The sequence below is a fragment of the Zootoca vivipara genome, chromosome 3 (assembly GCF_963506605.1).
Source record: "Zootoca vivipara chromosome 3, rZooViv1.1, whole genome shotgun sequence".
In the NCBI taxonomy this organism is placed as follows: domain Eukaryota; kingdom Metazoa; phylum Chordata; class Lepidosauria; order Squamata; family Lacertidae; genus Zootoca; species Zootoca vivipara.
The window spans coordinates 21,586,333-21,730,511 of NC_083278.1; positions in this window are offsets into that span (position 1 = coordinate 21,586,333).

The following is a 144,179-nucleotide window of genomic DNA, read 5'->3' on the forward strand; positions in this document are numbered from 1 at the left end:
CTGGCGAACCAGAGCAGCGCACGGAAACACCGTTTACCTTCCTGCCGGAGCGGTACCTATTTATCTACTTGCACTTTGATGTGCTTTTGAACTGCTAGGTTGGCAGGAGCTGGGACCAAGCAACAGGAGCTCACCCCCTCACGGGGATTTGAACCGCAGACCTTATGATTGGCAAGCCCTAGGTTCTGTGGTTTAGCCACCCGCGTCCCTTTTAAAGGGTATACTACCAACCAAATAAAAAAGGAACAGGTGCCCCACCCCCTTTCACTGGAAATCCCAGACCTTTCACTAAAAGTAACAACTTTTGATATAAAGTTAATATAAATTTAATATGGGGGTTTGGGGGGGGCAAAAGTATGTTTTAGGGTATCATTGTAACCAGTGTAAATGATTGCCTCATTGTCCCTGATTTGGCAGAGTAGATTTCCAGTCTCCATGGCCTACCTTATGGGTGCTAAACCTAACCACTGTGCCCTTCTATGTCCCAGTGTGTGTTCATCTCACCCATTGAGTGTATGGAAGGTTTTTGCTTTGTTTTTAGTCCCTACCACGTGTCTGGATCTTTGCAGCTCCACAACAGCCACTGCTGTGGATGTCCAGGCTAGTGCTTGAAATTCTCCATTGTGTCTAGCCATTTTGAGGTGACCACCCCTTGCCTCTCCAATAGGAATATAGGTTGTGAAGGGACAGCCCACCCCTCACCCCAAGGACACAGTGGACATATCACTTTCCTCTACCAATAGGTGCAAACCCTGCCATAATGAAGAGAAGAGGCCTTTCCCCTGCCACCCGTTCAACCAACGAGCTCCTCAGAAGACAGGGACACACCTTTCAGCCAGGGTATATGAGAGCTGGCTCCAGGGTGCATGGTATTCCTGGAACATTCACCTCAAGCTGTAGACTATGGCATCCTGTAACGCCTCCGGCCCTCCCCTGAGGCCTACTCCATTTACTAAAACATTGGAAAGTTTCAGGTACTGCACCACAATATTATGACCTAGTTCTGCGTCAGAAGAAGTGTGGACTGCTGAAAACTTGGATGAAATATATTTAGGCATATACACTGTATTTCTTCAACAGATCGAATGCCTACCTGATGATGTTAAGACTCATGGCTGCAAATGGATCATCCCTGGACACCGAAACGAACCTAAGAAACTAAACTAACCAACCAACTAGCCCTACTTGGAATCAGGTACTCTCTGAGTGCATGAATGATACTCCTCCAAACAGCCTAGCCTCTAGTTCTGCAGATAGTGGTGCTGAAATAAATGAAATAATTCTCAACCAGCACACTCCATCCACCCATCCATTTATTTATTTCCAACATTTGTATACCCAATACGGCAATACTTTCAAATGTTGCAGTGGAAGTGTAGAGGATTAACCATAGGGATATTATTTTGTAAGAAGCTTGGATGTGAATAGAAATTTCAGGATCAAGAAGGTGTAAAGGTCATCAGAATCGATATCCCAGTACAGTCAGAACTCCTGAGCACAGCTCATCAAGCATGAATGGTGCACTTGAGTAAAATTTGCCATGTATCTCTTTGAAATACTGGAAGTGGTGTCAATATATGGTCAAACCTAGTTTCTAAAAGGCGCTCTGTTTTGCATGTGGGTGCTCTTCACCCACATGATTATTATTTACTTGATTATTATTTACTAAGGAAATTCCTGTCCCGAGTACAAAATGCAATGTCTGAAGCTTCCCTGACATCTCCAAGTAGGAAAAGGCAATGAGCTGGATGTAGCAGTTGACTTCTGACCCCGGTGTTGTTGCTGTCTCCCTGGCTCTGACACTCATAACATAATAGCTTGTTCTAAAACCAACTATGCTGTTAGATCATCTGTTACGCTGATCAGCTCCAAAGAAAAAGACATTCAAAGGGAAATACTCGAAACAGCAGAAGCAAGAATCCCTGGGAACTGTAAAAACTCAAACTCCAGAAAACTAAGGAAGAGTAAAACGTAGGAAGATCTCACAAAGCAGAGCAGCAGACAATCTTTGACTCTATTTTAGCATCAGAAAAGCGCAGCCGGCAAGCCTAATGCATTTGTAGACATTTGGAGCTGTAACCATAATACCCCTATGGTTAATCCTCTACACTTCCACTGCAACTGGAGTTATTTGGGGTCAGTGTGCACTGTGGAACTAACTTCTTCTTTGAGGAAAGGATGGCAGAGATTGCAAGGTTTAGTTTAGTTTCACCAGCCTCTCTGTTGAGGGTGTCAGAGGTTGCTTACCTCTCCTGCTCTCCTTCTGTATTAATTATAGATGTGAGGCATACTGAGAATGTCGTGTGCTGGGAGGAGAAGCTCCTCTCTTTCCTCCCCATTAAGATCAGAACGAAAAACTCTGCACAGTTAGAAAGCTGGGGCAGAGCAGGTAATCACACACATAAACTTTCCCATTGGCACCAATGCCACACCACAGGGGCTGATACTGCCACAGTTACCAATCCATAAGAGGGCCTCTCCTCTTATCCCATGACAACTAAGCTTACCCAGGCATGTTTAATGAGGTACGTTTTGAAAGCCCAAGTTCCACCCACTATATCTATACTCTCCTCAAAGACACTGCACCTTGCCCATCTTGGTTCAGGCTTTTAGCATTCGTATATAATAAACCAATATACTGTTTCTCTCTCGGAATGTCAGCTGCATAGGGGACAGAAGGTGAGTCACTTCAGTGACTAGTTTTGCCATTTTCAGAACAGACTATAAATAGCCACAGCGTAAGGAGGAAATTGCCACTCAGAGCCTTAGTGCCACTCAGAGCCTTAGCCTTTAATGCACCACACTTCTGATTGCTATTGTTGTCTTATTCAGGATACCTTAAAATACCATTCAATGTAGCGTGTGAGGAAACTTTTAGAACCCACACCCAGCCTGGCATAGAGGGAGTTTGGACTACACCCTTAGTCCCAAAGGTTTTCGTTGCAGAACCCCTGTTCCACCTTTGCTATTTTGAATGAACAACACCATTCTGTCATAAGAGTCAACACAGCAGCATAATAACACTGAGCTATTTCTGGTATCCCAAAGGCCTCCTTTTATGTTTTCTTGAGACTATTTCACTAGCTACAAGTGTCTGCCCACTTTTTGCAATATGAATTTTGATATAACTAACTATTGATGGCCAGTGGAATATTGATAAAAATGACAACAGTATTTGTGGCAATATATTCATTAAGATCACTGCTATTCTGCTCAGCCAAGGTATCTACTTTGTAGGCTATCTCTCTAAATCATATCCACTTCATCCATTAGCTTATTGGGGTTAAGCTCCAGAATTGTGCTCACATTTCAGCCGTATGCAATACTTAATTGGCTTGTCTTTCCATTGAATGCTAATAACTTGTATTATTTACCTCTTTCTTCAAAGGCCATATTAATTGTAAAAATAAATAAAAAATTGTACAATCCCCCCCTTCCTAACCTTTTTATAATTCCAAATCAGTGAGGTGTTTTTGGTAGGGTTGTGCACAGACCCCCTATACAGGTTTTTGGCTTTGATTTAGAAATCTAAAACAGATCTCGTCTGGGCCAATCTGGACCCAGTCCCCCTCCCCCCGCCACAGCTGCATGGCTGCATCTAATAAAACACAGCAAAAAGCAATCTTGTCAAGACATGATTCCATGAGGATTTTAGTTTTAGAATCTGTTTTAATCTGTCATTACATATCCTCATAAAATGAATTTTAACTCTTTTTTGTTAGAGCCTCTATGGGAGCCGTTGGTCTGAATGACATGGTGTGTGTGTGTGTGTGTGTAAAATTTATGTGTAGTGTTTCACCCAAGTGCAGGAACACATGTGAGAATTAGCAAAACACCGCACAAGAATAATCGTAATGCAATCATACACGCGATTACATTGGCTGCACAAGCATAATATGAATGTAATAATATACATTATTGTATCGACTGATTCTCTTTTTATCAATGCACATAGGTAACACAGAATGAAAAAAAATGCAAATGAACCAAATTAGAATATTCCAAAATTGATTTTTGAAAGTATCCACGTCTTGAAGAGAATTCAAGAAGAGAGGAATGCAGGGCAGAGTGAATCAGAGACAGATAAATAAAGAACTGGAGATGGGAAATGCCATAGCTGCCAAGTTTTCCCTTTTCTCGCGAGGAAGCCTATTCAGCATAAGGGAAAATCCCTTTAAAAAAGGGATAACTTGGCAGCTATGGAAATGCTCTCCTGGCATACAGCAGGGGTGGGGAGCCTGTGGCCCTTCAAATGTTGTTTGACTGCAACTCCCCCACATACCCCAGCTGTGCTATGCTAGCTAGAGCTGACAGAGGTGGAGTTCAACAACATCTGGAGCACCACACATCTCTGCCCTAAGGAATAGTGGGTGTAAGAGAGAGGGCTTGCAGAGAGCAGCCCACTCTGCTTACTTCCACCAGATGGGAGAGCAGCAGCAAGTCTGGGAGTTCAAATCAGGAACAGGAAGGGTTAAGACGGGTCCAGGGCTCTGCAGAGTCCTGGTGGCTCAGCTCCAGGTTGGTAGCAGGGAAGCAGGGGAGGAGCTAGCTTCAGCAGGGGCTGGAAAGGAGGGAGGAGAGAGAACGGCACCTCAGGAGCCTGGTTTGGGACCACGGAGGACCCATAGAGCAAGGAGGAGGGGCGTTTGGAGTCTTAAAAGGGGGGTCAGAGCCCACGAGACGCCATTGTGGGCTTCTGCCCCATGCAGAGCAGACATGATTTGAGACATCTCACCACTGTATATAGCATGCACAATAAAACTATGAAAATCCAGAGGATGTGTGGAGTGCTTACTCGGGAGTAGCCAACACCCCATCTGTGACAGCAAGCCCACAAACTCTTGATGGCTACCCCGAGGGAAGAGGGCTGCAAATGTAGCAGCCGGCATGAAGTTGGCAGCATCTAAAGCAGAAGAGAGAGATGCCGAGGGAGGATTGGCATGAGTTGCCAGCACCCTGCAACTATGGAACGGCTCAAGCACCAGGTAGGCACCCGGGCACAGGGGAAGCCAAGCTTAGTGAACCGAGCAGCTCGGAACACAGCCAAGCCAGAGGAGCGGAGGCTGGACAAGCAGAGAGGACACTCGGGACGGGCCAGCACTTTGTAGGGCGACCCTCAGCACAAGCTGGCTCTAAGACTGAGAGGCATGGTGGCGTGGAAGTGCAGGAGGCTGAGAGGCGAGTCCGGGCAGAGGGGACAGACGGAGGGGAAAGGCAGCGGCCACAAGTTCCCATACAGTCCCGGGGAGGCAGCTGCAGCACAGCACAGCCCCCTCCAGCCAGATGTGATGCAGAGGGACAAAGCCCGCGCGCGGGTACTTTCAAACGCTGACGCGGGAAAACAGAGGGAAGAGAAAGGCGGGAGATGCCTTTACAATGCACCCAGCCACTGGGTGGAACACTGCCCCCAGAGGAAGGAATGGCGAGAGCAGGCAGGCACAGACACAAGCCTGGATGCCAGATCAGGAGGGGAGGGGCCAGGCAGAGCACCAACAACTGAGCCCTCCTGTAACACCCCACAGCACGACAAAGAGATGGAAGTGAGTCTGCAGCTGCCAAGAGGCCAGACCCAGGAGACAGTCGGGCTTCTCCGCAGGGGCAGCAGCAACGATTTCCTATCGGTGCACTTGGCTAAGCAGGATCAGATTCCCATTTTCCCAAGGGAGCTGCCCATGAGCGTCTTGACCGTAGGCGGCCGGGAATTGCAGGAGGGTGAGGTCACGCAACAGACCCCCTCTCGGAAGATGACAGTGAACAAGCACGCAGAAGTGCTAGCTTTGGACTTAATGGACAATGACCCTGTGGGCAGCCAGCGCCGGGGAGATCTCACCTTTGGAGATGCAGACGGCAAGGAGCACTGCAGGAAAGAAGGAGAATCCTCAGGATCGCACCACATCAGCTCCCCAGGCGGATGGAACGACGCAGAGGCGGGGATGCAGGAAGAGAAACTGAGCCAACTCACCAAAGAGGACACTTTTACCCAGAACATACGGAGGGACTTGAGGGAGAAAAAGGGGGCAGGGGAAGGGCTTGCCGAGAAAGAGGGGTTACTCTTTAGCAATGATGCCCGGTATATGCCCCAGGACTCCCTCAGAGGGAAGATTCTCAAGCAATATCATGACAACCCCACGGAGGGGCATGCAGTACATGTCTTCACGAGGCTCACACCCAGTAAGGCCAGTCTTGGGCGAAACCCCAGAGCCTTCCCAGAGCAGGGGGAGGGGGAGATTGGGGGACCACCTATTGAGGCATGGGGTGAGAGGAGGGAGACAGTACACCAACAACTGGATGGAGACGTGGCAAGGGGCAATGAGGCTTACAAGGAGGGGGCAGACCATCACAGGGGACTGGAGAAGGTCTTCCACGGAGGGGACAGGGTCTGGCTGTGGTCAGAAGGCCTTCCCATGGGGGGAAGGGGGAAGAAGCTGGCACCCAGAAGGCTGGGGCCCTTCAAGGTTCTGACACAGATCAACCCTGTCACCTTCAGGGGGGAAGCACCTACAGCGAGAAAGGTCCATCCCGTGGGTCACAGGTCTTTGCTCTCACACTTTAGGGAAAGCCCAAGGTTCAGAGGACGTGACACACATCCAACACAAGACGCTGACAGGAGGGAGGGGGAGGAAATCACACAAAAGACACTAGATAGAAGGGTGGAGGGAGAAGGCAGCCAAGAGGGTCCAGAAAGAAAGGAAGAGGAGGAGGTCTACAGTGCCACAGCGAGCCCGGGCTCCCGGTGGGGGGAGGGGGGGTTAAAATGTCTGATGGCCAGGCAGGGCACTCCTGCTTCCCAAAACGCGGAGGCAACCACGCACACCATGCAAGGGGAGGACCGCACACTGGAACTGCACGCTCCTTTCTCCCACAGACCCAAACCACCACACGTCAGTAGCACAGGGAACACAGAGGGGGAGGGCGATCCCAGGTGGGGAGCAGGGGAGACGTAGACCCAAGGAGCCCTCCGGGAATCGGAAGCAATTTTCCAGAGGGAGGAGGAGGATGACAACGGAAGGAACTACACGGACCAGCCACCCAGCACCGACGGGGAACAGGATTTTACACACACTACAGAGGAGGAAGACCTGTCAGGCTTCCAGCCCTCTTTACAGACATCAGACCAGGCAAACCAGGCCTCAGAAAGGGGGGGGGAGCCTGGAGGGGGGGTGGATGTAAGAGAGAGGGCTTGCAGAGAGCAGCCCACTCTGCTTACTTCCACCAGATGGGAGAGCAGCAGCAAGTCTGGGAGTTCAAATCAGGAACAGGAAGGGTTAAGACGGGTCCAGGGCTCTGCAGAGTCCTGGTGGCTCAGCTCCAGGTTGGTAGCAGGGAAGCAGGGGAGGAGCTAGCTTCAGCAGGGGCTGGAAAGGAGGGAGGAGAGAGAACGGCACCTCAGGAGCCTGGTTTGGGACCACGGAGGACCCATAGAGCAAGGAGGAGGGGCGTTTGGAGTCTTAAAAGGGGGGTCAGAGCCCACGAGACGCCATTGTGGGCTTCTGCCCCATGCAGAGCAGACATGATTTGAGACATCTCACCACTGTATATAGCATGCACAATAAAACTATGAAAATCCAGAGGATGTGTGGAGTGCTTACTCGGGAGTAGCCAACACCCCATCCGTGACAGTGGGTAAAAAGTTTTAAGGAGAGAATGAGAAAAAGGTTGGCTAATTAAAAACACAGGGTTTTTTTGGGGGGGAGGGAGGCACACATGTGCCAAGGAAATGCAATAATCTAGGTAAAAAGGTAAAGGTAAAGGGACCCCTGACCATTAGGTCCAGTCGTGACCGACTCTGGGGTTGCGCGCTCATCTTGCATTATTGGCCGAGGGAGCCGGCGTATAGCTTAGGTACACAGTAATAAATACCAAGGTCTATTGTCATCTGACATTTCTAAAAAGCGGGGTGCATTGAAGATGTCATATGGGGATAATCCTTCCTAAGATGTTTATATATCAGAGAAGTTAGTTGTAAATAAATGTCAAAGGAAGGTATTGGTTCATTTGACATTCATGCTGCATACTACCAAGTATACTTTTCTGAAAGATATCAGGTGAGATAATCCCTCCATACTAATGTCATTTCACTAGACCTCTCCTTCAGTGTGTCATTCTTCTCTATGATCTTCAGCATTCTGCCTTCAACACCCTCTCTTTTACACACATCCGCATGGTGTCATTCTGACAGCTTTGATGCATCACATATGCAGAAATTTCAGTGTGCTCCATCCAAGTGGAGAACATAACAATATATAATAATAATGGTAGGTTCAAAAACGGGTACCGTTTCGAAGCAAGCCTTGATTTCATTTGGACCATTCATTACTGCATCTTACAATAGTATTTTATATCCCTTTTTTTGGGGGGGGGGGAACAGTGATAGCTTTTCAAAAAAATTCATTCGTTTATCGCTACAGGATCATGTTTCCAGAAATTTAAATTTATTGCAAATATATTATAATATGTATTCAGAAATGGATACAATGCTGTATACTTATACATAATATAAAACAGTTTTGCACCCCTCTCCTAAGCTTGGCTGTCACACTTCCTGAAATGACTGTGGGAGAATTCAACATCATTAGGTTCTCCTGTGAACATTCCATGAAATATGGCTGCCCTGGAGCCTCCCTGAAGAGTGCTGAAGACTGAGCATTAGAGCGTTAAAAAAAATAGAGCTTTTTGTATGTTGCAACATGGGATATACGGTAAGAGAGTTTTGCTCTCTCTGAAAATGCTACCGGTATAATGGAAGCCTCTGCAGAGCACTACCATGCCTTGCCCTCCACTTGTCCAAGGGAAAGGCTCACGTCCTTTGTTATTTACTTACAACTTGTCTGTGTGGGCACAGCTTTTAAGTTCTTTTCATTATCCATTTTACATGTGAAGACTTGGGGAAGTTCATTTAAGTCAAATCCTGAGGACAAGTGTTGTTTTTTGTATGAACCACAGTCCTAATAGTCGTATTCTTAAACAATACTTTTGTTAAATAGGAAGTGGAAGTAAACATGCAAACTCAGCTCCACAGGGTGGATTGGTTACCACATTGTTTAAAATGCATTCTCTCTGTTTTCTGTCTTTGTTAATTAGTGGTGTGACCAGAAATCCCATCTTCAGCACTGCTGACTAATAGAAATGCAATGCAATGCAAAAATTCTTTTAAAAAAATGTTAAATATGTCATAATTATTTCTGAAATACACCACAACTCATGTTTGCTGCTGTCCCATTATTTTCACAAAAATGATAGCAAGCATTTCATGAGTGAAAATGAAAATCTGCCTTTTCTGTCATCTCAGGAGCCGTCACCCATTTACTATTCATTCTCATTTCCCTACGGCGGTCCTTTGGGGACTACCTATCAGGCTTCTGGTGGAATACTTAGATAACCCTCTCAAGGGCACAATGTGTTTTTCAGAGGAAGCCCACCTAGTTGCTCGCCCATTCCAAGTAGACTCTCCATTCTGGTTGCTAATAAGCAACCCCTAGAGAAGCTACTGCCTTCAAGCCCTGCTTCTATGCTTTCTGAAGACACCTAGTTGTCCATTCTGAGAAGCAAATTTCTGGGGCAGATTGACTTTAGGTTTGATCCAGCAGGGCTCTTCGATGTAATGTCCTAAGCATTCTAAATGCTCAAACTAGTGGTGGCTGGTGCTCATTGGGACTGATAGGGAAGACTGCAGGGACACCAACAGTAGGTGGAGGTAAAGCCAATCCCCATCCTCCTTGCTGCTTTGTTCAACAAGGCCAACATTGAGTCGAAAGAGGAGGAAGCTGGCAGGCAGTACTTCTTGCCCTGCACTGGACTGGTTGTAAGTAAGAATGTGGGAATATTTCTGAGGGCTGATTCGTGGGGCAGCATCCTATTTGCCCTGATGGATCATGATCCAATGGTTCAACTACTTCATTGATAGAGTATTATAATCCGAGGTTTAACTTTCTATCTCATCATTATGGCAAAGGCATTCCATGCCAATTTTATGCTCTCCATACGCTGTTGAACTATAATTTCCATTATCCCAGATAAGTGGCCATACTGTCTAGGGCTGATGGGAGCTTGAGCACAACAAAATCTGAAGGATACCACATTAGGTACCCCTCTTCACTTTAACTTTTTCCCGAAGAGAAGGAGAAGAAAAAGGCTTTTGTATCACTGACAGGGGAGACAGGTGCTGAAATGGCCTGCCCAAATAGCTTTCCTCCTGCTCTTCTGATAACATGATGGTGCTGGTGACTCCTTTAGCAGAACTTTCAAAAGGTTGCTTTGTAATTCATTTATAATGCAACATAATGGTTTGAATTGCTACCTATTGACAAAGTATCCTAATATCTATCCATATGTAGCGCTCCTCCATTTTGTTTAGAAGCTCTCATGAAGTAAACAAGAGAGCACTGGTAAGCAATGTTGCATAATGATACAATCAACACACACACACACACACAAAAATAACTAGTTTAGGATATGTCTAATTATCTGAATATCTCAGAATATGAACTAGTTAATAATCCAGAACATGTTTAATTGTCTGTTTCAGATTAAGGACAATTAAGATGCTAATTAGTTATGGATAATTTAACAGTAGTTGCTACCATATGTAATGTTTCAAACTGGGTCCTGTGGATATTGAACTGTCATAGTTCACCAGGGCATTCCGGTGTTTCATGTTCCATGCTTCTCCGAACACTAGGAAGTTCTGTGAGAACTTTTTACAGGTTCAGTTTTCTTGTCAGGTGACAGTATTGGAGTTTTCTGTCTCTTTGAGGGTGGCACAACAGATGTACTTCAACCCTCCCGAAAGCTCCAATCCTGAAGCTGTGGCATGGATCTATTATGAATAAGTTGCCACTACATTCTAATAGATGCCCAAATGGGGCTGGTTCCACCATACCCTTTAAGAGTCACTTGACCAAGTAGGAAGTTTGCGGTGAACAACGCTTTGATAAAAGTAATAGGATATGAAATGAGAGGGGGAGGAGGAAATTAAATATCTAATACAAAGCAGTCTGTTTATCTGTCAAGGTGCCTTTCTTACCTCTCCTCATCCAGCAGGATTTGCCCTGGGGGGTCTTCCCATCCTGCCTTCCTTTAAGCATGCCTCATTGCCCCCGTAACAAATTTCCCCACTAATATCCTGATCTTTCATTCTTCCCTCTATCTAATCAACAATACGTTTTGTAGAATAAATGCCCAAGGAGATTGCCAAGGATGCCCTAGTAGAAGGCATACTTTGATATGTTTTTTGTTATCACAGTTATGATGTATTTCAAGCCAGATGCACACCATTCCCATGAAATCTCTATTCAGCACAGGAACATAAAATCATTTATGTGTCTGCGTAGGAAAGAGAATGTGGAATGCACTGAAAATGGCTCTTGAAAAAGAGTAGTTTTTATTTGGTGGTACTCGAGCAGCTGTGAGCAGACATATAACCCTGTGTACTTTTCCTCATTTCAGAAAGGACACTGGAGCTTCATAACAGTGCAACATACGTGCTCATAGTTTTCATTCATTAGGAATAAGAATCAGCATTGAGAAATCATTTCCCTGAAGCGTGCAGACAGCTTCTCGAGTCTTTATAAGCTTTCCTCTTAATCTGTAACATTTGCCATTTTATCATGAATGGTCTGAGAAATCTGTCATTTTTCCTAATTCATTTACTGTATACAGCACTCATCACTTATTTAGCAGTACACTAACAATATGCTAACAGGTCTAGTCTCTTTTTGCATTTACAATTGGTGAGCCAAGGGGATGTATTATTTTGTACTTCTGCTTATTTTGGACTTGTCTTATTTACTCTAGGCCTAAGGGTTTCAATGGGCTGAGCCAGGTGGGGTGGTCAAGTTTGGTTCATTATTTTCAATTAATCTCCTCGAAATAAGACTTAGTGGAACGCTTGGTTGGATTTAAACTAACGGTGGTGCTAGCAGAAGCCATTGCCATTCACACCCACAAAGCTGACTCACGACAGGGGGAAATGTTATATTTATTAAATATAACAATGGAGGCGCTTCAGACAAATTCAATCGTAAACCAAATAAAAATATAGTCAGGGCAGGAAGTTCCCTACACAGCTTAGGTCCAAGCTATCTGAAAGACCATATTCCCTCATACAAACTTGCTTGGATTTTGAGAACTTCGGAGACTACCCTTCTCTCAGTCCCACCACTCTCACAGACACATGGGAAAGCGCCTTCTGTGACAGAATTATCACTAGCAACAATGGGAGAATGGCTGTTAAAATTAACAGACTTAGCTGAGATGGTGAAGCCGACATGTTTAATCAGAGAAAAGTCATTGTCGACTTATATCGAAGATTGGAAACCCCTCACAGACTTTTTGCATGAAAAACAAAAGAAAAACAAATGGCATTTGGATTTGAGGATGGAAGATAATGCTTGTTTATACCAAGTGGCTTTGTAAGCTGAATATTTTTTATATAACAGCGACCACACAAGGAATCAGAAGTTCTTTAATTTCTGAACTTTATTTCTCTCTCTCTTAATTTCTTGTCTATTTCTTACTCTTTACTTCTCCCCCTTCCAATTTTTACTACTCTTCTCTCTCTCTCTTTTTCTATGCTCTTTTTTTGTATTTAGACAAATGTTTTAGTTTTTGAAGAAAAAAAAAGATATTTGATATTAAGCATTGTATTTCTCTCTATAAATCCTAATAAAATTTATTCATAAAAAAAGAAAAGGGTCTTCTCAGTGGCTGCTCCCAAGTTCTGGACCTCCCTCCCTGGAGAAACAAGACTGGCTCCCTCCTTGCTGTCCTTCTGACAGCAGGTGAAGAAGATCATCTTGTTCCAACAGGCTTTTGGGAACTGATTGCTTTTTACGAAAGGAATGGCAGCGTGCTCTTTTTGTTATAATTAATCGTATGTTTTAAACAGATATTTATGGTATATAACAATGTTAGTTTTTTTAAAAAAATAATTATTGCTTTTTCCTATGTTTTTAGTGATTCTTGTTCTGATCTGTAAGCTGCCTTGAGATAGGAAAAAAGGAAGGGTATAAATAAATAAATAAATATACGTATAGTAGTAATTAGTAGTAAGGTAGAAGAAACAACCTCTTTCCCCCTCCCCTGGACACATATACAGTCATACCTCGGTTTAAGTTCGCTTCGGTTTGAGTATTTTCAGTTTAAGTACTCCGTGGACCCCTCTGGAATGGATTAATCCACTTTTCATTACTTTCAATGGGAAAGTTTGCTTCAGGTTAAGTACGCTTCAGGTTAAGTACGGACTTCCAGAACCAATTACACTCATACTTCGGGTTAAGTACGCTTCAGGTTGAGTACTCTGTGGACCTGTCTGGAACGGATTAATCCACTTTCTATTACTTTCAATGGGAAAGTCCGCTTCATGTTAAGTACGCTTCAGTTTAAGTACAGACTTCCGGAACAAATTGTGTCCTTAAACCGAGGTACCATTGTACAGGTCAATCTTGTGGAAGAAACCCTTCCTCTTTCTTTTGAAAAGCTTGAGTACGTGAACTTGACTAGCATGACATGGCCCTGCTGGTCCAGAGTTCACCCTCCCCCCATGCATGCCAAGGCTAACAGCATCCAAAGGTCCCCAAAGTCAAGCAAGTACCAGGCAACTCAAGAGTGCTCCAAACTCAAGAGTGCCTTAGGTTATGGAACCAGATCTCACATTTTTCTTTCCTGCCCAGACTAACAGCCCATTAAGCCGATTTTTTAAAAAAATGCCACTCCAGCAGAAACTCCTAGCCGGGGGGGGGGGGAGGGAGTCCCAAGAGCCAATCTGGGGTTCTCCCCCCACCCCCATTTTTTTCCTACTCAGCTCCATAAACAGGCATACTGTAAGGGGAAGGAGGGAAGGGCTGGTGCGGCAGAAAAAGGACTGCAGTGAGCTTTGGGGAGGAGCTCACTTAAATGGCCAATCTCCTTCCGAAACCAGAATGGTACTGAGCTAAGTACCACTCTGAACCCTTTTTGGAGAGGAGTTGGAGACTGGCAAAGATGCTTCTTACTGATAGAAGGAGCAGTATTCCTACATATAGTGCGTGCGCGCGCGCGCGCGCACAAAAAACAACAACACTCAGGGTCAGACAGGCACTAGTACTATTTCTAGAAGACACACAGATCTACAGGTAGTGGGACTTAAATGAAACTAGGTCTGGAATGGAATCATACAGCCACAGATAAATAAATGAGTGTGTGTATTTTTTGGTGTGTGTGTGGGGGGGGGGTTTCTAAAAGGCTGGTTTGTTGCATTAGTACTTCTAAAACTTAAGCAGTTTGCAGTTCTGTTACAGGATTTAGTCAAATTAACTGATTCCGGGGCAGGGAGAATTTTTATTTTTATTTTTAAAGAATAAATCTATCTCAGTTGAAACCTCCTATAGCAAATTGTGGGAGAAATTAAAAAGGACTCTCTAAGGCAGAATTTACATGTTTTATTATGTGCATGTTATGTTTCTCCTGGGTATTTCTTTGCCTAACAGTGTGAATTTCTGAAAATGCCATCATTTGTTGCTTCAGTAACCAGAAACTATTGCTTACAGTGCAGGTGCTCACAAGTTGTGGGTGAACATGGAAGATGGGAAGCCTGCCTGGGATTGGCTGTTGAGTTTCTCACTGCGCTTAGAACTGCAACCTTACGGGGATGTGCTGGAGTTTGTGCCTTTTTCATGGTGCTGATTTCTGTCTTTTGGCAGCTTTTACATTGTGGCATCCTGCCCTGAACTTTTGGGACTGGATAGAAGAAGAATAAAAACCCAATCCTTTTCTCCCCGTGCAGCTGAAGAAAGACAGAAAGAAACCTAAAAGGTTCTGTGAGTTCCAATAAGACGACAGCTAAAAATACCCTGCCAGTTTTGTTTTACGACACCTGAAAGACTTGCAGACCTAGAGGGAATTGAGTAAAAGCTCATTGCTATGCCTTTCCTTCCTCTGGGTCTGCTCTATCCAGAATGCTTTGCAGCGCCTTGTAAAATCTCTCTCTCTCTCTCTCTCTCTCTCTCTCTCTCTCTCTCTCTCTCTCTCTGTGTGTGTGTGTGTGTGTGTGTGTGTGTGTGTGTTCCAGTTGTCAGTAGCATTTATAAACAGGACATTTTTCTGGGCCTTACTCTCTTCTGTATACACTCGGCAGCAGTATAACTTTTCTCATCTCATCTCAATGTTCGGGAATAAAGTTATGCTTGTTGTCCACTTCACACACAAAACAGAGGTGGTCTGTTACTTAGAATGCAGAGTCCAAGGAATATACTGCCTCTCTGGTAATTCTAATGTGGGTCAAACTTGGCTGAGTGGTTTAAAACATTTTTTTTTGCACATCAAGGAGAGAGGAGGAATGTTAAAGCCCACAATGCATTGCTGTATACAGACTACAGGGGTTAAGAAAAAATAAGCCCTAAAGAGTTGGGTACTTGAGCAAAATTGGTTTCCCTGTAACAAAAGCTGTTTGCTAAAATTCAAGCTGATGCTGCACATACCAAACCAATTGGACAATACCTCAAAGAGCAGCTAGGCAGAAGAATAAGCTCCCTTTGGAGTGTGGTTAAACCACTGAGCCTAGGGCTTGCTGATCAGAAGGTTGGCGGTTTGAATCCCTGTGACGGGGTGAGCTCCCGTTGCTTGGTCCCAGCTCCTGCCAACCTAGCAGTTCGAAAGCACGTCAAAATGCAAGTAGATAAATAGGAACCGCTACAGCGGGAAGGTAAACGGCGTTTCCATGTGCTGCTCTGGTTCGCCAGAAGCGGCTTTGTCATGCTGGCCACATGACCTGGAAGCTATACGCCGGCTCCCTCGGCCAATAATGCGAGATGAGCGCACAACCCCAGAGTTGGTCACGACTGGACCTAATGGTCAGGGGTCCCTTTACCTTTACCTTTACATGCCCATCTTGTAGCTCACTATTCTAGTAATAATTGTTTGCTTCTTCAGTATTATATTTCACCTTCTGGTGATGCTGTCTGTCTGTCTGTCTGTCTGTGAACATATTGAGCCACTATTGCGCTGGCTTCACATTTTTCAGTATGCATTTAAGACTTTGAAGACTGCTAAGGAAATGCAGTTGACCAAGTTTGCTACATCTAGGGACAGGCATCATCTTTGCTTCCTAAAGTCTCTCTTAGAATGATGCAGGAGCTAAAAGGAATTTGAGGAGAAACTGTCAGGAGAAACCCAGTATGAATTTGCTTATATTTCAAATTGAATTTTGAGGTGAATATTACAAGTCTTGCAGTATGTCCCTTTCACTACCACGGCACCACCGATGGCTCCAGGATGTAAGGATGATTTGACTTTAAGGATTCTGTGCATCGGTCTTGGAAACATAATTACTGCATACTGGTAAATCATCATGAAAAAAGAATATTAATACCAAGGGGGTGCAGGAATGCAGAATCTGATTTCTTACTTGAAAATTTTTGGCTTTTATTGGTGGTGAGGGAAAATAAGACAGCCCTAAACTTGAGAGCTTTCGGGTTACTGTTGGCTGTGGTAGTTGTGACTGTACTTTTCTGAGTATTATTTTTGCTCTTCTAGCTGTTCATTACCTAGTACCACCATTTTTCCTCACCATATAGCAAGCCCAAAGTTTATCCTATGGATAAACTTTTGTTCAAGCCAGTGCCTTCTGGCTTGTCTTCTGCCTAATGTCTTTTAATTAATTTATTGGCCTCGAACCTGCTAATTGTGCTTTCAGTCGCAGGGAGAAGTGAAGTTACATGGTCTTGGCCACATGGATTTATAACAGCCAGGGGTGGGGAAATCATTTTTCTTCATCTTCGGAGGCCACATAATGCCAGAGCAATCTTCCAGTGGAGATCATGCTGGGGGGCGGGCGGGCAGGACCTGAGGCCAAAGTAAGAGAGGCAGCCCCCTTCTCTCCCTCTCCTTTTTCAACCACCTCTCTCCCTCCCACTTCCATGAAATTAAGCCCAAGAGTCACTTGCAGTTCTCAGGGTACAGATTCCCCAGCAATAACATGGGCATCTAAGCATATTTTGCTTAGAACACAAAGCAGAGAACGGTAAAAGATATATTAAATTTTTCAGCATTTCACAGAGTTTGGGCAAAGTCACTCGTCCGCAGTGGAGCATTATAATCTGTTTTCATGACAAGGAATTGACACACAGGGGCTTTCTTGTGATCGTTGTTTCGTCTATGCCGTTACATGGCTTTTCTGCATCTGACCTTGTGTGGAATATTTTGTTGTTTTGGTTCCCTCGGAGGTAGGTTGCAAGCAAACATCATGAAGATATAGTTCGGGTCATTGTGATTTTATTTATTTATTTCCTTGTCAAAGATATTTGTAATGCATCTTATTTTATATTACACCAGAGACAAAGAAAAGTCTGCATCAGTGTGATTACAACTGATATTTTAGTCTGTTGTTGACAGGAAGTATTAGCCTGGCCAAACCCACTGCCTCTGATTATCTCTTACTAGTAGAATGATAAAGAAGATTTATAAAGACAGCTTGCAGAACAATGTGAAGCTACAAGGCTGCAGAAAGGTTACCTTTAGAAATATGTTCAACCGATATAGATTTTGTTTTTTTGTTTTTTGTTAAAAAAATGGGGGCATTCTTTAAAAACATTTATACATCAAAGTAAGAGAAACTATTCAACACAATATAGAAATGCCTGCTTCTGCTTCTTTTTAACTTTTGGATGGTTTTGCTGAAGCCAACGGAGAATAAATAGAATATAAGTTTTCAGAGTCAAAATGCTGCTTAGCTTTATGTTTCATGTATAGTTGCAAAACAAAGAATAAGAAGAAACTCTGGGGGGGGGGGAAAAATCTCCAATCCACTAATTACTAAATCACAGGGGTCAGTTTCCCCCATTAACAGTAATAGGACACCAATACACTCTGTGAGGAAAGTGTTATTATGTTGTAATGTTTATAAAAGGATTAATTCTGAAAGCCCATTCACACCTTTTGGAAGTGTGCCATTATCCTGTGTCAGCTGAAGTGATTATAAAAGTTGTTTTCACCATAAGATGCCATTTTTTTATATATTTTTTAAAAATATAACCCTTTAAAAATCAACCCCAAGTAATGTCCACATCAAAACTACAAGATCTTCTCTGGTAGGGAAATCACTACTATTCCTTTTGTAACCTTGAACAGAAACAGCATAACAAAAGAAAAAGAGAAAAAGTCAAACACAAAACCCCAGGATCAACTGGTCTGCAATTTGGAAAGCTTTATTTGCTCTAGAGGGGCTACTTTGCTTGCAAATTTCATAAACTCCTGACAAAAGATAAAAAGGCATTTAAAAATAAAATCCCACAATAAAGCATAGAATTCAGCGTCAACCCCCCCCCCTGCCAATGGGTTTGGCATCATACCAAACCAGACCACCTCAGCCTGAGTCAGGCTGTTTTCCAAAGTGCCAAACTGGGATCTGAGCAGACTCTTATTTATCATTTATTTTATTTACAGCATTTGTACCCTGCCCTTCATCCAAAAAGGCTCTCCGAGTGGCTTACACAGAGTCAAAACAATACTCCCAGGCTTACAATGCATACAGAAGAATGACACACAAGGGAAAGGGAACAAGAAAAGAACAGGTAAATCAAAAATTGTGCCAGCTGGTGATTACAGAAATTGGTGCCCAATTCAGGAAGTGCCTGATGGGAAGCTGGGCCTCCAGCAAAGCTGAAAAAAATGGGCCTCGCTTCCAACCTATGCTGTTGTGGAAGTCTGATGGAGTGATTGCCCCCAAATGTCCTTTAAGGAGAGCAAGCCTGATGGGGGTGGCTTGTGACAGTACAGCTGACAGATTGAATCCTGCTTCTCACTCTTGAGAAGTGTGTGTTCCCCTAGTTCTCTTGTAATTGTCCTGGCTTGATTTACTTATGTGGCTTGTCATTCTGAACAATTAAGGCTACAATTGCTTGATTTGGACACAGTCGTACCTTGGTTGTTGAATGGAATCCGTTCTGGAAATCCGTTTGACTTCCAAAACGTTCACAAACCAAGCCGATTGGCTGATTGGCCCTGGAAACAATACCGACAGCCGAAACAGATGTTCGGCTTCCAAAAAACGTTCGCAAACCAGAACACTTGCTTGCGGGTTTGTGGCATTTGGGAGCCAAAACGCCCAAGTATCAAGGCGTTGGACAACCAAGGTATGACTGTAATTAATACGGCCATCAAGACCTTAGGTTTTAAGCATGCTTTTTCCATGGCTTTATTTTAACCCTGAATTTTTCCAAAGGCATTGGTTCTGAAACTACTGTGCAACACTGCCTTCGGTACAAATGCCCTGGGCAAGTCACACATGGATTTCTGCTCCTGCAATGCCCCTAGGAATTCTTATTACTTTGATACATGCATTTTGTCAGCACATGTTTGTACCTCCTTATGCTTGTGACTAGTTGAAGAAGAAAAACCCATTTAATCACTTACATAGTGGCTTGGAGGCTGTCACAAAACACCTAGATTTAGAATGACAGGTGATTATTTAAGGTTGAAAATAACTTGCCGTTATTTCCCTCAACTAAAAATAATTGCCTGTTTCTGAATTCGGAGATCTGTCTTGAAAGCAGTCCTATTTAAAATGGAAATAATATACCGGTAGTTTAACTATTGGAATGTCATTTTAATTTCCCTGAAACTCATTAGCTGATTTATTGTCAAAGCATCAAATGTAGTTGGATCACCTTTTCTCATTTGCAAAGTAGCACTGCAACTACTTATTCCTCTCTTTCGTGATAGGATATGGCACCTCTGATTACGATGTGTCATTTTCAAAGGACACATAAATGATTCAAAGTTTATATCCATGTGCTGCAAAGCTGTCAGATGCGCACAAAACACAATGTACAAAGGCACTTTCCTCCAAAACAGAGAACAAGACAGAGGAAGAGGACAGCCACAAAGATGTTTGATGGATGAAGTGAGCCTCTCCTTTCATTCTGTTCTAATGTAGCTGTGAAGGTTGTACGTCCAGGTGACTCTTCTCGCTCATTGCATAATGCAGCTAATGATCAGCATTTGTAGCATTAATATAATCTTTCTGCTTCATAATGTACTGCAACACGTGTACTGGTTCACTGAATGATTTATATCCTATGTAGTAATACATTTCCTAGGGTGATAGAGGAAATTGATTATCTAGCACAGAGGTTTCCTGACTTGATGCATTCCGTGTTCATCACAAATATAATTAGCTTACATGGCATCGTATTTCATTAACTCCAGACTCTTTGATTTTGTTGATAATTGATAAGTGCCCTTTCATTAATTAAAATCAGACATCTCAATCTTTGTAAAAATTCAAAAGCTTCCTTGTTATCATGTTTATATATATAATTAAAATGTTGATATATGTCTCTCTCTAATTGGGATCATTCTGTATTCTGTTGATCTTCAATTAATAACATGAATATCCTGTAATACTTGTCCAGATATATAGGGAGTTCTAATGGATAGATGGATGGATAGATAGATAGATAGACAGACAGATCTATAACATAACAGAATACTGTATGATGTATCATAAATAGACTACAGAAGTTTTATACACACATGGTCCAAGATTCTGCGTACACAATAACTTTGTCTTTAGCACTGTAGATATGCACATAAATAAGACCCTATCTAATAGCAGACTTAGGTGGCAACTGTTTCCAGAATTATAGCCAAAGTGGGGCAACTGAGAAACAAAACGCTTGTTTAAAGGAGCCCAGTGATTTATAGAAATACCAAAAAAACCTAAGGAATCACACCTCAAAAAGATCAGCCTAATGAAGACTGAGCATGCTCAGCAGCCACAAACTGTAGAATGACAGCTGGGATATTTAAAAAAAAAGTGAGGGAGGGAGCAAGAGAAGTGGGATGTCCTGCTTAAAGGGAATGGCTGGCTGAAACCCTGAATTTTCTTTTGGGAGGGGGGATATAGGACAAAATGTTGTTGCAGGTCCCACTTGTATATAGCAGTATCATTTTGGACGCTAAATGCGACCTCCACCAATTATGTTAGTGGTTTCTGTAAGCTCTGGGATGTTTGGAGAGCTAAATCAGTTAGTAAGTTAAAAGAAGTTGGAAAAGAAGTGGTGTCCTGGTTTTTACTTTTTGAAATATGGCAACCCTAAGCGCACCTCCACTTTTGTCAGCACTTTTACCATTTCCCACTAGGAAATGAAATGGTATAACTATTAATATAATGTTTCCCTCGTCTTCTTTCCTTGTCCTGTTCTTCCTTTGGCCCACACCCAGAAGGAAGACTCAGTAACAGGAACTGGTAAAATACTTATTGTACTTATTGAAATACAACAAAGAAATTGTGCCAATCCAAAAACACAACCATGGGCAGGTTGGCTGGAGGCAACTGTTACACTATTCCAGCCTAGGGAAGTCTACACACAAAAGCTAACTTGTATAAACAGAGGTATCATCTGATGAACGAGGAACTGAAAGTGTCAAGCCAGTACGCATTCAGGTCCACCTCTCTATTCCCATATGAATGAAGATAGTCGTTGTTTCGAATGGGGTGTGTGCCCATTCCCATTCACGTTCTCACACAGCTAGCCAAATCCATGTTTTCATCTTGCTTACATGACTGGATTGAGACTCCGTGATGCAGAATAGCTGATGGGATTGCAAGCAGCACTTTTTGCTTTTGCAGTTAAGCTTGTGTCGACAACCTGGCAAACCATAGGGCACTCAAGTTTATGAAGACTTGACAAAATAAATGGGGAAAAAATTCCATTTCTGTGTGCATAAATGTGGTAGGCTGAAATATGGATGGATTTGAAATGACAGGGTGGTGGCCTATGTGACCCTGAGTGGGGAAAATCCTGGGCAGGACAGACAAGAAATCCCTAAAGCCTGCAATTCATTGTGTAGAGCCTGTTAAGAAAACAAACAGGATGTTAAGTCTGTGGCTCAATAAAGATATAAATCAAGAGAGTAGTCCTGCTGCTTTATGAGCCTGATGGCATCCCACTCATCCTAGCTCTATTGCAAGGGACAGGAGCTGATTTTCTGTAGTGATCCTTTCAATATTGTGTGCTATTTCTCTCTTCTTCTTTTGTCACAAAGAAGCAAATAAAGAGATTGATGGGCATTTGAAGAGCTTGAAGCAGGAGGGCAGGTGGCAGAAACCTGACTGGCTGAGAAACTGAGATGCTTGCATGTCTTTCTTGATGAAAACTGCTGAATAATGGGGATCAGTCAATATGGGTTGAGGGTGTGTGTGTATCATTTTTATATGGAGGGAAATCAATGTTTGCTGAACGAGTCTATCCAGAATCAGACCATGGGTCTATCTAGCCCTGGCTCTGGGTGGTGCTGACTCTCCAGAACCTTGGGCTGGGGCATTTTCCAGTCCTAGTAACCTTTGGCTTACCGGTAGATGCGCTGGGAATTTACATTTCAGACTTAGGCATTTGAAGCACAATCTCTATAACTGAATGAACACCTCTCCCAGATGCACTGCAGGTATATCAGATATATTGCTAAATTACTAGCCTCAGACTATGAATCAATACAGTCCAGTATTGGGTACTCTGAATGGGCAGCGGCTGTCCATCACCTTCCCAGGAGGAGGTCTTCCTGGTCCTTGAGCTCCAGAAATTACAAGGGAGTAAGCCTTAGGTTTTCTACATACGAACCTTGTGCTCTACTACTGTTCAGCAGTCTCCCAGTGGCATACTTCTACTGTCAGTTCAGCTGTGAGCAAATAAGTCACACTGATTTCAAAATGTCTCCATGAATTACTAGGATGTAGGATTTCAGGCAACAACAACATTTTCTTCCCATGCAAAAGTATTTAGTGTACCAAAACACCATTGGGCATAGTGAATGAGTTTCACAAAACTATCTGGAGTAGAAGACGGTCAGCTGGAGCAAATTTTAAATCTAGGTTTGCCCACTTTCTTACAAGCCCTGCTTATGTACCTTTGACAGCATCTTGGGTCTAAAGAAGTAGCACAGATAGGAAAGCTTAATACAGGCACGTATTTGAAGATGTTGCCTTTTCTGTCAAGTATCACTTCCTTCCGTACCCTGTGGATGTTTAATTCATCGTCTTTTGTTTCCGTGCTTTCATTTTGATCCACGCTGCCATAACGGCACAAATAGATGCCTCCCCAATATCCCAGTGCACAGCATGTATGCATGATTGAAAATTCCAGACCCTCTCTTTTGTGTTTGTTTCAGTGCTGAGGGGATTAAGCAGCCGAAGAATACATTACATGGGCAGGAGAGCATCCAAATCGGGAACAACAAATGGAGAGCCGAGGCAAGAAAGAGCAGCAGTTTGTAATCTTTCAGGCTTCACTGAAGCCTAATCCTGGTTCTGGGCTCACTTGACTGACCTCACAGTATGCTCTTCATCTGAACAGTGGTGTACATTCGCTCTCGCATCACCGCATCTCGACTCCTTGATCCACCTTGTTGTTAAACTGACTCTGGTTCTGGCTTAAGTAAAATGCCGAAACTTATCTGGCTATCCCTGCACCGAGTTTTTTGGAGGCATCAGAGTTTGTTCTCGCAACCGTGGCTCCTCTCATCTCTGCAGCAGATGTCATGCAGACACCTGACCTACAGTTGGTTATGTTGCCACTGCTGATTGGGAGGTAGAAGTTGAGGGGGGTTGAAGGTCAGCATAGTTCACGTCTGCCGGCGGAGCCAATCAGCTCTTCCCCTCTACCGCCCCAGTGCGGCCCCACCACACCACCTGCTCTGGACACCCCAAACATTTGCGATACTCTGCTCCAAAATAAAATGTACCTATCCGATGACTGTTTCAGAGAGGCAGCAGTATTGAGAATGTTGTTGTTTAAAATTGTATACCGCCCTATACCTGCAGGTCTCGGGAAACTTACAACATAAAATCACAGGATAAAAATAATAACAACAAAACCCCCAAAACGACCCAGATTGTCAGATCTGTGGAAGCAAATGGGCGTGCAAGCTGGATGTACAGCTAAGCCAACTGAATGTCAATGACTGGGGCTGCCAACCCTTTTATAACAGTGGGCGCATTTGAAATTTTGAAAAGGGATTGTGGGTGACGGTCAGAAACGGTTGCTGTGGGGTCATGGCATAACCCAAAATGGCTGCCGTGGGGGGTATGACATTTGGCTGCCATATCTGAAAGAGCACAAACAGAGGCAGCACAAAATGCTGTGGGCGTGCCTCCGATCAGTTTCCCCCACCACAACACTCACCTCACTCACTTCCACAGAGGTCTTTGCATCTCTCCTCTGCTCAGAACAGATGGGAGAGTAGGCATCCAATCCTGACCTCCAGTAAATGTGGGCATGTTTGAATGGGGATGGTGGTGTTCAGTGTAGAAGAGGCCGAACTTGTGTAAACAGCATACCCACAGTATACCTCCAACATTTATCCAATGAAAATAGGGATGTCCCATTCCATAACGATAATTTTTACTATTCATACCCCATACATCTTATTGGGCTGCCCCAGCCACTCTGGGAAGCTTCCAACATATTAAACATTTTTTTTTAAAAAAACCATCCTAATATAGGATTGCCTTCAGACAGCTTGGGGGGTTGGATAACTCCATAACCTCCAACATTTCTCCAATGAAAATAGGCATAACCTAAAGAGAATCCGGACATTCTGGGATCAAATCAGAAACTGGGATGGCTTCCCTAAATCAGCGGTGCCCCTGGAAAATAGGGACACTTGGAGGGGTCTGAAACTGAGCAGGAAGAGCAAGCAGGGTATTGAGGGTTTTTGAGGAGATATTTACTGACAACCTCCACATGTTGCAAAAGAGGTACTGGTAAGCACATTTCTAGTTACAGGAAGGTAGCTGTGTTGGTCTGACGTAGTCAAAACAAAATAAATAATTCCTTCCAGTAGCACCTTTGTTGTTGTTTAGTCGTTTAGTCGTGTCCGACTCTTCGTGACCCCATGGACCATAGCACGCCAGGCACTCCTGTCTTGCACTGCCTCCCGCAGTTTGGTCAAACTCATGTTCGTAGCTTCGAGAACACTGTCCAACCATCTTGTCCTCTGTCGTCCCCTTCTCCTTGTGCCCTCCATCTTTCCCAACATCAGGGTCTTTTCCAAGGATTCTTCTCTTCTCATGAGGTGGCCAAAGTATTGGAGCCTCAGCTTCACGATCTGTCCTTCCAGGGAGCACTCAGGGCTGATTTCCTTAAGAATGGTTAGGTTTGATCTTCTAGCAGTCCATGGGACTCTCAAGAGTCTCCTCCAGCACCATAATTCAAAAGCATCAATTCTTCGGCGATCAGCCTTCTTTATGGTCCAGCTCTCACTTCCATACATCACTACTGGGAAAACCATAGCTTTAACTATACGGACCTTTGTCGGCAAGGTGATGTCTCTGCTTTTTAAGATGCTGTCTAGGTAGCACCTTAGAGACCAACTAAGTTTGTCATTGGTATGAGCTTTCGTGTGCATGCACACTTCTTCAGATACACTGAAACAGAAGTGACCAGACCCTTATATATAGTGAGAGGGTGGGGAGGGGTATTACTCAGAAGGGTGGTGGGAGTGGGTGATTGGGCTGATAGGTGTGGTAAACCTGTTGACGACTGTTAACGACCGAAATTGGTCTTACAGGAAAAGGCAAGGGGTGAGATGGCTAAAAATAGCTTTGTCGTGTATAATGAGATAAGAATCTGACGTCTCTATTCAGACCAGGTCTCTCCATGGTTTTAAGTTTGGTAAGCACATTGGCGTTCTTGGGCACCATGTTGCTGATCTCTGGTCTTACGTTTTTGTGTATGGAACATGATGTCCTATTAAGTCAATTACAGAGATCACATGATGGTCAACAATGGAGCAGTTTTTTGTTGCCAATGCTGCATATTTGCTTTTGTGTGGCAATGCCCTCCTTCCCAAGTAATAAAGACTCATGACGCAGTGGTTAAGATTTAATTGGGTGGTTAAGGCCACAACTTTATTAATTATGCATGTTGAGCGGAATTGGCTTAGGCGTTGGAGCCGTAAGAAAGGGACTGCTTTCCCGCCTGCGTAGCAATTTAAAGCTGGTGGCCCCGCCCCGACCGACCTCATTTGCTGGTCGGGGGTGACGCAGGCGGGAACCTACCATCGCGTAGGGGGGGCTGAGCTCGCAGCCCCTACGCGAATGGAACAGTCGGGCAGCCCACAACCCCACCTCCGTCGCAGGCGCGGAAGTGGCTTTGTGGGACAAATGTCCTGAACTTGTGATGCCTGCACATAGGAACAACCCATAGTAACAAAGGGATGGGTTTCACACATTGCCTCATCTTGCATGCCGGCTAACACACTAACTGTATGCTTGCAGATCTCAGAACAAAAAAGCACAACTCCAAGAATCACATAGCAGTCCTGTGGAGGCTCCTGTCTCTAGTATGTTAAAATATTTAATAACACTGTTTGAATGAATCAGTGATATGAGATCAAATACAGAACATGAGGGTTCTTTTTTTTTCTTTCAAAGGGAAGGTTTGAAGGGAGAAGAGAATATACTGAAACTAGAGATTACTGCAAAGGACCTGTGTGCCTGTGTGAAACGAGGCAGAGATAGAGAGGCGCTTGAGCAACATATTAATTAAAGTAGACATCACAAGCAAAACTCAGATGATTCCTGAATCTTTTGAATTTTCTCCCTTTTAAGGGAATAATTACTGCCGTTGCATAAAGACTCTAGTCTGTAGGCTATAGAAGTACTGTAAATTAATAATAGTGCTTTAATTAGATATACCCAACACAGAGTGTCCAGTACTAAATTCAAAAATTATTGCAGATCCAAGAAGAGGATATTTGGTTGTCTGATGGAAGAAAGGGAAAGATGGGTGTGAGATTTTAATTCAGTTCTTCTTTAAAGGTGAAACTACTTAATTCGCACTTTCTGAAACAATATGTGAATCAATACAGCTATCTTTCAAAGTTTACACTTCTCCAAATTTTGCAGTACACATCTCCAGCCCAGTAATGTGTTCATAAATGCATGTACTAGGGTAAAGTGTGCATAAAAATGCATGTATTTGTGAATGCAACACTTGAAATGCATTATATTTGGGGATATTGTTTTGCAAAAATGTGTGTAAAAGGCAAAATTGCAAATAAACTCACGTATATTAGGAGAAATTCAGACTAAAATGCCAATGAATTTTAATGAGGACTTGTTTTTAAAAATTGGAAACAGATGTGACAATGTGGAGAACTGATCTTAAGGTAAGAAAAATGACAAACTGAGGGCAAACAAAATTTGACAGATTTGCCAATCCCTAGACATGGGGCAGGAATTCTCCCTTTAGAATTCCTTCCATAGGGAAGTCGAACAGGCTAATACAATCATTGCCTTCTGCAAACAATTGAACATGTTTCTATCCCAGCAAGAGTGGGGAGTTGTTGTTGTTGTTAACCAGGTGGGTAATTTTATGTTACTTCTTCTATGCAATATGCAGTTTTAGATTTTTATTTTATTCATTTATATAAAAGATATTTATATATTGATGTATCATAAAAACATACCACAACCTTTTGCAACAATATAAAAAAAACATAAAACCAAACAGTAGCATTGTAAAAAGTTTTAAAAAGGTCAAAAGCAAAAATAAATTAAAAACAAACATCAGTAGACTATTCCCTACCACAAATTATGCAGTTGGGGAAATCGTGGGGGTCAGCAAACTCTGAGTGCAATGGGTGAGACCTTCATGATCATAGTGTCTTCTCTGCCAGGTAAGTATTGTGTATTTTGTTATTGGATTTGTTAAATAATTTGTTGTTGTTGTTGTTGTCGATGCAGTTTTGCAGCCACCCTGAGGGCAAAATGCCATGGGGAAGGGATGTAAAAAAGAAAATAACTATATACCGTATGTTGCTGCATAGATAATATTATTTGAAATGTATGAGCAGCAGAAAGGACACCTGTAGGGTATTTTGATAGGTCTGAACAGGCGGTTCCAGAGAGTGGGTCAAAGAAGTGATGATTGGGTCCAGAATGGGTAAGAGAAGAATATAACTCTGCAGATATGTGGGGATAGGAGAGGAATTAGTTTGGTCCACTTTTATAGCAGACTGGTGGGGGAAAATTCGTTCCATCTGCTTTTCACTGTGAACTGATGCTCTTGAATTTGCTTGCAGATCAGAACACAACTGCCAGATTACACAGTTCTCTGGATTTCAGTGTGCAAAATGTGTGCACAAAGCCAAACATTTTATGTATAAAATGTGCACTTTAAAGTATCTTATGTAAGTAGTGTATAAAAATGTGTGCAAAATTTAACAGAGATTCTAATGGCAATTGACTTTTCAGTATTTATATTATCTCATGACAGAATATTATCTAGTTTCTAACAAAATGATGTTACCAAAAATGCTATTCTTGTTTCTAACTCTACCTATCTGAATTGCAGCAAAGACTCTAAAAGAAACGGCAAACAATTATTAGAACCTTTATTCTTCAGTGCAAGAGACCTAGACAGTGATGAACTGTATTGTCTCAACATCCCCAGAGTGTGGTTATAGGTCTACCACATTTGCAAAGACACCATGATGTGGGCCATATACAAAATGTCATTAGTATGATAAACTGTGTAAAAGAGAAAATTTGGATACAGTTGGAATAACAAACCTATTTGCAAAAGCAGAATTAAGGATATGGCGACCAGGGCTATCAAAATTAACACCACCAATATCACCACTGATACCCTTCACATTGCACCCCTCCTTCTAAGCACCTGATAGAAAATTGGCTGATACAAAATGGAGAGAGAAGAAGGCTTGTACAGATTGATACACTCTTATGAAAATTATATTTCTCTTACAGTAGAGCAAATTATGGAAAGAAAGAAGGGAATCTTATTACACAAGGAACTTATCCCTTTTATTCTGGTAATGGCATGATTACTGGTAGCAAAAGACTGGAAAGGCCACACCGCACAATGGAAACAGAAGGTATGGACAATTGTTTTATCTGAGAAACTAACTAAGGGAGCACATTCCCTGAATGACCATAGAATCATATCATGGAATTGTAGTGTTGGAAGGGACCTTGAATGCCACAACCCTGAGATTAAGAACCTTGTGCTTGTATCTGACATGCATATTTTGTTGAAATACGGCACCATTTTATAAAATACTCCAATGAACACCCTGATGACTGGCACCCACCTCTGTTCTGGAGGAGTGGGTGGGAGTGGGGAAAAGAACTGTTTTGATAATGCTTGTGTTCATGCCTATATTATTTTTCTTTAAAATTAAGAAGATATATATTGTATTAAAATAGATCCTAACATCTAACTGTGTGTGTTTTAATAAATCTATGCAGCCCACCTAAAAGACTTGTAAACTTATCTCTGCCTTAGCAGGAAGAAGAAGAAGTATAATGAACTCCCCTGTGATCTCAAAAGTTGGCAGTATTCTGCTTGTTGTGGTGGTCCTTTTCTGGAACAGGCCACATTTCATTATGCTTATGATATATAAAAACATGAAGCGTTTTCAACTGTGGTATAGGAACATAGGAAGCTACCTGTGTCAGGCGCTTAACCCATCTAATTCAGTATTGTCTACACTGGTCTAGGACCAGGGATACTGAGTTTCATCATATTATCCTTCTCATCCATGAAACACATTGGGTGACCTTGGGACAGACATTATCTCTCAGCTTTAGCTACCTTGCAGAGATGCTGTGAAGAGAACATGTTGCAAAAGATGAAATATTCAGTGTCCCAAGTCCCTTGGAGGAGGAATGCTGGGATTTATAATAACAAACTTCAATAATTTCTCTTTGTAAAGTGACACGTTTGACTTGAAAAGCCAGTGCTTCCTTCTTATCTCAGTTATAATGAAGGAAAATGTTTGCGATTCTTTCAAAACCATTGGCGTTTCACATATGCAAATCAGGTAGGTATATAAACGTTGAGTAACCTCTATGCTTCTTCCAGCTGAGCAGTAAAGTGAACTATGCTTAGCAAAGAATGCTAGACTGAAAAAAACCTCCTAACCCATCAATTAAGGAGCAACTGCTCTCCAGAGCTACAATAAAAGGCATTGAAAATGTATGAAGATATTAAATGAACCTCTGAAGCATACACTGCAGTCTATCACATAGTGTATATATATTTATGCAGAGCTGCAATATTTGGATAAAAATAATACAGTGTGAAAATCCCTGGTCAATTTGTTATTTTATTTTTTAAGAAAAATATTTTAACCACTAGACTGAAAAATCATTGGAAAAGGTTTAGGCTTAAGGGATACTTGATGATGGTTTAACATACTAAAGAGGTGAGGAAAATGTTCTTTAAAAAACGAGGTTTAAAATATACCCCACCAGTGACAGATTTTATTATAAATACAGTGGTAACTTCGGTTACAAATACCTCGGGTTACAAACACTTCAGGTTACAGACTCCGCTAACCCGGAAGTAGTACTGCAGGTTAAGAACTTTACCTCACGGTGAGAACAGAAATTGTGCACCGGCAGCACGCCGGCAGCAAGAGGCCCCATTAGCTAAAGTGGTACCTTCATGTTAAGAATGGACCTCCGGAACGAATTAAGTTCATAACCAGAGGTATAGCACTGGGTATAGCACCAGCATTGTGGCCGGCTGCTCTTCCTCCTCTGCTGCCATGGGTGAGGGGGCTGCCTCGACCCTCCTCCCCCTCTGTGCCAGGAGCAGGAGGAGGAGGAACTGGCCACTTGAAGCCGCACTCTGCACTCCGCACTCCGCATCCTCTGCCCCCTGATTTCTTTGGGACATTGGGTCTGGCTCCCTCCCAAAAATAGGGGGGGGGATGCTTGGCTCCCATGAGTTGGTGCCCCTGCCACATAACAGTTCCCCGAAGAAGTCACAATTCTCCTTAGACAGTGATGGAGGGGGAAGTGTGGAATTTAGTAAGAGCATCCTTAACTGACTCAGGTAGCTGTACCTGTTCCAACTGTCAGAAGGGTTTTAGACGTCCTGCACAAAATGTAGCTGGAGGCCACCTATGCACTGACAGGTAGACCAAGGGACTTCAACATTGCACTCTTCTGAACAGCATTGCAGCTTCCCTCTCCTTCCCCTGCACACTGGGTTGGGTATGTGATGGGGGATGACAGGGGTAAAGGTGCATTGCGCAACTGGAACTTCTTTGTGATGGAGCATGTTAGGTTCATCTTGCCCCAAGTAACAGGAAAATTGAGTGCCACCCTCTGATTTATTATGGAACAGAACAACCAAGCCAAGGTGTGGTCTCCCTAATGAACCCACTCCAGGTGCATGAACCTGGTAAGCTGGTATGGCAAAGGAAGGATTCCAATAAAAGGTGACAACATGAAAAATTTCAGGAAAAGAATAAGAATCACAAAGCACTTTAAGGTTAAATAAGGTCATTTGCTATCATTTATTAACTGGAAGGAAAGGAAGGTTAGACTTTGTGTAGTAAATTACAACTGGATAAAGCCTTTTTTTGATCCTTTAGCTGGAGGATCATGAGCTTGAGCTAGCATATATTCCAAGGGGTGGAGAAAAAGTATTCGCCCAACCGCTTATAAATTAGAAATCACAGCCAATCACTAGCCCAGCAGGACACTATTGCAGAACAACAGAGAGGAGAACCTATGGCCAGTACAAAAAACCATAGGCCACTTCTTTGGCTATGATGTATTTATGGTGAAAATGAAATGGAAATTGATGGTGAAGATGCAAGCATATTAGGGAAAGAGGCAGCAAAGCCTTCCTTGGGGTTGCTAAGCAACAGCTTGAGAGAGAATTATTAACCGTTAGCTGAAGCTTAGGGATGCCAAGGAAGAAGTCAACCACAGCCTGGTGGAGGGACAGAAAGAGAGAGCTGGGACACTCAGATGAAACACTAAGAAAATGGAGAACTGGATCGGTGACAAAGAATTGGAGCCCAGAAGAGAAAGCTAGGCACATATATAAAACACTGTGAAAATCTTTTTTAAAAAAGTTTTGAAAAATATATAGAATTTGCCTTGAGCTCACAATCACCATCTAGTGTCACATTTGAATAATGCACTTAAAACGTTATATTTGCCGCTGTAGGCCTATAGCCAAGTCCCTGGTTTGCGAAGGAGCAACCAGGGAACTCATTTTAAGATCCTGATTGTTCCTCTGGAGCCTCTTTCGTTGCCTCCCTCACACCTGATGCCACCTATGATGTCCGGTGTGTGGCAGTGGGCACGGTTTGGGGAAAGTGGCCTCGTGGACTCATACTGGGCCCAGTTAGTTTTGCAGGCCACATATTTTCCAAAGGAGGTTGGTGGTGGGAGGACATGTTGAGAAGAAGTGGATCATCTTGTCCAAGTGGTTCCTGGTGGGGCTGTACAAAAAAGTGTCTCAAACTTTTGCAGCCTATGTGTGGGTGGGAAAATTGTGGAAAGCATCTCTCCGAACTTCTCTAGGAAGAGGAAAAAGTTTCCATCAGTTTCTCAGCGATGGGGTAATTGCATAACTTTTTTCTTTTTTGCTGCCAGTGTTTTGCACCCTCACAATGCCTTGTACTCAGCACCATTGTAAGGCATTGTGTGTTTGTATGCAGAAGGAGGGGATGGTGGCTCTCTCTCTCACACACACACACACAAAACATCTGGAGAGTATTAAGACAAAGCAAAAGCTGGGAAATTTGATTAGAGAAATCTGAATCCTAAGATTAATGTTAATATAAAAGAGTTAGGGGAGGAATAAAATACTATTTTCAGGTTAAATAATTAACTGAAATGTTTTCTGAAGTTTGTTACTATGGATTGTATAGCATCAAAGATATTAATTTTAATCATATAATCTAATCCTTATTGATTTCTCACCTGCCACAGTTTGGTATAAAATATAATCACATTCTATTAAAAAATAAATAAATACCAGCTCAAAATCACAATTAATTTCTGTGGCAAACCATGCTGTTGAAGTAACCCCTCATTTACCTCAGCCATTGATCCCTTTAAATAGAAACAGAACCATTAGCTTTGCTGGAGAGGGAGCACAGATAAGGAGAGGAGAAGACTTCACTTCCTTCCCCAGAGTGATGAGTTTAACTGCACCCTATGCAGGAGTGGGTTGTTTATTTGTTGACTTCCCACCCTCAAGCATGAGATTATTCTCTTAATGGGGGAGAGATTTTATCCTGCCATTTCCAGCAACTGAGAGAAAAGAAAGAGGAGGAAACCAGAACCACACTCCACTGCAGTCATCAGTGGATCACGGAGAATGACAGCTTCCCTCTACAACTTTGCTTCTCATTGGGAGAAAGATGACTGGTATTTCCAGGGAAGATAGCATCCCTGAAACACTGTCAGTTCTTACAGGAAGCAAAGCCCAACGTAGAGCATGGGTAGAAAAAAGCATTCACTACTTCAGGCCAGGGAAAGGTCGAAAGTCCAGGCATTCTCACTCTAATGAGTATACCTGGAAGGAAACCTCCTACGGTATGAGAAGAAATTGATTGGAGTGGGCCTGAATGCATACAACAAAGTGTCAGCGCCCCAATGAAGTTTTATGAGAATGACCTTTGAGGTCAGCTTGGATAATATCACAGCCTTGTGCTATATATCTTACTGATAAATACAGCTGAAATTGCCTTGAGCACCAACTTGCAGCTCAACTGGTTAATAATGAGCACAGAATGAACTTAACTACAGGCACATGGTGGGATTTCTAGTCTCAGTTGCCTCCCTTGGCTTGTAGTTTCTAGTATGGACAAATACATACCGGTGATTGCAGAAATAAAACAAGCAAAATATTTTCACATGTGAACAGTTCTTGTTTTTTAACTGAATGCCTAAGGGTTCCTCTAAACAACTTATTTATTCAGCATTTCTCCTGGTTTGCATGCACAAAGCTTAAGCATAGGTTATGTGGCACCTGGTCTTTGTTGAGTATTCATATTTGGGGGGCAGATATGCTACAATCTGATTTTCTTGTGGGATGTTTGTACATATTCTTATTAATCATTTACTCATTCTGCACCTTTCACTGCATTTCCCCATTACCTTCCTAGAAGTCAGGTTTGGGTTTTTTTTTTTTTGTGGATTACACTAGGGGGCAGATCCCTTAAATCCACTGTAATTTCTGGTATGCGATTGAACAATAACAGTATCAAGGAGCCTTAACAGGCTAATTTGGGTCTATACCAGTATAGTCTCTGGATAGATAGAAGTTGTGCAGAAACCTTATTCCTGGCTTTCCCCATAAAACACCTTCAGAGACTGCTTAGGTAGGTGGTTATTATGTTGTGGATCTGCAAAATCCCCTATTGACAGCTTAATCCTCGCAATTGGGTGAGCTCCCATTGCTTTCTCCCAGCTCCTGACAATTTAGCAGTTCAAAAGCATACCAGTGCAAGTAGATAACTAGGTGCCACCACGGTGGAAAGGTAAACAACATTTCTGTGTGCTCTGGTTTCTGTCAGTGTTCCACTGCACCAGAAGCGGTTGAGTCATGCTGGCCACATGACCCGGAAAGCTGTCTGTGGACAAACGCTGGCTTCCTTTGCCTGAAGCGAGATGAACGCTGCAACCCCATAGCAGCCTTTGACTAGACCTAACTGTCCAGGGGTCCTTTACCTTTTTTTCACCTATCGACAGCTCAGGTGCCGGTGTAGATTCAGGTAGATAAACATTACCCTAGCTCTGTGGAAGTTTATTTTCCATCAGTGGCTACTGTAGGACCAATCCAACACCATGGGCAAATGCAAATTGCTTCCCAAGATGGGAATGGGCCCCAAGCCAGTGTTTTCTTTTAGATGGGCAATATTGTTGTCATATATTTGATTCCATGCATGTGACCTTGGGAACCGCGACAGAAATGCCCAGCACATATTATAAATGTAAAATAAATTTGAGTGCTAATTTGATCAGACTGTGATTGCTGCCTGCAATTTATTCACACAGAGTTGAGTACATTTGTTGATAAGATGGAAATGTTATGTAATTTGTCCTTGCTGCATACAATTTATGGAAGCATACCTTACAATAATCACTGTGCAGGCATTAATTAATCGAGTTCATACAAATTGTGTTCCATACCTACAATATAAATGAATTAGGTAGCTCAGGACTTATCACACAATCATACAATTAGTTCCTCCTCATATTTCTGTGACAGGCAATAATTCATGTAAATCTCGATTTATTCTCTGCAGTGAATTCTGGTTACTTCCAGTAGCACCACAAATGGTGAATCTGACTGCCAGATTTAGGTTTATGTCTATTTTTCATGTACTTATGAAATAGCCTGGAAAAGTCTATTTTACCCTGTCTGTGTGTTCAATGATGGCAACGGGTGTTCAAAGGAGCCTAGAATTATCCATGCACCCCATATCATTTCTAGGAAAATTAGACTCTGCAGCCCCCCAAGGCACAATTTCATGGGTGGGGTCATTATATGTAGAAGGATTCCACATAAAAGGAGACAGACTGGATGCTTCCACACATGGACAGCCTAACTGATATGTTGAGTATCATGACAGTTGTCCTCATTAGATCTGATACAAAGCCCCCCCCCAACTCCTGGTTCCTTATCTGGAGTAGTCAAGTCCTCTCTGCCACCTTTCTGCCCATCCAGAAAGATGCACCCACACATTCCAGCCTTTATCATATTAAAATGTTCTCCAGTGGCATGCAAGTTGGACCTGAATCCAGAGTCTCTGATGTTCCATCACAATAGATCCTTTAGATATTGACTAGAACGTTAAACTGTTTGATAGTCAATTGAGTATGGCCATGTCATCCTTTTCATAAAGCCAGCATATATGTTGTTACTAGGGCGATTGCTGTATCAGGCTGACTAAAATTGAGAGGGCTGTGTCTGTTATCAGGCAATATCTATGTCTGAAGAGCACTCTGTATAACTTTGGAGGTGAAGAGTGTGTGTGTGTTTGTGTGTGTGTGTGTGTGCGCACACACACACACACAATATTAATGCACATATTTCATAGGCACAGCCATCTCCTGCAATTTAAGACTGGATATTTATCAGTTGAGAAGCTCTAAATATTCCCTTTTTATGATTATAATAACTGATCACTCATCTGTTATAATAACAGAGAGAAGGAGAATTTCTAGACATTGGATTTCTCTGTTTTTTTAAAGGGATCATATACTGATAGACACATGAGTACATATTGTAAGCCAGTATATTTTCAAGTGATGGTTGATCCTATATATATATATATATGAATATGCCTATATTGGTTTCAACTAGTTTCTCATTCATCTGATCTTAAATTCAGTTTGTTCCACTTCCACATCAGTTTGCAAATAAAAATAATGTAAACATTTGGGGGGGGGGCATTTATTTCAATCTATGCATCTTGGCAAACAAGTTGTCCCTAATGTGATACATTGTTGTACATTACTTTCAGCAATACAGTGGTACCTCGGTTTATGAACACAATTGGTTCCGGAAGTCTGTTCATAAACTGAAGCGTTCATAAACTGAAGCGAACTTTCCCATTGAAAGTAATGGAAAGTGGATTAATCCGTTCCACACAGTCCGCGGAGTACTTAAACTGAAGCGTTCATAAACTGAAGCGAACTTTCCCATTGAAAGTAATGGAAAGTGGATTAATCCATTCCAGACGGGTCCGCGGAGTACTTAAACTGAAATGTTCATAAACTGAAGCATGGGTGTAATTGGTTCCGGAAGTCTGTTCATAAACTGAAGCGTTCATAAACTGAAGCGAACTTTCCCATTGAAAGTAATGGAAAATGAATTAATCCGTTCCAGATGGGTCCGCCGCGTTCATAAACCGAAAATTCATAAACCGAGGTGTTCATAAACCGAGGTTCCACTGTATACACATTTTTGCGTCCACTTTCCCACAATACAGTATACACTTTTCTGCACACATTTTCTTGCTGGTGAAGTGCATGCTGTGTTATGGATCACATATTGGAAGTGCAGATTAGGTAGGTTTGCATTAAATTAATTTCTCCCCCATTCTTCCAAGTGCATATACTAACTCTGTGCTGTAATATAAGAGGTTTGTTTCTTTTTGCTCTTTCCCATCATTTCCAAAATGCCATCTTCCTTCCACCCCTATTTTCCCCCAAAGCATTCATGGGATTCAGGAAGTGCCATCCACTCACTTGTCTTCATTAGGATTTTTATTTGTGTTTGAGCTTTGCGGTGAGAATGTTGAAAATCCCTCTAGAGCATATGAAACAGAATATATACAATATTTCCCTCCTCTTGTTGATTTTGAAATAAGAAGTATACAAGCAAGCTGTGAAGAGCCAGTTGCCATCAAAGGTCTATTTCTCCGGGGATCAGCATAAGTGTTCTTTTACTAGAACAAGTTAAAGAATGATTGCAACAACACATTTGATGGAAACTAGTCTTTCAACCCCTGTGGTACCTTTTATCTCCACTGGAAATTGGATTAATTCAAGTCTTTCTTTTCCTGCTATTTATATTTCTAAGATCCTCAGCGAAGTCTTTCATCTAGAAATTCATATACCAACCTGCTTAAAATTCATGGCATAGGATCTGAATATCCATCCTGGCAGACATACTGAAAATTCTCTGTGTTTAGTTCTATTTGAATTGTTAGCAAACAAGTCTCAATATGCAGGATGTTTATAATTCAGTGAGATGATGCTAGAAAGCACAATAGGGGAAGAGCAAGAAAATATGTCTCAGCTATAAACACATTGTGTGATCACATTTCAGCCCTCAAAGCATCTGAGACTACTCCTCTCAGAGTATTTCAACTGCAGGCTACATTTTCCTGAATTTGTTCAAACCCTTCGTCCAACAATTTGTTGCAGGCAAGCTGATTCCAGTGCATGCATGGATCAATCCCCTTGTCTTAAAGAGACTTCCTATTCCTTTCAATAAAAGAGAACTTTCCTGCATACAGTGGAACGGACTGTGTATATATATATATATGTATTCTCCTACATTAAATTAATAGAGAACCAAATTCTCATACGTATCAATGTATCTCTAGTCAAATCGAGTGTGCCCAGGCCTTTTGTGCACTTCTTGCAAAGCAGCTGCCTCATCTCCTCACGGCCACCCCAAAAGTCAGTGTGAGGCACAGACAGCAAGATCAGGCCCAGGTATAAGAAACAAAGGGGGAATCCTGTTGCATGTGTAGAACTCCGCTTACACTGCCATAGATAAAACCCTTTCAACTTATTTAAATGCACATTGCATATATATATATATATATATATATATATATATATATATATATAAACTTCAGCAATTCATTGAAGTTGATAGGATTGAAGACGACTAAAGGAATGCATACTCAGCTAATGTGCCATAGGATACAAGCCGTCTCTACACATGTACACTCATGTATACGAAACAGTGTATACTTGTTTTTTTGTACAGGTCAGCTATTGTGTACACAGGAACACAGACTGCACACTCGCTGAACATTGCCCATGAATGACTGTAGGAATGCACACCTCAACTGTTTTATATATAGGTACAGCACACAAGTTTTACTGCCAATGAATGCAATGTGGGAATACCTCTTACTGTGAAATAAAGATCCTGAGATTGACCACAGGGAATGCATTGAGAAATTCTTTGAGAACAGTGTGTGGCCATTGTTGATTAAGGCCATAAGGAGGAAAAATACTTGAATGACTCAGTCAGCATATGTCAGAACTTAGGCTGCATTTTTTGCACATCTTTTTAAAAAGTTGGACACGTATTTTTGGTTGGGACCTAATTACGGTAGCAGTTGTTTTTTTATGAAAAGTGTTCATAAGAACCCTGAAGCCACAAGAAGTTACTCCTTCTGAGAAGAACTGACAACCCGCCAGCTATGTCAAAGTAAATCATCTAATTGCCCAGTCATTAAAAGGATTTTGTCAGGGTATTCATCACTTTTGAGTTGTGTGTTTGAAGAACTATGAAAGGACTTCAACCTTTGCAGATGGAAGAGACTGTAGGCATTTTGATGGTTTTCCGTTCCAAAAAAATAGATATCTTTCCTCCATTTGGAGCAGACTAATAATTATTTCTCAGAGTCTTCTGCTGCATGCATTACATAGCCCTTCAGTAACAACAGACTGAATTTTCACGTTTCTGAACTTGGGTGGGGTGAAGTGTAATATTTATGTATCATAATCTACTGCAGCAATTACGTGACTGTTTCCAGTATGTGCACAATAACTTGACATAGATTTAGGAATAGGCTTTTTTTTGGGGGGGGGGATGTGCATAAAAGTTACAGGACATTTACATGGACTACTTAAGGTCGGCTGGATTGTGGCAGTAGGCCACAGCCAAACAAGCTCACGTATATTTTGAAAAATTGTGCATCCTTACCCTCCAATCCACAATTTATTGGAAACAAGTGCTTCTCATGCTCATATTACAATAGTCTAGCCTACTTACAGGGCTGCTGCAGAGATAAAAGGGGGGGGTATAATGCACTCAACCTTGAGCTTGTGAGAGATAAATTAGCAAGTTACTAATATTTAATGCTGTTCAGAGCTCATGTAAGGAAAAATAAACACACACAAAGCCAGAAAAGCACATACACACCATTTAACTGCAACATTCCACCATCCTGATTTTATAGCAAAATACCAAAACTGGAAAAAGTTTGCCAACCATAATAAGCAACAAAAAGCACTAAACAAACCAACAAAACAAACCAACAAACCCCTAAGTATATACAGTTTCACAACTTGGGTGCCTGACCTACCAACTCTCAGCCAGCCTACTTCACAGAGCTGCAGTGAACAAAAAAAAGCAGGAAGGGGAAGATAATGTACACAGGCTTGAGCTCCTGGGAGGAGAAGCAAGATGAACACATACAACAATATTCTAAGCACAAGCCATTTCCCAACTTTGAGTAAATCGCACACCCAAAAAACCATTTTGCCAACCTTGACAAACAAACACAGCACCCTTGTGCTAAAGGACATATAGGAATCTTAATTTGCGGTAGCTGTATGGTGTTTGACTGTTTTTTGTAATTTAATATTCATTTTGACAGGTTTTGGGGGTTATTTTTTTGTATGGTTACTTTACTATATTGTAATAAATAACAGCCCAGCGATGACCAACGTTAGCTGTGTGGAAAATTGGAAATGGGGTGGACATTACCATATTTTCTCTGTAAGAAGGAAGAGTTACTTCCAAGTACAGAACACCAACACCTGGCAATTGCATTTTATACCTGGACAGTGAATGAACGAAATAATGTGGAAACATAAGCAAACATACCCCAATACAGTGGCAGTCTATTCTCCTCCATCTTGAGCCAGGCTAGCAGCAACAATGAGCTTCACCTGTTTTCTTTCCACTCTCCTGTTGTTCTGGAAGGCTCCGCCTCCCAAGTCCCAGGTGGGAGTGGTTATCATTCCTTGCTCTGATTGCTTAGCAACAGTGGTACAGTGGTAAACCACCCTTAGCAAAGGCAGCTTCTATGTATGGGCCTAGCCCTAGTCATTGCCTTCATGTTTTGCTTTCTAACTTATTGAATTGCCTTTATTTAAAAAAAAAAAACCTGAAAGCTAAGAATTTGGTCACCCTGCTGGCTCAGGGCCCAGTACCTGTGTATCACTTGTACAGTGGCTCTGGTTATTATTATTATTATTATTTTTGGGGGGGAGAGGCCTGGAGTTCCCCACCCATTGTTTATATATAGGGTAAACAAATACCTCTCTTGCAGCCTGCAAAGTTCACAGAACTCAAATATTTCAGTATTATTTTGTGTGTGCAGTTTTTCAAAATGCAAAGCCAGCTGCAGAATTGCGTCTCTTCATCATAGCTGCCAAGTTCTCCCTTTTTTTAAGGGAAATTCCATTATGCTGAATAGGCTTCCTCGCGAGAAAAGGGAAAACTTGGCAGCTATGCTCTTCATTGGAGCCACTTGCAAAAAAAAAAAAAAAGAAGGACCCAAACACTTTTAGAGCTGCCATTTTGCTCAGGTTTTACAACTTGTATTCTGGAAAGTAGGGTAGCAGTTGAGGTCTTTGAGGAACTAATAAACATCGAAGTCTGATAAAGAATATTAAATAATAAAGATAATAATTCCCATAGTTGTTACAATAATGCTATATGATCATCATCAGGTCAAGAATTTCTCGAGACTTTCAGGATATGGCTGGCAGTGTATTTCCTGTCAATTAATTTACTTTCTGCAGCATTACTGCATATTTTCCTTCTTTATCATTCTGTCTGCTTCATGCAGCATAAAGCTAAGTAGTTTTGCTACTTATAAAATTTGTATTTTATATGAAAAGAGGAACAAAGCAAAGGGAAGCGGAAACAGAGCAAATGTTAGAAATCACAGGGATGGAAATGTCAGTAGCATAAGAACATTACATTATTCACTTAATGCTAAAATTGCTAGGGAGAAATTCATAGCAACTTTATCATGTAGAAATAGCAACACAGTTAACATAGAATTGGGAAAATAGCTTGATCCCCATGTCTGTACTGTGAAGACCCAAAACATGACAAGTGGGTTAAAGCACTTTGGCAAAAGTATTGCAGGGTTTTGCAGTGAGAACCCCGCATTTTGCAGCACCCCACAAACAGAGCAATAGGCATTCAAACCTGGGTGTCATGGTGTCAGCCAAAAACCAAACGTCATCTGATTTGCTCCAAACCAGCGCCAAATATTGGGGAAAGTTTTGTAGTAGCATTTTGCAGTGAAACCCCCACGTTTTGAAGCACCCCAGAAACAGAGCAATACCCACTCAAGCCTGGGGTTCAAAAGCTCACCAAAACTCCAATATTGTCTCACTTTGCCAAACTTTGGCAAAAGTATTGCAGGGTTTTGCAGCGACCCCCCCCCCACATTTTTCAGTGCCCCACAAACGGAGCAATAGCCACTCAAACTCAGAGTTCAAGAGATCACCTCATTTTTTTTGGTGGGGGTTAAGCTTTTGAGCCCTGGGTGACCAGGGGCGTAGGAAGATAGGGGTGGTAGGGGCGGGCGGGCTCCAAGGGGCGCTATCACGGGCACCTGCCCCGCCCCTGGAACGCATGCCCCGCCCCTCTGGGGGGGGCGCGCCACACCTCCAAAATGCACACCACCCCCGGAACGCGTGCCACGCCCCTCCAGGAGGCGCGTACCACCCCCAGAATGGCCGTGAGCCCCGCCCCCGATGCCGGAGCATTAAGCTCCGCCACTGTGAGTGACTATTGCTCCATTTGTGGGGCACTGCAAAATGCGGAGGTTTTGTTGCAACATGCTACAAAACTTTTGCCAAAGTTTGGTGCTGCAAAATGACTGCAAAACTTTGGCACTGGTTTTGAGGGGACCCCAGATTTGGGGGATTGTAGTTAATGAAGCCCATATTTGCTACCCAAACTGCAAACTAGCAGACATTCTTTCTCACTACCTATCTTGCCCTACCATCTCATCTCCAAGCTTTGGATAAGTAACATGTTTGGTCTTTGCTGTTCATCCCCAGCCCCGAGTGAGTGAGTGAGACAGACCCTCTCATGGTGTCAGCCATTAAAAGCTGGTTTGTTTGAAAATGGATGAGTTTGCACGAGTTACTCTGAATATATTCAAAAGGGAAGCAGGCTACTTTTATAATGATGCTGATGCTGATGATAAACTTACTTCATTCCCCAAACCAATTTGCAGCTTTGAAAAGCAGCTTTCTGTAAATGCAAGCATCTCTGATTTGAGTGAGCATTCCATCATGAATTCAGTGATGAAGGTGCTCACCAGTAGCACATACTCGTCTCTTCCCCACTCAAGTCTACACTGTACAAGCTGTGAGATTTGGCTGCTCTAGTGTGACATTCTTCCACCCACTATTTGACAGTAAAATCATACAGGCCTCTGTACAGCTTAGACAAAAACAAATAACAGCCTGAAAAACAGAGGTGCTTTCTCTTTTATACAATTCATATATATATATATATATATATATATATATATATATATATATAACCTTGGGAAGAGAGCACAAAGCAAAATTAGGAATAATAGACAAAATTACAGAGTGGTATAAAATTGTTGCATGATTCATTTAATGGTAAAATGACAAGGTAGAAACTATACAATGTAAAAATAGCAAGGCAATCAAAATTGCAACTGGAGGAAGGTGGAAATCTTACTCTCCTTATTGGAAATTAACTATACATTCCTTTCACAATTCAATCTGCCAATATTGGAATGCTTGGCAGTAGCCTTGATTTTCAGCTCCACCAAATTAACAACCCTGTTGCAACAAGAAAAGCCCTGCAAATCTTTGATCCTCTAGCGCAGGCATCCCCAAACGTCGGCCCTCCAGATGTTTTGGACTGCAATTCCCATCTTCCCCGACCACTGGTCCTGTTAGCTTGGGATCATGGGAGATGTAGGCCAAAACATCTGGAGAGCCACAGTTTCAGGATGCCTATAGTTTAGATACCGGGTCTGCTGCTTCTGTCTCAAACAGCAGAAAGGAAAGTGTGCATTCCACAGATCTGCAGTGAGGAACCTACCTATTTGGCTGTGGCTTTATCCAATGCTTTTTTTCTGATTTTTTTTTTAGGGGTGCTCTCCTACTCATATTGAAATACTGCCCCTCAATGAGGCCAAACTAAGATTCACAAAATGTTTAGGGGTATGAGTACCCCTGCGTCCCCCCAGAAAAAAAGCACTGGCTTTATCTACATTAATGTGCTTTTTGTGTGTGAGGAATACTGCTGTAACAGTATTATAATGGGAAACATTACTATGGCGCGCATCCTCCCTGTCAGTAGATCTCTGTCCATGGAATAATGTACTGGAGAAAGTAGGGAGGCAATATTTGCTGATCTCACCTTCTTCCTGCAGCCTGTGGTGCCCCTGGAAAGCTGCTGTGGAGTCTTGGGGAACCCTCTGAAACAGTGTTGGAGGCTTACCTTCCAAGTCCCGGACTGCAGAATCCGGGACCTGCAGCCGTGTGACACCGGAAGTTGCGTCGACATAACTTCCGGTGTCGTTTTGCCCTTCTATGGGCACCAAAAATGGCCGCCGCCGGCTTCGAAAGTCGCTTCCACGCATGTCAGGAAGTGCGTTTACGCAACCTTCGGTGTCGCTCTGCCCATCTATGGGCACCAAAAATGGCCATCGCCGACACCGGAAGTCACGTCTATGCACTTCTGGACATGCGTAGATGCGACTTTTGAAGCCGGCGGCAGCCATTTTTGGCGCCCATAGAAGGGCAAATCAGAAAGAAAGAAAAATGGCCGCCGGCAGGAGAAAATAACGGAGAAAAACGGGAGCCGAAGTGATACGGGGGACCACCAGGAAAAGGTAAGTAAAAACGGGGGTTTCCTGGGGAAAACGGGGTACTTGGCAGCTATGGTTGGAGGTGCTACAGATGGGAATAGGGAATCATCTGCCGAGAGCATCTATTGGCCCTTGGCCCTTTGCATGAATAGAAAGAAGTCTTCCATTCATGGAACACCCAAGTCTGGATCCAATCAAAGATACATAGTTAAAAGGGCTCTTCCTAGCAAATAAGGAAGTTTTCTTAGTAATTCACAGTGTTTTCTTCAGAATAATCCCACTGCAATGAATCTTAATGCATGATTCTTCCAAAGAAGTATCATTAATGAGAATAGGTCCAGCAACAGCTGCTAGCCGTGGTGGTTTATAGATCTTCCATTTTCATATAATATATATATATATATACCCTTAATAACAGAGGTCCAGGGTGAGAGGACGAGAACCAGAATGGCTGCTGCCATCATGAACTTCGCAGAGGCATCTGACTGGTGTTACTGAGAACTGAATGCTCTTTTTATTTTTTCAATGCCTTCAGAATTTCTGAAGGCATTAAAAATTGCAAGTATGAATTTCATATCCCGCAAAAATGTATTCAACAATCAGGATAATTGTACTTGTGTATCCTGAAACATCTCTATCCATCTCCCGTTTCTTTGATTTATTCCTCCTCATTTTCTGATCAGCAGTGTCGAGTAATCAGAAATGAAATCAGTTAGGCATGTGTCCACAAGAAGGGCATTTCACCAGGTAAGAGGGGATAGAATAAACAAGATGACACAGAGTGCTCAAAGAGTCCATGGCAGGAAATCTCTCATGACCTCTTGAGATAAGAGCAAGTGAAGAGACCCTACTTAATCAGGCTTCTCCTCCTAAAGAGGGTATGTGCTGGTGAATTTCAATATTGTGTTTCTGTTAAGGAAACTTGGCAGCACCGGCTGAGTTTGAAACTTATCTGGCAACAGGCAATTGATTTCTTACATATCGGTTTTTGTTACTTTCAGTGCAAGGCTCAAGCTCAGTTCAGGCACTCTATATCCCTCCATACTGAAATGTCTCCATGTACACCACAGCATGGAAGAAGAAATATTGACATAGTGAGTCGATGTTGACAAATACCACTACTTGCCTCCCACCCATGTAAGTCAGTAGCAAGTCAGACATTACTTCAAGGTAACTGTTAGGTGGATTTGCAGCTCATTGACTGACCAAACCCAAGGAGTGCTCACTCGTCACCCTGGAAAAAATGTGACCAGTGAGGTGTTGCAGAGTTCTGTCCTGGACTCGTGGTTGTTTAATGTCTTTATAAACTACTTGGACAAAGATATCAAGAGAATGCTCATCCAATTTGCAGATGACACCAAACTAATAGCTAATGGGGTAGCTAATGCCGCAGAAGACAGAATCGAGATTCAAGATGACCTTAACAGATTGGAGAACTGGGTCCCAGCTAACAAAATGAATGTCAAGGGAATGGACTTCCTCGGAAGGACTTCATCTGAAGTTTTTAAGTGGAGGTTGAATGGCTATCTGTCATCAATGCTTTAGCTGAGATTCCTGCATTGCAGGGGCTCTTCCATTTCTGCTGAGAAAGAATACAGCTTTCTGCTTTGGAAGATTGGCGGAATATGTGCTCCCATATTTCAGTGTTACAGTGAGGAAGAATTCAGCCTCTAACCTCTTAGCAATTAATCAAAATGAAATCCTAATTTTTTTTAAATGTCACAAACTGGTGGGGTGTATGGAATGGGGAAGAGATGTGCAACACTCGTCACTGTTGTTGCACAGCAATTTGCTGTCAGGTGCTTGTCAGTGGAAGCCTATGCAGACTCAGCAATCTCACTAAGTTCACAATTTTTTCCCAATGATGCAAGCATGCCATATTTTTTCTGTAGCAAAGAAAGAGGATACAAACCCCAAGAACACAGTAGGCAAGGGGTGGGAAACCTGACACCGTCCAGATGTAACTGAACTGCAACTCCCATCACTCCTGGCCATTGGCTACACGGGCTGGGGTCAATGGGAGTGGGAGCCCAGCAATGACCGGAGGGACACAGGTTCCCCTTGTCTGCTGGATCTGTATCATATTTTTTGCCACTGGAAAATGTGGCGTGCTTGCATCATTTGCACAAATTGATTTCATTTTAAAAAATCAAATAAGAAAGGCACAGAACTCCTTTATGAAATCCCTCAAAACTGTGCTCTGCACTGTATCTGCAAGAGGCTCGTTGAACCTCAAAATTTGCCTTTGTTTTGGGCCACATTCATTGGCGATCAGAATAGAATATAATTTCACATAATAAGACATACTGTAGCTGGCTGTGGCTGGAGGAACATGTCAGCCATTGGGTCTCCTACAGTAAAACTCCACCTTACCCTGATGTGTCTTATTTTCTCTGTCCAGTGTCACAGGAGCTTGCTATGAGCTTGCTACTCCAGCCTCCGTCTTTCTCACTCTCACTTTTAAAGAACTTATAAACACAGTTTTGTCCTGCACCAGTATATCATTGCTCATACCTTTGATAGTGCAGCCTGCTATGATATTGATTGTGCAACTGTGACAGTCAGTCTGTTGATTTGTGCTCAAATAGGAATCGCAGCAGCTCCAGCAGTTGGGAAGGATAAAATAGGTGTTAACAGCAAGCTGTCCAATGGCATTCACTTTTTTGGGGGGAGGGGGGCTGGTGGGCGGGCGATTTACATTCCTTTGAAGATTACACAAATGTGTGATGATAATGGCTGTTTTATTGTTGAAGATTCCTGTGGTACCTTTTCCTTTGTAACTTAAGTGGTGGGAAGACCCTTGCTGCTTTGTGGCAAAATTGATTTCCTTTCCCCATTCCATTGTGCACATGCTTCTTCAAATGCTTCTTCAAAGGGTTCTTCAAATGCCTTCACTGCCACTGTGCAGATGAATTATAGGGATTTTACTTCACTGTGGTGAGGAAGCAGTTAGAGTAACTGATCTTCTATAAACAAATATGTACTGTCTTCAAAGTTTGCTTTCTTTGGTCCAGTGAGTCCACTAACACACGCACACACTTCAGTATTTATGCATATGCTCTTTCTGGACACTATCTGTTCTTTTCCATGTGCACAGCCTTGCTGGCCAGTGGGGTGCCAACACCTACATAGTGGGGTTCCCCTTGAAGGAAATGGCTGGGTGCATTGCTGTGCAATGCATCCTGCAATAAATGCTCCCAGCTGATCTCTGGCTAGGGAAAAGGAAGAAAGGAAAATGGAGAAAAGCCACCTGCTTTTAATCTGTGCTCCCATGTGTCTGATCTCCTGCCTTGTGATCTCTGCCTTTTGGCTCACTGCAAGGTCCTTCAATTCACAGAACATTACTGATGGTTTCTGCCTTCATAGTGCCTGTGCAAACTTTTATCTAAGGGCAACATGGTGGTCGAGGTAATTAGAACCCCATCCCTGTGTTCCTCTGCTGTTCCTCTCTCTGCTTCTATAGCTGTATCCCCCTTGATTTCCAGTGGGGAGATAAGAAAGTCCTGCATGGCCAGCCACCAGTGTGTGACATCACTTCCAACTCACTTGTGTTTCTTTCCCGTTGGAAAGGATGCATTGAACCATGAAAGTTGGTGCCAGATGTTGCTAGCATCTTCCACTGTGGTTCCTCTTAGAACATACCTTAGAAATAAGATCTGGACCAATGGGAGCTGTTTGGGGGGGGGGGAGCTGTAGCCCAGTGGTAGAGCCTCTGCTTTGCATGCAGAAGCCTCAGGTTCAATGCCCATCGTCTCCAGGTAGGGCTGGGATAGAGCCTGGTCTGAAACTCCTGGAACAGTGCTGTCCATCAGTATAGACAGTATTGAACTTAGAAGGACCAATGGTCTGACTCACTACAAGTGTTCCTGTGTTCCTAGGTATGATGTTGCATGATATGCTCAACCATGTTTGGAAAAACCACGGGGTTGGAAGCCTTTACATAGGTCACGATTCATGCAGGAGCAGTATGGAAGCAGCATCTGCTGCCATTAAAATTATTCCTTCCATATGTTTCTGTTCTCTCAGCAAAGCAATAACTGTAAAATAAGCCTTCTGGCGCATAAAAGAAGTGAACTTTAAGTGGATAAGTAATATATAACAAATAACTTATTCAGCAAAGTCTCTTCTTCTCCCACCCTCCCTCATGGATGGTTTATAAGCAGATTGCAAAACTCCTTCATTAATTTGTTCCTGGCAACGCTGCTACTCTTTTGTTAAGGAAGAAGAATAAAAAGCTTGTAGGTATTCACTACAAATATCTCTTCTGTGACATTCTTCATGTATTTCTTAGTGCACATGAGACTTGCATTTTTGTTTCTATCCCTTGACAATACATCTATGAAACCCTCTCGGCACAGGGAGAACTTTGGATAACTGTGTATACAATTTGGTTTTCATTTGGAGTCGACATCAAAGCATGCATTCATAAACCTTTCCAAGAAAAGCTTGTAAAGAGTGCCAGTAAAAGATGTGCTTGTATCCATATTTGTTCTATTAACTTTTATTGTCAATGAAAAGTATTAACATATAACTAGTGGCATAATCCTATGCGTCTGCTCAAAAGTAAGCCCCATTTAATTCAATGGGGCTTGCTTCCAGATAACTATGTATAGGACAGAAGCCTAGATATACCATGGTTGACCTTTTGCCTAAGAATATTATGACAGACCCACCAAGTGTACCTATTTTCCAGGGACAGTCCTGGATTTGCAGAAGCCATCCCAGTTTCTGATTTGATCCCAGAATGTCCCACTTTGATCCCAGAATGTCCCAAGTTGCTGAATTGCAACTCATCACCAAGCTTAAAACCATGGAGAGACCTGGTCTGAATAAGGACATTGGATTATTATCTCATTATACATGATGAAGCTTTCTTATGCCATCTCACCCCTTGCTTTTTCCTGCAAGACCAATTGCAGTCGTTAACAGTCATCAACAGGTTTACCACTCTTATCAGCCAATCACCCATTCCCACCACCCTTCTGAGTAATACCCCTCCCCACCTTCTGACTATACATAAGGGTCTGGTGACTTCTGTTTCAGTGTATCTGAAGAAGTGTGCATGCACACGAAAGCTCATACCTATGACAAACTTAGTTGGTCTCTAAGGTGTTACTGGAAGGAATTTTTTTAATTTTTTGTTTCGACTATGTCAGACCAACACGGCTACCTACCTGTAACTACCACTTTTCCTTTGTTGTTGTTGTTGTTGTTGTTGTTGTTGTTGTTGTTGTTGTTGTTGTTTTGTTGATTAGTCGTGTCCAACTCTTCATGACCCCATGGACCAGAGCACGCCAGGCACTCCTGTCTTCCACTGCCTCCCGGAATTTTGTCAAATTCATGTTGGTAGCTTCTATAACACTGTCCAACCACCTCGTCCTCAATTGGATCCTATGCTCTCCGGTGGGTGTCATTGCCATTCTAAGAGAACAAGGAAGGTATTTATGGTTCCGGCACCTCTTTTTCTAGAAAAATAGCACTGCTTGGGAAGCACGCCTTCTACTGTCTTCTTGACTAGACCAGCCACCTGGGTCATTTTATGGATGACGAAGTCAAGTGGAGGCAATGCTGTGGGGAGGAGTATTTAGGATTTGAACACAGGGTTGTCCCGAAATTACACTAGAACGTGTTCAATATGCTGTCTGCCACACCACACCCGTCTTCTGCTATTATTGTTGCTGTCAGTAATAAATGTTCTATTTCACACCACATATAAAATGTAAATTAAAGCATTTTGTTATAAATAAGATGTCACAGTGATTGATTTCCCTGACAATAACACTGGAAATAAGTCACCTTCCCTTTATATTACTGCTTTAATAATTTATTTAGCACAAATAGTCCTTTCCCTGTAATATGGGGTGTATCTCCCCCTCTCTCCTTTAAGATACTAAGTGAAACATAAAAGTTAATCATCAGCAATAAAGTAGTTTGAATATAAAGTTTACAATAAAGCATATCCAACTGATAAAGAAGACTGAATATAAAACTGAAGGGGCAAAAGGCCTTTAACAACAGCATCAGTCATAGCAACCGTGGCATTCACCACAACAGAACAAATGGGGCAAATCTCAGGGTTATCATCCTCACGTTTGTTATCATCATCATTATTAATGATATTTTTAGACTGCCCTTTCACCAATGTTGCCAGGGTAGAGTCCTGCTTCTTATTCCGTGTGTTGAGTGAAGGAGGCTCATCAAAAGAGGGTATTCCAAGTGTCCCTACTGCTCACAAAGCTACCCTGAAACAAACATGGAGATGAAGAAAGAATACCTACTCACACTGCATTTGCAATATTCCCGTGATTCATATTCCCACCCAGCCACTGTGCTTTTGACTTACTTCAATCTCCAATTTAGCCTTTGACGGTGCAAGTAACAAATGCAAACTGAAGATTAAGAGGTGATATCTAGAGCTAAGCAATTTCCCAATGATTTGCCCTTTTCAGCTATTTATTTTATCTCTCTTTAGTATAGGGTAGAATTAGCTTTCTACTTAGATTGTTAAATCTGGGGAAATGAAATACGAGGGGTTCCCCCCCCCTCACCAGGCTGCTTGGCATTGAGGAAAAGGATATCTATATCTATACTGTATCTATATCTATCTATATCATCTATATGGTTGGTTTTCCAGAATTACTAGCTGCGTATATTGTTTGATTACAGCCAAATGCCAACCTTCTACTTCTCACAGATTAATCAGGAATGTTAGGAGTTAAATAAAATAAAATATAAAATAAAAATAAGGCCACTCCATTGTGGCTCTGTCTCTGTGTGTTTTAACAGGCCAGCCTTAAAATTTAGTTACATTTCTGATCTCTTGGCACCATATTTCAAGGATACAGTTTCATTTTCGTCCTTTCCTTTCTTGGTCAGGTGGAATATTATGTGTAATGGAATCGAAGACTGTAGAAACCAAAAATATGACTTAAGTGCAGAGAGTGACATTGATAAATAGAGTGAATTCCCTCTATTCACTGCATTGCAGGGGCAGTTCCTTCAGTTCTGCTCTGGGACAGTGTTTCCACATTGTTAGTTTTTCCCCTGAATCCCCCAGACTTAAAAACTTCCTGCCACATAACCATCACAACTATCCACCATGTTACTGCCCCCACCCATTACTGCTTTCCCAATTCTTCCCCATTTTTAAGTGAAGAAGTTATATTCATTTATGCACAGGCCTGATATGCCTCCTTTTATACTTCCTAGGTGCATGCCTCATTGCTTTAAGGGAGAAGCTAAGGCTTTGCGTTTTTTAGCCACCACAATGTTTTGGGAAAGTTATTGAAATCGCAAGAATAAAGTTGTTCTGCCACTTACTGCGAGTGGAGGGAATTTGCCCTGCTCTGCATCTGCAGGAGGAAGTCTTATGTCAAACAGATGTCAAAGAGGAAAACAACTACCAGACTTCTTTTAGGGAGGCTTTTAATGTTTAATAGAATATTGTGTTTAATTTTTCTGTTGGAAGCCGCCCAGAGTGGCTGGGGAAACCCAGCCAGATGGGCGGGGTATAAATAATAAATTATTATTATTATTATTATTATTATTATTATTATTATTATTATTATTTATTATGTGGCTTCCCCTGGATGGGAGGCTGGGCTGAGGTGTTCTGCACATCACATTAGGTAGGCAATGGGAGTTGTAAAAGGAGACTCTTCGCTCCTCATTCTTGTCAGTATAAGATAAGGCAGCAACCCACCCATCAGACACTGCAGAATTAGCCATTTGCCATCACGGACTGAGTAGGATTTTGCGGGGCATTCCTGATGGACCTTTGGGGTGTGTTTTATCTTCTGCTCTGTAAAGTTCTGGTCTGAGGTGCGTGGTTAATTTGGCTTAATTGGCTGCTGTCTGTCACAATCTTGGCATTTGGGGCAGGCTGGGAAGGGATTCGACTTTGAGGTAGGCACCCTGGGGGCAATTTTGTGTGTGAAAGCCCTCTGACCAATGACCTCACATTGACAGCTGGCTTGAGTGGTTTGCTTGGTCTGGTGGTGAGGATCTGGGCACTTGCCCTGCTGAACTTTGAACAGTGAGGGTAAGGTTGGGGGGAAAGGTTCCCCCTCCTCTTACCTTCATGCATGGTGGTAATGAAAACTTCTGTTTATACTGAAGGTGGAGTTCAGATCTGAGATGGGGTCATGCAGGCCAAACATCAAGACCAAGGCTTTTGGCGTTCACTTGCTCACTGAGGTGCATAGGTGCCAACTCCCAGTTTGAAAAATACGGGATTGGAAGTCGCGCTGTGGCCATTTTGGAACTGGGCAGAGCAGCACTGGAAGTCGCTTCTACGCATGCTCTGCCCATTCCCAAAATGGTCGCAGCACCAGAAATTGCTTCTGCACATGTCCAGAGACTCAAGACATGCACAAAAGGAGCCTCCCCGGGCCGGTAAGAATCTGGGGGATTTATGGGTGTTTTTTTAAAATCCGGGCTGCCAGCGGGAAACGGCTGGGGAAACGGGGGTTTCCCGGGGAATACGGGAGACTTGGCAGCTATGCTGAGGTGTTTAGGACCTCGCTTCCGAAGAGTCTGGTAAGTTTTGCATCTTGCAAACTTTGGTTGCAAAACATAACAATCAGGCTCTTAGTCTTCATTAGATGGCACTGAGAAGCTCCCCACAGCAGTTCATTTGTCCTGGATGAGGATATATTGCTCAAAATTATGCTCCCCCAAGAAAATGAGCTATGGTCTATGAAGGAGAAGGGCCCATAGTGATAGAGGAGCTTCTTTGCATGCAGAAGGTCCCATGTTCAATCCCTAGTATCTCCAAGTAGAGTCTCAAATACTAATGAACTGCTGCCCGGAACTGCCTGAGAGCAGGATCCTGTCCTTATTCTATAGAAAACTCTGGACATGTTTAACCCACACTTTCTCTACGTGTGCTTCTTTCTTCCAAACAACACACCTTGTTGCATGTGATGCACAGTCCCTCTTGATGCTGCCCCTGATACTTCTACCTAAAGGAAGATGTTTGTTGTTGTTTAGTTGTTTAGTCGTGTCCGACTCTTCGTGACTCCATAGACCATAGTACACCAGGCACTCCTGTCTTCCACTGCCTCCCGCAGTTTGGTCAGACTTATGTTGGTAGCTTTGAGAACACTGTCCGCTCTGTTGAGCCTGTAGAGAAAATGTCCACAATGACACATCTTTTTACTGACTGAAAATAGAAAAATACTGAACAAAGAAATATAGAGGATGAACTTGGCTGCTTCCCCACCCCGAAAACAACAAATAAATATGCGATCAGATGAGCACTTGAAAAAGTCTATTCATATTAAGTTTAAACTAGTGATTTGAGTTTGTATATGCCACCTCTTGCCTTTACTTACTTACTTACTTACTTACTTACTTACTTACTTACTTACTTACTTATTTCACGGCTTACATGTATGCTCAACTCCCTGATACTGCATTTACATAATTACAATATGCATCCATGAATCAAACCCCTCTCTACTTGTCTAAATGGTTTTATTGATTAACATACAACAGACCATATTATTTATGCTTTAATTAGCACTTCAGTAGTTAATAGTTTGTTATTGCTTGTGTATCTGTTCACAAACATTAGCTAATTCCCTAATCTATTAACACATTCTACAAGTCCATGATTGCTTTATCACATAATTGCTCATTAAAGTGAGTAAATATTAACAAATCCTTTGCTCGATCATTCATCAAAACATTGTTTTGTGCTCCAGAAGAGCTTTCTGCATTAAGTTGTGCCCTTTGCATCTCCCCAAGTTAAAAGTTATGTTTCAAGAGCTTGGAATTTTGTCACCAAATAAAATAATTATTGGAAGCTGAGAAAATTGCAACTGCTTTATAGTGGAACAGCTAATTTTTATAAAAGATATGAAACCTAAAGATGTTGAGTTATCTATGTTTAGCTACTCAGAGCAAGAAAAAATGGTTATAACTACACTGATGTTCCCTAGTTGAGTCCTCAATTAAAAAAAAATCCCAGCACACAGAGGTTAGGGCAAAGAATTGCCCCAATCCAAGTAAAATTCATACATGCATAGAAGCAGGCTTTTACATACTACTCTCTCAATCATAATCATAATAATTTATTATTTATACCCCGCCCATCTGGCTGGGTTTCCCCAGCCACTCTGGGTGGCTTCCAACCAAATATTAAAAACAATACAGCATCAAACACCAAAAACTTCCCTAAACAGGGCCACCTTCAGTTGTCTTTTAAAAATAAAATAGTTGCTTATTGCCTTGACATCTGCTGGGAGGGTGTTCCACAGGGCAGGAGCTACTACCGAGAAGGCCCTCTGCCTGGTTCCCTGTAACCTCACTTCTAACAGTGAGGGAACCACCAGAAGGCTCTCAGCGCTGGACCTCAGTGTCCGGACTGGACACCCTTCAGGTATACAGGACCAAGGCCTTTTAGGGCTTCAAAGGTCAGCACCAACACTTTGAATTGTGCTCGGAAACTTACTGGGAGCCAATGAAGATCTTTCAGGATCAGTGTTATATGGTTTCGGCGGCCACTCCCAGTCACCAGTCTAGCCGCCACATTCTGGATTAATTGCAGTTTACAAGTCACCTTCAAAGATAGCCCCACATAGAACGCATTGCAGTAGTCCAAGCGGGAGATAGCTAGAGCATGCACCACTCTGGCAAGACAGTCTGCCAGCAGGTAGGGTCTCAGCCTACATACCAGATGGAGCTGGTAGACAGCTGCCCTGGACACAGAATTAACCTGCGCCTCCATGGACAGCTGTACCATCGAGCTATACCTGTGATTCCCCCTAAGATCTTTGGATGAAGGGTGGTATAATAATAATAATAATAATAATAATAATAATAATAATAATAATAATAATAAAGCTCTCTGGGTGTCTAACATGTTGATAATTAACTTAGAATGTATCTCTGCTACTCTGTCACGAGTTGTTAACTTTAGATCACATGGGGAGTATTCAGCTGCAAATCTCCCTTTTGTGTGAGTTGTTCTTTGTTCTCTCTCAAAGCACCATAGAAGAAAGAAGGTGTGCTAATGATCTCAGGGAGAACTCAGCCTCAGGCCGGAATGCAGGCTATGGGAGAGACAGAGCTATTTTTTCAGTTCTGTTTGAAGTAGTTTTATATTTCTAAGAAGCACTTGGATAAGTTCATGTTATTTTGCAACTATTTGGATGTAACATCATTGTTTTGAGTATCTGCTTTGGAACAAGTTCTGCCAGCAAAGCTTTTGAACCATACTTTTTTGGACTGGACAATTTTTATTTCAAGAAGAGTCAGCTTTGATTCACCCTGTTGCTTCCAATAGAGCAATATTAATAAACTGCAATATTTATTGTCTGCATGCTCCACATTCATCCAGGGATCAATGGAATGCACACTTATCCTCTTCATTATCCTGCATGGAGGGTTAGGCTGGCAGCTGCCTGAGGGAACCACCAGCCCTGCATGGCTCAGAAAAACATTTCCCCGTGGGCTTTATCCTCCCAGAACAATCCAGCCTTTCTTCTCTATGTGATCTGAGTTATGTTGAGTGGGTGTTGTTCTAATGTGCTTTCTGCTCCTGTGTCCTTGTGACTAAGGTGGTAAAGTGGGACAGGGAGAAATTGGGACTTACTGAACCTTTTGTATGTCTCTTCAAATACAGCAACGGCACAGCAGTAGGAATAATGGACCCCAATATATTTATTACACCACTTACCATATGACACATACTGTAAGTGTCTCATGATGGAACGTAAGCTAAAGAATCAATCAGAAGCACACTCACATTCCACATGTTAAGGCACAGTGTGTGTGTGTGTGTGTGTGTGTAATATTGGAAAATGTCGATCACTTCTCCTACCTAGGCAGTTACCTTTCCACAAGGGCCAAATCCAGCATCGCCTGAGCTCTGCGAGTGCGGCTTTCTCCCGATTGACGTGCAGAGTGTTTGAGGACCAGGACATTCGCAGGGAAACCAAAGTGCTTGTTTACAAAGCTATTGTACTACCAACCTTACTATATGCTTGTGAAACATGGACCACTTATAAACGCCATCTCAAACTCCTCGAAAGATTCCATCAACAGTGTCTCTGAAAAATTTTGCACATCACTTGGGAAGACAGGCAAACTAATATCAGTTTACTGGACTGGTCATGTTGTGCAGATGCCTGATGATCGTCTTCCAAAGCAACTGGTCTATTCTGAACTTAAAAATGGAAAGCGTAATGCTGGTGGTCAACAAAAGAGGTTTAAAGACTGCCTCAAGGCAAATCTAAAAAAATGTAGTATAAACACAGACAACTGGGAAACACTGGACTGCGAGTGCTCCAGTTGGAGAACAGCCTTTACCAAAAGTGTCATGGGCTTTGAAGAAACTCGATCTCAAGGGAGAAACTCGATCTCAAGGGAGAAACGTGCTAAGAGGAAGGTATGCTTGGCAAATCCACACCGTGATCAACTCCTGCCTGGAAACCAATGTCCCCACTGTGGAAGGACGTGTGGATCCAGAATTGGCCTCCACAGTCACTTAAGGACCCATTGTTAAAATCGTGTTTATGGAGACAATCTTACTCGGCTAAGAGTGATTGCCAAAGAAGAAGAAGAAGGTGTCTCTGTGTGTGTGTGTGTGTGTGTGTGTGTGTGTGTGTGTACAGACTTTTTTGTGTGGATTTAGTGCATGTTGACTAAAAAACCCCACTCATTTAATAGGCAATATTTACCATACTGATGAGATGTACTACAAAAATGAGTCTCCCTTTGTAAATGAAGTCGAATTTTGCATTCCACAACTGCTCTGGGAGTTTTGGAATTCAATTAGTAGCACAGAAGTCTTTTCTAAGCAACTTTGTTAAGTAGTCCTCCCCGTGGATGAAATATAAGTAACCTTTGCCTACCTCAGAATCACAGGAGTTGAAATGCCTTTCAAATGTTAAGTCAACAGGTTCAGCGGAATCCCAAGCAAAGCTTCATCTGTGAAGCACTGCAAGTGAGAGTGGCAGATTACAGAGAGAACAAACTCCATTTTAGTACCCTGATTTAGAGTTCAAAGGCACTGCTGAATTCTGAGATCAAAGGCGAGGTTTAACCTTTAAATTCTTTGCAAACTTGGTGGTAATTAAAGAATAATTTTAATTGTCAAACTTTCAAATATTCTAGAACTTTTGCCATGTTACCGTTTTGCCTTTTTAGCTCTGTAGATTTTTATTCTTTTTTTTCTCCTTAAAAATAGAGCTGCTTTGCTTTTCACTAAAGGAGGTACCCCAAAGGCTACGATGTCTCTAAGGAGAGATAAAAAGGTTGTGAATGAGGTTAATGTATATCCTTTCTAAAACATTTAATGAAAGGAATACCTTTCGGTGAAGTCACATCCAAAAATAGTCAAGAAGACAGAGGTTCAAATACATAATCTTAAAGAGCCACTTTAAATAAGTGAATGAGCTGAATGAACAAACTGGCAGATTTTCTGCTACTGAAAGTTGCAGGAAAAAAATAACCTAAGAATATAAAAAGACTAAAATTGATGACACAACCTTGATGGCAGAAAGCGAGGAGGAATTAAAGAACCTTTTAATGAGGCTGAAAGAGGAGAGCGCAAAATATGGTCTGAAGCTCAACATCAAAAAAACCAAGATCATGGCCACTGGTCCCATCACCTCCTGGCAAATAGAAGGTGAAGAAATGGAGGAAGTGAGAGATTTTACTTTCTTGGGCTCCTTGTTCACTGCAGATGGTGACAGCAGTAACGAAATTAAAAGACGCCTGCTTCTTGGGAGAAAAGCAATGACAAACCTAGACAGCATCTTAAAAAGCAGAGACATCACCTTGCCGACAAAGGTCCGTATAGTTAGAGCTACGGTTTTCCCAGTAGTGATGTATGGAAGTGAGAGCTGGACCATAAAAAAGGCTGATCGCCGAAGAATTGATGCTTTTGAATTATGGTGCTGGAGGAGACTCTTGAGAGTCCCATGGACTGCAAGAAGATCAAACCTATCCATTCTTAAGGAAATCAGCCCTGAGTGCTCCCTGGAAGGACAGATCGTGAAGCTGAGGCTCCAATACTTTGGCCACCTCATGAGAAGAGAAGAATCCTTGGAAAAGACCCTGATGTTGGGAAAGATTAAGGGCACTAGGAGAAGGGGACGACAGAGGACAATGTTCTCGAAGTTCTCGACGACAGAGGACAGTGTTCTCGAAGCTACGAACATGAGTTTGACCAAACTGCGGGAGGCAGTGGAAGACAGGAGTGCCTGGCGTGCTATGGTCCATGGGGTCACGAAGAGTCGGACACGACTAAACGACTAAACAACAACAACAAAAATGCATTATGTGAGGTGAAAGTACCTGCAAAAATGTTTATATTAGTTGATAAAAAAGAAAGTGCATATTAGAAGAAATTCACACTAAAGTGTTGACAGATTTTCATGAGTTTTTTTTTTTAAAAAATGTAGATTTCTGAAAAAATGTGGATAAATGAATTTGAGATTGGAAAAATGAGAAACTTGGAGAAACTGAAATTGGCCTATTCATCTACCCCTAGGCTGAAGAGGGATTGACATTATCAAATACGAGTTGACAAAGCCTCTTCCCAGCTCGGTGGGAGGAGGGGTTGTGGGCGCACGCGGCCTTCACGTAACGGGGGAATGGCTAGCATTCCCCCTAGCCCATTGGCCATTTCCTGCCGCGGCACGCCTGCGCTGCGACCAATCGCGGCGCACCGCGGGGGCGTGGGTTGCCTATAAAGGTAAGCCCGCGGCAGGAGCTCATCCTCTTGCCTTCGGACCAACTCACCTCCTTTCTTCATCGTCGCTCCGGTGGATCGCTGCAGGGATCGCTGCAGTACGCTCCTCCTCGACGCTGAAATCACTTAAACGGCGTTTTTAAACGCCACAAATAAAAAATTTTTCTCCCCTTTTAGCAAGCTTCGGTTATCAAGACACAGCCTTCGTCGCTTCTTCGTTCGTGCTCGGATTACGCCGTCCTGCACAGCTCTGCGTCCGGGATCACGGCTTCCTTCCTCTGCCGGCTCCCACGCCTGGCGAACGGCCGTTCGACCCTCTCCACTCTCATCCACCCGGTGATCAGCTGTGCCGCGCCGTGATCCATCGGGTCACGAACCGGGGCTTGCCACCCGCGCGCCGGACAGCTCGGCCGCGTGGCTGTGTCGTCGGCCCGGAACCCTGCCCCTGGATCTACAGCTGACCGCCAGCATTGCAGCATCCTCTATTGCGAAGGGGTTTTGGGCCAGCCTCTGAGCGCCCCCAGAACATCGAACGCCGAGCGCCGGATAGCTCAGCGGCGTGGCGTTGTCGTCGGTCCGAATTCCTCCCCCCCTTTGTTTCTACAGCTGATCGCCAGCCTCGCAGCGTCCCTTTTGTGCTAAAGGGGATTTTGCCCAGCCTCTGAGTGCCCCAGAGCATCGAAGCGCCGCGGATCACAACAACAAGCCCCCGTCGGTGCTTCGTGCGTGCCGGGAACCTTCGAAGAAGCGTGGTATCGTTGTTTGGTCCCCTTCCCTGGGGGGTGGTTACCGCTAGCGGGAGGGAGCCGGTTTATAAGTTCGCCCGGGGTCTTTCTCTGCGCGCCGAGCCGTGGCTCGCGGTCGCTATATTGGTGGTTGCTCTTCTTCCACTGGGGGGATTTGCCATTGCCGAGGGGGCGCTTGTTTAAGACTAGCTCGGTGCCTTTTAACATCGCGCCGTGCCGCTTCTTTAGGTTGCCATAGTTACGTTGCCTCCCAGCATTCCTTCCGCCGATCGCCATCTTGAGAAGGACCACATGGGGCCTCTTCGGCGGCCATTTTAGGTGGGGCTTTTGCCTTCCGTGTGTATAGTGTAGGGCTGCTGCTGGATTCCCCTGCCCGGTCGCCATTTTGAGAGTGGCCACGCGGCCTCTTTCGGCGGCCATTTTAGGTGAACCACCTCCTTAAGGTTTAGCGTGCTACCGCATTTCCTCCCCCCCTCCCACCGCAAAAACCAGACAGTCGCCGAGCGGAGGTCCGCATCTGGCGTGCAACCTTTACCAGGAGAGTTGCAAGCCATTCTGCCGCTGCTTAATCTACCCGGTTGCAGGCATTTCAGTACAGGGCTCCATTCCAGGATTGCATAAAAAATCTTGGCTAGAATTACCTTCCGCCCATCAGTGACCGCTTAGCCTCGATCTACAATAGCTCTAACCGCTTATAAGTCTAGTAATTTGTGCTGGCTTTGATACTTCCTCAGGGCATTTAGTCAGGGTTTGTAGTCGCATTTTATTTACTTCAGTTTTCTGGCACATCTTACTCTAGTAACGGGCCCATCAGGGCAGTATTGTCAATTTAAATCAACCATCGCTGCTTTCGATTGGCGTACATTATTTGGCCCCAGCATAATCAACATAAACTTTAACATAATTTTGCAGCCTCAAATAGTTCACCAGTGGGTTCATTTGGCTTGACCTGGTCCTTTGTAATCTATCAAGTTTTAGGGGTGGTTTGCATTGTCGTTAATATAATTTATCGAGCCTGCTGGTTTCATCCGTTTTAAACAAGTAATCTCAAGGGGGTTTTGACTTTTCTGTACTTGAACTTCCCGGTGCCTAGCAATTTGCCAGGTTTTAGTCGTATAATACATTGTCTTTATGCAATCCGCTTGAGCCATTGGTTCAATTGATTTCTTTGCGGAAGCTATTGCAGGGGTTAACTTATTTGGTTTTTTGTACTCTTCCGTCGATTTCGGGAGTCCGTTTACCGGTGGCCGATCAGGCATTCCTCTGCCTGTCCGGGTTCCTGTTGGTAACTAACCTCTGTTGCCTTTTATTCCTCGTTTATCTACTTAGTATTTCATCAGGACAGGGGGACCATGGCTCCGAAGCGTAAGCAGACTGAACCTTCAGCTGCACCCGCTAGGAAGCGTGCACCTACAACAACGCCCAGTTTCAATGCACCCACATTTACCGCAATTTCTATTTCCCCTGAGGCTTTGGGTAACCTCTTTTCAGGCTTCCAGAATTTCTTCCAACAGGTATCAGCGCCCGGGGTTTCAATTCAAGGACTCCCTGCTGATAGTTCTCAGGATATCGTTGCAGATACACCCAGGGAGGAGGACGAGCGCCCTGGAACATCCGCTTCCTTTAGCACGGCTGAAGCTAGGCGTATGGGTACTAGATCCCAGTCTGCTTCTGCCGCTCCTGCAACACCCTCCAACTCCTCAAGCTCCGGGCCTACCACCTTTAGTGGCAATAATCCCGCCTCCCAGTTATCCCTAGGAACTCCTACTTGCTTGCGGGACCTTTCTCAAGGTACCCAGGCTAGGTCACGACGTCCGTCATCCGTTACCACCCTCGATAACGAGAATCAAGACTGCGAGCCAGCCTCTGCCCCGACGAGTGAGCCCGGACGGTCGGGGAGGGCAGAAGATGAAGCTGCTAAGAAGACCAGCAAAAAGAAGACCAAAAAAACCAAGCATACGGATTCCCATGACGACTCAGGTACTTCTTCCTCTAGTTCGGAGGACGAGGACTCATCTCTGGAGGGCTACTGGGGGGAGGGGGAGGATCTCGTGGGTCTGCCGGTTTGGGCGCATGAGAGGCGGGCTAACTCGCACCGCAAGACCTTTGATGGCACGCTTGAGTGGAAAGATGGTGCCCTGGTCCCAGATGTAAAGAAATCCACCTTTGCATCTTCAGACTTCATTTTGGGGAACCACTTGTCAAATAAAAAGCGGAACAAGATTCTAAATGGTGATTATGTGGATATATTTACTCTCCTTCCCCCAGCTAAAATGAAGGGGAAGGGGGAAAAGAAGCCAGCGTACGGTAAACGTAAATATCGCGAACCAAGGGCCGAACGCACCTTCGAGAATTGGCTGGATGGCTTTCAAATTTATATGGGCACCATTGTTGCATGCTACCCGAAAAGGGCCATGCACCTCTTGGCCTACATGGCCCATGTCAGAAGAGCTTATGCTTTAGCTGGTGAAGGCCCGGCATTACTGTATGATGAGGATTTCCGCAGAAATGCATCACTGCTGTCTAGCACTAGGTGGGATTTGAGAGACCAGAATTTCTGGGGAGAGCATGTAGGCCCCTATATTGAGAAGAAGCAGCCGGAATCTGCCCGGTCAGCAAGGGCAGAATATAAAAGGTCTGCCCGCCGACTTGTGTGTTGGGAATATAACAAGGGTACTTGTGGCAGGGCTTATTGCAAGTACAGCCATGAGTGCGAGAAATGCCAAGGTTCGCATCCCGCCACGGCCTGCTTCAAAGGCAGGCAGTCCTTTCGGGGGAAGCGAGGTAACTTTCAGCAGGGACCTAGGAGTGGAGCAGCTGCAGGCCAAAGCACATCAGGTAACCGCTACTAATCTGTCCCTTGCCTTGGCGTACACCCCGATTAATTTACATTCTCTGAAATCCATGCTTCAACTCTACCCTGATAGTCGGGCAGCTACTTATTTGTGGGAAGGTTTCTCCTCAGGTTTCCGAATTCCAGTCACTATCCCTCCTATGTCAGGTGAACCACCTAATCAGAAATCAGTTAGGGAAATGCCGGAGGTTGCTGGGAAAAAGATTTCTAAGGAGATTAAGGCAAGAAGGGTGGCTGGCCCATTCCATACACCCCCTATTCCGAACCTTCACATCTCACCTCTGGGTGTAGTTCCAAAGAAGTCCCCAGGGGAATTTAGACTTATTCATAATCTGTCTCACCCCAAGGGTTACTCAGTTAATGATGGCATCCCCCAGGAGCTGTGCACCGTCAAATATGCCTCTTTTGATCAGGCAATCAAACTTATTAGGAGGTTTGGAAAAGGCGCCCTGCTGGCCAAGTGTGATATCGAATCTGCCTTCCGCCTTCTCCCGGTCCACCCTCAGGATTTCAGGTGGCTGGGTTTCAAATTTGATGGGGCGTATTTTGTGGACAAGGCTATGCCCATGGGCTGTTCAGTGGCCTGTTCGGCCTTTGAGGCCTTTAGCACTTTCTTGGATTGGGCTCTTCGTTTCAGAACTGGCTTGGAGGGCGTCACACACTACCTAGATGATTTCCTCTTTTGCGGGAGAGCTAATAACCAAGATTGTGCGTATCTCCTGGAAGCCTTTGCCTCGCTAACTGCTGACCTTGGAGTTCCTTTGGCCGCTGAGAAAACTGAGGGCCCCGTGTCTACTATAACATACTTAGGAATTGAACTGGACACGGTCGCGCAGACTTCTCGGTTACCTATAGAGAAATTAACAGTACTGAAGCAGACTATCTCTGAGTTGCTACCTCTGAGGAAAGTTACCCTAAAGCAGATCCAGTCCCTCTTGGGCCATCTTAACTTTGCGTGTCGGGTGGTATCTCCTGGGCGACCCTTTTGCGCTAGATTGGCCAGGCTATCGGCAGGGCTCAAAAAACCCCATCACAGGGTGCGCCTTAACAAGGGGGTTAAGTCCGATATGGAAGTCTGGTTGGAATTCCTTGATAACTTTAATGGGGTGTCCCTTTGGCAAGATAACTTAAGACTACAGGTGGATTTCCAGGTCCAGTCAGACGCCGCTGGCTCCCTCGGGTTTGGTGTTTTCTTCCGGGGGCGGTGGTGTGCTCAGCCTTGGCCACTCGAGTGGCGTAATAAACCTATTACCCGTGACCTAACCTTCTTAGAATTTTTTCCTATTGTCGTAGCGGTGCATTTGTGGGCAGAGGAATTCAAGAACCACCGTGTATGCTTCTGGACTGATAACCAGGCTGTCGTTGGCGTCCTATCCAGACAATCCTCCAGATCACCTAGGTTCGCGGCCTTACTGCGTACCTTTGTTCTTCTGTGCCTGAAGTTAAACATCTATTTCTCTTCTAAATTCGTACCAGGTGTCAATAATGATATCGCGGACGCTTTATCTCGTTTCCAGATGGACCGCTTCCGCTCTCTAGCGCCAGAGGCTCAGGAGTTGCCGGAGGCATTCCCGGAACACCTTTGGAATCTTGGGAACGAGATGTCTTAGAGGGAGTATTGGCGTCGGTTGCCCCCTCCACTCTTAACACCTATAAAAAAGCTTGGGCTGACTTCAGAAACTTTAGATTGAAAACCCTGGGTTTGGGTCCTAATACCCCTCCCAACAAACACGAAGTTCTGATGTTTTTAGCAAGTTTAAGGAGGTTGGGTAGAGCAGCCAGGACCCTGCAGATTCAAACAGCAGCTATTTCCTTCTTCAGTAAGGCCAGTTATTCGGTTGACCCTTGTGCAGATTTCGTAGTTCGGAAGGCTCTGGAGGGATGGCGCAGGCTTCAGCCCCCGCGTAAGGACCATCGCAAGCCAATAACCTTCGACATTTTAATGCAAATTCACAAGCATCTTAGGAACATTTGTTGGTCCAAATACGAGGCCAGGCTTTTCTCGGCGGCCTTCTCTATTGCCTTTTTCGGTGCCCTTAGGGTAGGTGAAGTGGTTTGCGAGGGCCCTTCTGATAAGGAAAAAAGGGGCATCCTGCTCTCTGACTTGACATTATCCAGCGGGGAAGTAGTCGTTCGCATTCGCCAATCTAAGACGGACCAGCATGGGAAGGGCACCTTAATGCGGTTGCCCGCCACAGGCCAGAGTGGCCCATGTCCAGTCAAAGACACCAGGCGTTTCCTCCACCTAAGACCCCCCTCGCCAGGTCCTTTGTTAATTCACCCGGATGGATCTTGCCTAACACGTCACCAGTTTACACGCGTCATGCGTCGGGCAATCTTGTCCTGTGGCCTAGCTCCCTCGGAATTTGCAGCTCATTCATTTCGTATTGGGGCCGCCACTACTGCTGTACACATGGGCTTGTCAGCTGAAAGGATTAAGGACATGGGCCGGTGGAAGTCCAAAGCATACAGGGGTTACCTCCGCCTTACTAAGTAGTTTCACCCCGCTACGCTTGTCATCCGTCCTTATGTTCTCCCTTGCTTCATTTTCAGGAAAAATCACTAACATTTGGATGGTCGGCCATAGCATCATGCACTGGGCCCGCGCGCGTGCTTGTGCTCGGAACATGGGCCCTAACCTCGGCCTGCCGCGCTGTGTCAGAATCTTCTGGATCACCAGACGTGGGATGCGCTGGGCAGAATTTCTCCCAGCTTTGTTGGCCAAGATTACCTTGCATGGCCCCCCCGACCTCTTGGTGGTCCAACTTGGCGAGAATGATTTGGCGTATCGCAATGGCCAAGATTTAAAGTGGAATATATATCAGGACTTTGACAATCTGCTGGCTGCATGCCCTAACTTGACCATTTGTTGGTCTGCGCTGCTTGAGAGACGTATTTGGCGTGATTGCTCTTCACCTGCGGCGGTGAACAGAGCAAGGAAGTTTTTGGACTTGGCAGTGGCCAAAAAGGTCCTGGCCCTGAATGGACTCGTGATACCGCATCCTACCATAACTTTCAAGGAGAAACGCTTTTACCGTGCTGATGGCGTGCATCTTTCAAATGATGGCAATGATGTCTGGCTGGCTGATGTCTTGGGTGTTATTAGGTATTGGTTGCGGAGGTAGAGGTATTGGCGGCGAGCCCTTTTCGGGCCCGATTGGCGGTAGGCATTGGATTATCTCTTGTAGGTTCAGGTGTGGTGGGGAGGCTGCTGCCATCACCTCCCCAAAATGCGGAGGGGTACTCCCTTAAGGAGTCCATGGGGCGTTGCCAAGTCCGAAACCGTGGAAGGTGAGGGCCTGAGGGCACGACCCCGAATGGTGGCCCCAGGATGGGTACCTAGTTGATGTGCATCGCAGGACCCATCCAACGGTGGTTAACCCTTCACAGACTGCCAGCAGAGCGGGCTGGAGTCAGATATAGTCGGTTAGATCCAATGCCTATGCCAATACCTCTCTTCTTCCGTAATCAATAAAGTTGTGGCCAATTCGACCCATTAACCTTCAACTATGTGTCCTGTGTCTTTCTTCCTGTGTTTTTATTCCGGGGAGGCCGCGGGTATTGCCACACAAAGCCTCTTCCCAGCTCGGTGGGAGGAGGGGTTGTGGGCGCACGCGGCCTTCACGTAACGGGGGAATGGCTAGCATTCCCCCTAGCCCATTGGCCATTTCCTGCCGCGGCACGCCTGCGCTGCGACCAATCGCGGCGCACCGCGGGGGCGTGGGTTGCCTATAAAGGTAAGCCCGCGGCAGGAGCTCATCCTCTTGCCTTCGGACCAACTCACCTCCTTTCTCCCACCCACCTCCCCCCTTTCAGGCAGGGTTTTCTTCTTCTTGACGTTGCCGACGGACTTCGGTTGGTCGCCGTATTCGGGGCCTGGTAGGAGTTTTTCCCACCTGGCAAATTGGCTTCGGCCAGGTGGTTTTCGCCTACCTCGCGGTAATCGTCACAACTTGGGTTTTGGCGGTAGGCATTGGATTATCTCTTGTAGGTTCAGGTGTGGTGGGGAGGCTGCTGCCATCACCTCCCCAAAATGCGGAGGGGTACTCCCTTAAGGAGTCCATGGGGCGTTGCCAAGTCCGAAACCGTGGAAGGTGAGGGCCTGAGGGCACGACCCCGAATGGTGGCCCCAGGATGGGTACCTAGTTGATGTGCATCGCAGGACCCATCCAACGGTGGTTAACCCTTCACAGACTGCCAGCAGAGCGGGCTGGAGTCAGATATAGTCGGTTAGATCCAATGCCTATGCCAATACCTCTCTTCTTCCGTAATCAATAAAGTTGTGGCCAATTCGACCCATTAACCTTCAACTATGTGTCCTGTGTCTTTCTTCCTGTGTTTTTATTCCGGGGAGGCCGCGGGTATTGCCACACAAATTCTTGACTGCTTTCCACTCTTTTGCCTCTGAGGTGACTTCTTTCTTTTCCCATGGTAAAATTCCAATGTTGATGGCACAAGGTGATATGGGTTGATATTGGAAAAGTTATAGAAGAAAATGAAGTCCAGACCCATCCACCGAGTTGGGATAATTTTGCCCTAGAGCATTCCTGACCTTATGAATGCTAAAGAATAATAAACAGAAGTAGTTTCTCATTGGGATCGTACTGGCTCCTTCATCAGCCAATGCTTTAAAATTTATCACTGTCTATTTCTCTCCTATTTATAATTATATGTGCTGCAGATACCACATTAGTGCTACCAGTTCTGACCTTTTATATGAAATGGAAGTCGTAGTATAAGTTAATTAAAAGACTGCTTATATTATTTCTTTCCTTCTCACAGAAACGGCAGCGTGAGAGAAGTACAGTTTTATCGCTCTCTCTTTCTTTCTCTCTCTGTCTATAATACATACACAGAGAAAGCAAAGCCACATCCTCATATGCAGAAGGTGAATGTGGAATTGAATATAATCAAATAGCATACTGATCAGTATTGAAATGACACTGGCCATTGCTGTGTGTAGGTTATCGCATAACTATTATCTTTGTCTGTCACAAGAGAAAGGAAAGAGAAATTGTGAGGTCCTTATCATGCTTCGCGCTAATGGATCCTTAATCATGCAAGCAATTTAAAGATTTAATGTGAAAAAAGAGATAAATGTTCAAGATTGAAGATGACAGCAAAAATTAAGGGCAAGGGTTGAATTGTCATTAAAATGTGTTCTATAAAGTGCTGAAGGAGAGGGATATAGTCACGTAATGATAAAAACCAGCATGTTTACAGCATTAGCACCAAATCTCGTTAATGCACCTTTTTGCTGGGTCAGTAACTCCGGAGTAAATAGTGGAATATTGATAGTTCAATTTCAGTTCCCGATGAGCAAAAGTTGCTTTGTTGTTACGGTATGTTGTCAGTTTCCTTTTTGAATAAATAAATAAATGCTATTTGTTCTATTTATCTTTACAGGCCCAACTTGACAAAAGAAGGATCCTCTAAAATGTACTGCATGTGTATGTGATTGCTTAATTCAATACAAACGATGCCATTTTCAATATCTAGGGTGCCAAAGGACTTTTTGCAGACACTGTATACTAATAGATGGATGTGTTATTTTCCCTCAAAAGAGATGGGCGGTAGAACACATGTTTTCCTCAGGCTCAATGGCGTTTGCTTCTCCACTGCCAGTAAGTCAGTCTTCCCTGTCATCCTTCACCACCTGGATATGTAGAAGGGAGAGCCCTTTCTTTTGAGAAGGGGAGAGAGAACCGAAACTGATGGGAAGATTCAGGACACATAGTACATACGTAGTTAACTATAGAATTTGCTCCCACAGGAGATAATCATGGTCACCAGTTTGGATTACAGTGGTACCTTGGTTCTCAAACTTAATCTGTTCTGGAAGTTCGTTCCAAAACCAAAGCGCTCCAAAACCAAGGTGCACTTTCCCATAGAAAGTAATGCATAATGGATGAATCCGTTCCAGACTTTTAGAAACAACCCCTAAAACAGCAATTTAACATGAATTTTACTATCTAACGAGACCACTGATCCCTAAAATGAAAGCGATAAACAATGTACTGCAGTCACACAATCAATCAATCAATCAATCGGTAGCTGAACTGGGTTCCACACAGTCACAAAAACAAAACAAAAAGGAGCCGCAAAAACAAAAACACAAAATAAATAGCAAAAACAGACAGACCTCAGCGTAACACTTAAAATGGAAGTGTGGCACTCGAAACAGAAATGTGGCACTCAAATCAGAAGCGTAACAATAAAATTGGAAGTGTAATACTCAAAAGGGAGCAGATTTGGCTTCTGAGAAAAGTTCACAAAGCGGAACACTTACTTCCCAGTTTACAGTGTTTGGGCTCCAAGTTGCTTGAGTAGCAAGGCGTCTGATAACCAAGGTACCACTGTATACTATGAACCCATCTGTGCTACACATTTCTGCAATATCGTGCCACTTTAAAACAGTCCAAGAATCCTGGGACACTTTGAATCTCCAAGAATCCTGGAGCATGTTGCTTCTTAAGGGTCCCGAGAACCATTAGGAGACCTCTGTGCTTTTCACACTGCTACAAAATTCCCCAATTTCTGTGGGAAGAGAAATTGGTGTAACCTGCACTGGGACCTTGTGGTGGAGGGTGGGAGGAAATCAAAATGTAATAATAATAATTTGTGCTTAGGGGCTGCATCTCCAAGGTGTGCAGAAGACGGGTGCCGAAAAACAGTCGAAGGAAATGTGTTCCCTCTGTCAGCCATATTGTCCTTTCCAATAGTTGTTTGTTTAGAACCATACTAAGGATATGGCAAGCAGCAGAGCAGAAAACCCATTCATTCATTTCCATAAAAGGCTATCACATATTGCAGTCGACGTTGGTTTGTTAAGCTAACTCATATTTGTTAAGCTAACTAATTAATATTCATTAATGTTCATTAATATGCATCCATTAGTCATCTAAACAACTGCCAGGCAGGATTTGAAACTTGTCTGCTGACAAAAACCGAGGAAGTACAAATCTCTCTCATGAATCTCCATGTTCAAAGTATGCTTAAGTTTAATCCCAAAGTGACAGGTTTCCAGAACTAATTTGTTGTTGTGTGTAGACAGGCTTTAATCGTCAATGTATATGTCATTTTCCAGAAACAAGCAGGATCTACAGAACAGCAGTTACTTACAACATGAATTGTATCTTTAAAGTTATATTTTTCCTACGTTTGCTGAATAACATAACTAAAGATAGATGACAAATAGATAATAATAATGATAATAATAATAATAATAATAATAATAATAATAATAATAATAATATATTTATACCCCACCCATCTGGCTGGGCTTCCAACAAAAGATTAAAAATACATTAAAACATGAGTCATTAAAAACTTCCCTAAACGGAATATTGGCTAGCACTGTAAAATTTCCAATTGCAACGAGTTTTACTTTTAATGTCATTTTAATATTATTTTTTAAAATATCTATTTACAGTGGCTATGACTCCTGGCACATACAAAATCACAAGATAATATGTGTAGAGCTAATCTTCCTTTGACAAATCGTGTGATGTTATTTACACTCATTCTAAGCGGGAAGTGTTCTGAGCAGAGGTACATACACTTGAAACAGCGTAGAGAATTTAACTCTCTGCCTTAGTCTTTGGGGAATGGCTCTTAAAATCTCTTGCAAGTTGGCATCATATAAGACCTACAGTGTGTGCATGCGTCTTTAAAATCCATTTAACAGATGTGGTTACTGAATTACATTTGCACAGAATCACAAACTTGGAAGGGAGTTGCAATGGATAGGTATTCTAACCTCCTGCATCTCAGGAAACAATTATTATGAATAGGGTTATTATTATGAATAGGAATGAGTGAATCTGTTAATTTCAGTTTCCAACTTTTCCATTCATAGGTTCAATTCTCCACATTTCTGCATTAGCCTGTGATTTTTTATTTAAAAAAATCCTCATGGAAATTCATGGTTTTAGTGCAATTTCTCCTAATATACACATTTTGTATGCAATTTTGACAATACACACATTTTTGCAAAACAATTTTCCTTCATATAATGAATTTTTGTTTATTTATTTAATAATATTTATATGCTGTTTAATAAAAAACAACAACACTCTAACCAATTCACATAATGTGATGTAAAATATGTATGTATGCTTTTAAATGACCTTAAAGTTATTAGCTGCTGAGATGTCCAGCTAGTTCCCTCTGAACTGGAGTCTTAAAAGGAAGGGGCCCCACCCCGAGCACTGTTAACAAACTCTGGCACCTCCTTGCTAAGGATATTTGCAGATTTGCATGCTTGGAGTTGACTCCAAAACATGATGCCACCTCTTTCACTTCATTTCAGTGTCTGCCATGGGGGACAAAATTTATTTTGTTTTCATTTTGACGAGGAACAACCTAATTTGCACTTCTCAAAACAATATGCAAATAAAAACAGCTGACCTTCAAAATTCACACTTCTTCCAAATTCAGCAATGAAGTACTCCAACCAAATGACAAATACTGGGGGGATGCACATATCAATGAAAATGTTTGCTTTGCAAAAATGTATATTTAGAGCAAAATTGCATACAAAATGTATCCGTTATGAGAATTTTGCACTAAGATGCTGACAAATGTTCATGCTGCAGAAATGTGGAGGGCTGAATTTAGTATTGAAAAAATAAGAAACAGAAAGAAACAGAAATTGTCATTATCTGCCCATCCCCACAGTGGTATTAGGGACGGGCACTGGACCTACATCTCAGGATTTGTGAGGCAGCCGTTCCCAAGCTCATAGGAATCACAGAGAACTGGTCCTCTTGGAACAAGTACTTCCACAACAAGCAGAAAGAGGGTCCAGACAGCTTAGCATGGTTAAGTGGAATCTTACTGCAGTTTTTAAAGGCCCTCATTGCCTCATGTCACCTTAAAGTACAAAAAAAGAGTAAAGGTAAAGGTGTCCTGGATGGTTAAGTCCAGTCAAAGGCGACTATGTGATGCGGTGCTAATTTCGCTTCAGACCGAATGAGCTGGTGTTTGTCCACAGACAGCTTTCCAACAGACTCAGAGAAATCCATGTTTATCTGTTTAGTCTTAAGTTGGTGCATACATTTTGTAGTGGCTGTGTTATGCAAATAAATAAGATCTTACATTTTTAATGCTGACTCTCCCTTTCATTCCCCCTCCCCCCTAATCTGTTTGGAAGGGAGGAAATGGGCACAGTGCTTTTCAAGGCAACCGGTGATATGACTGTGGTTCTTAAAAGGACTCCTTTAGCGAAGGACGAGACTTGCTTTTCCACTGCATTTTTTTGGTTGTTAATGATGCGTAATGCCAAAGAAACAGGAAGTGATTGAAAGCTCTCTCCCCCCCTCCACACTCCTTTTTTGTGATGAATGCATATATATATTGAACAATGTTACAGACTAATAGCTTATGACAGTTGCCTAATGAGTTGAAACTTCGCTGAGATAGAGGACACACACAAAGGAAATGTGTGAAAAATTGAAATGACAAGGTTGTTAAGGTATCTCTATCATGGATATGTATTCAGGAAGCTTATTATGCTGGGGTGAAATGAAGACTTCATAAATGTGAAGAACTACTGTGGCGATGCAGGGAATGTCAGTTGCTGTCTTATTTATTGATGGGGGAAAGCTGCATATGGGGGAAGCACAAACTTACAGGAAACAGAGCGCTGTTGGCATTCCACTGGTTTCAGCCGTGGTAATTCATGTCAGGAACTTTTAGGCAGCCACAGACACCTCAGCAGGTATCATAGGAGTTCAAGGCTGAATTAACATTTGCCTGGCAGTTGGGGAGTCCTTTATTTTCATTTTGGGGGGGGGGGGGAGAGAAGGTGCCATTTCCCTACCTAGCCAGACTTTAGCTGCAGTGTAATTGTAAGGATCTTTACAGCCACTGACTTCAGTACAGATATATTTCACTCAGGGCTGACAGGGATACTACATCTAATGCAGAGGAAGGAAATAACTGGATATGCCCCAGGACAACATACATTCTTTCTGGGTTATTTGTGGAATGTGCATGCATATGCACACCCACCCATCCCACTTGTTCTCTGCTCTCCTGCGTCCCAACACATTAAGGGAAATCAGAACTGAGCACTGAAGATTGTGGTCCACGAGGCAGCCATACTTTTAAAATCAATGTCATCACCAACTATCTAGCCCTTCCTCCCAAAGGAAACCAGGGGCACAAACCTAACAATAATATTTCATTTTTTATATATAATGAAATATTTTTGTTAGGTTTGTGTACAGTGTTTTTAACTGTTATACATACACACAGTGGCACCTCAGTTTTCGAACGTGTCAGTTGACAAACGTTTCGGTTTTCGAACGCCGTAAACACTTCGGTTTTCGAACTCGCCTCAGAAGTCGAACAGGAAACGTGGCTTCCATACTGAGTTTTCTGTACTGAATTTTCCGTTTTGAGGCTTCCATGCTGAGTTTTCAGTTTTCAAATGTTTCGGAACTCGAACGGTCTTCCGAAACAGATTGCGTTCGAAAACCGAGGTACCACTGTATATCATTTAAAAACATTGCCTCAAACAGCCATCAAATGATTGGGTGAACAGGAATGTTTTTAGATTTCTCATGGAAGTCAATAATGAGGGAGACAGGTGCACCTCGCCACCTCACAAGTAGGGAACTGCCACTGAAAAGGCTGCCATGGGCCAAAGCCAATCTGGGGGCAGTGGCAGCACCTTCAAGGCATCACCTGCAGATGATAGGGTCAGAGATGGATGATATTGGGAAACGTGTTCTTTTATCAGGTACTTGGGTCTCAAACCATTTAGGGTCTTATAGCAATCATTAACACCCAGTAGTTCAGTGCTTTCAGGTTTGGTGATGTATGGTCCCATCGGGCTGCCCCACTTACCAGCCTAGCATTCTGCACTAGCTGCAGTCATCAAGGGCAGCCCCACAAACAGTGCATTACAGTAGTGCAGACAGGAGGGCACCAGAACATGGACAACTGAGGAATGGCCATATCTGGTAATTCAGCCTAAGCTGGTCATAAGCACTCCTCAGCCACAAAAGCAACTTGAGACTCTGGTGACAGGTTTGAATTCAAGAGTACTCCTAGATTACCAACCTTTCCATTCAGAGGGAGGGCAGCCCCGGCCAGAACAGATCATGCACCTCATGCTCACACATGAGAACCACCTGCTCACACCACTTCTCATTGTATTGGTTCCCATCTAGTCCATCACTGCTTCCAGACCTCTGTCCAATTCTTTCACACCATCTCCTGATTCCGATGGAATGGAGAGATAGAGAGAGAATATGGGCTTTTGAGTGTCTTATCCAAAGCGGTTTCCATATTCCGGATGTTTTTGCCATCGAAATGTAGCTCCTTAATCTCCCAAAGTGTGCCATAGGCATGGGATAGCTGCCATCCAGAGATACATAAGTTCTATATCAAGAAGAGGAGGAAAACATGTGAGCAATTAAATGCCCAAAAACACTTGGGTGACATTTCTCAGAATAACAGGGTACTCAGAACACTGAGTATACTGTTCACATAACAGCAACACTCCAGGAATGCACAGAAACACCAGCTCAGTTATATCCAGTCAAAGAGGAACAATGTCGGAAGGAATAAATGGATATGAAATTACGGCTATCTCCACATATGGTTATTATAATACCATTATCGCTACCACACCTCAGTGAAGGTGTTGATTTAAAATACGTATCTGCTGCATGGACAAATTTGCCATTTTGAGCTTTGAATGTTCAAATGTTTTGCAGGAGAGGGCAGATGAATAGCTTTGCTTTTCTTGGTCACAAGGGTCCTTAACACTGCATGGAGGAAAGCTATTTTTTACCACTGTGCCTGGATGAATGTGGCAATGCAGGGAGCATTCTGATGTCCTCATGGTCCCCAAATACAGTCTATTACCTTCCCAGCTTTCTGACAGTGCTTCTATAGTCCATGCTAGTGAAGTAGTTCAAGGAGAAGGAATTGTTCAGACACAACATTGCAGTTATTCACACGTGTAGGGGATTATTATACGGTTCCCAATGGATTTGGCTGGAAACAGTGATGGAAACAATCACAGTAACAAATACAGTGCCCCCCCCTCCCATGGTATTGCATAAATGGCTTTTTGGATATGTACACACTGTTGTTGCACTGTAATGGAAATGATCTTAGTAACAAACAGTACCCAACTGCCCAATATCATTAGATTTTGCAAATGCAGAACACTCAAATGCAATTCTCAGAAGTTGCCTTTTCTCATTAACTTTGTGGAGCCTCCTGACTCTGTAGGTTTTCTGCCTTGTGTTCTAAATGAGTATGTTCTGTCCACTGAGTGTGTAGGGAGAACGTTTAACAGTGCCATCACCACAGAGACAAGCAATTTGGTGCAGTGTTTTGCTTACTCAGATGTAGTGGAAAGAACGCACACGCACAAAACACCAAAGTCTCTGGAACAAATGGGACAGTAAACATATTCTGAACTGCTTTCCTCAACATTATTCAGTCTCTTTGCTGCCATTGCATTCCCCTTTAGCCCAGGCGGTTAATTATGCTCTGTTCATCTCTGAGGTCCTGTTCATGCAATGAATTAAGAAAATACTCCAAATGAAATATCAAAAGCAAATTTGGGAGAGAAGAGAGAAAGAGAGGAGAGAGATTTGTAAGAGGATATCCCTTCCAGAGCCCCCAAAATCCCTCTGCCCCATTTTGTCTGATGGCTTTTTGAACCTTTCTTTGATCTCAAAAAGGGAAAGAATAGTATGTTATACAAGGTGTGACTGGAAAGTAAGACGAATGGTCACAGAAATCGGACAGCAAGAAATATTTGAGGATACATACCTTACAGGCCTTCAAAGTCGCCCCCCCCCTCTGATACAATGCACCATTGACAACGTTCGTAGAACTGTTGGAAATTTCTGGAGAAGTCCTCTTTTTGTACTGCTTTTAATTCCCTCGTCACAGCAGCTTGGGCATGTGAAATGTTGGAAAATCTGTGCCCTTTCAGTGCAGATTTCAGTTTTGGAAAAAGAAAGAAATCTGGAGGGGTCAGATTGGGGGAATATGGAGGGTGGGACAACTCAGTAACCTTAGCCATGATTTCATGCGGAATATGCCATTCTTCCGCCATCATTTGGATGGACAAACGCTGACCCCGCATCAATAGCTCACAAATTCTGTGGACATTTGCTACCATTCTCATTGATGGTCCTCCAGACCGAGGGTCATCTTCGATGGTTTGCCACCCTTCACAGAAACGCTTAAACTACTCATACACTGTCTTTCGAGTTACAGCTTCATCTCCGTACACAATTGTGAGCATTTCGTGGGTTTTCGATGCCAATTGTATGTTCGGATATTTCTCGCTGTCCGATTTCTGTGACCATTCACCGAACTTTCCAATCACACCTTGTATATTACACTAGGACAGACCTCAGTCCCAACCCTGAAATGCAGCCTTCCCCATGTCTCTTTCTTTTTTCTTTTTTTTTGTAATTATTTTTATTAAAGATTTTCTTAGGTTACAAAGATAGTGCAATGTCTCTTTTTTTTCATGCATCATTTTTACACATCGATTATAACTTGTTGAGACATTATGAGGAAGGGGGGAAAGAGGTAGGTGGGAAGGGGGGTTGGGTGTGGTGAATTGCCGATGTTTCTGTTTTTCTTGATATGTGATGGGGTTCGGCAAACAGAAGAAGACACCTTCACCCCAGTATGGTCCCATGTCTCTTTCTTGCCCATAACACTCTCCTAAGGCACTGCCTCTCTCCAGACCACACACCCCTTTGACTAGTTTGCCTGAAGAGGTGTGTCCGTGCATACACCTCTGATCTTGCTCCAACCACCTTTGCCTCTGCCCCAAGCCACCACAGGTATGTGGTTCTGGAAGGTTCCTTACAAGCCAATGTGCCCCTCAGACTGAAGCAGGTCCCCCTCTCCTGCAACGTGGAATCCTATTTATTTCAAATCAGAACCAGTGAAGGTGGTGAAGATCCTGTGTGAGTGCCTGGAGGCGGTTGGAGGATGGATGGCGGCTAACAGGTTGAGGTTGAATCCTGACAAGACAGAAGTACTGTTTGTGGGGGACAAGAGGTGAGCAGGTGTGGAGGACTCCCTGGTCCTGAATGGGGTAACTGTGCCCCTGAAGGACCAGGTATGCAGCCTGGGAGTCATTTTGGACTCACAGCTGTCCATGGAGGCGCAGGTCAATTCTGTGTCCAGGGCAGCTCTCTATCTGCTCCATCTGGTACGCAGGCTGAGACCCTACCTGCCCGCAGACTGTCTCGCCAGAGTGGTGCATGCTCTAGTTATCTCCTGCTTGGACTACTGCAATGCGTTCTATGTGGGGCTACCTTTGAAGGTGACCCGGAAACTACAACTAATCCAGAATGCGGCAGCTAGACTGGTGACAGGGAGCGGCCACCGAGACCACATAACACCGGTCTTGAAAGATCTACATTGGCTCCCAGTACATTTCTGAGCACAGTTCAAAGTGTTGGTGCTGACCTTTAAAGCCCTAAATGGCCTTGGTCCAGTATACCTGAAGGAGCGTCTCCACCCCCATCGTTCTGCCCGGACACTGAGGTCCAGTAGCGAGGGCCTTCTGGTGGTTCCCTCGTTGCGAGAAGCCAAGTTGCAGGGAACCAGGCAGAGTGCCTTCTCAGTGGTTGCGCCTGCCCTGTGGAACGCCCTCCTATCAGATGTCAAAGAGAAAAACAGCTACCAGATTTTTAGAAGACATCTGAAGGCAGCCCTGTTTAGGGAGGCTTTTTAATGTTTAATAGATTATTTTATTTCATTTTTTCTGTTGGAAGCCGCCCAGAGTGGCTGGGGAAACCCAGCCAGATGGGTGGGGTATAAATAATAAATTATTATTATTATTATTATTATTATTATTAGCGTTGAACTCTTTATTTTGGGGGAGACAAATACATAAGAAGCATGACGATATAGATGTCGCTCTTCCCTGCAATGACGCCCGCCAGCTCGGGAGTTTATTCTGTATATTATTTCTGTTTGTCTGTTTGTAGAAGGAGAAAGATAGTTTCCCGCTGCCGTTTCTGAATGGTTTGTTTCTCCAGCAGACAATCCGTCAGAAAACCACATAAAAGCTGTTCAAAGGGAGGCTGGAAGCACACACTCATCAAGCGGCTAGACAAGAACTTTATTGTCTATTTTAAACAAGAGCAGAATAGCACATAAAATTCCTGAATCCACCCAGCAACAACTTAAGTCTAGTATAATATGCAGTACGTTGTGAAGACGGTGTATATTTAGTTCAGCATCCCTCCCCTAAATCACTGTGATTGGAGTGGCCTAAAGAAACCCCCAACAGATTGAAAGATAGACCTTTCTGTCAAAACTAAATATTCATTTCCTTTTACGTCTTCTCTACACTCCTTCTCTTGAACTCTGTTCATTTCCTCGCTTTGTTTCTCAGAAAATAAAAGGGAGGGGGGAAGGATATGCGTTTAACTTTCTGGAAAAACCAAACCCACAGAGTTAGAGGATCTGTGATCTATCTCATGATCTTAAAAGCACAATCCAATGACAAATTCATGGAGGAGGAGAGGGTTTCCCAAAGGTATCTGCTTGGCCACTGTGAGAACAAAATGCTGGGTGGCTCAAGTAAGCTATTCTTACGTTCTTAACTTGGGAATATGAGATATGACACATATCACTCAAACAGCCTCTTCATTCACGGTACACAAAGCACAAGGCTTTTATCTTTAAATTAATACCTCTTAAAATACCTTTCCCCCATACTTCTGTGATTAGGCAAAGGGCCTTTATTTGGATCATTCTCCCTGATGGTCAGGCATTGCTCTCCAACCCATACACACTTACCTTTGGAACCTGAAAACTAATCATTTGGGACATTGCAATAAGAAATACAGCATATCCCTTTATGCTTTGGAGGCTTTGAAACCCGGACGGTTGTCTTTCAGAAATACATGCTTGAGCAAATCAGATGATACAGACTCGACTCGGGAATTAGCTGGTGAAATGCATGGTTGAGGGAGAAGGTCAAGGTATTTGAACACAAATGGCTTTGCCTTATTTTATAAATCATGTCATTTATTCCAAAGTTGTGTTTGGGGTGGAATAAGCAATATCCTGAAGGACTTAGTGTCCCCGAGTACAGTCAACATTTGTGCTCAGAGGCATGTGAGAGAAAATTTAAGCTTTGTGTGTTCATCTTTCAATGAGATCACTTGATGTCCGCCACTCCCGCTAAATATCAAACGTGGGTGGGTGGGGGGGCTAACAGGATTTAAGCCAAACTGAAGCCCTCTGAGAAATTCCCAAAATTTGAGAAGTACAAACTATTTAACACACACACACACACACACACACACACACACACACACACACAGAGAGAGAGAGAGAGAGAGAGAGAGAGAGAGAGAGAGAGAGAGAGAGAGAGAGACTAAATCAACCCAACTAGGACTGAATGTAATAGCCACAGAATATTGAGATATTGAGTCCCAGATGAGGAGGGAGTGCGGTATTAAACTGGAGATTGGGAGTGGAATGGCTGGCAGGAAACTTAGACGGGAACACTCCTGCAATGAAGTGAAGATACCGCATAGTTTTATTATATGCTCCAGTAGTCATTTCATGATATGGACCCAGTGGGTTTATGCTTCTTCCACTGAAAACTGTTGCATCTGACGGGAGATGATATGAAAGCTTTGTCTGTGGTAGCTGACACATTCAAGCCATCACTTGATGTTACAGCCACGGAGTGAGGAGTATACAGTGGAACCTCGGTTGTCGAACATAATCCGTTCCGGAAGACCGTTCGACTTCCAAAACGTTCAACAACCGAGGCACAAAGGGCGGTCGGCAAAATCAATGGGAAAAATTGAAAAACACGCAGCAGAAGCCGTTCGACTTCTGAGGCATGTTCGAAAAAAAGAAGCAATTACTTCCGGGTTTTTGGCATTCGGGTTCCGAAACATTTGGCTTCCGAGACGCTCGAAAACCGAGGTTCCACTGTACGGGCATGAAGTCACTCGTGTTTCTTTTTGTACTTAGGCCATTATTTAATCTCAGTCTGTCATGAACTGTTTGGATACAGAGGAGTGGTGGGAGGCACCAGCCGGGGAACCCCCCTAGGGAACTCCTAGGGGGAAAAGGCTCAGATTCGGGGGATTGGTGGTGGGATGATGATGAAAAGGAGGAGGAGCTGACCGGGTGGAGGAGGTGTCAGAGGTGACAGGGTGTAATGGACAGGAAGATGCTGCGGCAAAGTTCAGACTCCAAGGCAGAGGCAGAAGCCAGGGTGTCTCCCCCTCATGTTGTGACCAGATCCCCTCCCCCCAGTCTCCTAGAACATGCAGAGAAATGAAATGGCCAGGGCAGAGGGAGAGGGAGAGTCACAGTGGGCTCCCCATTCTGACCTGAAGTTCAGAAGTCTGCACTGAGGGTTTGTTAGCGTATTGCTAACAGGTTTTTGCTCATTGCAGATTTGTGCTTGTTAATAAACCTGTTGCCCACTTATCAGCCACATCATTTTGTATCTTCTCTCTCTCTCTCTCTCTCTCTCTCTCTCTCTCTCTCTCTCTCTCTCTCTCTCTCTCTCTCTCCCTCCCTCTCTCCCCCTATTTCTGTGGGGCAATCTGTGTCTTCTTATCCACTGGATAAAATCCAGTCCTCACTGTGTTCTTCTACCTAGCGCTTCTTCAAATTGGTGACCTGGGTGCAGAGAGAAGAAGCACACAGCTTTAAAAAAAGGTTGGTAAATTATTCAATATACTTAAATTTTAAAACACAATATTTGTTTTTTTAAAATGATAGTAGCCTTAAGGCAGAGCAGCTTTATCACTTTTCAAAGAAAGTTTATAGAATGTGATAGCAATGATAATGCAGTATATCTGCAGCAGACGGATGGTTAAAGATTTCAAGATGTGCAAGATTCATAACTGTTTGCATTTTATAATGGCTTCTACAGAGGGCTGGGAGGTTTGTGAGTCACGCTAATGCCATTATTTTTCTGCAAGGCCTTGCAGAATTTTAACAGCATCATTTTGGCTATTCAACAATAGCTATGCATTCATTCATGTATCCTCTGTCTCGACAGTTAGGATAAAATGCACTTGTCAAAGTTAGATAGCCCAATGCATTTTTCTTGTTATGCTAATGAGTGGGGGGAAATCTCATAAAAATTTAAAATATTTTATTGAAAATGAATCGAAAAGACAAAAGCAAAGTGTATAGAGTTGCTCACTGTAAGGTAAGCTCAAAAGTGGTTTTGCCGAAGGAGAATAGCAATGTCTGCTCTGCCTAAACATATGCAAATAAATTTCCTAACTTCAGCTGAAATGGGAAGATACAGTGAGTACATAAACAGCAGCAGAACTGTTTGCACAGCAGAGAAACCGCTCCTGGTCACATGCCTGTGAGGGCTATATAATTCAACCCCCGCAAAATAAGATGAACTGCTTTAACCTATGGCAGAGCTGGTAAGTAGTTAGAATAACATCACTTTATATTGTAGTAACTGAGGTCTGCTTAGCAGATGCAGTGATGACAATGCTCGCCTTTATACTGCAGGTGGAGACAAGCAGCTGGTGGCATTACTGTGGGTGGTTTCTAACTAACAAAGTGTTTTTTACCAGTGCAAGGACTCCCCCCCCCCAAGTGCAGTTCTCTCCCTGCCCCCGCCCAAATCTGTTCTGGGTCCCCCCTCTGCCCTCAACCGTCAGGAGCAGATTGGGGGGAGGTGTTATGCTAGTTTCTATGTGAATTTGTTTTCCCCTTCTCCTTGAGAATTGAAACATAAAGGCACTCTCAGATCACCACTACCTCCCACAGTGTCAACAGTCCAGTAAAGAACCTTTTGCCACTTCATTTTCTCTTTATACAGATTAGGCTTTAACACAATGGTAACATATTCTTCGTTAAAGTCCATTCCTTACTACCGGTATTTGTAATTTCACAGACCATCCACAGAGGAGATAACTTTTGGTTTTGAGGGGAGCTTTCTTCGCCACTCTGGGCACACAAACATTTTTCAAACCCACAAAGGAACAGAGAAACAGAGACCTGGTTCCGTTGCTGTGGGTTTAGATGTGAACAAACCATGGCTAGCATAGTGCCCCCCATGTTCCCTCCTCTCCTTTCTCCATCACTCTTGATTTTAAATGAACCACAGTTCTCTGTGATATCCAAATTGGCCTGCTTGCACACTATGGTTAGTGACAACAATCCAAGGTCAAACTGTGGTTTCACATCCCGCCTTAATTTGAAACCATAGTTTAAACAAACCACAGTTCCCTGAGTTTTCATAGAATAGGGAATTGTGATCAGTTTAAAGCTGTTTAAAGTGTATGTTTTGAATCTCCTCCCATGGCATGTGAAAGAGTAGGAAAATGAACATGCAAACCTGGGTTTTTTGTTGTTGTTTAGTCGTTTAGTTGTGACTGTGCCTTATTTGTGTAGTTGGAGACCATGGATTCTCATCATGTCTGTTAAGTGTGTATTAGCCATAATACCAATATTAAACCTCATGGGTGTTTTTTGTTTTACATTTCCACCCCTTACCAGAAGATCCCAGAGTAGGTTACAACCATTTAAAAATCAGAATTAAAAACAGTTAAAACAGGTTACAGTCACAAGAATAGGGTGGGTCCTGAAAACACACAGCTTAATTGGAGCAGGACTGTTTGAAGCTCTTAAATAGTCAGAAGAAAAGAATGTCAGCTATATCTGTTAGGCAATTTGTCGTTTTTTCACAAATGTTCAATGATAATCATGAAAAGTTCAGAAATGAATATCAGCATAAATAAAATATTTGTCATTCTTACTTATCCATCTTACCTGCCCATGATCTTTATACAGTACAGTAAGATGAATAATAATATATTTAATAAAGTCTATAGATTTATATTTTCTTGAACTTTGATGGACAAATGCATTATGAACCTTTTTTCATTTCTCCACAAATCAGTTACAAAGTGTTTGACTTCTCTGACTTGATGAAATTAGTCAGTTTGATCATGTTTACTATATCCCACACTTCAATTATCAAGTCTTCCACAATTATGAAAAAAATGGTTATATGAGCCACAATTAATAAATTGATGACCATCTCTTTATCATCTATTAAAATGAGTTCTGTAATATATCCAAATAAGATAACCTATGAATCTATTTGGAGTATTTGGAGTATATATCCTGTAATGTCTATTTCTTTTATTGAGTTATTCCAAAGTGTATTTATTTTAGGATATGTCCAGAAAGTATGCTGTATAACAGCATTATTATTTTCACAATGCCAGCCCTGTCTGCTGTCCTATTTGCATGATTAAGTCCTTGTGGAGTGAAATACCATTGCATGCTAGCTTTATAAAAACTTACTTTCAAATAAATGCTGATACTTTGCTGAGGAATATGGAACCAGAGCCAGTTTCCATATATCAGGGCCAACATTTCTTTCCCATTTATATTGATAAGTGTTTTTCATTGATTCTAAATTACTGATCATTTCACATATCTTGCATAATCTTGCATAATAATACTTGTGATTAATCTTTCAGCGTTATATATTCAAATTCTGATATTTCTTGAAGAGGGCCATATCTTGTAATTAAACTATGGGCAATATTTTATTACTGTGGATATTGGAAAAAAATGTGGTCATGCCTGAAAAAAATTCCTCATTGATTTTATTATATATTCTGAAAGAGCCATCTTACTGTCAATGCTCTAACAATCCATAGTTTTTCCACATATTAAGAGTACTTAATGTCTTCTTCCCTGTATCTCTTCCTTACAATAGATTGCAGTTAATGGTGATAAACCTGGGCTCAGATTTAAAAAATAATTATTATTAGGGCAACAATCAATACATCATTGTACTCAGCCCATGCTGAAGAAATTGTACTATTTCAGGGTTGAGAAATGCCCCACCCTGCTTCTTGAAAGCTACCCAGCATTAAAGTTTGTCATTGTGCAAGCCAAGCATCTAAGGCAGGCACCCCTAAACTTCGACCCTCCAGATGTTTTGGACTACAATTCCAATCTTCCCCAACCACTGGTCCTGTTAGCTAGGGATCATGGGAGTTGTAGGCCAAAACATCTGGAGGGCCGCAGTTTGGGGATGCCTGATCTAGGGTGTCGCTAGCAACCAGGGTGAGATATTCCAGGAAGATAGAGGCCCCAAGGTGAGCTTAGGGCACAGCATAGCTAATCCTTCTCCATAGACCCCTTATGGTAGTCCCCTTTGCTATGCTGATGCCCTATGCCATGTCCACCCAGACTGAAGTCAGTCATACCAAATGACTACCACAAATAAGCCTTACTTCGCTGGGGGGAAAACACAAATCACTCTGAATCAAAGTGCTAATTGTCAGTGTTGTCAGCCAGGGACTTGAATAGTTAAGTGAGGCTTTCAGCCAGTTTCAGAAGATATAAGTCCCCATCAATGTGTTTATTAATGAGTGCAGGGTTGCAGATGTAGCAGAAAGAATCAGTGCACATCCAAACATGATCTAGGATCTAGATCAGCAAACAGTCATTATAGGAAGGAGGTCAGACTAGGTGCAACACAGCATGGCAAGGAAGCTGGAATGTGGGGCTAGTAACCCAAGAATAGCAAGCCAGAACACCATGTTGTTTCTAGCAACTAGAAAGTTGAAGAGGGAAGACTTATGTACTCTGTCCTCCTAAATTGCACCCTAACCACAAATGCTGACATTGAAGGTATCCGGGCTGGCTTATTCATTAGGAGACCAATGACTCTGGGTATGTGATGATACTGTATCATCACCCTTCAGCTTGGACCCAAAGCTTTTGGTAGCACCACTCTCAAACCCTCCTCCTCCTCCTCCTCTGAGATTTCCAGGAGTTCCTCATCAGATACCAGCATGGAGGGCCTCCATGGGGCCCCCAGCATTGGATTCAGGGGGCCTGCATGCTCTTCAAGGTTCTTGGCCTATGAGGTATCTTGTTCATCTTCTAAGCTCAGAGCCCCTTTGATGCGGGACTGAGGGATTGAGAATGGCCAGGAAAGCTCTGCTCCATGCATGGATGTCCCAGTATGTATGCATTAAAAGGTAAAGGACCCCTGACAGTTAAGTCCAGTCGTGGACGACTCTGGGGTTGTGGCGCTCATCTCGCTTTACTGGCCGAGGGAGCCGACATTTGTCCACAGTCATGTGGCTAGCATGACTAAGCCGCTTCTGGCAAAAGCAGAGCAGTGCATGGAAACACTGTTTACCTTCCTGCCAGGGCGGTACCTATTTATCTACTTGCAATTTGAGGTGCTTTCGAACTGCTAGGTTGGCAGGGGCTGGGACCGAGCAATGGGAGCTCACCCCATCGTGGGGATTCGAACCGCTGACCTTCCGATCAGCAAACCCAAGGCTCAGTAGTTTACACCACAGCGCCACCCACGTCCCTGTGTATGCATTAATTGGGATCAATGATTGTGGCAAATTACAAGCAACACACTGTCAACATTAAAACTAGATAAAAGACTGGATGCCTACAGTCTTTGAAAGAAAATGGTTTGCATTTTATCATGATGTGGAAAGTGACTGCAAAATCTTTTAGAATTACTTCTGGAGGTGTATTTGTTTTCCTCCTTTCTGGCCGCTGGTTTCTAAAAGAATGAAAGCACTATAACAATGCTCTCTACAAATCTTGAAATATTATTTTCGAAGGACAAAGGCTCCATTGCATCTTTTCACTATTTATTACTCTGTAAAGATTTAGTGGTAATAGGTTCCCAGAATATTGGATTGAAAACATTAATTTTAATGGTTATAAAAAGATTAGATTTTTATAAGCAACGGCTTTTACACCAACATATTAATAGCACAAGCATTCCCACCTCTTTACTGGCTTCCACTCCCCACCAAGGTCAAAGATTACATTTAATTTAATTTAATTTAATTATTACCAACTACTTCATTCCCAATTAAGTAAATTGCTACATGGGTTTCTTTTCATCATTACAGTGATAGGAGACCTTTTTTTTCACCCCTCTGGAAACAGTTCCTATTATGTGAAAAACAATCAAACTCCGGAAACAAGTTGCTTAATTGCTGCAGAATGGTGGAAGAACCTAACAGCACCAAAAAAAAAAAAAAAAAAAGAATCTGGTATGAAAACAAAGGCAAAACACAGAGTGGGCGGGAGGGAGATTGGAAGAAGATGCAAATTGTCATAGGCAGGAAAGATGATTTAACTGTGCAGTATTTTGTCTCAAACAGTTCTGAAAGGTTTTGCTTCTCAGCTGCTGTTTGTTGAGTCAGGGACTGAGTTTGCACCAACATGGTGCAGTCATGCAAAAATAATCCAATTAGACAATCAAGTATCATGCCTGAAGTTTCAAATGGGAACCCTTGAACAAGGTATAGAATGAATTAGATTAAGAATTCTCTAAATGAGAAGCCTTAGAAGCCTCCTTGGTATATTATTTTCATGAAGGACACACTATGTAATTTATAGGAAAAGAGACATTAATATAGTTGCCTTGTTGGAATGAAGGAAGTCATGTGTACATTTCATATGATCAGAAGGATACCTGATCCTGCCTGTGTTTCATCACGTGGAAGCCTATACGTGAGCAGCTGCTTGCTTGTAAACTTCTTCACTCTACTACAGCGGTGGGGAGCCTCAGGTCAAGGAGTCAAATGCAGACCTCCAGACCTCTCTTTCCAGCCCTCGGAACCTTTCCTAGGCTTTGAAACACCACTTTTGCTTGAGCCTGGCTCTGAGTGATATCAACATGGTCTTACCCCTGATTTATATTAGTATACATTGTTAGAAACTGTTGAATCTGTCACGTATACAGTTTCAGTATGCAGACTGTCTTGCCAGTGTTGTGCATGCACTAGCTGTCTCCCGCTTGTACTGAAACGCTCTCTACGTGGGGCTACCTTTGAAGGTGACCTGGAAACTACAACTAATCCAGAATACAGCAGCTAGACTGGTGACTGGGAGTGGCTGCTGAGACCATATAATACCGGTCCTGAAAGACTTACATTGGCTCCCAGTACGTTTCCGAGCACAATTCAAAGTGTTGGTGCTGACCTTTAAAGCCCTAAACGGCCTCGGCCCAGTATACCTGAAGGAGCATCTCCACCCCCATCATTCAGCTGAGGTCCAGCTCCGAGGGCCTTCTGGCAGTTCCCTCACTGCGAGAAGAGAGGTTACAGGGAACCAGGCAGAGGGCCTTCTCGGTAGTGGCACCCGCCCTGTGGAACGCCCGCCCATCAGATGTCAAGGAAATAAACAACTGCCGTACCTGACTTTAAGAAGACATCTGAAGACAGCCCTGTTTAGGGAAGTGTTTAATATTTGATGCTGTATTGTTTTTAATATTCGGTTGGAAGTCGCCCAGAGTCCAGATGGGTGGGGTATAAACAATAATTTATTATTATTATTATTATTTGCTTTGAAACATAAGCTAATTTTGAACTCATGCCAATAAACCACATATACCACCACCACCACCACCGAGCTTCAGTTTCTTTTGCACAGTATTTTGCTCTGATTCTTTTCCCACTGTAAATGCATTTTGAGGCGAAATGAAATGCTAGATTTCCAAGTGATTACTTGCAAGTGAGAAATGCCTTTCCATACTCAATCCCAACAAAGTACCGACTGCTGATGTATGAAAGATGCTCAGCACCCTCAATCCTATTGATATGTCAGTTAAATGTACAAAGCTCCATGCAAGCAAAAAAAGGCAACCATTTGATAAACACCCTTGTTTCAACCAGAAGCAGCTATTATTCCAGCAAGGACTTAGATGTCATCGTAAAGAGGCAATGAAGTTTGAACAGTTTCATTACCTGAGGGCAGAACCTATAGCTTGAAAAGGGAGTCTTTGACATCATTATCAGTGAAATACAGATTCTGAAGTCTCTTGAGACAAATACGGAAGCAGCACAACAGTTTGTATCCAGATTAGCCCTTGGGGCCGACAGCCAGTGAACACAGGAACATAGGAAGCTGCTTCATACTGAGTCAGATCATTGATCAATTGAGCTGAGTATTGTCTACTACAGTGTAAATGCTACATTAACAGGCAGTGGTTTTCTGGGGTTTTTGAGAGGGCTCTCTCTTAGACCTTCCGCATACAGATAAAGTGTTCTACAAAGCCTTTTCCATTTATGGAAGGGGGAGAGGAGGTCTCCTCCTCCTCCTCCTCCTCCTCCTCCTCCTCCTCCTCCTCCTCCTCCTCCTCCTCTTCTTCTTCTTCTTCTTCTTCTTCTTCTTCTTCTTCTTCTTCTTCTTCTTCTTCTTCTTCTGTCTCATTTTCTTTCAGACTCCTGCACTACCCCCCCCCCCCACTGTTTCAGAAGGTTCCCTAACCCTCTGGATTTTTAGCGGTACAAGGAACTGCATAGGTGGGGAATCATCTTGCAAGTGTTTTGCTCACAAGATCTCTGAATCCAATATATATTTTTAAAGGTCTTGATCCAGAGCAAAGTATAAGAGACTCTTTGATGGGCAATCAGTGATCATTGAATCAAATTCCGCTTCTAGCCCACTTCTGTTTTCATTTTGAAAGCAGTGGTTTTGTTCCCAGAAACTTACTTTGTTCCCAGAAACTTAGCTAGATGCAAAAGACTAGATGTTGGTGTTTTGGGGGTTTCCACCCATGCTTGACAGACTTTCTACTCTGTGGCTGCACTCTAGCTTTTTAAGACAGTAGATGCTGCTGCTTCAGAAGCATCATTTCCTGTGCTATTTCCCCATCTCCTTTGTCCCAATATTGCCTGTCAAACAGGGGTTGCAAGATCTGAAGCACTACAAAGACCTATAAGCAGAGGTGACAGTGGGCTGAGTTGTTCGCACCAGGGCAACAATGTCCCTGTCATATCGCCTACAGCTCTCTTGAAAACCCGATCTCCTGTCTTCAGCCTCAAGACTGAGCCTGCATGATTGCTAGCCTGTCAAGACACAATGAAATACAAAATGTGGATGGCACCTGAAGAGAAGGGGGAAAGATATAGTAGTAATTCTGATGCATTACAGATGACCTAGGATTGAGCTCATGGAAGGCAAGGCATTGCAAGGGCCTTAAAATACCGGAGGCGTGGGCCCATGACACAACTTTGCATAACATTCAGATATGCTAATTTATATGTTATAGGTGAAAATTCAGGCTGATGAAAGCTGCCCCGAAAGCAACTTATTTTTTTTCTTTAAAAAGCAAGAAGGAAACAAAAAACCAAACAAAGGGAAGCTTTGATGTCTATCCCTTGTGTGGTTTTGATCCATTAAATGGAGTAAGTGGCTTTCTAATTAGAAGAAACTTCCCCTTCAGTGGGGATTGTTAGTTGTTTCTTGTCTGGAGGCTAGTTATGTACAGACTGGTGAGTTAATTGGAACAGAGTCTTTTGTTTTTCAGGTCAGTCTTGGCTCTCCTCTTCTTTCTACATAGCTACGTAAGATGAAAACCGTATGTAGCTTTTAATAGCACACAACCCACAATCATTGTTTACACTTCACACTTTGGTAGAAACATGACTGTACAATGTGGTAGCAAAGTCTATGCACTGCATTATTGCGATTCTGCAGCTGTAAGATGATTAATAGTCCATGGTAACGGCTGGTGGCAATGTTCCTTTTCCCTACTTGCATCATTAAGTTGCCTGTGAAATGTGGGGAGGAAATAGACAAAGGTTGCAATCCTAAGCACATACCTATTAGGAATTAAGTACCGTTGAATTCAGTGGGGCTTACTTGCAAGTAAGCATCTTGAGGATCAGGCTGAAAGTCTGACATGACACAAATGGTCACCCTGCTTTGAGGCCCCAATCAATTGTGCACATCGGACTTGCAAATGATCATTGCAATGTTACATAAAATGTTGTATTTGGCCACCCATTCCTCATTTCTTAAAGACGGTAGTTGATTCCACTGCAATCGGTGGCTCTGGACAGCAGAACAGGAAGCTGCCAAACAGTCCACAAGTGGCCACCTTCCACTACAAAAAGGGAATATTCATCATTAAATACTACACTTTAGTTAAAATAAATTTAAAAATTGTCCAGTAGCACCTTAGTGACCAACTAAGTTTGTTCTGGTATAAGCTTCTGCGTGCATGCACACTTCTTCAGACACACGAAAGCTTATACCCAGAACAAACTTAGTTGGTCTCTAAGGAGCTACTGGACATTTTTTTTTAATTTATTCAACTGCGTCAAACCAACACAGCTACCTACCTGAATCTACACTTTAGTTCCTTATTCAAACAAGCATGCAAATAAAACTGCAGACAAAGCTTGGTAGGAAAGTTTGACTTTGAAGGTCCTTTGAAGCATCACAATGATCCATAATCACATCAAAATGGGAAGTCCCGGGACCAGATTTTATGATGCATAAAAACAGTGTGATGATAAATGGCATAGTGAAATGGCAAGTATGGTGTACCTATGTGACTATTGCTTCAGAGCATCCAGACTATTGCTCTTGAGTTTCCATAACTGCAAAACCAACCCGTAGTTGAACCAGTTCTGGCTTGATTATTATTATTCTCGTCAGAAGATGTGTCCCATCAGTTCCGTCCAGTTAAACTATCAGGCTTTAAGATGATTCCATTGTAGTCGAATGTACTGTATAGGTTTAAATCTGAACACTTCAGTTTAACTCACTTAAACTATCTTCCCTCATACCAGATTTTATAAATGTGTTTACCGTTGCTTATGGTGACACTCTGAGACACCATTAATTTGCCTGTAGTTTCAGAATGATTTAGAAATATATCGACAAAGCTATCTGCTCTTGGGAAAAAATAAAGTATTATGTAATACAGTATCCCTGAGATCTTTGGATGAAGGGCAGTATACAAATTTAACTAACAAATTAGATACAGAGTGTGACTTGATCAGGACCTTAATATTTAGATGGAAAACAATATTTTCAGACCAATAAGAACCATGTTAAATATAAAATAATATTGTTAGAACTTAAAGCCATTTAGACTTGTTCTGTTTGATATATTCTATTAAGCTGCCTTTTATATTTCATTCCTTTTAGCAAACAGCAACACTGACATCCAGTGTCTAGTCAAATTAATAACAGTAGAATAATCCCTATGGATATTCCAGATACACAATCCATTTATTTGTGTCTAGCTGGTAATTCAATGGTGAAAACATTAATGCCATCCATACGTGACTATTTAGATGATTACTGGTCAAGGATAGTAATAGACAGAAATATATTGAATAAGCTAAATCAGTGGTGTCACAAAATTGCTTTCTCTGCCTTCTTTCCAAACAATCAGTCCATTCCATTCCCAAGCAAGTATGATGATCTTTCTAAGATAGAGGGCTTTTCAAATTTCAGGGATTTATTATTGTTCACATAAACGTTAATATTAATATTAGTTCCAGTCCAAACATGAGCATTTAAGGATTATCTTTTTGGTAAAGATGCTCCTTATCGTATTCCAATTTGTCATTAGCAGGTCAAACAATGGCACAAGAAATTCAGTTACTCATTCCAGATGTTTTGGAGCTTCTCATGTTGCCCTCTGCTTCATGGGAAATGATGTTAAATCAGACAAGAGGAACCATACAAAAGACAAGTGTAGAAGGCAAAGGACCATGTGGATTACAGAAGAGGCAGCCGGCAAGATGCTATCAAGATGTTCTGGACTTTAGGCCCCATCATCCCTGACAATGGACCATGCTAGTTGGGACTGATGGAAATTGGAGTCCAACATCATTTGGAGTACACCTTAATGTCTAACCCTGGATTATAGAGATGAAGGAACTCAAGAGGGAAAAGAGATATGGGCAGGGCATATAAAAGCAGGGACATCACCATAGTAGCAAGAACAAAATGTGTCTCTGATTAAGAAATGAATTAAATCACAAAGATTTCAAGTTCAGTCCCTAGAATCGCTAGGCAGAGCTGGGGAAAACTTCCTGTCTGGAACTCTGGGAACTTGCTGCCAGTCCGTGTAGATAATACTGATCTAGATGGCCCAATTTGGATAAGACAGCTTCCTATGTTCTGTGTGATTTAGTTAGGGGAAATGTATATAAGATTATGAAAATTTGCAGACTGCTAAAATGGAATGTATCCTTAAACACTTCTTGCCTTGTAGAATATCTTGAAAAATCCAAGTGTGGGCCGGGAATTGTATTTGTGTGTGCAACTAGAATTATTATCAGCTACTGAAAGTGATTGCTGTGCTACTGTTGGCATCCTTGTCACTGTCAATTTTTTTAAAAAAATATTTGTGATTAAAATATTAATTTAAAAAATCTGCATCACCCTTGCTAATGCCTTTCAGGCTGGGACAATGCAATTATTAATATTCAAAACTCTTTTTAACAGATCGTTGGTTTTGCCATAAAATATATAGTAAAAGAGTAATAACAACATGGTTTGCACTATTATTAAATGCTATATTAGTGGAATTTATGCTACATTTCCCACTGCTGTAAATCAGTTTTGAAAGCATGTGGGTGGGATTGGAACTATTGCTTTGTTGAGGTATAACGTGTGTGAATAGATCTATTAAATGTACCACAGTTTCATTGCATTTTAGTGTATCTGCAAAAGCATGCATTTCTAGGCAGCCCTATTTGTTAAATGCCTAGTCACCTTGTATAAACGTGATAGAATAAACGTTATTGTTTTTCATTGATTTTTTTAAAAAAACAAATGTCATTAAGCAAATGGAAGAGCTCCTTCAGTTTGCCAAAGGGACTCCAAACCATTAGAGGCATTCACTGGAGAAAGGTTTTCCCAATCCCATGTTCCTTCTGTTGTTCCTTTGCCACCCTGCACACTGCTATGAAGGATCTCTTAGTGCCCCAGAGCAGCTTTTCTGGAGGGCACAGAGTTTGATCCAGTTGTTCCTCAGATGGAAAATTCTTCCATTAGCAGAAGTGAGTGGAAGCCTCATTGGAGTACTGTAGTGTGATTGGGTGGGATTCATAGAATCGTAGAATTGTAGAGTTGGAAGGGACCTGAATGGTCATTTTGTCCAACCCCCTGCAATGCAGGAATCTCAGTTAAAGCATTCATGACAGATGGCCATCCAACCACTGGTGCTGTTCTAACACACTGGCAAAAGCACTGGATTGGCTCTACTGGCATGTTTGCAGCACACCAGCCTCACCACTGCTGTTGTCCCTCTTCCTCTCTGTCCTGGTGTGCTGCAGTGATTCAGCCAGAGAGCAGTCAGGTGAGCAGCAAAGGCACACCGTTCTGTCCACTGCTGGGTACAATATGTCCCAATACATTTATTCTCTGAGGTTGTGGGCTCCAGTTGCCCATTAACCCAGGTATAGGCAAATTTGGCCTTCCAGATGTTTTGGGACTACAACTCCCATCACCCCTGACCACTGGTCCTGTTAGCTAGGGATGATGGGAGTTGTAGTCCTAAAACATCTGGAGGGCCGAGTTTGCCTATGCCTGCATTAACCTATCCTCTCCAAAGGAGTGTTGGCTAGATTCCCCATCAGCCGATGCAAATGGAGAAGCCCTCAACATTCAGAAGCTTTCTTTGTGCATCGAAGTGAAGACCACTCTTTTGTTTGATGTGACATGGTGTCATTCTCATTCTTCTCAGTGTTGGAATGGATTTATGCTCTGAAGAACAAAATATACCAAAACTTAAAACGAATGGAAAATTCAGCCAAGGCACATATACAGCTGAGTGTTCTCTTGAGTTCAGGTTCAAAGGATGAGCCTTTCGAGGAGATAAAAATTATTCTTCCATCACTCATCTGCAGGATTGCCTTCTGAAACGTTTAGTCCAGAAAAAAATACCCAGTTTTGATCTCCTACTTTTTGTTGATGTTCTGGTAGAAAGCAAAGAGGGGAAAGCTCTCTGCAACATTTGCTATGACAACCTTATCCTTTAGATCTACACTTAAGAAACCAATCAACACTCTAGGTTGCTTTGCTGCACTTGCTGCTTGTTTTAAACTTTTAGTGCATTTTGTTCTTTTTAGTATAATTCCAGGACACCATCTCATTCTGCCACACGTGTTCCTAAATTTCACTTGAATCAAACTCCAATCTCCCTGAAAAGCAGAGGGTTAAATCAGCACACCCCTAAATTGTTTTGGTTCTTCCATTTCCCCGGCCAGCATTGTTCAGTAATCTTGCCATCCTCTGCTTTTATAGGTCAGTGCATGAGAAACCAGAGCTGCCTTAATCCAGATGCAGCCTCTCTCTGTGGCAACGTTCCTACTGGCCGAGCTGCTTGCCTTTTTATATCTGCTGTCATTCTAGCCATCTTCTTTCTCCTCCGATATCCAGCAAGGATTCCAATTAGTCACAATTGTTTAGAGGCCAATAACACAATTCTTCGGCTGATGATGATAAAAATGAAAACAAAACAGCTCCGTTGACTTAAATGATACCATTGTTCCTTAGACGATGTCCTCGCCTTTTACGTCTGAATGGCAGATGGCTACTGGCATAACACAGCTGAGGCCATGAAGTGGAGAGGTACTGAAGCAAGTTTCATATGAGGGGAGAATAATGGAAGACAGACTTGCCATATATCGCTTGAGTGGGCTTGGATGGAGGGTGTTTTGTGAGGAGGTCTGTCTCAACCAGATTGTGCACTCTATGCATATTCAAATAAAATAAAAAAATTGTAGTGTTCATTCTCGCCTCTAAGTTATTGCTCATCAAGAACGCAAAATCACTTTCCTATCTTGTTTCACACCAAGGCTGTGAAAAAGCCTTGTTTTTTTGAAATAATTTTTATTAGAGATTTAGGACAGGCCACATGCGATGGTTTTTAAGCTCTAAGACTCCCGTTGCTCTGGAATGTGTGTAACCCAGGCATCCCCAAACTGTGGCCCGCCAGATGTTTTGGCCTACAACTCCCATGATCCCTAGCTAACAGGACCAGTGGTCAGGGATGATGGGAATTGTAGTCCAAAACTTCTGGAGGGCTGAGGTTTGGGGATGCCTGGTGTAACCCATTTTCCTTAAGCTATTTCCTCAATCTAAATTGCCCCCCTGAAGCTCCTAACAGACCCACAGTTCTCAGCCTGGTGTCATTTTCTAGATTGTAAGCTCCTGGAGGGCCACAAATCCCCCCATCCCTGCTTTCCCCCTTTTAGAAAATAGCTTTGTTTGAGGCTGGTTGGGCACCCCTCCCCTGACTACTCCAGTAGTTCACAGAGAGTTGGAATAGGACCTGGTTGATGTGGGTTCAGTTCTCCACTCGGCCTTGGGGCTGACTGGCTGGCTGGTCTCAGGCCAGTAATTCTCTCTCAGCCTAAGCTTCCTCACAGGGTTGTTGTGAAGATAAAAGGGAAAAGGGCAACTGTGTGTACACCACCTTTGAATTTATTGGAAGAAAAATGTGTAGCAGCATAAATTATACTCTGCTTCCATCCCCCTGTCCTTTAACCCTCTATCTCCTATCCTAATTGTATTTGAACTCGATGTGGTTACAGTACTTAATGGTAACGTTAAGCCACTTTGCACATGCTCTGGGATATTAGACACCGTTTAACAGCATTAAATGTACGGTGTGCACACGGCCAAAGTTTGTCCCATTGTTTCTTTGCTTTGATGTGAGCGAACAGATGAGACGTTTCAGTAAACGTTCCTGTGTAACACGAAGTCCTTCAACTTTCATTGAAAGTCATCCTGCAATCTCTCTCCATTTCTTCCCCTCCATCTTTCAGTCAGAAGTTCCAAAGGTTGAAATGCACCTTGCAAGATATTCTCTATATCAGCATCATGGGTATGCAGCAGCATTTTATTAAGTCATCAGTCAGCTTTGAAGTTTGCTCAGCTAAGGCATTGTTGGCCTGCTGAGCTTCACTGATGCAGTCAGTGCGGCTTGATATTTCATGGCGTACAAGAAGAGTTGAGCTGAATTTGAAATCTGCTTCACTAATGCAACTGAGCTTTTGAAGCATCTGTGGTTTACTGTATGCATATGGCATGCATAAGGAGAAATCGAGACCTCCTAATAAAAGATAATGTTTTATATGGAAGTGTGGTACAAAGCACTGGATTATAAGCCATACATTTGTTGCTTCCACACAGTCACTTCTTTTGGGGTCTTCATATGCTTCATCCAATGATTGTACAAGTTGTGTACCTCTGCACATAAATAGTTGTACAAATCAACAGGGCAACTCTTTTGCAGAAACACTTGCACATGTGTTCAGTGTAATGTGTGAACAAATCTTTCGTTTTAGATTTCTTTTGAGAAGCAACCTTGATTAAATCAACAATGTAGTGCAGAGGTTTTCAACCTCTTTGGGTCCACGGCTCCCTTGATCAACTACAGAACTAGCAACCTCTCACCCCTTTTCAAACACCCTCCCTTGGGGAGCGTTCCCCCAGTCTCCTCTCTTCTCCCCTCTCCTTGGGAGTCCTCTGGGCAGGCGCTGCTGCTGCCCCTGGTCTCTGAGCTGCCCCCTCTGCTCCAAAGGGACCTGGGAAGCACCCCCTGGCCAGTCTAAGAGCACCATTTGCCTGGGGAGCTTGCAGCCAGGGCTGCTGCAACAGACAACAACTGTGGAAGCCTTTGAGAGGCACAGATGCGAGAGGGCATCAGAGGAGGGAGAGGAGGAAAGAAGGACAGAGGCCAGTGTTGCCCATGGCACCCCTGACCGTCATTCAAGGCACCCCAGGGTGCCACGGCACACTGGTTGAAAACCATTGATGCCGTGTAATTTAATGTCATCCATGGAGAACCTGAGGTGGTCAAATGGTTAGGCATCAAAAGTTATCAGCCCGGGCTAAGTTTATGCAGAGGAATGCAGGAAGCTGCCTTATCTTGAGCCAGACCATTAGTTCATATAGCTCAGTATTGTCCACGATGACAGTAGTAGCTCTCCAGGGTTTCAGGCATTCCCAGCCTACCTAGAGATGCCAGGGATTGAACCTGGAACTTGTTGCATTCAGAGCAACTGCTTTATGACTGAGCTGCAACCCTTCCAAAAACACCCTTTGGCTATCCCTCCTCCTTCACACTCTTCCTTTTTTTTTTAAGAACAGCATGTTAGTCCAAAGAATCTACTATAACGCATGGATTTTCATGTCACATCCAACAGGATGTTCACATGAGAGCACATTTGCTGGCTTTGCGATATTCAACTCCTTAGGGATTTGTCCTCATGACATAATGCAGTGGAAGTTGCCGCCATCTAAATCCTGTGCATATTCGAATGGTCGAATGGTTCAAAGGGAAGAAACATCATACATTTTCTCTTACAGTCGGGAGCCAAGACACTTTTTTTTTTTTTGCAATGTTCTTCAGAAGGGCTTCCACAAAGTGCTAGAACAGAGTAAAATATTCACCAAATTGTGCCTACGTAAGAATATTGTGGATGAAGTATAGTGGAGGGAGGAAGCAGCAAGTAAGTTCTGGTATTGTATCTACAGATATTTGCCAAGCACACTCCATCTATCTCAAGAGATAAATCCATCATGTTCTTACTTGACATCATGAAGCTTGCTACAATCATGGCAATGAACAGTCTTAAGCACTTCCTGTTTCTAAGATTTAAAGTCCAGAAGTTCTTCACCCATTCCTTACAGCCCCACCCAAATGTTCTGCTTCATGTTATATTCATCATTTGGACTCAAGAGTTTTAATGGGCTAAAATAATTGCAGTGCCAGCATATATGATTTCGAGGTGGGTGGGGGGTGCTACTCATTAAATGGAATGCTAAACACCTTAGCAGTAATAATGTGAGTGAAGGAGATCTCTACAGCTCAAACTGTATGACCCATATATTCCCTATCATGATATTCAGTTAAATTAATCAACTGGGAAAACCCGAGAGCCTTAGCCGAGAGTGAGAAAATCCTAGCATTTGGAGAATCTTCTCCAAGATGTATGGGCAATGTATTTGGCCATGAAGGTTAAAATGCAAAAATGTAAGAGCGGTTGTTAAGCAGCCGTGGCCACTGAGACAGTCTGCTATCAGAAACGGCTTGGGCCACTAGACCAGAGCAGTGAGTTTTTGCCATGTATCCTCTAAGGTAGAGGGTAGCCCCCTTCATGAGCAGGGGAAAGTGTGGTGAAAGGGTGTGTGGATCCACTCATTTAGCCTCTCCCCACAAAGTAATGTTGCTCAAAGTTTAGGGGAGTGGGTGGCACTGTGATCTAAACCACTGAGCCTCTTGGGCTTGCCGACCGGAAGGTTGGCGGTTCGAATCCATGCAGTGGTGGTGAGCTCTCGTTGCCCTGTCCCTAGCAATTTGAAAGCACACCCGTGCAAGTAGATAAATAGTTACCGCTGTGGCAGGAAGGTAAACAGCGTTTCTGTGTGCTCTGGCACTCGTCACAGTCCCCCATGTGCCAGAAGCATTTTAGTCATGATGGCCACATGACCTAGAAAGCTGCCTGTGGACAAACGCCGGCTCCCTCAGCCTGAAGCAAGATGAGCGCTGCACGCCATAGTCACCTTAGACTGGACTTCACCACCCAAGTGTCCTTTCCCTTTCCCTTTTACCTAATGTTCCTCTCCCTTTTTCAGTCATCATTGTGCATGGAGGCTTCAGTGATGATTTTGAACGCTGATCACCCAGGCTTCTTTTCAGTGCAAAAAGCCTGGGTTATCTTTTTTGTTGTTGCTGTTGTTTAAATGTATACGTTGCAGCAGGGTGTCTTAATCCACTTCAACTGGAATGGTCTCCTTCAGGAGGTTGTGGACTCTCCTTCTTTGGACGATTTTAAGCAGAGGTTCGATGGCCATCTGTTATGGATGCCTTAGTTGAAATCCCTGCATTTTGCTGGGAGTTGGGCTAGGTGAGTTTTGGGGTCCCTTCCAACTGTACCATTATATGAAATGGTATGCATCAAAATGTTTCTGTAACCAGAAAAAACTAATAGTGCTTGGTTCTGCACTGGCTTCTTTGTGGACCTCCACAAACCTAAATGTTTAATGCGTGCTTCAATTCCTCTTACAAAATACTGACCGTCTCAGACAATGAGGGTGGATGCAGGAGTGAGGTTCCTAGAGGGAGTTCACAGATCCCTGTGTGTTGCAGTGAACCCAGCATTGCATGTGGCTGGTTGAAAAGAGAGAAGAAGGAGGTCAAAGTGTTCAGTGGTTTGTTTTCCTACATTGCCAGAATGGGTTTTCTTCTGTTCAGGGGTGGAGGAAGGGGTGTGTGGTGGGGGCGGGCCACCCAGGGTGTCACCATTGGGGGGGGGTGACAAAATGCCGGGCAGCACTCACCGCGGGGCCTGCAGCGCACCTGAGCCATGCGTCTCTCCTGGGAGTGGTACGGTGGCTTGGACACTCGCAGGCTCTGCGCTGCCCCAAACGGTCCGCCGGCCGCCTCCCCTTCAACTGTAGGGTGGCTGAGTGGGAGCAGGCAGGCAAACTCCTCAGAGGCCCCGTGGAGAATTCCTGCCGAGGATTGTCCCGCCCCCATGGGCAGCTGGCCCCGCCCCTGGGCGCAGAGCACATGTGCCTCCCCAGGAGCCCAATCAGTTTGCTCTGCTGCTGGTTCTGTCTCATACCCTTGCTTATATTTTTACTCGGTTTAGAGGTAAAATGGTTTATCATTTGTAATTTCCCAAACAGATTGCTTTTCAAGAGCTTTGCTATTAATGCATAATGGACCTTGTGTAAACTTTTTTAAAAAAATGTTTTTAGGGCCATAGCCCTAAGACATATTAATATTGCCATAGCATTTGTATAATTTATCCCAGAGTTGCCCAAGATTTTATATTGACTTTGTGGTGATCGATGTGATTTCCTTTACAATGCCAAGCTTAGCTTCCATTCATCACCAGTAAATTTAATTGAAAAATATAGCACAGCAACCTAATGATAGAAATATTCTATAAAGATATAGTGCATACATTTTTATTAAGTATTATGTCTTTTAAGAAATAAAGCGACACAATTCATTCATTGGAATTTATGGGTGGCTTCTTGTTTCCATATGTATTTACAGAAACAGTTGTAAACCAGAAATCATAAAAGAGATCTATGCGATTACATATGCTGGCATGCTGTTAGATTCATAAGCAGTGATCATGTGGGTTTCTCTAGATCCATCAAGAATGGCCTCAGTAAAACACCATGTGAAATGTGGCATGCGGTGACTTTTACACCATGAGTGCAATCCAGAGAAAGATGCATATACATCTGCAGGGGTACCATTGAAATCAATCAGGCCAGTGCTGGGTATGTGCACAAACAATGAAATTTTATAGCCTCAGAGGGCCCGTTTCCAGTGCAACCAAACCGGTCACACTCCCCTAAATCCAACTCTGCGTCCACATGTTGTTGAACTCAAAAGAGCATAAGATGAGCCTGCAGGATCAGGCCAATGGCCCATCTAGTCCAGCATCCTGTTCTCACAGTAGCCCACCAGATGCCTGTAGCATAGCTGCCAAGTCTCCCGTATTCCCCGGGAAACCCCTGTTTTTCCAGCCATTTCCCGCTGGCAGCCCAGATTTTTAAAAACCCCATAAATCCCCCGGATTCTTACTGGCCCGGGGAGGCTCCTTCTGCGCATGTCTGGAGTCTCTGGACATGCGCAGAAGCGATTTCTGGTTCTGTGGCCATTTTGGAAATGGGCAGAGCATGCATAGAAGCAACTTCCGGTGCTGTTCTGCCCAGTTCCAAAATGGCCGCAGCGCGACTTCCGGTGCTGATCCTGGATTTTTCAATCTGGGCGTTGGCACCTATGGCCTGTAGGAAACCCACAAAAAGGATTTGAGTGCACAAGCACCCTCCTCTCATGTGGTTTCCATAAACTGTTATTTGGAAGCATTGCTGCCTCAAACTGTGGAGGTGAAAGTATTGGAGTTTGCTAGTCATTCATAAGAAATATTGCATCCCTAAATATATCATCAATTATTGTAGTCATTCAATTAAAACTATAGAAATGTATTTAGAATGGGGAAATGTAATTCTACCCAACTTATTTGTGTTTCCCCCTCATTTCTGCACAACTCTTTCTGGGCTTGCCTTTTGCCAGCTGATGCCATATTAGAGAATAATATATCATCACTATAATGGCATTTTGATGATGTATTACATTAATTCATCACTAAAGCAATAGCACTTTGGTGATATATGGTCGTATCAGGGAACTGGTGTAATAATGACACATTACTCACAGATAATGCTGACCATTGTGAATGGCTTCCAGTTGCCTAAAAGTTTTAATAAAACATTTCTATCTGAAAGTGCTATGCTGAAAGGCCCGATCAATTTGGAAAATAGGAGGAAAGCATTATTATAATGTACGAAGAGTTTTGAATACTTCCAACACCATCCTAAATCTACAATTTGGGATGATGTCTTGTGGGGCCTTTGCTAGCAAGGCAGAACATTCAATTTGGTGCAATGCTGCTCAGGGGTTTGAGGTGATCCCAGACTAATTCTTTTGAAGTATAATCTATTAAGACTGAAAGAGATTGACAGCAGTGAAGACTGGGCTTCTTTATTCCTGCTCAATATCAGATGCCTCAGAATGGAACAGGCACAGTGAAAACTACCCACATTGTTGTGGTCAAAAAAAGAAGTTGAAATTCTTTAGGGAAATCCAGCTCAACATAAACTACCGAGACACCACTTGTATCTGTAATGGCTAGATGCTAGCAAATAAGAGAAAATTGAGAGAAGCCTTTCTTTGTGTATTTGTAACTTCTGAGCTACATAAATGCTATTCACTTGGAAACAACTCTCTTAATCTTCAAACAGTATCCTCTTTTCCTCTACCCACACTTCTCAGATGTTCTGCTCAACGCCTAATTTGACCCCGAGGCTGTTCATTTGTTATCTCAGCAAGCTCCCCTGCATCTAACTGATGTTATGTTAAACTGAAGATCACAGGCTCTCCAGAGATTCAACCAGGAATCTTTTCCCCAGTCTTACCTGAAGATGCTGAAGATGAAACCTGAGGTCTTTTGGATGAAAAGCATATGCACTACTATTGAGCTATCCATACAATTGTAGCCAGCTACCTATTGTTGTTGTTGCTGCTACTGTTATTCTATTCTTTTTGCTTCATTTTCAAGTCACCTGTCGCCATGCTGACAGAATCCCTCATTCTAGCCTCTTGGAACTGCCTATTTCATAGAATCATAGAATCATAGAGTTGGAAGAGATCACAAGGGCCATCCAGTCAAACCCCCTGCCAAGCAGGAAACACCATCAAAGCATTCTTGACATATGGCTGTCAAGCCTATGCTTAAAGACCTCCAAAGAAGGAGACTCCACCACACTCATTGGCAGCAAATTCCACTGCTGAACAGCTCTTACTGTCAGGAAGTTATTCCTAATGTTTAGGTGGGATCTTATTTCTTGTAGTTTGAATCCATTGCTCCGTGGCCGCTTCTCTGGAGCAGCAGAAAACAACCTTTCTCCCTCCTCTATATGACATCCTTTCATATATTTGAACATGGCTATCATATCACCCCTTAACCTTCTCTTCTCCAGGCTAAACATACCCAGCTCCCTAAGCCGTTCCTCATAAGGCATCGTTTCCAGACCTTTCAAAGTTTGCAAATCAGGAAAGTGATGTGCTCTGTTACTCATATGCTCTGCATCAGGAAGATTTTGTGCATCATATGGCAGGACAGAATCTTAAACAAAGATGTGCTTTCTCCAGCCCACATTCCCAGAATGTCCACACTAGCTTGGTCATGTCCGCGGAATGGAAGATGCAGTTTTATTTTCCAGAAAAAGAGGTGTTGGAACTCACCAATGCCTCCCTTGTTCTCTTATGATGACATTGGTGACCACCCAAGAGGTGTCAGAATGGAGTTCTGGTGAGTTTTGGCTGAAAAAAAAGCCCTGGGAAAATGATAGGATCCCCAAAGATGTGCTCTATAGGCAGCTGGCTTCAGGCACCAGGCCCATGTGCAGACCAACTCTGCGTTACAAAGATACCTGGCATGAAGACTGGAATTAACCCCGTTGTGTGGAAATCCCTTGCAGACAACCACAGCACCTGTATGAGGATACCATAGGCACATTCACATAACCACCACCCCTGCTGGAAGACTGGGTGAGAAAAGTCACAGAATCTACTTACGCAACTCCACAACCCACCTCAACCATTGTTTTACTCTGTGACCTGTGCATGTGTGCTTGTGTGTGTGTCTCTCATGATTTTGAGAATGCTCCTTCCTTCATTTAGCTAATGGAAGATATCTTTGGAAGCTGTATTGGTCATGATATCTTTGAAATTATCCTGGAAAATTGGTATAGCAGTATGCATATTGATGCTATTTAAATTTCCATACTGCCCTCCATCCAAGGATCACAGGGCAGTTTACAATATATATATATATATAAAACGGATAAATACATATCATAGTAACAAAAAACAAAAACACCCCCCCATTTAAAAGGCCATGTTATGTTTAATTAGCCAAAGGCCTGGGAGAAGAGGAATGTTTTATGTCTAAATAATGATGTAATGACAGTGCCAAGTAATGATGTAATAGCAGAGCCTTCCACAAATGGGAGCCATCACAGAAAATACCAGTTCTCTTGTGGAGGAGGCACAAAAGAAGCACCTCAAATGAAGACTGAAGGGTTAGGGCTGATTCATAGGGGAGAGGTAGTCCTTGACTGGTACAGTTGTGTATTGATTGGTACAGTTGTGTATTCGTGTATTGTAGCTCTTCTTCACCCTCCCCTTGTGCTGAAAACCTACCATTTACTTGAATGCAATGTGTCATCAAATCTAATGCGCACCCTAATTTTTGCAATGTAATTTGGCTAAAAAGTGCACATTACATTTGAGTAAATATGGTAAAATGCTTTTGTACATGTGGGCCCTTGCAATCTGGGTGACTTTTCTATGAATAGGAAACCTTAACTAGAATTAATAACATGGGATACTCTGAAGTCAGGATCTGCTTGTCTGTTTACTCATGATTTTTTTTTAAAAAAATACTAAAGCTAGCAAAATGTATAGTAGTGTGCCTTAACTGGCAGCAACTGTTGAAAAATAGGAGCAAGTTCACAAAACCTTATTAGATTTCTGATCTTGGTTATGAGTACAGGATTTATATTGTTTTTGCCTCTGTGTGATATTAAAACTGATAATATGTCATATGTGAGATTCGAATCATGTCAACTGTATAAAGAAATTATCTTACTTAGTTTCTCTTACTCTCCCTCCCTCCCAGCCTCTCTTTCTCTCTTATATCCTTGAAAATATCCTTTGATAGTTCTTACATCAGTTTTTGTATAGATTGTAGTAAGCAAAAGAATTATTTATTAGTTCTTCCTTTTTGTGAGATATTAATATGATAAACCTTTATAATAAATGTGACTCAAGTGTTGTAAAGACACACCATGCTGTGTTGATAGGTCTTGTCCCCCCCCCCATATTTCTCATGCTGCATATTATACACTACCATGTACTCACATTTGTCATACAAAATGTGGTTAAAGTTACATTTCCTTATTATAAATGACAGTTCACATGCAGCACTTCACGAATGTAAAGAAATGTAGCCTGCGTCTCATGAATTAGATCATTTGCATCTGCCCAGGTGTTGACTATTTCACTTGCAGTGAATGTGACTGCTGGAATCAAAACAGATAGATCCATTCTATTATCAAGATTACTAGAGTGTAAGTCTGGTCCTCCATCCACCTATCCACTCAATTCTCATCACCATGATGATTGCACTACTGCCTGTGCATACAGGTGACAAATAATGGCATGATTTGGTTGATTTGAGTGTCATAGTTTCTGGTATGTCTAAGAAGAATGACCGTAGCAGACAGTAGCATATCAATTGCATGCTTTAATGCACGATGGCTTCACTTCAAGAAGTGTTCACTTGATGGATATAGAACAGAGATGGGAAGTCTGTGGCCCTCCAGATGTTGTTGGATTCCAACTCCCTCAGCCCCAGTCCCCATAGTGCAGGTACTTGATTATCGTCTTCCAAAGCAACCGGTCTATTCTGAACTTAAAAATGGAAAGCGTAATGCTGGTGGTCAACAAAGGAGGTTTAAAGATTGTCTCAACACTAGACTGAATGTAGTATAAACACCAACAATTGGGAAACAATTTGCCTGCGAGCGCTCCAGTTGGAGAACAGCCTTTACCAAAGGTGTCATGGGTTTTGAAGACACTCAAACTCAGGACGCAAGGGAGAAACGTGCTAAGAGGAAGGCACGCTTGGCAAATCCACACCATGATCAACTCCTGCCCGGAAACCAATGTCCCCATTGTGGAAGGACGTGTGGATCCAGAATTGGCCTCTACAGTCATGGAAGACAATCTTACTCGGCTATGAGAAGAAGAAGAAGAGGAGGAGGAGGAGGAGGAGGAGGAGGAGGAGGAGGAGGAGGAGGAGGAGGAGGAGGAGGAGGAGGAGGAGGAGGAGGATCCAACTCTATGTGCAGAGTTCTATAGGGAAACCCTACTGCTTGGCCAAAACTTTGAATAATTTGTCTCCACGACCTCAACTGCACATGCAGATCACAGCTGAGAGATGCTTGCCACTGTATGTCCACATTCCATCTTGTCCATTTATTTTTCAATATCTGGTTTGTATCGCCATCACTACTCTCATATTTCCGTGCATGAATATTAGTTTTCTTGCTTCCGCTCTGCTGCCCTCTCACTCATTTGATTAATGATGTCTTACTAGTAAAACTTTAAGACTGTTTTTATGCAATCCTCTGAATTTTACATATGGGGCACATAGTCTTCAGAAGTCTGCAGAACTGGCCAAAGACTACATATTACAAATGATAAGAAGCTTTGTTTGAGGTGAAAGCCCACCAGTTGCTAGGCATCCATTTGATGTTACTGTGTGGAATAAACAGCAACAGTTTTTCAGGCAGTGTAGAAAAAGCTCTGTCTTCTAGCTACTGATATTACCAAGGTACTGTGCCAACCATTAAGGGCAGAAATGGCCTAGCTTGCTGCTTCCTCTATTTTTGGGCTTTACATTGCATTCCTTGATGGCATTTGCATCTTAGACCAGAGATTGAGAACCTGTGCCATTCGAGATGTTGCTGGACAATAGCTTCCATCACCCACGTCCTTGGCCATGATTTTTGCAGCTGATACATGCAGGAGTCCAACAACATACTGTATTGTGCATTGCAGGTTCTCTCCCCCCCCCAGTCTTAGTTACCCCTGGCCCTGGTTCACATTTGTGTGTTGTGTGTTTGTGCTTTTGAATTATATGCATAGCTGCCAAGTTATCCCTTTTTTAAAGGGAAATTCCCTTATGCTGAATAGGCTTCCTCGCGAGAAAAGGGAAAACCCTTTCGTAGTCTTGGGTTTAATTATGTCTGAACATATTGAAATTTAGCCGTAAGAGGTGAGTAAATTCCAACTGCTAAACAAACAATTTTGGCCTGTTCAAAGTGTAGAAGATTATAATTCCAAAAAGATTAGCTTTTAGACCTCATTAGTAAGAAAATGGTTGCTATTTTGACTAATACAGTAATTAAAACTCTGATGGCTAGGTGAGTGCTTAATGAAACAGGTTTGCCTTTCATTAACTAAATAAGCTTTGGTAAGAACTTCTGTTATTAAGGCTTTTTCCTTCCTCTGTTAGACCTTTGCCATGCAGAGTAAGTTCTAATTAGGATATTTCAGATGCTGATTTAGATTTTTAATCCTTTTTCTATGCAAAAACTCAACAAAACATGTTTTACTTATTATTTCCTACTGTTTCCTCCCAGGTCTTCCTCCAGGTCCCAAGGTAGATACAAGCCACACACCTGAGCCATGGAGGACTCCTCTGAATATCTCAGTGATAGGGGGAGACAATTGTTCAGATATAATCGACACAAGGTGTACTAGATATTATCTGGACTCAACAGATTCCCAAGCCAATTCCAAATCTTATTGGGCTGCCTCAGGTCACCCTGAAGGAAGTCCTGAACCTGCAATTCATGTTAGCATCTGTATGTCTCAAGAGACAATTGAAGAGTACACCTTCTCTCTAATTAATTTGGTTCCTCAGTTAATTATAGTCTCCAATTTTTAACGTATTCAGAAACGAAGCAGGATCTAATTACAAATGGGCCCTGCTTCTAAGTTTTACACTGACCAGAGGTAATGATAAGCAAACTCTCGGCTTGTTTTAGCATCTGCTCAATAATTATGAGCTATTTTCAGTGAGCTCTCAGAAAGATATTGCCAGTTTTTGAAGAGTCCATTTGCAGATAATAATTTTAGCAAACGTGTGTGTTGATACTGCTGCACACATGCTCCTTATTGTAATGACTTTTGAGAATGTTGGTTCCCGTGATGGAAAAACCCTTGGCAATTTGATTTCGCCCTTTTCCCAAATAAACACACCCAGAACAAGAGAGGTTTAAATCTAGATTGGGACAGAAAGCACATACAATATTTGCAAGAAACAAACAATAATGGGAACAAACAAGCAATTTGAGCATGAGTAAGTATGTAACATTGATGGGATTTTGTGGGTGCTTCTACAGTGCAGCTGTCTTTGGACTCTTAGTCTGCTGACATCTTAAGAAGGATACATGGGCGTACCCAGGATCAAAACTAGGGGGGGGGGCAAGGGGAGGGGCCAAGGCACGGAAGGGGAGGGGCCACAAAGTGGGTGGGAACAGCGAACTCGCGCTCCGCCGGGCTGTGCCCCTCCCTAGCAGCAGGGCTGGTGGGCGGAGGCGGAGCCCAGCCCAGCGTAGCGCGAGTTTGGCGTTCCCGCCCACCGCACCGCGCTCCCTGGTTCCCCGCCGCGCTTGGCCTTGGCTGAGGGCGCGCCGGGGAGCTGGAGGGAGGGTGCGGCGCGGTGCGGCGGGAATGGCGAACTCGCGCTCCGCCGGGCTGTGCTCCGCCTCTGCCCACCAGCCCTGCTTCTAGAGTAGGGCAGCTGCCCTAACTTGCCGCATGGTGGGTACGCCCTTGGAAGGATACAAATGAATTAACAGCTGGACAAATTCATATTCTGAACCATAAAATTAGGAGTTATAAAACACTGTTAGCAAAATGAGTCAAAGTTTTACATCAGATGCAAATGGTAATTTTTGGATAGTTACTTTAACTGCTGAATGTAACAGCTAACATCTCTCTATATATTGCATTTTTTCTTTCCTCAGGGGATGAAATGAGAAATAATCTGGCCACAGTGTGTCTTAAATTAAAATTGTACCCCTTTTCAACATTACCAAAGCAAACGGAATGTTATTTTCGAAGTGCTTCAAGCTTTCTCTACAGCTTTTCAAAAACCTGGCAAGTGGTAAATTTCAAGGAAGGACTATTTCTACCAGGATAACATAGTGTCAGGGTTTGTTGTGACTACTCTTGAGTAACGACCGTCCACATGCTTGTCTTTCAGATGTTTTTATTGGTGCACATTATTTACAGTGTAACGGATTGCTCATTTCATGTCTACCCACTCGAGTCAGATTCCTGCACTAATTCCTTCCGCGTTCGTGACCAGCATAAAACCCTCGGAACTGAGAAGCGCCTCCCTTTCCTCCTCTGTCTCACTTCCGGCATCGGAGGGACGGGTCTTCTGTCTGACCTATTCCTGTCCACTCTTTCCGCCTCCCTTTCTTCCTGCCTATGGAGCAGGGGCTCTTTAGTGTTGCCAGAGCCCTGGCACTCCCTCTCCGTTTCCTGACTCCCTCCATCAGACCCCTCGCTCTCATGACTGCTTGGAGACGGGCTGCTTCTGATGAGGGGGGGGGTTCTTTATAATCCCTCCCCCTTACACATAGTTACAAATATATTTTTTACTATTTTTTTAAGTAAAATGCCGCAGGTCAGCTAAAACCACTTTGATTTCCTTATGAACTAAACTATTGAGATCATTTGAAGGATGTCAACTGGCATAGGGTGTAACTATGTTTCATTTTAAAAAGAAAAATGTCTTAATGTACAGGACAAAAAAGGCACATGAAGCTATAGTACTGAATATGACACAATAATGTGTAGTAAACCAATTAGTACAAAATATTTTGTTGTTTACACTTGAAGTACAAGTGTTTCATTAATGTGTGACCCCGAAATTACAGATCACTCCAAAACTGATGCCAAAGTTTTGTGCTAGTTTTCTGCTGCAACCCCCACATTTTGTGCCACCCCCCAACTGAGTAACTGGCAAAGCAAATTAGGGTCACAGCAACCCTGTGATGGTCAAATGGCCACCTGGTGCAGGTGTGCGCATGAGGGGAAGGGTGTGTGTATGAGAGAGGCGTGGCCGCACACGCGTGAGGCACTGGTTTGGAGTCAATCAATTTTTTGGCATTAACTTGTGAGCCCGATTTGTCAGTTACCTGTTGGGGGTACACAAAATGTGGGGTTCGCAGCTCAAAACTAGCACAAAACTTTGGCGTCAGTTTGGGGGAATCTGGAATTTTGGGGTCACACATTAACAAAGCTGAAGTAGCTACTGAAAAGGGTCTATGATGCAAATTGCCTTGCAAGTCATTAATGTTGGCATACATTGTTACCTGGGATTCAAAAAGGTGCTCTTCATTTGGAGCTGTTGCAATCAAATCTTTGTCAATGGGAGTTGGGATTCCCAAAGCAATATGCTGATGCATTTTACATTAGCACTAATGGCAAGTTTCTAGCTAGGAGCTCCCAGGTAACTATCTCACTTCACAATTCTATTGATCTGGAATCTAGAATACAGGCACACTGTGTACCACAAAAGGATGCTAGATGAGGAGAGTATTTGTACTCAAGAGCAGCATGGCTTACTGGGCTGACTTTTTTTGGACAAGGAAGTTGTAAAACAGAGTAGTCCAGACAAAGTTAAGCACTGTTAAGGAAAAGGGCCATAGCTCAATGGTAAACCATCTGCCTTGCAAAGAGAAATCCCCGGTCCAATCTACAGCAACCCTGGGTAGGGCTGTCTTAAACTCTAGAGAGCCCTTGCCCATCAATCTAGACAATGTAGCATCTCCACCCCCCCCCCATCGTTCTGCCCGGAGTCCGGACACTGAGGTCCAGTGCCGAGGGCCTTCTGGCGGTTCCCTCACTGTGAGAAGTGAGGTTACAGGGAACCAGGCAGAGGTTCTCTTCATAATGTCTTAGTGGGTTGTGTGTGTCTTGTGCCTTCTCTTTGTTATCCCCATCTGCAATTCTACTCAGGTTTCATTCCTAGCTATGACGGTTATTAGCTCATTGGTAGATCGCTCCAAGGTCTCAGGTCCCATTTTCAAGTCATCTAGGTTAATGACCATCCATGCATCACATCCTTCAGTACAGCTGAGGAACCTCAGTCCTTGGGGCCTAATGCAACTCTCCAGACTTCTCTGTATGGACATTGGGTCTCACTCCAGGTCACATCTCCTTCCAGCTATGCCCCCTTCTGCCAGGCCAAAATCCTCACTGAACCAGCTTCATCCACTCCTCAAATTTTCTGCAGGGAATGTCTTCTTGATAATGACTTGATAATGACTCTAGCTTGATAATGACTCTAGCTTGCCCAAATGGCCTTTTGCTTGCCTCCTGTACCAAGATATTGTACAATGGATTCCTTAAATGAATTATGAGTTAAGAAATGCTTCCTTTTGTTTATGCAAAAGCTGCTGCAAATGGTTCTGCTTAGCATTTAATACTTGAGTCTTAATTTATGGATTGGTTTTTGATACACCGACAACAAGTTATTCTAATAGTGTTATATTTGATTCATTCTCCACTTACATTGCGAATGAATTGTGAAGAACAGAAGGCCAATAATAATAACAGCAACAACAAATCAGAAGGGAAACCTAGGACAAAACTGCAGGCTTGTTCACATGTTACACAGACACACGTTGTCTCTATACATGTGTCTGTGTGAAAGTGTGTACATTTGTTTAGTTGTTCACCTCAGTTATGATCTGCAATTGTGTAGCTGTGGAGCTCAGTTGTTGTGTATAAAGATACAAAGACTGTATACATTGAACATGACATGTGAACAATTGTATGGGTGTATGGATCAACTATTTGTGCATACTGATTGAACACTCATGGAATGTAGTGTTACACCTGTTTAAAAGACTTAAACCTGTTTAGAAGTTGTTCCCTATCTCTATACAAGGAAATTTTTGGAGTATATATATAGTGAGAACGCACTAGGGATCTCTAACACGGAATGCTCAAAACCCTTGGCAAAACTCCACTTTCAGGATTTATTGGGGAAATCCATTACAGTTAAACTGATATAAAACCATTATGTGTGTGGTGGATATACCCTGAGGGAAATCTCTTCAAATAGGTCTGTATGGGTTTTATCTGGCTCTGCTCATACTTGTAGTTGCTATGGCTTAATCAACTTTGATTCAGTTCTTACAATCATTTTTCTTCTATTGTCTGGAAAGATTAAAAAAATAGCAATAACAACACAGATGGAGCTCTATGAATTTAAAACTGCTTAGCAAAACTTTGGAAGATAAAGGAGCCCATGACTTTCATAGATGGATGAAACTGGCCATCTGGCAACTAGAATAAATGTTCTGTGAAGTTCATTTTGATCAGTGTATAGGGACAAATGTATTGGGAACCTTTTAAACATTGTACAATAAAGCTACATTTAATTTACAAAGGAGGAAATCAGGAGATGTGATAGTTCTGACAATGTAACTTTGGCAGCTATTGATTGTTATTTATATACTTCTTAAAAATTCCCTTGTATGCAAAATAGTGACAGCAATTGGGACATGTTATAAAAAGTCATATTTTGATGGGTTTGTGATATTGGAATCCATGGCAACTATGGGTTTATTACAAATAACTCTGATGGATCACATTTGAGACTTGGTGTTTTGAAATGGCTTGGGGCATGTTCCAAGTGCTAAGATGGCACTTGTTATGGTTTCAGCATGATCTTCGGAAGCTACAGGTTCCTGTATTCCTGATCCCTACAAGGTGACAGACTGCTTAACATGGCTCACAGACTAGTTAAGTTGATATCAGAACTCACTGTGGGATAGCTCTACCTACAATGACAACTGTTCCTTTTCTGAACAGCAGCTAGAGAACTGCTACTAGGAGTGCCAAATTGAATAAAATATGGAGGGAGGCAGGTAAGTCATGCCCGAATAACAGATCACATTTGCGGTGCACACACACCATTTGAATGGCAATGCCCATCAACTGTTTTTTTGGGGGGGCAGCCTCCTCAAATATTTTATTGGGGTCACCACGACTCCTAGGAGTTGGCTCCTATGATTGCTACTGACATTCCCCCCAAAATATGACCTTGTTCCTTAATTGACACCAATCACCTTGAGTTACATAGATATGTAGGCATAGGAGGACACACTACTAGAGAACAAGTGATGTATAGAGAATAAAATCCAGACAATAAGAGCAGAGAAAAGGGAACAATTAAATCAGCCAATTGCAACAATGGAGGTGCACCAAGCAATTACGAAAGCAAAAGTAGGAAAAGCACCTGGAATGGATGGTTTGCCAGCAGCATATTATAAAAAAATTAGAGGAAATCTTAATAACACCAATGAAATTGGTAATGAACAGAATTTTAAAATGTGGAATAATACCGGGATCATGGGAATAAGCCTTTGTTGTATTGATACCAAACCAATACATGACACTAATTAAAAACTATAGGCCCATATCACTGCTGAACAGTGATTACAAAATATCCGCTGACATTCTAGCCAACAGATTGAAAAAATTACTAAATGAAACCATACATAAAGATCAAACTGGCTTCCTGCCAGGTTGATACATACACAGCAACATGAGGAATGTAATAGATTTACTAGAATACCTAGAAGAAAGATCAGGCAAAAATGCTGCTTTAATATCAATAGATGCAGAAAAGGCATTCGACCAGGTGTCGTGGGACTTCATGAAAAGGGTCATAAAGGAAATGAAACTGGGGGGGGAGATTATATTAAAGCTATAGAGGCAATATATAGGAAACAAAAAGCCAAACTTATCCTTAATAATGAAGTAACAGAAGAATTTAGTATAACTTTCTGAAAAATACAGAAGCTTTTCTACTAAGGATAATGGGCACAGGTATAGCAATATTCCTCTATTCCACAGGAGTGGCAAGGATCCTAACTGCTACTAGAAAAAAGAAACTGTGCCAACAAAAATGAATGGCAAGATAAACTGTTAGAGTATATTGAACTGGCTAGATTAACAGAGGCAATTAGAGATCACACTAGACAAGAGTTTCAAAAAGTATGGAGAAAATGCAGAGTATACTTCACAAAACAGTGCCCTCAAATACATACCTGGACTTGTTTTGATTAATGTCTGCATGAGACTTAGTGGATGTTTAAGTTATAATTGGAAAAACCTTAATAATTATTCATAAAGGAAACAGTTCATAAGAAGTAAATAAGGAGGCCAGATACAGGATAAAGGAAGTCTTTTATTTGGTTGTTTGTATTGTTGTATGTTATGTTCATTGTATGTTATGTTCATGTTTAATGAGGGTGGATTTCTGTATTGGGGGTGGGGGGGTTGTGTTATGTTGTAAATAAAATTCCATGAATATTTTTTTTAAAAAAATTAAAATAAATAAAAAATATGCAGGGATACCACCTTCTCTGATGTCACGTTGCTAACAAAACACTGCTTGAATTTGAATTAACCAATTATGGGTTACTAGGCCTTGTATCCATTTAAAACATTATATACTCTTGACATTCAGTGTTTGTTGATGTTTATTCAAATGAAGATAATTTACTCATGTGTGTTGTGTAAAGGCTTCCTTACTACTGTACTGAGAAAAGTCCATTTCCTGACTGTTTCTTGTCACTTAATGTATGTAGAACATAATCCTGCAGGTGGGAAATAATGATCTACAGTCAGATTCCCAGCAGGAGAGAACTAGGAAGGGGGAATAAGAAGCTGTCACTGCAGCCATACCATATAAAGCTAAGAGAAATAATATGCATGCTCCCACTCCTGATATTCATTTCTGGCAGGGGGAAATTTGCCAACCCTCCTCAAACTGTCATGTTGATGAGCAGGGGTACAGCCTAGAATTCGGTTTTTGGAATTTCCATGTCACCTTATTGCATCAAAGCTTATGTTGCTTGTGGAAAGGTGAGGTACTTCCTTATCCCCCTCATAGCTGGATTTAATTGTTATAGTTACTGAGAGGCATTTTCCCAAACTGTTGGGCACCTTTATTGTACACAGACATGACTACAGTGGAAACTTGGTTCTCTGTAGTTGACGAACAAATCAGCTCCCGAACGCTGAAAATCTGGAGGTAAGTGTTCTGGTTTTCAAACATTTTTTGGAAGCCCAACGTCCAATGTGGCTGTCAGCTATTGTTTCTGGGGCACCTGCACCAATCAGAAGACACACCTTGGTTTTTTTAATGTTTCAGAAGTCGAACAGTCTTCAGGAACAGATTATGTTTGAGAAACAAGGTACCACTGTACTTGGGAAAGCAAGGAACCAACACAATCTTATATACTTCCTAATCCTGGCTACACTGGGCATATCCAAGGATTTCCATGCCCCCAGTGAGACATTTTTCCTTGGACCAGCAGTCCTCTCTCTGCCACAAAACAATATTCTTCCCAAAGTTTCCACAGTGGTTCGTTTTTTTGTAGGCTCTGCTTCTTATTCCCTCCCCAGGTATAAATTAAGGTGCAGCTGGGCATGCAGAACTACTTACACAATTTTGGGGATTGAGGCCATAGCTTCAAAAAAACTCAGTCACAAACACACACGGCTTACAATGATCTCTGGGCCACTATTTTCAATGTAGATAATAGCACCCTCTAAAGATTTCACTGGTGCCACCTCATTTTCTCAGAAGAGTGTGGATGCTTTGAATGCACTTGTTACATTGCACTCACATAGGGAGCTTTGATTTTCATGGAGCCTTTTGAGCATGTAATTGGTAGAGTTCAATGATTCACATCTCTCTTGTTCAGCTGGTATTTTGGCCAGTTATTAGCCAGCTGCTGTTCATTGAAGCAGATGTTATGAACCACATAAAAATTTGAAGGTTGTGGATAATACAAAGAGGGTTCTATCCTTCTACTAGCATTGGTCCTAAAACTCTTGCTAAGTTCACCCTCCCTCTCTCCACACGCACACAAAAAATTAGTTATAATATGAATATTGGTTATACTATGAATATTTATTATTTGTTGATATTGCTATTTGTTGCTATTGTTGATGCATCATTTGATGAAATCCCTGCACAAAAACTTAATGATTTAAACAAACTATAAGGGGGAAAATAGCAAAGAGAAAACTGTGGATTACACAGGTGCTTCCAGACTGTTGTTATTTTCAGGTGGAATCATGGGAGCCAAATCCTAGGGGCCAAGGGGTCTTCCAGCAAAGCAGCCTCCCCTTCACAATAGACATGGGAGAAAGTCAATGCAGTTCATCTTTAAAGGCAATCCTACCTTACTCCTGCATTCTGAAGCAATATGAGAACCAAAACAGAGCCTTCCTTAAAAAAATGTGCATTGCTCTGAAATTTTCGAAGCAATTATTCGATCAAAATGCATATATTTGGATATAAAGTGTGCATAAACGTAGTATAGCACGCACACACGCACACACAATATTGGGGCAAATTGGTTGCAAAAAATGTATAAGTCAAAACTGCTTGAAATGTTCTTACTAGGTCAGATTTGCATGGAAATGCTGATGAGTTTCCATGAGGATTTTTACTTTAAAAAAAAAAAACCTTGCTGGAGAATTGAATTAATAAACAGAAAAGTGAAAAATTGAAAGAACCATAACTGATGCATAGTACTTTACATCTGCTGTTGCTTAACAGCACCCCTGTGGGGCTCAGGAGCCCAGTTATGTCACCCCTTGCTTACAGAGCTGGCAGCCTTTCACCCATTTTTTAATCACCCTCCTTTGTGGAGTGTTCCCTCAGCCTCCTCTCCTCTCCCCTCTCCTAGGAAGTCTTCTGGGCAGTGGCAGCTGCTGCCCCTGGTCTCTGAACTGTGCCCCCACCCCCACCCCAAAGAGAGGTGCCTCCTCAAACTGCCCCACAGGGACCTGGGAAGCACCCCCGGCCAGCCGCAGAGGCACCATTCACCTGGGAATCTTGTAGCCAGGGCTGCTGCAACAAACAGCTGTACAAGCCTTTGAGAGGCAGAGACATGAGAGGGCATCAGAGGAGGGAGGGAGGGAAGGAAAGAGGGACAGTGGCCAGTGTTGCCCGTGGCACCCCAGACCATCATTCAAGGCACCCCAGGGTGCCATGGCACACTGGTTGAAAACCACTGTTTTAAACCATTCCAGTTCCCCTCTCAGTCTTCCTCCAGTTGCTGTTGTGCAACCTGCCTTCATTTTTGTTCCCCCAGACGACCCTGAATTCATACATTAATCTAGGATTGTGGAGCAGCACCACAAATCCTCAAATGGAGGCTGTGTGGTGGCATTCTTCTATTTTTATTACATAGAGATACACACATTCTCACACCATTCTTTGTTCAATGACCCATTCCAGCCAGAGTGAAAACACTTGGGGGGGGGACTGGGGGGATTTCCAAGTGCCAGACAGAGAGGTGGGGGGGGGGGAAACATTCTTCCCCCAGGTCAGTTTACCAACCCTAGTCTAAAGTGTTGAAGGCATCCTTGCATTTTGCAGTATGGCTCTGAAATGATGCAATATCTCTATCTCTATCTGTATCTATCTCCTTGCATCTCTGTGCATAGCATAATTAGATTCAGAGATGGATGGGCAATAAAATGGATTATCAGCATGTTCAATTAATGGGCAGCTTGCCATGCATAGTAAACCAATAAAACATCTTTTCTGTCCTCCTGCTCTTTCAAAGATCTATGTTATGGGTTCGGAAAGAAACAATCACAGGAAGAATTTTGAACTGTATTAAAATTAAAGTTAGCTTTTTTGAAATATACTGTATTTAACAAATTGCAATATGTCTTAAGGCTGATGAAAAGTTTTCATTTAGTTTCAGGCTCAGCTACTATCAATTTAGTAAACATTTTCCTGGAAGGCAGAAATGACCTTTTTGATTGAACAACTTCCTGTGATTATTCCTCTACCAGTGGGGAAGAAGAATCGTTTCTGGGAAGCAGCTGCTCCGTTTCATCAAATAATAAATTACTCAAGCCACGATGTTAGCCAGAAAGTCCCTTTATATACTCCTACTATTTACTCTCTTCATACAACAGGGATTCTTTCTTTCTTTCTTTCTTTCTTTCTTTCTTTCTTTCTTTCTTTCTTTCTTTCTTTCTAATAAAGTCCTTTACCTCATATTTGAACACTTGAAATCAGGGCTGGATTTAAATGAAGAGAGGCCCTAGGCTACTCCACTTGTAAGGCCCCTCCCCATTCTCCACCTTCACAACTAGAAGAAAATGGAAGAGTCCTATAAACAAAATTTAGTGAAGCCAAGGATGATGACGGGTATTTAAAATTCTGCAATTCACAATTTCTCCTCTAAAGGACATAAGATATTATTGCTAAATTCCATGGTGATTCTAAAAAACTGCATAAATGCATAAAATTAACACCGTTGTGTTTTTTTTTTTTGCAATAACTGAACGTCGTAAACCTTTTATGGAATAAGCATTATTTTTTAGGAAAATGAAGTTGTAATGTTATTCTTAAGAAAACCATGAAGGCCTGGCCAGGGCAAAGGCCTCTTATATACCTGCTGGGATTGACAAGGAATCTGACCCTCACCTGAATCTCATAACTCTCCTGACAGGTGATTTAGTCTGCAGCCACAATGTGGAAATAAAGGATGAGATTGCCCACCAGATACCAGGCACTCTACTATTCAAATTAGGCCCCAGTGTTTTTGTTACTTTAAATTAACATTTTGTTACTTTAAATATATACAGTTATGAAGCTGCAGGTTATTACAATAATTCTGCCAATGTTCTGATCTGTTTACAATTTATCTGTAAATATTCAATAAACCATTTCCATTCTTTCATAAAAAAGTTTGTTATCTTGATTTCTTATTCTGCCAGTAATTTTCACCATTTCTGCGTATTCCATAAGTATTTGTATCCATTCTTCCTTTGCTGGGACTACAAGTCAAACTATTTTAAAGGCTTGCTTTTATCTTACAGTACTCCTGCTTCTGAACTCCTGAGTTTGGAATGTGGATGTTTTCCCCTAGCATAATTTAAGTTGGCATGAGTTCCACTCACTTTCTAAACCAAGCATTGCATTGTTAGTTGTTTGTTTGGGATGAAGCCTGGGATGAATGAATGGTTTCAGCAAAAAATACCATCACTCTCTGGAAGGTGGATATTTGAGGGACCCAGTGAGCAGCAGATGCCTATGGGATCCATTCAGACACTTGTAACAATACTGTACTGGGATTTGGATGACGAAAGGGGAGGAGTCAGCACAGATGTAAATGCGCTGGCACAGCCAATCTGGAATGCCTGCTGACAGGTTGTCATCGGAGTAACCTAGTCACTGCTGCATCCCTCTCCTCTCTGTGCTGGTATGCTGAAGTGACTTGGCCCCACTATTTTGTCCATTGCTGGGCAGAACACTGACCATAGCTTTATATAACAATCCACGTATGCAGTGACTCCAAAGGTAGCACAGATACTCTTTCGCATTTTGGGGGAAAATATATTTATCTATTGCAGCTACAATAGGTGGTGCAGGACATGTTCCTTTGATGAGTGCAGTCTTTTAATATAGTTCGCATTTCCTGTATTGCTGCAACCTTTGCTTATTATTACTGGAAATGTTTACAGCTGCTTACTGCTAAAAGCCACTGCTAATCACCTGAAAAAGAAGTTATTCTGTTAAAATGCGTGCTTAATTTCCCCATTATGTAAACCCTGCGCCATGCATTTTTAAAGATTTTAATCAATAAAACATAATCACCATCTATATAAATGAAGCATACACTGGAGGCAAAATTTCCGGAAAGTAGCAGATAGCAATATCTGTATTCTTGTAGTGGTGCATTCAAATTACAGCGCTCTCCAACTAATGAATAAATTATCCCAAACTCAGATTGAGAGGAAGACCAACTAGAGTACATTCCTAAATCTCTTGACAAGCTAAACAAGCCTTCATATACTTTTCTTGTCACTGCATGCTTAGTCCGAAAAGTTTTGCAAACTAAGTTCAGTGACAATTATAAATTGCCACAAATACCAATTATAATTACCAACTTACACCCTGACCACATCGGGCATGGAAGAATGTCAGGTCATAGGCAGTCACTGTGGTTATTATTTAACACCCACATTCTTTAATCTTCCCTAATGCTGGTAATGTTTTCTGCTTCTAAAAAAAAATACATGAAAATGTTATCTAAAGTAAGTTCAGAACAATGTCGATCCAGTTGTTAGATCCACAGTGTTGTGAACATCATGGCTTTGGGAAGCTTTTGAAAGATGGATTATATGAATAATAATAATAATAATAATAATAATAATAATAATAATAATAATAATGCCCCATACCCACAGGTATTGCCCACATACCCTAATAATGGCTATGATTGTTGGAGAAACTATAGTTCTCTGCCTCCCACTCAAAATATTCAAGGGGATTTGAAAGAAGGGTTACAGTTCACTGTGTACCTGCTCATTCCACTTTCATCTGAAGTAAAAGCTTTTCAGGGTTTCCAAAGTCTTTAAGGCATGGGTTTCCAATGTGGTGGCTTCCAGATGTTGCTGAACTAGAACTCCTGTCTCCCCCAACTATAGGTCATACTGACTGGGGCTGATGGGAGTTTAATCCAACAGCTTCTGGAGGGCACTGCATTGGCTTCCCACAGCGGCAGAACTTGGGGCCTCAAATTTCAGCAGCGCATTGCGTGGTGCTAATATTCGGCACCCCACCCCCCATCCCACATGCTCCATTCTAAATCATAGTTGTGGCGTCCCCTGTGGTGTCCGTGAGGCTCTGTGCCATTTGTGACCAAACTGGTTGTGAGTCCCTGAATATACCTCTGCTACCCATTGTCCAGGGCCCAGCGCTATAGTAGGCCCACAACTTATGCAAGGGTTACATTCTGGGAATCCTTCCTAAAGCCAAATCACATACTGTCAAAACCCATTGGGTTCAATGGCTGCTGGGATTGTCTGTGGTGGGGAGTTTGCCAAAGTCATTTTTTTCCTAGAACCCAACCCCCTTTTACCTTTATTTTTGTGTGTGCATGTAACACTGAATGTGCACAAGTTGCAGCATTCCTGTAGTATTTTTACCTGTTGTCAAGGATTTATCCTTGGGGGAGGGGAAAGGAGAGATACAAAGGCAGTTAGCCTCCTTATCCAATAGCCCGCTGGACTCTGCTCTCAAGGTAGAAATATGGGCGTGATCAACCTTACATTTTTCGTAACTTGTATTCCCCGCCCCCTTCCACTCAAAACAAAGAGAGGGAAGGTGTATGAGAGATTTAGATATGCTCAGTTCTGTGCCTCAGTTGCCCCCTCTCCCTCACAATTGGGGATGGTAGCAAATTCTAGGGGTTTGGAAGACTTTGGGTCCTATTCCCAGAATGCCCCGCTTTGGGCCCTATCAATGTCAGGGATCTGACACCAGTTGGCCTACTATGGTATCAGAGGAGGCAGTGCTGTGAAAGAGAGGTTCTGGCATCAGATCTCCCTCTCTGGTGTCAGTTTATGTCCAGTGTCAGAGGGGTAGAGCCAATCTTTCAAATGATCAACGAGAGGGTCTGTTGATTGTACCCTCAATAATGATGTCTGGAATGGAACCATTAGTCAATTTAGACAGACATGTCCTCAACAAGGGAGACAAACTATGTCATCCCTGAAGCTGGCCTAGTTATCGTCCCTCTCGTAGTTTTCCATCAGCCTTTGTGGACTTTCCCCCAGAGCTCTGCAAACATTGCACAGTGTGTTTAACTGGGTGATGGACTTATGAGACCTCATCTTTTATACTAGATCTCAATGAGAAAGTGAAAACAGAAGAGAGAGAGAAAAACCCACCAGCAGAGGCATCTTCTACCCTGGCTCAGCAGTGCTTTGTTGCTTTTGCTATGAATTATGCTTACTCCTCTGCATGATTTCTTCACCATGCTTTCTTCACCATCATTTAATTCTATCAACATCCCTGACCATTGACCATGCTGGCTGAGGGTTGATGAGAACTGGAGTCCAACAACATCTGCAAGGCAGCACTTGGGCTACCCTAAATAAAAGATCCCAGTGTTTTTTTTTGTAGAATAAATGCAATGCTAAATTAGTCTGCATCAAACCTAGTGGTAGTGAAGGTTTGAAGCTTCTTTATATTGGTGCAGATTACTCTGTTGCTCAGCAATATCTGACAGCAGCTTATCAACATCTACCATTAAAGAGTTTCCCAGTGCTGTTAACTAAGAATCATTAACTGGAGATGCCAGGATCTTCTTACATAGCTGAATATGGCTTTTTCCTTTCTCTCCCAGCTACTCCCCCCCCTCCCGAATGTGCTTGGTCAAGCAAACAGGATCACAAGCTCTTCTGTTTTTAATTGAACAAGCAATCCTGAAACAATTATTGTTCTAATAAAACTCTGTGCGGAAAATATATAACCCTGTTATTTTTAATTATACGGAATAACTGCTGAAAAATAGACCTTGGGATTTTTCTGCAGGAGGACTATTTGTTACAAGTTAAATAATAGGGCTTGTGTGTGCTGATATCAAATAAAAACATGCATCAAAGATGTGTATGTAATTCACTAATGCACTGTGGATGAATTGCTTATAAGCACCGATAACCTGCAGTGCTTAATTCAGTTTTTCTTATTTTATCATCTAATTATCTTTTCATATTGGATTGCCTCTTTTCCAGAAGAATCCAATGGCAAAGATGTTTCAATGCCTGCCTTTTAATCCAAAATATAGTAAACTACTGTAATTTCCCTTCCCTCATAGTAGTGATCAGTCTCCTAAAAGATGCTATAAGTTGCTATAGTGAAGTATAACAAAATAGAACACATTAGAATTTGTTAACAAGGAATTTTGCTGCATGAGTAACTTTTTTTGTCAAGATCCATGCATTGCACAAGCAAATTACAATTGCTAATTACAGTAAACCATGTGCAGACTCATCCAACCGTTACAAGTTTTTTCCTGTTCTTTTTTACTGTGCTAGTAAAATCTGCTAGAAGGTCTTTACAAAGACACTAAACCCAATGAAAATTACAAAATTGTTACGCAATTCAGCAATAGAAACTTCTATCATCATAGATCGTTTATATTGAAGAAAACCCAGTGGGGGAAAAGTAACTCTTGTCAACATTCTGATTGACATTCTGATGGCATTTAGCCATCCTTCATAAAAGGGAATTATGTTTGAAAATTCATGCCTCAATGTCAGAAGACACACACACACACACACACACACACACACACACACACACACACTTCTATCTCTGTGTACATGCTTATAGCCCAAAACATGAAAACATGCCTCCTGTGCCAACAGATTAGTCCTGGCAGGGGCAGCAAAACAATTGTGAAGCGGGATGCAGGATAAAGATGGCAACAGTAGTGATGTTTCTCCTGGTGTCTTAAAACCTCTCCTGTCCCCAGAATGATCCTCTGAGATTTGCTTCATAATCACATAGTGTCATTCCAGAAGTAGTGTGTGTGTGTGTGTGTGTGTGTGTGTGTGTGTGTGTGTGTGTGTGTATACACATACTGTATATATATATATATATATATATAATATTGTACACACAGTTCCCCTTGGGAAAATGTAACATAATGACATGATATTGCTCCCAAAGCCATGGTAGTGTTGGGCAGCCAGAACAGCTGAAGAAAAAGAAAGAGAAGGAAAAGTAAGGTCCTTTTACCAGCAACCTTCAACACACACACACCATGAGCAAAAATCTTAGAAGACCTCAGGCCAGGGGTCCTCCAGGTCCTCCTATCTGGTCATCATAGAGACTGTCTCCAGGCTGCACCTCTCAGCAGCTTTGTTCCATGCCTTGGAATATATCCTGCCTGTTGCTTGTCTTGGTGGAGAGATGTGTGCAAGTCTGTGCAGAGAAAGCTCTGGCTTTCACATGGCTAGAACGGAGCCTGCTGTACAAAGGTAAGAGTCCCGTGCCGCCCAAGTCATTTTGCCTCTGGCCCTGCCTACCATTGGCATTGTGGCCCCATGAAGGTTTGTAGCCCTCAGGCTGAAAAAGCCCCCCACTCCTGTTTCAGTTGGACAAAAGGCTGATTCAGTAATCACTGGTAATGTGTGTCTCTCCCTGACACTTTCCCTAACTCAGTTGTGGGGTGTTGAAAGAGGTAGAAATCCTAAGGCAATCATCCATAGTGCCTTGGGGCAGAGTGGGGTGCAGAATTTGCAAGTTGCCCATAGCTGCAGTTGGGGGGGGGGTTGGAATATTTAGACTGTCAGGTTTGGGGCTTTTTGAAAGAAAACTCTGTGGTGAGGTAAGCTTCTAAAGAATGAAATGTAAACCACCCAAAGTGGCAACTTTTGAGAGGGAAGTTGTGCTGGGGGAAAGGTTGGCTCCCCAATCAGTTTGAATTTTATGTTCATCCCTTACCACGGGAACTTGAAGCCATGCAACATGCATTCTCTCGTAAAGCAGAGAAAGGAGATTTTGCTCAGAGATCTGTAGCTAGCCTGTTCAGAGCAGGGTGTTCAAACTGCCTCAGGTGAACAGATTCTTGACAGCTAGCAACAAGCAGAAATACTGAACTGAGAAAAAGAAAATGGAAATGATGTTCCTTAATTATTATTTTTTGGCCAATGCACATTTTAGATGTGCATATCTAATCTAAATGATTCCAGAATCTTCTGACTTCCCTCCCATAATGCCACTTGAGTTACTAAGGGAAATATTAGCATTAGGGGCAATCTTGACAGAATGATACTCATATGTTATTCCATTTCTAAAGCTACACTGCATTTCTTTTGAAGCAATAGATGTGATGAAAGCAGACACAGAGCTTGAGTACATTTTGTTTTTTGAGAAATTCCATTCATTATGTTCCTGATGGACAGAAATGCAAACAGAGATCTGGCCCACAATCATCTTTCCTTGGGATCCCATCAACATATTTCTAAGGCTTGCTACACTGAAAGGAAAACTAAAAACCCATCATTGCTGCTTTTCCACTATGCATTTCACTGCAGATCATTTTAGTTTATGATTGAAAATGTATCATTATAATGTCAATAGTGGGGAAAGCATTTATGATTAAATTCCAGATTTTTCTTTCACATATCGGTAGTTTCCTATTTTAAACATAGCAGAGTGTATGCAAAATATGGCCATTCAACATTTACCTTAGATCGTCATTGGATCTGAGTGGCATTGTAGACAATGAAACTTACATGAATTTGAAAATTCAGTATGATGCATATGGACTTGGTATCCCCTCATTTTTATTGTTAAGCATACTTTATACTATAAATATTCTATGAAGGTAGGGTAACAGATGCTCTGAAGCACAAAGAGAACTTTAGCATCTGATGGCAGCGTAATTCATTTCAGCGGTGAAAGAAGTTTGCTGCATGTTAAGGAATGTGCACATGGTTGTCGTATCTGTTGAAATTTATAGGGCAATCCTGCATTTGTATCAGAGTTCACATGCCTGTAAGGAATCACTGAGTTAGCATGGGAATATTTAGATGAGAGATGGGGCAATGACCCTCCAGATGTTGCTGGACTGCAATTCCCATCAAGCCAAGATGGTGGGAGTTGATATCCAACACTATCTGGACAAGGGTCACAGGCTCATCATCCCTCGTTTTGTGATGGGTTTGGCTTTTTCCTTTTCTTTTAAAAATATGTTGTTTTCTATGTAAACTCTACAATAATGCAACTCCTTAGGCAAAGGGAATTCACAATCCTTTAGCATTTGTGTGGGGAAGTGGGAGCAATGAATCCAGACTCATTCTGTAGCAAACATTCCTAAAATGGGGTCATGAAAATGTTTGCTAAATTCCCTCTCTTTAGTGCATTTGCCCATGCTTGCTTATGACCATTGTCCCCCTGATCGATTGCCAATCTTCAGTGCCTTAGAGCCTTGTCCTGGTCTCCCCCACATCACTGAAAATGCAGTATAATGGAACAGCACCCACAGCTGGATGCACATCCCAATATTTGTATGTATGTATTTAAATAGCATTTATAAACCACTTAAAATGTATGCTGTATACAAAATTGCAATATAAAAGATAGATATTCAACATTTTAAAAACCCCAGTATTATAAAAACGGGAATCCAGTCAAAACAGGGTCCAAACTTATTGGTCCAGGAAACCCTGGAGAAAAATATTTATTTATTCACATTTATTTATTTATTTTCAATCTTTACAGTGGTCCAAAGACGCATCAAACAATTTCAGAACAAAATACAGTTAAGAGAGCCAACCACAAAAGAGAGAGGAACCGAGGCAGTCATTTTGTTTTGTCTCAAGCATGATGATCCTTGATTCTTTTAACGTCCGAGAGAAACTTTGCCATGGCCAGTGTAATAACATTAGACCTGTCATCCAAAAGATATTTAATATGGGAGGCTTCAGATTTTCCTGGCAGATTTGCCAGTAGAGGTTTGATTAGTTGGTCCCTTGCTTGCTCGTACTGCCCACAATGCATTAAATCGTGTCCTCCCTAAAAGAGGGCACGTGTTGGCGCTGAGACCTGGAGACTGATCTCCTGTGTTGTGGGTGGGTAAGATTGGCCAGCCACAACACCCAATTGGTAGGTCCCTCGGTTCAATCTGGCCAATGACGCCCAGTCCAAACGGATTGAGGGACCTAAATATACCCATGCACATGACCCAGAGCTTCCTCTTTCGGCGTGTGCATTCGGAACACCCCACCACCACCTCTCCCTACTTTTAGGGCTTGTGCGCTTGACCTTGCTATGCCGTTGTGTGTCGTCTGTCGTTGGGACAGGGGCACGGCAGGAATTTTCCCCAATTGGCTGATTGGCTGTTGCCATTTGAGTTTTGCCTGCCGCGTAGCAAATCGTCCTAACTTGTAAGGTTGCGGATAGGCACTGGTTCAGGTGATAGGGATGAGAGAACACTCTCGCCATCCCTATGTGAAGGGTATTCCATTAAAGGAATCCAGGGACTCAAATGGTTTGGTCAACCCCTGAGAAGGGGTTGTGCCCATGCCTGAGTTCAGGGGGACATCTGGGTGGCGGACATAATCTGTTCCCAGCTTTTTGCCTATCCAGGTGTTCACCCTAGGCTGACCTATGCTGGTGCCCTGGGTCAGCGCTACCTGCAAGGGTGCAGGAAGCTAGTGAAACCAGAGCCTATGCAACCACTCACTTTCTGTAATCAATAAAGCCTGTTCTGATAAGGGATGCCTCTCAGTCTACCATTTAGCACTTATGATGAAAATACATTTAGTCTGACTTTGCTAAATAGACGCCGATAGGTTGGTACAGAAAATATGTCTTTTCAATGCCTCTCAAGCAATGGATGGATGGTGCTTCACATATGGCAGAGGAAAGGTCATTTCGCAGTGCAGGAGCAATAGCAAAAAAAAAAAAAAGCCCCTTTTGGGCATTACCACCTTGTAATATATTGTTGGATGTCATACCATACACTATTTTTTCCCAGATGTTCTAAATGATTTTATAGGTTTATACAGGGGCAGGCAGGCATCTTCCAGGCAGCCTGGTCCTGAGTTGTTCATGACTTTATATGTTAGTAACAAGACCTTCAGCGTGGCTCAGTAGCTGGATTCTAGCAAAAATAATGCAGTGCAGAGGAGATAATCCTCCTATTTGATCATTTGTTACTTATTTTTAAAATGGCTTTGCTTCAGCAACATGCTGGGATTATTCAGCACACTTTAGTCATTTGGACAACTTCCTAATCAATATGTTTTAGATGTGTCTTTATGATTATTGTTATAGCTGTACTGTTAAGAGAACTGTATTCATTTTTACCCAAATGGTGGGAACTTGAGCACAATCTATCCAAAGTCAAACACAATGTGTTTCATTCATTTTGAATTAAGCATATGCTTAAGCCTGGGTACCTAGCCACCCATTAAAACAGTGTGACTTACTTCCAAGTAAATCTGTATAGGAGCCTTGTGTTGCATGTCTCCCAAATCAATGAGACTTAAAATTGCTTAATGTTGCCTGGATACTAAACAGGTTTCTTTTTAAAATGTGAGCTACAGGTAAGGAAACACACATCCTGTCTATGGAGAGTCATGCAGGTATCTAGTCTGAAACTTAAAAAAATAAATCACTGGGAAGTTAGGTAAAATATTCTTGTGCAAGGTTAAGTATTGCAATGTTTAAATAGATGCTTTTACTAATGAATGCAATTGAGCAAGTTACCATTGCACCATAAAAAGGGAAGATGGAGATATACTGTTAATACTAAGACATTGAAGGGCTTCATTTATAAACTTTTAACTGCTGCATCTTGTTTAAATGGGAGGTTGTTCTGTATTTCTAATATAATATGTCCAAGGCTGTGCTAAAGTTAGAAGCTTTATATTGAGTCTATTAGTACTAAGTTTCATCTTTCAAGGTCTCTCAGGGCAACTAAAATAATGGCAAAAAATGGAAGACATACAGCACTAATGAAGTCTGCTTTATAACCCCAGAGCTATGGGCCTGCACCATTTTGACAAAAAGTAATTACTTTCTTTATTTTACCCAAGGGCTAGCATTCTAGCTGAACAAAAATATGACAGAATATGTGTTGAGTTAACTGTGCAGAATAGGCGGAAAAGCTATTACTACTAAACATCCATATAAACTCAAACTGAGATTAATTGCTTCATTATATGCTATCACGAAGAATTAAAAGACATATCCACTTTTGATTTTGCCTTGAGAATGCTGCTTTTGATAAGAAAGGCCACGGGTTGGTATATACATTCATTCCCCCCCCCCCAAAAAAAATCCCCACATACTCATGCTCATTGGATTATTCATCCTAATCTCTCTTTGATCAATTCTAAAATGGAGCATGTCAAGAGAGTTTCTTTTTGTAACATGTCCTTTTCAAAAGTGCAAGTTAGAATCATGTGGATATTGGTTGGAACTCACAGAAGAACACTGCATTTGATGCAATGCTCCTGAGCCTTTGAGTGTCTTATCACCTTTCTTTTCTTCATCGAACAGCCCAGTATGTCTCTTGATTATCTACGGGAGTCTCAAAATGGCTCTGTGTGCAATGCAAAAAAAGCTGCTCTTTGGGAAGCGTAGGAAGAGTGAGAAGTCACTTCACAGTTGCACAATACAAGTTTGTGTGCCTACAGTGCACTTTTGATCTCAATAAATCAAATGTTTCCTTAAGATAGTTTGATGAGCTGTTTTGCAGAGTACTGAAAAAAACTCTGAAGAGCATCATCACCGTGACTCTGATGCGACAACAGTTTTAAGTCTTCTTGGGGTATTTTAAACATATGTTACCATACCCTCCAACATTTCTCCAATGAAAATAGGGACATCCTAAGGAAAAGTGGGACATTTTAGGATCAAATCAGAAACCAGACAGCTTCTCTAAATTAGGGACGTCCCTGGAAAATAGGGACACTTGGAGGGTCTGTGATGTTGGGTTATATTGAGTCAATTAGATCATAGTTTAAAAATATTAAGAGTCCCTGACAAAATAATTTCAATCTGATTGCTATAAGATTGCAATAAACCTGGGAAATGATATATAATGAATTGAAAAAGGTTTTTAAGTACACTTTCCCCAAAAAAACAGAAGCATTTTTGTTAGGAATTATAGGACAAGAGATTATAAAGGAGGACAATATACTATTTTTGTATGCGACAACTGTGGCTAGGACATTGTTAGCCCAAAAATGGAAAACTCAGGAGTTACCGACGATTGAAGAGTGGCAGACAAAAATGATAGACTATGCAGAACTGGCGAGACTGACTAGCAGGATCCGGAACCAGGGGGAAGCAAGGTTCCAAAGAGACTGGGGTAAATTTGTGGACTATATGAAAAAGAACTGTAGAAGTTTAAAGACACTTGCAGGACTGAAATAAATCCTACGAATTGACTTTAAATGGGAGGTATAAAGGAACTGCGAGATAAGAACTGAATAGAAAACCAAATGAGGGGAGGGAGGGAAGTCAAACTCGGCGGAGCATTGAGAATGAGAGATTTGGAGAGAATTGTTAAAAAGATTTATGTATGTGTTGTATTGTTTTTTAATGTTTGTTTTGTTTAATGTGCTTTAATTGGAAAATCTAATAAAATGCTTTTTTTAAAAAAGAAAGAAAAAAAGATTGCAATAAACCAACCCAGACTCTGTGTTCATCATCTAAAGTCCTTCTTCATGTGTCTCCTCCATGTGAGGTCTGGAGAATGGGCATTTTCTGCAGTGGCTCCCCATTTGTGGGATGCTCTCCCCAGGGAGGGTCATCTGGTGCCTTCATTGTATATTTTTTAGGTGCCAGGCAAATATATTTGTCTTCAACCAGGCCTTTGGCTGGTTAACATTCTACAGCCTTTTAAATGTGTTTGTGGAAGGGGAGGGGGCAATTGTTATTTTGGTGTTTTTGTTTTAACTATTTGTTTGTGCTTTTACCACGTACTTCTATCTGACAGCTTGTGACGAAAATATATAAGTCTAATAAATGAAATAGGAAATGAAAGGCTCAAATGAAATGCTAGGGGCTCAGAGCCAGTGTAGGAAACTGCCTTTACAGGTCAATATATATGTATTTGTAGCCCAAAGCTGTTGAGCTTTCTTTTTAGGAAAAGCTAAAAAGAGAGAGAGCTCTGCAGCTTTTTTGAAATTTTAGGCACAAAATCGCCATTGCCATACGTTCCCATCTCTTGTTCACTGATTCTAACAGGACCTGCCTGTCATCAATTGAAGAAATGTGAAGCATGTTCTCTGCCACCCAACTATACTGCCTTTCCCTTCTGAAAAGCAGGGGATTGTATCCAACGTAGCATAAAGTTAAAGGCACTTAGCAGTATAATCGTTCTGCCGGCCAGTATCCTTGTTTTGTGTCAGCAGAATGTTGTTGCACAAGAGAATGAACAAGCAGGTTGCTAGTAGCTTTGTTACACAATAGACTGTGCAATTTCTTGCACAGCTGGTCTCAGCTAGTGCGACTATTGTGTTGCATTCCTCTGTCGCTCAACATTAAACCTCAGGTGCCTTCAAGCACAAGAGTTCTAGTACTGGCAGACAGAGAATGCTGTATGCAGCCCAGTGTGGGTAGCACCACAAGGCCATGGAAGCCTGGTACACTGTGGTACCAGCAGGCTCTGTGCCACATAAGAAGCTGCCTTTAAAATGGAGAGGAGTTCCAACAATAATTTGCAATATGGTATCTGGGGCGGAGGTGGAGTCTGCTGTTCAAAGAAGAAAAGAAATCCCACAAGCAATGCACAAATGGTGCTTGGGATCCCAGCTGCTGTTTTTATATCCAGGATGGGAAATATGGAAGCACCCTTCCAGACTCTGACAGATATACAGACTCTGACCAAGAGGCTGATCCAGAAAGCCATGGTGGCCCTGGGATGGACAAACAGCATTCTGGTGGAAGCGCATCAGCAGTAGAAACAGCACCAAGAAGAAAGAAGATCAAACTCACCATAAGCAACATTAGTTACAGGCCTTTCCCTTGCGGAAGATGAAGCACTAGTATTACATCTGCTCAACAACCAGAGCTAATTCTACCCCCCCCCCTTCCCACTCTTATTTCAAAGCTATTTTTGTCTTTGCGTGGACAGGTGGAGTCCCCCTACCCCCGGTGACCCCCCGAGCGGAATAATGACTCAAGACAACGTGATATGGGATTAAAATTGGCCACAACTTTATCAAGTTTCAGATGTAGGGAGACCTTGGCTCAGGCATTGGGCATTTATACTTCCCAGTCCCCAACCGGGGATCTGGGAGACATCAGACTTAACCGAGGGAGGGGAGGGTGGGAGAAGCTCTGGAGCCGACTGCCGCTTCACAGGTAAGATTCACCTTCTGTTGTGTGGGAAGGATGGTCCCTCCCCTTACCTGGCCAATCCCCTGGCAACGCCTCCCCAGGCAGGATTGGGCAATTGGCTGAGGTAGGCGGAGACCTCCAGGTCTCCAACCTGGGGAGGATGAGGCCAGCCCAAACTACCAGGAGTCGCATTGGGATCTGGGGGGGGGGCTGCATGCAACCATGCAAAAGGCGCCCCCCCCATTTGATGTGTGCAGCGGTCATTGTATCAGAAAGTCACCTGGCCAATTTGGTTGCCAATAAATATTGCTGCGAACATTTCTGAGATCATGGTCTTTCCAACGAGTGGTTCTTGTCCGGGTTTGTTAACTGTATTACTTTACATGTTGTGAGGTTCCTATGCCCTTTTAAAATGTGTTTTTTGGGGTCGGGGTTATTGGGTTGTTGTTTTTATTTTGATTATGTATTTTGTAGTTTTATATTTTGATTTTATTCTGTGAACTGCCCTGAGTCCTCCGAGTATGGGGCGGTATATCAATCAATCAATCAATCAATAATATGGGTTCCCCAGACAATACTAAAATGCAACTCTCATCATCTCTGGTTGGACCTGCTGGTTGTGCTCACAGGTTCCACATCCCTGCTTAGGCACTGCTCATGCAGAGTAAATGGAGGGAATGCCAGGATATCAGGAGGCAACCAGTTCCTGAAATATGTAACACTTATTGAGGAAAATATGAAGACAGAAGATAGGGAGAAGTTAGCTTGAACTCGGAAAGTTACAGAGTGCATCTCACTTCAGCGGATAAACCTTGACTAAAGCAGTAATTACTTCAGGGAAAGTTGATCAGTGGTAGGAGACTTTTTCTTTTTTGGTTACTGTACCTAGAAGTGTATGTGCATATATTTATATAATATTTGCATAATTTTGATTAGCATCTGTAAGGGTCAGTTCTTCTCCCTAACAGCAAAATAAGCAAGGTATACCAAGGGGAGCGAAAAGTGGCCTTACAGTGCAATATAACTAGCGGAGGAAAGTGAACACAATTATGAGGTGGTTAAAGCGAAGGTCTCCAAGGTGCATCCTTATTCATTTAAATTGAATTTTTTAATGTACAGGGTTTAGATACAGAACAACTGACGTGCCACTTTTTAGAATATTAGGCAGAGTAATTTCACTCCTCAATTTCTGAACCATCTATAAATTTATCTCTGGAGACGTAACTAGTATACAGAACACATCAAATCCTATCTGCTGTAAGAAAATTTATACCAACAATGCTCCACTTTTTATTACCTAAGCAATAAAAGGGCACACCATCACTTTGACCATTCTAATTACCTGGAGTCCTTACCCAGATTATTTCTTTAGCCTCAGGGAAGAAGCTATATGATGTGTTTAAAAAGTAATATCGATTAGCCTGGCCATAAAAGTAGAATTAGATCTCGGTGTAGGTTTTTCCATTTTTAAAAAATGCTGGGATAGAAGGGAGGCAGGATTTGGACCAACGTGCTTTAATATCCCTACAGTGAACAGTGAACTCTTTTAACTACATTGCATTAAAACTTGCAATATGCATTTGATCCTCCTGTATGCAGTTATACTCTACAGCTACTTTATAGCATGCTCTGGTTTTCAATTAAAGCTAGTGTTCTGTGATTATTTTCATTATGTCTTTTTGTGTAAAGTGTAGCTTAAGTGATTTGCTTGAATCTGATCTCCTTTTGAAGCCCACACATCTAGCACTGGCCATTTGGGGGTTGACCTACATGAGATTTAGAAAAGGGAGTATCACATCTTTATTCAAGGGCTTGGATTTAAGGAGGTTGCCTCCATTCCTCAGTCTAGAAAGAAAGGTTACCAGAGCATATACTTCTATATGCTGCTGCTGATTTATCAGAAGGCATTGTGTGTGTGTGTGTGTGTGTGTGTGTGTGTGTGTGTGTGTGTGTGTGTGTAATAAAACCTATATACTACTTATTGGTTAAGAAACCTCCACTTCTAAGTGATTTGCAAAAAATATTTGTGCTTTGTGTGCGAAAACACACAAATGCACATGTGCACATGCACAAAATCATAGAGGAATCATTGCTTCCTGTGTGTACAAGGAAAGCAGAAGATTATGCTTCCTGTGCTATATGCATCCATAATCTAAAAGCAAAGGTGGGGCAGAGATCCTTTGGTAAATTTTGCTTAACTCTGGCAAGACTTTACCAACTTTACCATGCCCCTGGCCAGCTAAGGACTCTTTGTCCGCATGCCCATTGGCTCACCTAATCCTGATTTTAATGTGAATCTACCTAATTTGCACTTCCAAAGTCAGCACACAGATTGAAATTTGCACTTGTCTGAATTTTGCAATGTAGCTGTCTATTCAAAAGATGCATTTGGCAAAATTGCATGAAAACTTTAGTATGGATTTTTTTGGGGGGGGGGAGGAATCAGCATGAATTTCCATGCAGCCTTTTTAGGGGAAAAAAAACATGCTGGTGAGGAATTGGTGCAAACTAACACGAGTTGGGGGAAATGGGGAATGTGAGAAATCAAATTGGGCAGATCCATTCACCCTTAACACAAAAGTTGGGAGTATAATGTTAGTCAGGCAAATCTAATCCCAGTGAGACCTCTCTGGGAAACCAGAGATTCAGAGGTGCAAGAGCAGGCACCCACCTGTGAGTTCCAATGGCTAAATAGGTAGAATGACTTCCAGTAAGACTGCTTCTGAATCACACTGGACTCTCAGCCTCTGAGGATGGATGGATAGATGAATGTATTGATGCTGGATCAGGGTTTGAGAAGGTGGGTTAAGCTAAGGTGAAAAGTGGCAGAGAAGCCAGGAAAGGAATGTGTCGCCCAGCTGCTTCAAGGTATTCAGGTTTTATGGCATTTTTTCTCCCATCTACACATTGCACTATCCTGAAATGGCCAAAGAAGCTTTCACAATGCTCCATTTTCCAACTCCCAAGCTGAGAAACATCTGTCAGCTTAGCAACTTTAGTTTCATGAATTTCAGTGGAGTCTAGATATGCCCGCAGTGCCATTTTTTCTTCTTCTAAAGGTTGAAGCTTAAATACAGATTTTTTAAAAAAAAACAATTAGCAAAAATGTGAAAATATTAGTTTGGATTATAGATGGACAATCTTGAAATAGACTAGGTTTCAAGATCTAGTAGGATAATTCTCACGAACAGCCACTGGGTTCCACTTGCAGGTTTGCCAAAGTTCAGAAGATCTCCACCATCTCTCGCTCTTTGGTCTCTGTGTTTCTGTGCTCCCTGCCCTTTCCCACGCTTTCCTCTTCTACCTCTTGGAACTTGGTAGGTGAGAGAAAGGGAGAGGAACTTGCAGATAACAGAGCTGGCAATAATAAAAGATAATAGAGTGAGCGTGAGCTTGGACTTCTCTGGGAATCGTTCACAGGTTTGAACTGTGGTGCTGGAAGGTGTTGTGTTCTATGAACACACATACACTTCTAAAGCATGCTAAAATCACTAGTTGGATTCTACAAAAAATGTAACCATATTGTGCAACAATATAAACTTTGGCTGCAACTCTAAATTGGTGGAGGCTACCATCTAGCGTGGGTGGCGCTGTGGGCTTGCCGACCAGAAGGTTGGCGGTTCGAATCCCCGTGACAGGGTGAGCTCCCATTGCTCGGTCCCTGCTCCTGCCAACCTAACTGTTCAAAAGCATGTCAAAGTGCAAGTAGATGCAGTCATACCTCGGTTTAAGTACGCCTTGGTTTGAGTATTTTCAGTTTAAGTACTCCGCGGACCCGTCTGGAACGGATTAATCCACTTTCCATTACTTTCAATGGGAAAGTGCGCTTCAGGTTAAGTGCGCTTCAGGTTAAGTACGGACTTCCAGAACCAATTACAGTCATACCTCGGGTTAAGTACGCTTCAGGTTGAGTACTCCGTGGACCCGTCTGGAACAGATTAATCCACTTTCCATTACTTTCAATGGGAAAGTTCGCTTCAGGTTAAGTACGCTTCAATTTAAGTACTCCACGGACCATCTGGAATGGATTAATCTACTTTCCATTACTTTCAATGGGAAAGTTCGCTTCAGGTTAAGTACAGACTTCTGGAACCAATTGTGTTTGTAAACCGAGGTACAACTGTAAATAGGTACCGCTACAGCAGGAAGGTAAACAGCATTTCCGTGTGCTGCTCTGGTTTGCCAGAAGCAGCTTTGTCATGCTTGCCAGCTCCCTCGGCCAATAATGCGAGATGAGCGCCGCAACCCCAGAATCAGTCAAGACTGGACCTAATGGTCAGGGGTCCCTTTACCTTTACCATCTAGCACCTGTCAAAGTAAATGGCAATATCCCCATTTTTTTTAAATGGATCTGGTTTGCACCCATATATTTTAATTAAAGAATGTGATCTTAATCTAAAACTGTGCTCTTTGGCTATACACTTAAATTAAACAGGGAGCTGAATTAGTCTTTCGTTCTATAGCTGTGAGAGAAAGGAAGCATGGCTTTTATTAGATGCTTTACCTTATTTCATTTTCGTTGTGTGGAGACTACTCCATTGAGAAATAAACTTAATAAAAGCCGCTGTAGTATACATATAGGGAGCTCTCTCTTCTGTGCCCGTTTATATTCAAATGTTTCCCCTTCACATAAAATATATTACTTGCCTTCATTGCAAAAGTACTTGATAAGCCTTGCATTTTGATAATGCATGCTCATTTCATTTCATTAGTTCTAAAGACTGCGCAGTTCCAGTCTTCCAGCCCAGGTGTACCTGCAGTTGGCAACTCATAAAAATCATTGGTCTGAGCCATGTAAGCATAGTCATTACTTGTAGATTACTTGTGGGAATAACGTTACACATAAAGATTGATTAATATTGCCATTTTGCATTCAGGAGATATCCATGTCCAAATTTCTTCAGAAGTCATGTAGAGCGTGTTCGTATTGGGTAGTCTATTAAAACAGGCTCATTGAGATGCATTTATTTATTTTTAAATGGCTGGCCTTTTGCTTTTTTAACCAACATTTATTTGCGAAAACGAAGGTCTCTCAAGAGCAACTAAATAACGCAGTATAAAGTCAACGAGAGGAAGACCCTGTTTCTAAAAGGCTGCGCCAGCACATTGGTGCTTCCCCTTCCATACTATAAGCTTTGGTTTGGTTATTGTTTCCGCAGTTGTTGCTCACTGACTCCAAAAGACCTGGTACATTTGTGGAGGATGGCTCCACTCTAGTGTCTGATGCCTAAATGCAATCCCTATAATCAGTGTCTCCCTGATGATAAGAGACCAGGGAGAAAGTAATGGGGGGTGGGACATCACCTTCATGTCTTGCCTTCAAATATGGCTGATGCTGGAGATTGATGGATGTTTATTTTGAACCAGGAGGGCAATTCTTATATTCCTATGCAAATTGCCTATGAATTGCCTAGAATATCATAAACCATACCTGCCAAGTTCCTCTCTGAAAAATAAGGGACCGGACCGAAAGTAGCATACCGGAAGTAGCGCGACGGCCATTTTGTAACTGGGCGGAGCATGCTCAGAAGTGACTTTTGATGCTGCTGTGCCCAGTTCCAAAATGGCTGCTGCGCCAGAATAAACTGGGGGGAAACAAAAAAAAATCGTTTTTTTGGCTGGGGACAGCTGGAAAAACGGGGGTTTCCCGGGGAAAACGGGAGACTTGGCAGCTATGATCATAAACATCTATGTTGGCAAGGGGAGAGAGCTATTGGGGTGGGATAAAGGCAAGCAGAGTGAGGTGGCCACCTTACTCCTTCCCCTCTTTCTCTCTGGTAAGTGGCAGCGACACCACAGCTAAGAAGCTAGTGTTGGCTCCAGCTCAGATGAGATGCTTCTGGCTAGCCGGCTGCCTTTGGTGAAGAATTCCTTCATCCCATTCCAAGTGCTTAAGTAAGATTGAACTGCCAGTGTAGTCAGCTTTTGTACATGGGATCGAGGAGGTGCCATCTTTGCCTCAGGCAGCGAAATGTTTTGGTCCGGCCCTGAAGCCAGACAAGGAGAGGTAAGGGAAGAAGGAATTGGCACTGTGCTGGGATAATTGGATCATTTAGTGTTTAGCTTAAATAGAATGGAGTGTCGCCCTGAAGCCTTTACCAAAGAAACTGCTTTGTGCTATCAGAGGCAATCTTTTTGAGAACAACAATTTTGTCTGTTACAATCTGACAGCTTCTCATTTTCAAGAAGATCATGTCATAAAACCAGCTCACAGGAACGCATTATAGGTTTGCGATTTACAGCAAAAAGTGCATCCATATACAGAATCAAAGGTAAATGGTGGGTGGCTGTTAAATAAAAAGGGACTGATAGGCAGTCTAATCATTTGGGTCATCACATCAGCCGACAGTTGAAAGGGTTGCCCAAAATATCCCCTCTTGTGGTGGAACATTCTGGCTTCTGTTGTCAAAGGGAATTCCAGCCAAGATATGGCATCAGTATTCTGTTACTATACTGGAAATAGCCACCATTACCCAACCATTTTATTGCATCAACACACAGAGCTTATTAGACCCGACCTTGCATGACATCTTCCTAGGGTATGGCAATTGCAATTCTACACAAAGCTGAGATTGGAAGCCCTTTCATTCTGGATTGAACCTGAAGTACTAATCCAGGCACATTTGGGTATTTGCAATTTGTTGCACAAAGGAGGGCAACCATTGGGGAACAGGGGCTGGCTATAGGGGGCTTCAGAATGCAACGTGAAAGAGGAGGGTGAGGTGAGGATATATCAGGGACCAAATCTTAAGTTTTTAAAGTCTTAGAATTATTTTTCCCCGTGCACAGTTATATGTCAGAATTAGAAATGCCCCACATACGTTAGTGAAAAAGCGATTGCTTTTTGAAAAGATATTTTTTTCAAAGTAATTGTGAAGGGGTAACCTGTAACACAGAAACCGATCTTAAATATCCTTATTTTGAAGTCCCACAGAGTCCCATGCATTTGAAAATCTTTTCTTCTTCTCCTCATGAATCTGAAAGAGTGTATTATATACATTAATGGATAGAGATGACATTTGCTCTTCAAAATGCATCATTCATGTGATGATCATCAGCTTGGTATGATGACATATGATTGCCATCCCAGTCTAGGTCACCATGGCATTTTCTATAGTTACATATAACAAGGTTTAGTTTTCCCTACTATGGTTAATTTGATACCAGATGAAAGACTGATATTTATAACAGACAGCAAGTATTTACATTCAAATTGTGGAAAGATATCATGAATAAATATAGGGTTATTTATAGGGGGGGGGAGAGACAGCATTTTTATCTGTACAAAATAAATATACATACCAAATAAAGCCAGTTATCACATTCCACAGAACATTGAGAATCATGCAAAACAAGATATACTTTAAAAAGGAAAGGAAAGCATTTACTTCTATATCCAGTTGAATTTAATGGACTTAAGCACTTAAAATTGCATTTAAAGGTTGTACAGGACTGCAGCTTTCTAGCCTTACTCAGTTAACAGAGACCCTGCTCTAAATATCAGATCTCATCTGATAGTTCCAAAATGCTTTCCATCTCAAGTTCTCTCAATATTTTGAGCTCCAGATTAGCTGAACTTGTTTCCAAGATGAAACTGATGCATTAGGAATTACTATAGTTCTATTTTCAACTTTTTTATGTTGCAAAGAGTCCTATTTATGTAGACATTGCTGCAACCTGCAATTCCTTCACAGACCCACATGCTCTCCATTAATAATCAATGTATGTACTTTTTATAAAACATTACAAACATAGAATCTGGTTGCAATCATGCATATTATTATACACATTGAGTTTCTTTTAGGGTGTTATTTTTAACAATGCTGACTGGGTACTGGTAGCCACCCAGCACCCATTTAATTCCACAATGCAGTGGGATGTGGGTGGCACTGTGGTCTAAACCACTGAGCTTCTTGGGCTTGCTGATTGGAAGGTCGGCGGTTCAAATCTGTGCACTGGGATGAGCTCCCGTTGCTCCATCCCAGCTTCTGCCAACCTAGCAGTTCAAAAACATACCAGTGCAGGTAGATAAACAGGTACCGCTGCAGCAGAAAGGTAAATGGCGATTCCATGTGCTCTGGCAAACATCACAGTGTTCCATTGTGCCAGAAGTGGTTTAGTCATGCTGGCCACATGGCGCAGGAAGCTGTTTGTGGACAAATGCCGGTTCCCTCGGCCTGAAAGTGAGATGAGCACCACAACCCCATAGTCACCTTTGACTGGACTTAACTGTCCGGGGTCCTTTACCTTTACCATGCCTGCTCTGCTATCTTGCAATTCTCTGTTCTAAGAACACTTGCCCCCCACTTCTCTAAACAGTGGGATCTTCCTCTGATTGATTGATTGATTGATTTATTACGGTTCTTGACCAGCACACATAAATATTCAATACATAAAACAATAAAAGAAAAACAGTAATAATCTAAAAATAGGCAATAAATATAGGTTTTAACAATTGTTTAAAAGAAAACTGATTAAAAGGAGTGTTACCACTTAGGGAGGTAGACTACAGCAATTAACAACACTGAGTCCTCTTTAGCTAGTCCTGAAGATGTTCTGAAGGTATTTGGACACTGCTAATTAGACTAGATCTTCCTCTAGTGAACTACCTCATTGACCAACACTGGAAACGGACATTCAGGCTTAGACTTTCAGTCTATGTATTGTCAGCAAAAATGCTGTGGGCACAGCAAGGGGGGCATTCAGAGAAACTGATGAATCTCCTCCTTGATCTAGAATTGAGACTGATTTTTTGTGTGTAAAACGAAGCATATTTAGGACTCATGCAAACTACCTGAAGAATTTTGAGGGGGAGCCAAAGGATTGTGAAAAGATTAGCAAAAATTGTTGTGGTGGGTAATTGTATCCCTTATCACCCCACACCTCGCCATTTCAATAATAGTGCCCTTCTAAGCACTGAGCAGCGAGATTGGGAGGGTTAGCTTGTAGGAAAGACCCAGTCTTACTTTTCTCCATTGTTTCTTTATGAGCCTCCCCCAATACACTGCTTCCTTGCTTCATACCTCTTGCCTCAAAGTCACCTACATTAATTTCAGTCTAGTTTGAGACACCTAGTCATCTACTCCCAGTTAGCAGCAGTGATGCAACCAACCAGAGGTCATGTAAGCTCCACCATTTTGTTCACTAATGCCAAAATGGCTGAGCTTAAAAATCTGAGTAACCCACGGCAATGATTCCAGAGTGACTGGAACGCAGCATAGCTTTGCAACTGGAGTTAGCCTAATAAAAGGCCTAAGCTCTAAGTTTTGCGTGCAAGATGCTATATGGAATAAATGTTTTATATAGTCATTTGTCCACACTGCATTGGCAAACACTAATTGGAGACTAAAATATTCATGGGGCTGTCCAAATGGCTGCCTCTAGGTAAATTAAATATCTGTTAATTATGAAGCTGAGAGTTTGTGTATTTATCTGAAGAAAGTAGCGTGGTATGAAACAGAGTGCACACTTTTGTACATTACTACTAAAATCCCTATTTCTAAAACCCCATGCATAATGCACTTTTACTGCTATGAAAGTATCTGCATAATTTACCCTTTTTTGCCAAGAGGTTGCATCAATGTTTCATCGTTATGTTGTGCAACTCTGCAATAACAATAATTGCTTGGCACATCCAACTTATTTAACTTACTTTTTTACTCCAAAATTGAATTATTTTCTGCAAGCCTATAAGTTCCTCTTTCCCTGAAATTGGTGCTTCTAACCATTTTGTTAACCCAGCATTTGCTCTCCAATTGACCCAACCACTAGGGATGTAAATACCAGGAATGAAATATTTTGTACTTCTGGACCATTATTACAAGTTGTCAAAACTGAACTAAGCCTAAAATGATAGATGTTATTGCAACTAACACTACCACTTAATACCAATCTGTGATACAGTACAATGAAATTCACCCAAGAAAGCCTCAGGAATTAAATGCCTGACATGATGTCCAGTTTTGAGGAGGTGCAGGCAGTCTTATTGGATATTTCTCACCTTCACAAGTTTATGATTTATTTAGTTTTACATATATGGCCCACCTGTCCTCCAAGGAGCTCAAGATTGTCTACATTGTTCTATTTCTCCTCATTATATTCCTTACACTGTGAGGTAGGTTAGGCTGAGAGACAGTAATTGGCTTAAGGTCACCCACCGGGCTTCATGGCTGATTGGAGATTTGAACTCTGGTTCCTAGCCCAACAATCTAGCCACTACATCGCACTTGTTCTCAACTTCTGCTCTAAACTGAACGCAGCCCAAAATGAATGTTCCTCTAGGGCTTCAAGCTTCCTGCTTCTTCTACCTGGAGCTACAAAGACAGGTGAGTTGTGAGGCACCAGCAGACTAAAATATGTAGCTCATGGACAGCATTTGGTTTAGTGGGTTCCAAGCTGTGCAACTTGATAGAGGAACTGAAAATTCTAACCATTGCGCCCTCATTTCTTATGTCTAAAAGCACCCATCTGATCACTTACAAGAGCACCTGCAACTTGTAACAGGCCGGTGGGAATTGTGGGTGGTGCCAGTGATACAAACCCGGGCTTTCACCTTCCTTCCTTCCTTCCTTTCATGATATTGTGAGTGGTGATATTACATGAAATGCCACTTGTAGAAGCACACATTGAGGCCTTTGATGCCACAATGTGCTCCCCATCCGACTATGAGTGGCCGGGTCATGGCAACATTTCTCAAAATATTCTTTCAAAAATAGAGGTTCTGTTTTCACACTAAACAATTAAAAATAGCCAAAGGCAGAGGATGCGGGTAAACCCCAAGAATAATAATTTTCTCAGTAAACATTTCTGTTCAGAACAAAGTATGTCCTTGTCTCTTGTGGACTCCAGTGCCATGTTACAAAGACATTACAGTTCTCTTTATGACAGAGAGTCTCTCCCAAATGAAGCTTGTGCCATTGGTGGTTCTCACTGCCATTGCCACTTCTTAACAAAAGCCCAGAATGGGAACCAAAAACCCAGAAAAATGTCCTGTTTAGCTAAGCCCCTTGTCCATCTACTGTAGATATGTCCAAATTTGGTATTCCAGAATATGGCATATTGCCCTCGTGTGAAAAATTATAGACAAGGATATTACAGACTATATTTTTTGAAAGGGATTTTTTTTGAGCTTCTCTAGAACTGTTGGGAGAATTTCTGTCCTCCCATGGAGAAAAATTACTGAAACGGCCACCCCAGTTTTGTCATCTGTGGATTTTGGACACAACTGTGGATCTAGTTTCTACATTGTTTAACATTATTTTAATATTGTTGAAGGAAGCAATGGGCTTTAGCTCTGTTCCTTCCAATCCTTCTCTCTTAGGCTGTTGCTTCCTTCATCCAGGGTACCAACTTGAATAAAATATTAGTTGGCTTAATCGATCACATGATGGGTGCATGCATACCATTTGAATGGCAATGCCCATCAGCTTCGAAGGGGGCAGCCTCCTCAGATATTTTAGGGGGGGGGCAAAGTCTCCTTCGGCCCCTAGGAATTGAGTCCTGGGCAGCACAATGAACCTGAAGTGGAATTTAATTCAACTATAAGTGAACCAAAATGTGTCAGAAGAGAGTTTATCCATTGGGGAATTTTACCTACCTACCAAGACTATTTGGGGGGGGGGAATTGCCCTCCATTTCACTGTGCCTGAAGAACCTGAATAATTTTTTTGGGGGGGGGGGCATATTCATGAACCAAGGCTGCATTTGTGATAGGGTTTTCACCACTGCAACATGCACAATTCTTTCGACATGATTATTCTCTTTTCTCCCTGACACAGAGAATTTCTGTAGCAGCACCAGCCACAAATGGAACATACCACCCTGCTGCCTTGGGAATATTCCACTCTTTGCAGTAGAACTGAGTTATAGCGAATTGGGGGGTTTAAGCATCACATAGAGACTGTTTTGAGTAACCTCTGCATGATAAATGACAATGACTGCTTGAGCTGATCTCTTCATTCAGTTATCGTTCTTCACCATTGCGCTATCTAATCATGACTAGCATGGGGTCAGGACGGGGGGGGGGGACTCTAGTCCTTCAGAGCTGATGCAAGCCACCATTGTTCTCTGCTGCTGCTGAGAATTCCTTGTTCAGGAAAATGATGTTGCCTAAAGTTCTCCCTTACCCATAATGCAGTTTTATTCAAAGCCATCTTTTGTATTTATCACACCCTGCAGCCACTTGTTATTGAAGTCCTGGCAGTCCTAATTTTATGTGAGAGATAGAATATCAACTTCTTTTAGCCCCAAAGAACAAATATATGAGTATCCTGCTGCAGCAAAAGATTATTTTGTTCTGTAGAATTTCCCCCCCAAGAAACAATTCAGTAAATCATCATATATCTTGGACACCTGGAGGAGTCTGACATTTTTTTTCCACAATAAAGAGGTTCCTGAAAGAGGGAGAGAGAAATGTGGAAGTGCTCTGCTTTGCTTCCCCTTTTCACTTCCAGTGTCATTCTTAAAGCACTTGTCCAAGTCAAGTTCAATTAAAATGAGTGAGGCTTGTCCTGGAAGAGTACTTGGGAGATCAGACCTCCATCCGCCCAGATAGTTTAGCAGAGGTTATGTCTTCCAGGCCAACTGTTTGGCATAGGGCACATTCACCCATTTCATTATTTATGTCTACATCTCAGATACGTTCAGTGTATCTCTAAAAATATGAAGTACTGTGTACATAAATATGTGAGAAAGATACACTTGAAAACTTATGCAAATGTACTTGTCATGAAGCAGTGACCTTTGACGCCTATCTTGAACACATGGCTTGATGTTCTGCGCCACTAGTTTGTTACATTGTATATATGAACTCTAATAGATTTATTTCTACTTTTTGAATGGTATTCTATTATATATGCTCTAATACGCCTATGTGTTGTGTCTGTATTTCTGTGAATGAAGCAGTGATTGACTACAGCAGGCATCCCCAAACTGCGGCCCTCCAGATGTTTTGGCCTACAACGCCCATGATCCCTAGCTAACAGGACCAGTGGTCAGGGATGATGGGAATTGTAGTCCAAAACACTGGAGGGCCGAAGTTTGGGGATGCCTGGACTACAGCTTCCTGCCACTCAGTGGCAGACTCTATTTGCATTTTTGTAATATGTGAAATGGATGTAAGCAAGCTAACTAGCTAACTGGATCACAACTAAATGCAGACTTTCATGGGGCCCTGGGCAAGACGCCACCTGTGGTCCTGCTGTTCTTCCTTTCCAGTTGCTTCCTTGTAACTTCCTACACATATATTCAGATAGAGATATGCATGTTTGTGCAGTTAAAACTGCATTTCTCCTGCACTTGCTCAAAAGAACCTCAAATGCTGTCAGTCTCCAACCTTCTCTTCATGTGTTAGGTTGCAGAACAGGTAGTCATCTTGAAACATCAGAATCATATGGACAGTACTGGATTAAGTACGATACTAAGGACAGAACTAGAAACAAATCCAGCTATATCTCCGCCACTGGAAACCGTAATCAATTTGCCATCTTCTCCTTGTAATGTGGGCTTGTACCTCCATCTAGAAATGAAGGAATGAGAGCTGGTTATATTAAGGCTGATGAAGGACTGCAACTCCACCAAGCATTAAAGCAAGGGTGGGAAACCTTTCGTCCATGAGCCAGACGTGGTCCACCAATAATTCAAATTTTCGCAAACTATGCCCATACGACATCATGTGTGTCACACATGGACACACAGCTGCCAATGCGGAATCAGAAATTTTCAAGTGTGCTCTCAATTGCATAGTGCCTTCAAATCCACTGTCCATCATCTGAGCCAAAATGGTTCCATACCCTTGCATTAAAGGGATTTGCACCTAGATGGGCTGTTATTCAATTTAACTTTCATTCTGTTTAACGCTCCCAGTGTGCACATAACCTTTGCTGTGAGGGAATGGCACCCTTTGAACAGGTGAATCCCCTCCCTCCACCAGGAATCTGAGAGGAGTCAAAGACACCTTCTTGTGGCTCTTCAATTGTTGGACATTGATATCCAACAATGTGTCAGGGGAGACCTGGCCTTGTCCTTGCCCCCTGGGATGATATGATTTAGATGGGTGAGTCTGCAGGCCCTCGAGGGAT